The 144,179-nt window shown below is 39.4% G+C and overlaps 3 protein-coding genes across 9 annotated transcripts in view; 1 reads left to right on the top strand and 2 right to left on the bottom strand.

Annotated features, from left to right (window-relative positions):
* gria2b (glutamate receptor, ionotropic, AMPA 2b) overlaps positions 1-26,996 on the bottom strand; it is a 47,677-nt gene extending 20,681 nt beyond the window's left edge. For all 6 annotated transcript variants that reach the window (XM_056261832.1, XM_056261833.1, XM_056261834.1 and 3 more), the window contains exons 1-2: positions 26,730-26,996; positions 26,492-26,632 (exon numbers count right to left, since the gene is read on the bottom strand). In XM_056261832.1, the coding sequence (XP_056117807.1) occupies positions 26,492-26,632; positions 26,730-26,814 (226 nt within the window). In that variant the 5' untranslated portion in view covers positions 26,815-26,996. The remainder of the gene's footprint in view (positions 1-26,491; positions 26,633-26,729) is intronic.
* A 15,191-nt stretch (positions 26,997-42,187) lies between these two features.
* glrbb (glycine receptor, beta b) lies at positions 42,188-62,858 on the bottom strand. Its single transcript, XM_056261831.1, has 10 exons — positions 62,584-62,858; positions 59,274-59,416; positions 58,840-58,946; positions 56,470-56,537; positions 53,838-54,064; positions 50,337-50,419; positions 49,660-49,800; positions 49,358-49,510; positions 46,333-46,619; positions 42,188-42,992 (listed from the first exon to the last, which is right to left on the bottom strand). Exons 1-10 carry the CDS (start codon positions 62,584-62,586, stop codon positions 42,696-42,698), a joined length of 1,509 nt encoding a protein of 502 aa, XP_056117806.1. The 5' UTR covers positions 62,587-62,858; the 3' UTR covers positions 42,188-42,695.
* An 8,395-nt stretch (positions 62,859-71,253) lies between these two features.
* On the top strand, positions 71,254-143,139 carry pdgfc (platelet derived growth factor c). Of its 2 annotated transcripts, XM_056261830.1 has the most exons (7): positions 71,254-71,828; positions 71,932-71,998; positions 107,947-108,142; positions 116,646-116,826; positions 136,395-136,602; positions 136,698-136,918; positions 141,929-143,139. In XM_056261830.1, the coding sequence occupies exons 1-7, from the start codon at positions 71,826-71,828 to the stop codon at positions 142,040-142,042; spliced, it is 990 nt and encodes a 329-aa protein (XP_056117805.1). In that variant the 5' UTR covers positions 71,254-71,825; the 3' UTR covers positions 142,043-143,139. The 2 variants fall into 2 exon arrangements, with proteins under 2 accessions (XP_056117805.1, XP_056117804.1); XM_056261829.1 differs by having other exon boundaries at positions 71,255-71,998.
* The last annotated feature ends 1,040 nt before the right edge of the window (positions 143,140-144,179 follow it).

Raw genomic sequence — 144,179 nt, 5'->3', positions numbered from 1 at the left:
GGCTAAAAGTAGCTCCTAACTGGCGAATTTAGGAGCAACTCCTAAAAATAATGGGCGTGTCACTCCTAACTTTAGGACTCCTAATTTTTTTCACTAAGAGTAATTCACGAAGCATTTTAGCCCTAAAAGTAGCACCTAAGTCTGGGACAGCTTAAAGTCCCACTCCGATCATATTTTGAGCTATTTGTAAACATTCCCAGTGGTCTTTAAATTATGATTATGCCATTTTTAGCCAAACTCACAAAACCTGTGCCGTTTTCTGGGACTTTGCTTCAGCAGAGCGGCAGTAGCTCATTAGCAATTCGCCTCTGCGTTGTGGGCGGAGCCGTTGGCACGGAGATGACCCTCCCCCTCCCCGTTGCTGAGAGCTCTGTCTCTCCCGCTAGCTTACACCCCCAACCTGTCATTACCGGTGCAACAAAAATTGAGAGCAATATTGGCGCTATCCAGCCGTACAGTGCGTTTTCGTTTTAAAATGCATAACTTTTGCAACGATTATGCGCTCCTGCCGTCCACATTACTGACCCTCGGCCTCGAAAACGGAGACTGACCCCTTCAGTCGAGTCCGATGCAAGACACGCAAGTGACGCAACCAATAGCAACGAGTCATGGCAACGACAGCTCAAACCGACAGAAACATACAAGTAAACGTGAATTTTGTCACATTGTCATGTTAATTATAATCAAATGCATTTTGTTTTATTGAAAACAATATTATCATTGATATTTGTTTGAGAGGGGCACTTTCGATTAATTTTAACAAGCTTGTGGCCCCGCCCAGTGGAGTTACTACGTCACAACTCCAGTCTATTTTGAACGGCATTTTAGCGTCTGCTACTGATTCACAGCCATTTGAATGTAGAAATACTCAGAAATACAACTTTGAGCTTATTTTTCTCAAGATATGTCCTCTAACATAAGAAAAATGCCACAAGAACATGTTAACACCTAGAAAAACATTATTTTCATCGGAGTGGGTCTTTAAAAGAAGTCGAGAGGACTCCTTACTCACTAAGACCTATTCACAAAGGATTGTAGCGCACACCACCGCCTCTCGCAGTCGTCCGGGGTCCGCGACACAAGCGGGAAATTCTGCATCGATCTGCGAACAAATCCTCTCCCATTCTCACGCTTAGTTTTGCTTGATATCCCAGTGCCGAATTTCACTTGTATCATTATTACTTTTTTTGAGCACCAAGCCACCAACTGGGCCAGCAGCAGTAACTGATCCTGCGTCCAGTTGGGCTTTTGGCAAGTTCATAATCCACCGTAAATCAACTATTACATTACTTCAATAGGAGCAACATTTCCTTGCTTTAAGTTTATTTTTCTATTTAGGCTAATAGGATGTCAATTAACCAAGCAAGTGTTAATGCAAGTGTCGTTTTTTCATTATTAGGCAAGTGGCGGTTTTCATTAGGGTATTACCTTGATTTAATTGAATTCACGACTTTTCTCTCTCTCTCTCTGCCTTTTTAGAATTACACTTCACTGGGGCCTGCACAAACATGTCATTATATATGCATTTCGATGTCATTACTATTATTATTTTGTGTAGGACACAGACATATTTAGATGTCGTAATTCCATGATTTGTTGCGTCTGTGTTATGCTCCGCATGATGGCCCTGTCATCTAACAACCAATCACCATGATCATTGCGAGGAAGCTCGTGCATGAGAAGTGACGTCATCTATAGCAACGAAGACTCACTCTTAGTTTAGGAGTTGTCATTTTTCCTTACTAAGAGTAGGTCTGAAAGGCGTTGTGAATAAATTTTAAGAGAAAACTCCTAGCTAAAATATTTGAGTGCGATTTAGGAGTACTCCTAGGGGTAAGACAAAATTCTTTGTGAATACGGCCCCAGGACAACAACTCATCTGCTACGGTGCAGGGCATCAACATTGAAGGATCTAGGAACCATTTGTCACAGAGCCAACAATATTATTATACAATGCCAGGTTTATTAAAAGGAAAGAAATTACAGCAGAGGGGAAATGCAGAAAAGAGAAAGAATATAAAGAAAATATTTTTTTTAATTAGGATAACAGGATAAATTAGGATAAATGTGTTTTTAGGTTTGCTAATCATTTAATATTGCTCATACAGTGTCACTTACCTGTGGATGTCAAAACCTTCTTAAAATAAATTAAAAATGTAAATTTGAGAAATTAAAAAAAGAAAAGAAAATGACAGATGCGTGATATAGGCTAGGTGAAAAATATTGTGACAAAATGGATATGAAGTTATGTAATGAGCTTCCTCGGTTCACCTGTGTTTTCTACATCTCTGGCAGCAGCTGTCTTCAGAAATGTTGAGCTCGTGGAGCTTTCCCTGTTTTAGAGGGGTTATTTTGTTGCTGCTGAAATCACAGAACATTTTTTTTATCAATATTTGTTTACCATTGCGCAGCTCCATGTAAGTGACGTCACCGATTAAAAGTACACACGTTTATGTTTACGTTTATGTTAAATAAATTAGCTCACTTCCAAGTAAAATCTTTACAAAAACTCTCATCTACACATAAGAGGTGATTAAAATCCCAAACTTTCATAAACAAACGCTCAACCGAGTTAAAAAGTTAAGTTAGCTTAATTTAACGTTAGCTGCTAACGTTACCTCTTCTGAAAACGGTTGAGATGCTAACGGACTTTTTCCGAAGACACTAAACCATGTCTATAAAGTAAATATTCAACAGAAGCGTGTCAATTACAAGTAAGAGAAGTGTCAAGAACAGTTGTGTGTATTATTCGTGTGATTTTAGAGACTAATCTCACCTGAAAGCAGTGAAAACAACAGCGAGAAGAGATAGTTTTGCTGCTTGTCAGTCGCAGTGGTCCCGCGCCGTTTCCATGGCACTCTGCGCCGCTCCAGTAGTGTTTGAAAGCGACTCGAAAGTTCACGCGCACGGCCATTCATTGATTAAACCACGTTAAAAGCATAGGTAAAAAGCATGCAGCATTTACAAATATAAACATCTAGAATTAGAACATTACTTAAATAAAAATCTCATAAATATTAAATTACGAATTCAAAACTAATTTTGGAGATCTATGATCCGTTCATAGGTGCAATCGCATTACATTTAATGGCCTATGCCCACACATAATATAACAAACGCAGTCACAATAATAATAAAAAAAATAAAAAAAACTTTTGACATTAGTCAATAGTTATTTTTGCTAAAGCCTAGCCTACTCCTGGTAAGTGTAAATTGCTTTTACCCCTAGCTTAAAGTAAAAAGATGTCTGTGAAAAATAGTAGTATAATTTAACTAAATGCATTTATGGTAGGCCTATGGTTGGAAACAACGTCATAAAAAGGAGCCAGACACTCTTTTCCCCATGTTTACTGGGAAGAATGGTAAAACATGAAATGCTGCATGCTTCTATTTGAGGGAAGTGTGGGCCATTGCAGCTGACCATGCCAATGTTGGCCCAACGTTGTATTTCGGGCGTATAGGTTGGGCCATCGCAGCTGACCATGCCAATGTTGGCCCAACGTTGTATTTCGGTCGTATAGGTTGGGCCAACGTAACCAACCGATATTGACGTTGGCCCAACGTCTGTTTGCTACCTGGGAACGTTATCGGGAAACTCAGCCCTGGTCTCTAGTATGAATTTAAAGGGCACCATTAAATTATTCTAGTTGTGTAAAGGACAGATTGTAATAGCCTTAAACTTCTTTATTATGTCTCTGTAATCACTCTTTCCTAATTAGAGATTATACATTTTACATTTGCCAGAATTTCTCGATATCAGTCCTCTACTCAAACTTCCCCTCTATAATAAATGTATAAAACGACATTAAAATCCGTGATGTCCTACCTTGCGCTTTACAAAGAATCACTGTAAAAATCCAACTTGCAAAATGTTATTCTAACCAATTTATAAAAGGTAAGTTGAACAAAGATTATTTAGTAGGATGAGTCAGTTTATTATCTTGATTGAACTAAACAAGAATACTCTTAACATGTTGCTAACAAAAGTTGTTTAGTTGACCTTATTTAGAATCAAGTATTTGTCCAAATGTTGTCCCAGCTTTCCAAATTGAGTTATCGGAACAAACAATTTTACGTTGAACAATGTTGTGCCAGTTCCCAGCATGCATTGCAGCTTGAAAATAATATATGGTAACTACGTATTATTAAAAATGATCACTGCTTTGCTTTTACTGGCTAGAAATGTATAATGCAGCTGTTGTTTTTACAGCTGACCTGTAAAAGCTGTCGGTTTAGAGTTCATATTTTTACTGAATATGCATTTGTTGATGATCATCACCATGTTTTGTGTTGTGTGTGTTGAGGTATATGTGCATCTTACAGCAACTTTTGTATGCAGTTTATTTGCCTAACGGTAAAATGTTTGCCTCTTGTTTTAAGAGCTAAATAAAGTTAATATCATGTAGTTAGCTTTGAAAATCAAACAGAATGAAAGAAGAGGAAAGAACAAGGATTGTAGCACCTCCATCACTAAATGCTTAACAATCTTTAGTTACCTTGACAATAATTTAAGCTCAAAAGACTAGTTACTCATTAGATGGAACAAAAGCTTAATTGGAGCAAATTAGTTGACTAAACTTGTTGAATGTGATAGGTTGCCTTATTTTTTTTCAAGTTAGGTCAACTTTTTTTTTTACAGTAGTATTATTATTATTAGGATTTAAATTTTTCAAAATGGGTCTAATTGGAGAATCCCCTATGTAACCCATATCTCAGAATGTGCTGTAATGAACAGAAATTTGAGACTTGAGTTCATTTATATGTTTGTATGGCCCAGTCAGTCAAGTGTGGAAGAACAGTAGATGTACGTCGTCTTATTAAAGTCTTTTAATCAAGACCAAGACCACCACCATATACAGAGAGTGAATGAGAGACCCAAGAAGCCATTAATGGCACTGTCACAAATGACTGCTTTTCAATAGCACAGAGTCATTAGCATAGAGAAACAACCCCAATGAGTGAAGTGTGTGGATAAATTACTTCATGCTGTTAATAGCTAATGCTTCAAAGCTCTGCTTATTTATTTCATTTCTCGTCATCATTATTTTTACATTTAATCGAAGAAACACAATAAAGTCTGGTATGTCTGGATATAATCTGCATGCGTTCTGTCTTTAAACCTTGCTCAAAGAAATTTCTATCTTTGGTCACACTTTAGATTAGGGTCCAATTCTCACGATTCCCAATTCTATCCAAGATAGTTGAGGTAGGATTAAGGGAATATGGTCATGCAGAATAAGGCATTAATATGTGCTTTATAATGACTCATAAACAGCCAATATCCGAGTAATATGCATGCTAATTGGTAACTAGTTAATAGTGAGAATTTGACCCTTAACTAAATTGTTACTCTATCTTCTCTTAAAATCACCATAAAATCAATATTGACAGTTATTTTTTATAGAATATTGCAGTATTTATTATAAATTATTTATCTGTATTTGTACAAAAATGATAAACATCACTGCTAAAATAGCACCATAAAAGCTACTACTGCCGTTTTTTTATTGAATTATTTATTTTTGGAGCATGACAGCCCTGGTCACTATGCTGTATGACAAGTTGCGTAATGATTGTAAAAATAAATAAATAAATAAACTACTTTCATTGTCCACATAAAAAATAACAATAGCAAATGGGGTCAGAACAACGTGACGGTCAGCAAACAATGACAGAATTTTCGAAAAAAAATTCTCTAGCCTTGGGCACAAAAATTAATGTGTCTTCTTTGAAAATTATGATGGTCCAAACCCCAGATAAAGCTCTTTATGGGCTCACTGGGCATGATCATAGAACTGATATTAAATGTGTCCTCGTGTAATGAAAGCAAGGTAACCTTCAGATAAAGAGAGAGAGAGAGAGAGAGAGAGAGAGAGAGAGAGAGAGAGAGAGAGAGAGAGAGAGAGAGAGAGAGAGAGAGAGAGAGAGAGAGAGGAGAGAGAGAGAGAGAGAGAGAGAGAGAGAGAGAGAGAGAGAGAGAGAGAGAGAGAGAGAGAGAGAGAGAGAGAGAGAGAGAGAGAGAGAGAGAGAGAGAATGCCTGAAGTGGTATATTTAGCTGTCCTCATTAGTTGGCCTTATTTTCTTGCGTCTGACACATTCTGTTCTAGGGCTTCCATTTCCGGGACCTGCGTTCAAGTTCCCTGCAAAACGTGTTGCTTGATGGACTTGTAAGCTAACTAACTACATTTTTAGTCCACTAATGGCACATCATTTTTCAGCCTCCATGTTATGTGTCAGTCACCTTTGATGAAATAATTATATTAACTAGAGCAAAACTTAGCACAATACTGTGCAATATATTACACTCATATGTCCTAATAACTTATTTACATATACATTTTATAGGTGCCACACAAGAGCAATAAACTCCCCCTTAAGTCCCCATTATCATTTCTAATTTGTTGTTTACTCATTTTCTTATTTGTTTGTTTATATTGACTGAGAGCGTGCACAGTGAGTCTAATTAAACATTGATTTGTTAACGTGATAATTTCTACTGTTCCTCCTCCTCTTATGTGTTTGACATCGCAATATATTGCATATGGCATCTTATCGCTGCTTGCCAAACCGTTTCATAGGGTTTGTGCTGTTAGCAAACAGAATTGCTGTTCTCTTTTTACGGTTGACAGTACATTACTGTCACTTTTCATATATGATGTGCTAAGGATGTGAATGCTGAAATGGCTGGTTTTGGTCAGATTTAATAGGCTCTGACTGTTACGGTCTGGTCCTGTGTGTGTTTAAGTCCGTATGTGTCTCTTTGTATAAAAGCAAGTTTATCTGAGCAGACATGTCTGAGCGGACACATTCCTGCCATTGGTTTAAGAGGAGCATTGTGGGATGGATGTGGTTCTCACAGTCTCTTCCTGCAGCTGCTCCATGGAAACACAAAGAGCCTCAGTCCCCAGCAACCCTCTTGTTTACAGAGACCGGATAGAAGCATGCTAAAAAGACAGGGGGGTGTAAACCAGACAAAAGCCTAACCTTTGAGACCTGACCTAAATGATCTGATTTTAAACACATAGGGCAAAAGTTCAAATAAAGCAGATTTCAACACATAACCAAGGCATCTGGAAATGGAGTGAGTTTCTGGTTCAAAATATAATGCTCTCTATGAAATGAACAAATGATGCTTCAGTAATGCATGTCATTTTTGTGATGCTAAATTATTTTCGGCTATCTCAATAAAAAATGAAGGGAAAAATATTATACCAGTCTGACACAGCAACACAAGTTCAACCAATGGTGTGAGTTTGGGGCGGGGCTAACTCTGTATTCAGCCAATGGCAGATGGGGGGAGTTTTCATGAAACTTCATTAAAAAAGTCTTCTCTCTCCATTTTCCCCCACTTCCATTTGGTGAAACAAGTGGTTCAAAAATTACACACATCACCTTTAATAGACTTCTTGGGACCATTTAAAAAAGAATTTTTTGGTGGAAATCATTTTGTTTTTATTAAACTTTAAAAGTATATAAAATATTAATGTAGTACCCCATTTAACATGGCCGGACAGACAATGTTCTGTATTCTTAAATTATATTCTCTTCTTTATGAGAAAAATAACTCTTTTGGATCAATTATCCAGTAATATAACATCAAAAAGTACATTTAAATGTTGTACTACTTGATAATGGTTCAATTTGTATTCAATTATTTATGTAAAATTTGTAAACCAGCATTATTTTAGTATTATTTATACACAGTATTTAATAATACTTTTAATTAGCTTTTATTTTTATATTTTCAGTTTTCATTTTAGTTGTTTTTTGGATCAATTTCTATTTACTGTAGCTTCAATTTATTTTTATTTTAGTTTTATAATGTTAGTACTTTAACTTAAACATATTTTATTTCTGTTAGTCGTTGAGGCAACATTTCTCATTTCCGCTTAAGTTTTTTACATTTAAATTTGTTTTTTTATTTCAGCTTTATTTCAACAAACAAAAACAATTTTGAATAGCTTTAGGCTGATTTTAGGGTCACGATCAGTAAATTCAGGAAAAAATAAATAAGCCTGAATGCAGAGCAGGTGCGTATGTGGAAATTCTGCAAATGGCTGGATGAAGAGAGTGCAGTGCACTGGTGTGTCACAGCATCTAATAAGCTTCTGTAAGTAGCTCCGAGTCGGAGTCCAGTATAATAAACACATGAGACTTGATGTTTGCTCATTATTGACGTGCCGTTGCCATAGAAACAGCAACTGCCAGACATTCAATGGTGTGGGAGGGAAAGCTGAATGTTTCAAAGGCTGTGAAATAAACTTGAAGAATGATTAAGGGAATAGACAGATAAAACATGAATCGAGTAAGATCCTAATTTTGTTTTAGAACACACCTAGCAGTGGGGAAATCATTTTAACACAAGGACTCAAGTACTAATATAAATGAGCTGTGCACAAAATACACTCATGCTCAATAAGCAGTTCAATTTATTAATAATAATAATTAGTGGAATAAACAATATAAGACTGCACATCCAATCTCAGAATTGTTTTTTTTATATATACACTCACCGCCCACTTTATTAGGTACCCCATGCTAGTAACGGGTTGGACCCCCTTTTGCCTTCAGAACTGCCTCAATTCTTCGTGGCATAGATTCAACAAGGTGCTGGAAGCATTCCTCAGGGAGTTTGGTCCATATTGACATGATGGCATCACACAGTTGCCGCAGATTTGTCGGCTGCACATCCATGATGCGAATCTCCCGTTCCACCACATCCCAAAGATGCTCTATTGGGTTGAGATCTGGTGACTGTGGAGGCCATTTTAGTACAGTGAACTCATTGTCATGTTCAAGAAACCAATTTGAAATGATTAGAGCTTTGTGACATGGTGGAAGTAGCCATCAGAGGACATGGTCAGAAACAATGCTCAGGTAGGCCGTGGCATTTAAACAATGCCCAATTGGCACTAAGGGGCCTAAAGTGTGCCAGGAAAACATCCCCCACACCATTACACCACCACCACCAGCCTGCACAGTGGTAACAAGGCATGATGGTTCCATGTTCTCATTCTGTTTACGCCAAATTCTGACTCTAACATCTGAATGTCTCAACAGAAATCGAGACTCATCAGACCAGGCAACATTTTTCCAGTCTTCAACTGTTCAATTTTGGTGAGCTCTTGCAAATTGTAGCCTCTTTTTCCTATTTGTAGTGGAGATGAGTGGTACCCGGTGGAGTCTTCTGCTGTTGTAGCCCATCCGCCTCAAGGTTGTGCGTGTTGTGGCTTCACAAATGCTTTGCTGCATACCTCGGTTGTAACGAGTGGTTATTTCAGTCACTGTTGCCCTTCTATCAGCTCGAACCAGTCTGGCCATTCTCCTCTGACCTCTGGCATCAACAAGGCATTTCCGCCCACAGAACTGCCGCTCACTGGATGTTTTTTCTTTTTCGGACCATTCTCTGTAAACCCTAGAGATGGTTGTGCGTGAAAATCCCAGTAGATTAGCAGTTTCTGAAATACTCAGACCAGCCCTTCTGGCACCAACAATCATGCCACGTTCAAAGTCACTCAAATCAACTTTCTTCCCCATACTAATGCTCGGTTTGAACTGCAGGAGATTGTCTTGACCATGTCTACATGCCTAAATGCACTGAGTTGCCGCCATGTGATTGGCTGCTTAGAAATTAAGTGTTAACGAGCAGTTGGACAGGTGTACCTAATAAAGTGGGCGGTGAGTGTATATATAATAGTGCTTTTATAATAGTTGTATTAATTATGTCATACTGCCATCAATTATTCCTTGAGCTTTTATAAATAGTGTAATTGTCTGTGTAGATTGGAAAAGCGAAAGCACTTCGGCGGAAGTTATAATAATGCAGTCTGCATGAATACCGGCACAGCTTGCAGACTTTCAGACACTGTTCTGAATTCACTTCTGAGAATTCCTGATCAAACATGCACACTGTAACAACGAACTGAGAGAAACCATGATTAGTCATGCTTAATTTCAGTCATGAACACTTTATATGGATTACAGCAGGGCGACAGCGATAGATGCAATTTCCATTATGTAAATGCAACCCTTTAAAAGGAACCCAGCATCTCCATGGTGACCGTCGAATAGAGCGTGTATCTTTCCTGTGTGTGTGTGTGTGTGTGTGTGTTGAAGTTGATTTCACACTCTGGCAGGACAAATCATATTCCACCCACACACACACACACACATTCATTGAGGGAGTTCTCAGTGGCAAGTGTACAAGCTTAGGAACAGATAGATAAACCACAGGGTGTTAGAAAAGTCTTCCTCTAACGGGGAAGCTCATCACTATGGAAACAATGGCACAGTCTGGAGCACAGGCTGCGAGGGATACTAGTTGGAAGTCCCTTCGTTTCCTGTGAAAAGGACCCAAGAATGTCCATAAAATAGGCACATTTCAAGTTTTAGGATTATCTCAGAAATTATTTTCTGTCTGGAAAGTATGTTTTATTTATTCATTTTGATTCTATTATAATATTTTTTCTTTGTTTATTTATTAGGTTATTGAATGTGCCTTATGAGCTCAGGTGCCTTCAATGCATTTTTTTAACCTAACAATCCCAAATTGTGCCATTTTTTTCCATGCTTTTTATGGCATTGCACATACATCTCAGGTCAAAGTAGAACTGCACAATTAATTGTTAAAAAGACTGTGGTCTTGATTCAAACACCCATACAGTCTTAAATGACAATGATTTAAGTCAGGTGCACACTGTACATTTTGACCACGATTTGCCTGTCTGAGACCAATTTAACAAACCCTAAAAGATTTCTCTGATCCTAGGCTAAAATCTGAGGTCTTTGATCATTAGTTTGACATGTTCACCGACAGCCGATTAATGACCGTTGTGATCAAATTTTTCAGAAGATTTGACTCACAGTCCTGTAGTGTGACTTGTATTCGTTCGACTTGAACGAATTGTATTCGTTTTTCAAGACAAGCCATGACCAAAATTAACGTTAGAGATTTCTTTGTAGCCACCAATAGGCATAAAGCCTGTTGTATCATTCATTAAATTGAGTCGTTCAAAATCACCGATTCATTCAGGAACAAACAAGTGACTGCCTATAGTGAGTCATTGGATCATTTATTAAACTGATTCGATACATTTTTAAAAATAATGAAACATTGTATTCAGAACCCTGGATTATTGCATCATTATAAGCCTAATGTTCAGGTTTTGTAAATCACTGAAATAAAAAACTAAATCTCCAGAATCATGAGAATCGCAATTTCTATTGGAAGAAAAAAAAATTGTGATTCTCAATTTATTCAGAATAGTGCAGCTCTAGTTCAAAGCTATAAACCATTTTATCCATTTTTTAAACATGGATCACAGGTGTGAACCATCTCTGGCCATAGCTGAATGGAGCACAAACTAAAAAATTAGGCCAAATTGAGATGTTGTACAGTACTGACTCTCACTCATTTGTCATGATGAGATGATGTACTGAACTTACGCAGAAATATGGCAAAGCTGCGCTGTCTCACATGGCTCAGTCTTAAAAGCTCTTATTGAATGCCACACTATTACTGTTTCCCTCTGTATGAGAAGGCCAGAGAAAGTGGAAATCGAACTGTCAGATAATTTATGCAGCCCATTTCTGTTATGTGGCGGCAGCCAGGGGAGAAAAGGGCTTTTAATAGACGGGGGTCATCCCTGTGCGGGGTGGGGGATGAAAGTACTGCACTTCACTGAAGACAAGACACCTTCCCAACACAATTGGCATAAGGAATTTTCATCTTTCTTTCTTGGATTTCCTGGTTTTAAATGAAGTAGGCCTATAATAATGATCATTTGACCCTTGTTGATGTAAATTATCTGAGCAATTCAAGTCAAACCATCTACTAAAGAAAAAAAAATCTATCGCTTTCTTTTACCTTGGTGGAAAAGATGACGTTTAGCTAAGCCTAAAGTTTTTTTTTTTCTTTCTCCAGAACTTCTTGCGACAATACAAATGTGGATTATTTCATGCATTAAGCCACCAAAACGGAAACATTAGGAAAAAAAATTGCGATGAGTCATAATGTGACAAGTGCAGTTTTACCAAGACACAGAGTCTGTCACAAGGACTAAAAATTATGTATTTTAGTTAGACAAAATATAGTTTCATGGGCAATAAGAAATAGTTATGACTAGTAAACGTCCTCAATTCGTTCGCCATCGGCAGGTGTGGCATAAAGTTATTTTAGACCCTGACTTCAAATCATTCACAGTTTCTAATGCTTTTTTCTGTTCCGTGCTTTTTTTCTCAGCAGTGCAGCACTAAAGCCTTTCCCAGGCTGCTGTGTGACAGCCGGATCAGAGCGAGCAGTCCTGAGAACCCTGCTGTGTCAGGTAGGAAAAAACAGCAGGTCTTTTTAATTGAAAAGGGATCGAATCACCCAGTTAGCGGAGGATATTCGAACGACTTATGTATGTACTGACAAGAGACAAGGATTGAAACACACCCAGCTATTGATCATGATCACGTAATTTATTTCCCACGGTTAATAGACTTCACAATCCCAAACCAGATTGAATGATGTGGAAGGGGATATAGGGTCCTCACTATTTATGACTACTGATATAGCATCTGGGGGTTTCATGGTTACAACATTTAGTGAAGCACAAATGCATGAAGCAAGATCCAGCATTGGAAGTGCTTCCAAAACCAGGGACAAAACCACACTGGATATCAATCAGTGCTCCCAAGTGGAATTTTGTCCGCTTACATGCAAATGAATGTCCTGTGAAAGTACTCTGAAAACAGGAGTCATGGCACGTACAAAATGTATTTCACATTGATTAGTCTGAGTAAATATTTTGATATCCAAGCTACTCAATCAGAATATATATTTTTATTAGGATAAATTTGTGTGTGTAAGTCGAATACATAACACACATTTACCAATTTGTACAATCAGGGCTGGCTAGATTATTTACAAATTGTAGTCCGTTACTGATTCCAAATTACATGACAAAAACTGTATTAGTAACATAATTCATTACATTACACATTTAAGGTAATATAATCTGACAACTTTTTGATTACTTTTAGAATCCTTTTGACCTAATTCGAATATTGATTTGAATAGTGCAAAGTGCAGTGAAAAGTGCATTAAATATTACATTACGTCAGAGTTTCCCAGACTGGGGTTCATGATGGAACTACAAGGGGTTTGTGAGTTTATTGTAAAGCTAAATGTAAAATTAAAATAAATAATTTTTAAATGAAAACAATCAAAATAAAACATTTACTAAAAAAGCAATATATATTTTGTTTGCCTGCATGTCATGTGACCATTAACAGACATCAGAGAACCGTGAACGTAATTGTATTATTTATTATTTTACAGTCAAATACCGGCGGCCGGAGCGCGTTAAGAGTTTTTCTGTTAGAACGGTGTCTTGTTAGCGGCCCCTAAGTCAATAACTAATGATCTTCACAACGGAAGTTAATCAATCAAAATTAACTTTAGCTGGAACATAACTTTATAATGCTGTTGTTAAGCCTAAACAATCTGTTACGGTAATTAGGGGCCAAGCACCGAAGGTGCGGAGGCACCTATTGTATCTGTTCAGATTCTTTTTATTAATATTCTTCCTTCTTCTTCCGACTGGGCGTCTATGGCAGCCCATAGAACCGTTTGCAGGAAAGTTGTTATGGTTTGACATTCTGATAGAGGACAGTCCCAACATTAAATACACCAATTTTGGTGTCTCTAACTCATTGCCTCTAGCGCCACCACCTGTCCAAAGTTTCATATATATTATGCTAATAACTTTTGAACCGTAAGGCCTATCAACAAAATTCAAAGCTCATGACGATTCGATTGCACCATATGACGTCATTTTCCATCATACAAATATGGCCGCCATTTTGAATTGTCCAAAAAACCTACTTTTGCAAACTCGTCCTAGACGGTTTGTCCAATTTTCACCAAAATTGCACCAGATCATTAGCCTGGCTCCGCCCTCCTACGCACTTCCGCTCAATTTTATTTTCCTTCAGTACTACGTCTGGGATTGTGCTGTAGACTTTGGTTTCCAGAAATAATTTTTTTACCGGTCCAATCAGCGAACAGAGGGAGTGTCTGAGAACGATGACGTTGATGTACTAGCGCGTCAGTTTGAGTTGGAGTTCAGTAATGGCAGCGGAGAAAGACGTGAGAAAATCTATTCGGTCCGTTGTTGCAAAACTGACGAATATCCAGAAGTTTAAGCCGGAGCAAGATCAATGTTTGCTAAGTGTTGTTGGTGGCCATGATGTTGTGGCCCTCCTCCCCACGGGGTTCGGGAAAAGTTTAATTTTCCAGCTCACTCCGCTAGTGGTGAATGAGTTAGCTAAGGCGAACGATAGGATGCAAAGCCGATAGTTGTTGTCGTCTCCTCTTGTTGCACTAATGGAGGACCAAGTGAGGGAGGCAGAAAGGTTAGGAGTTGGTGCTGGGCAGCTCGGCGTGCACGATGATCACTGTACAGCATTTGCGGCAGATCCGAAACGACCGCAGCGGCGTATTGTTAATGATTACACCCAGCTTCGACAGTTGACTGAATACATCACTGTCCTTAGTGTCAAATATACATTTAGAATTTAGAATTGTTCATTGAACTCTTAAATTCGATGAACAAAACATGCAGCTCTCGTTGACAGACATCTTATTCTAAACATAATCCTCTGATCATTCGGACTTGTTTTTTTTTATTGCTTAAAACAATACACAAGTAATAACAGAAAACATAATACAAAAACAAACAAAAAATAATAATAAAAACAAAACAAAAATAAAACAGTAGGGGGATAATATAAAATAAACATGAACAAGTTAAGAGAATTACATGACACTGAAAAAAGGAAAATAATTACAAACAGATAATGTTTTTAAGGCTTTTTTTGTTCTCAGACAACTTAATTGAAAAGAGGTATTTTTACAATTCTTTCACAAATATAAGAAAGAGAGGTTTAGCATTTAGATATTTAGATTTATGAATATGGAATTCGGACTTGTTGTTTCCAGCCGGTTTCGGCGCATGACATACGTCACGACCACACGTTAGCGATTGGCTATGGCAGATCCTGAGTGACGCTGGGCAGATCCAATAGTTTTGAACTTTAACAGAGAACCCGCCTACAAGGAAGTGAACGTTTCTCAATGGAGCGAGGCCAGACTCTCTGTACAAATGAAATGTACGAGAGTCTGGTAGAACCAGGCTACCAGATCATCTCCAGGCAGTGCCGACAAAAAATTATAGAATTCAAGTTGATTCGGCAAACCGTTTTCGATAAAAGCGCAAACTAATTTTACGTAGCGCTTGCGAAAACAGACGTAAGGCTGTATCTCCGCAACGCTTAATCGTATTCAGACCAAATTTGGTACATGTCATCACAAGCATGACCTGAGGCGACATGCTACGTTTCGGCGCAGCGCCACCTACTGGTCCGGAGATATAAAAAATGGATATTTTTGACTTCTGAACGGTTTGTCCAGAAATCATAAAAGTGTTCTCGTTGGATTCAGGGCGTCATGCCGAGTCGACTGATATCCAATTTTCCCAGATCGGCCATTTTGGCTGTCGGCCATTTTGAATTATGTGCTAAAATGCTGTATTTTTTGAACGCATGAACGAATTGTTACGAAACTCGGTATGGGTCATCAGTACGATGCCCTGAAGGAGCCTGAGAAGTTTCGAAACAGCGCCACCTAGTGGTAAAATTAAATTTTCAAATGCTTATAACTCTGGCTGTGGTTGACTTATTTTTACGGGAGCCATATTATTAGACTCCTGAATTCTTGCTGAGTCCAACGATACTAGACTTGCCAGGTTTCGGCATATGGTTTGTGCAGCGTTGTAATTTAGCGCTTAAAAAACATTTGCGGATATCTTCGAAACCACTAGTCCGAGCGAGACAAAACCACCGTCAGAAGTTTGGAATCATAGGTCGCTGGCTATATGCTTATGCCCAAATGTCAAAATATTGATAGAAAGGGGTAGTAAAATTCAATCAAAGTCACGTGTCAGTCATTTTTGACGTGTTTTTTCACATAAATGTCTATAACTCCGAAGCTAATTAAGATATTTTCACCAAAATTGACACACAGATGTATGGGCTCACTCTGAGGACACATACAAAAAATGGTGGGACTGAGCCTCTTGGTGGCGCTATAATCGGAAAAAAATATGAAATTCCCATTGACTTTAATACAGTATTGTGATCTAAAATGCTATACTTAACGAATGCATTGCTGTAACATCAAAGAGCGTATATTGACAAGAGGTGAAACCCAGCAGCAGCCCTACGCTTCCGCCATTTTTTGGTGAAAGCGACTCGGCAGTCATATATTATCCATACTTTTAGTCCAGTGCAGAGGTCATTTTTTAGGTTGAAATAATTAGATGATTATTTTAACTCACAACAGTTAACGTTATAGCAGTTAAAAAGAAGTTGCTACTTAACCAGGCTTTTCCCCCCACATAACTTAAGACAGGGAAGTTCAAGGATTTAATTAATTATATTACTCTCTACATTAAGTGTGACGGGCAAGAATAAAGTGATATCAGTTCATAAAGTTATAATAACGTTAGACCGTTTCCCAGGAGGTACACATAACGTTACATACAAAAATAAGTTATCAATGAAATAAATGAATTCAGCAAATAAATGTAATTGTACTAAAATGTAAATGTTGGACAGTAAATATATAACAGCAATAGAATAGCTATTACAGTAAACTGTTTTTTTCAGTACTATCTTATATTAATGACCGTTAAAGCAAGACTATGTAAACAAAAAAACATAGCCACTGTCCAAAGTGGCAATTATAGGATAACAGACACAGCAATGCATCATGTTCTATAAGATCATCATGTTTGTAGCATGATCCAGGGGATTAAAACATACAAAATATATTTCAGGCCTAGTGGAGTTGGTAACTAATAATAGTAGTAAATGTGTAAAGTTGCATAAAATGGAAATACTCACTAATGCAAGAAAAAACTACCTCAAAAACTACCTCTCTGTTATCTGTGGTGTTGTCCAGTAACTCCAGTTGGAATTTTCACCCCAAAATGGTGCCCGCGCTACCTAAGCGCCACCTAGTGGCTGTTACCAAAAAAAACATCAGAGTTTCGCCTCTTGTTCTTCTATATTCTTTGGTAACATTACGAAACTCAGAATGTGCCATAAGCACCATGCCCTGAAGGTACTCTAAAAATTTTTGAGACAGCGCCACCTTTTGGTAAAAAGTTATAATTTAATTTCCAAAAAATGCTAATAACTTTTGAATAAATTTGCCTATTGTAATGACACTGTTTTCAATAGATCTTTTGGGTCACGCTGAGAACATAGATACCAAGATTGCCATATTTGACCAAACTTCCTGTCCGCCATCTTGATTTTCATCCAATGCCTTCTTTTTCTAACTCCTCCCAGACCGTTTGTCCGACTTTCACCAAAATCGAATAGTATCATCTCCAGACCATGCCGACTAAAAGTTATGGATTAAGTGATGATAGACGAAACCATTTTCGTATACTGCAGCATTAAATTTGAGGCATGCGGCCAAAATGACTATTCAGGCTTTATCTCTGCAATGCCTCGACATTTTGACGCCATACTTTGTATATGTCATTGTCACCTCACTCTGACCACACCACATACACTTCGTAACTGCACCACCTATTGGTCGAAAATGATAATCCATTAAATCATATTTTTAGTTAATATATATGATATTTCAGCCATTTGCCTAAATTCATCTTTGAATGTCTTTAATTGCTCCTTGCTGCAGATGGTCTGACACTCCCAGCCATGTTGGCATATCTTATCCTCTGCTTGCGCTTGGCCCCGATAATTGCTGCTTGCAGCTATATTTTCTATTATAACTGTAAAGCTGCTTTGAAATAATCCATACTGTTAAAAGCGCTTTATAAATGAAGGTGACTTGACTTGACTATTATTGACCTAACTTATTGTAAGGATCCACTGGAGGCAAGTTGTAGCGAGAACTAGGGGTGGAACGGTACACAGAAGTCACGGTTCGGTTCATACCTCGGTTCAGACATCACGGTTCGGTACGATTTCGGTACAATGGAGGGAAAAGCAAAACAAAAATGCAGAAGGCATTGTATTTTTTAAATAAGTTTTTTTTAATAAAGACATAGAACCAGTTTATTTGTAGTGCACTGACAATAGTTTTATATAATTAGTTTATTAATTAAATTAATAAAAAGACAAAAAGACCTTGCGATATGTTTGGTAATTGTACCTGAATTAATTTAAAATTATTTTGCTATATTTCAGATCAATATATTTGTTTTCCTTAATTTTAATTAACATTATTAATTGACAATGTAACATTATTCTCTTCTGAATTATAAATAATTGATTTCTGTATAAAATAATACTACCATTAAAAACACATTCGATTTTCTTTTTTTAATCAATGTAGAATGTGTAAGATTAGTGCTCCGAGGACAAGAAATGAAAACCAATGCAATATGACGAATGTCCAAAAGATGGAACACACAGACTGTTTTGAAATGGAGTTAGATAAATATGTTTTGCTTTTAAAACAGTGTGTGTGTGTGATTTTGGTTGGGTGACAGTTGTAGGTTACAGTTTGACAAGAGTTTAGTGTGACAAAAGCACACTGTTGTGTTTTATTGCGAGTGTACACAAATATAAGTGAACACTTTGCAGGTTTAATGATCTGAACAAAATGACGGAGTATGTTTTTTATGTTTCCACTGTTCGATCGCGCGCCTCTCTCTCTCTCTCTCTCTCTCTCTCTCGCGCACACGCACGCACACACACACACACACACACACCAGCATTGCCATCTTGACATCGCTGCCTTTTCATTTAGAACTATTTCACGGTCACACCAAACGCGAATAGAGCGTCAAATTCGCGTCTGGTTCGACGCTAGTCCAAAGCGAATAGGACGCGCGTATAAAGCCAACGTTTGAAGTGGACGCGCGTATAAAGCCAACGTTTGAAGTGAACGCGCGTTCAGAGCTAAGCCGATGGAACAGATTATGTGTCCCTAAAGAACCCGCGTATCTAACAGTAGTTCCGCATTACATTAATTAATGTGCACGCGAGTTTTATTTATTTTTATACCGTGTATTCTCCGTGTAAATTCGTGCACCGAACCGTGACGCCCATACCGTTTCGGTTCGATACGAATACATGTACCGTTCCACCCCTAGCGAGAACCCAAGTGCAGTATTTATTCAAAAGTAACATACAACAAGATCAAAACATAAAACAAAAGCATGACGTGGCATGAAACAAAACCGTGGACATAGACTCAGGCAACAGAGGTTACAGGAAACAATACTTGACCAAGACACATGGCAAACATGAGGGCTTAAATACATAGACTAATGACAGGACAAGGGACACCTGTGAACAATGAACAGACGATTAACCAATCACAAGACACATGGCAGGATCACATGACAAACAGGGAATCACATGACAGACATGGAACATGACTTGAACAAACCAAAACGTGACAGAGACAAGACCAAAACGTGACAGATCCCCCCTCTAAGGGCGACTCCCGACGCCTGGCAAAACCAACACAAAACAACTTCAGGAGGGTGGTGGATTAGAGGTTTAGGGGGAGGGATGGTGGGCCATGCCCGTGCAGGGGGACAGGAGACGGGACGTGGCATGGCGTGGGCGGGCCTGGGTCGTGGCGTGGGCGGACCTGGGCTGTGGCTGTGCAGGGAGCCAGGGCGGATCCGGCAGTGCAGGGAGCCAGGGCGGACCAGGCAGTTCAGGTGGCCATGGCAGCGCGGCCTCCATGGCCGCATCAAGGAGCCTACTGCCCCCCCCCCCCCCCCCAAAAAAAAATCTTCTTGGGGGCAGCTATGGGGTTATTTATGGGCAGGAACTGACACCGGCTCGGCGGCGGCCATCTTGTCCGGGGTCTCTGGCTGGGCAGACGTGACATGAACAGTCTCTGGCTGGGCAGACGTGACGTGAACAGCCTCTGTCTGGGCAGACGTGACGTGAACAGCCTCTGGATCGGCAGACGTGACGTGAACAGCCTCTGGATCGGCAGACGTGACGTGAACAGCCTCTGGATCGGCAGACGTGACGTGAACAGCCTCTGGATCGGCAGACGTGACGTGAACAGCCTCTGGCTAGGCAGACGTGACGTGAACAGCCTCTGGATCGGCAGACGTGACGTGAACAGCCTCTGGATTGGCAGACGTGATGTGAACAGCCTCTGGATTGGCAGGCGTGACGTGAACAGCCTCTGGCTTGGCGGGCATGACGTGAACAGCCTCTGGCTCGGCGGGCATAACGTGACGCACAGGCTCGGCAGGACTGACGTGAAGTGCAGGCTCGGCAGGACTGATGTGAAGAAGCTCAGGCTGGTCAGGTATGACGTGAAGATCAGGCTGGACGTGAAGCAGCTCAGGCTCGGTCGGACTGATGTGAAGAAGCTCAGGCTGGTCAGGTATGACGTGAAGATCAGGCTGGACGTGAAGCAGCTCAGGCTCGGTCGGACTGATGTGAAGAAGCTCAGGCTGGTCAGGCATGACGTGAAGATCAGGCTGGATGTGAAGACGCACAGACTCGGCAGGCATGACGTGAAGTGGCTCAGGCATGGCAGGTACTGTAGGTTTGCGGGGCTCCTCGTCCACCAAACCCACAGTAAAAGTTGAGCCGCTTAATAAAAGGGCATAGTCAATATACTGGGCCAGGGAAAAGTGAATCTTCCCACCTGGCAAACATGACCGGATATGTTCATTTAAACCTACCCTAAATATGTCCTTAAAGGCCACATCATTAAAGTCCAACCGGTGAGAGAGTTCACAAAACTCTGCCACATAATCCTCTATGGTGAGGTCTCCTTGATGCAGACTTAGTAGGGCAACTGCTGGGTTCATGGTTGTAGGTCAAGTATTCTGTAAGGATCCACTGGAGGCAAGTTGTAGCGAGAACCCAAGTGCAGTATTTAGTCAAAATTAAACATACAAGATCAAAACATAAAACAAAAGCATGACGTGCTTTTAGTGACGTGCTAAACAAAACCGTGGACATAGACTCACGCAACAGAGGTTACAGGAAACAATACTTGACCAAGACACATGGCAAACATGAGGGCTTAAATACACAGACTAATGACAGGACCAGGGACACCTGTGAACAATGAACCAATATTAATCAATGCAGAACCGCAGAACCATACGTAGCAGTGTAAGGACGACAGCGTCAGCCTAACAGTCTGATGCCGGAAGTGGGCGGAGTTCATGTTTAACGCGGAGCACACAGAACCATAGATATATACACACAGAACAAGGAAAAGAAGAAGATAAGGTAACAAGTTATCTTTGATGGATGCAACATATTTAACATTATACACTTATACAAAACGGCTATTTAAGTTAATATTCAACAATACTATTGATCTGTCATTAGGCGCGTTTCCATTACAGATTTGCGCAATACTTTAAACCTTATTTAACCCTTAATTACAAAACGAAAAAATGAACGGTTGTTGTATGTTTAAAACGCAAAGTTGAACACCAAAATTTTAATTTGAACTGTACACCAAATGCTGCGCAAAAAAAAAATATATATTGACGAATTTTCAGATTTTTGTTTGACTTTTTGCCCCTTTATTAAACATTTAAAATATTCACAAATGAATATGATTTTTTATTTTTTTATTTTACTGGTTTTCTAAGGCCAAATTAGAACCTGGAAATTATGTTTTTCCCGCAGTGCTGAATGAGAAGAGCCATATAACCACATGCAGCCTACAGAAAGGTGATTTATTGGCGAGTTATAGGCTATAATAAATGTGTCTGAAAAAAATAACGAGGCATTTTAATTGTTTATTAATAAACTATTGTTTTCTAAATCAGTGTCGGCTAAAAACATATCTCCATCTCCGCTGTAAGGCGGATGCACCTTTAGAGAGAAATGCACCTTTCATACGGATTACATAATCAGAAGGTATTAGCTTTCAATTCGAATTTGTTCTTTTTAAAGTGGACATTTCAAGCTTTAGCCTATAGGCTATATTTTGTTTCAGTTCTCGCGCTTCAGTTCACGGAGATCTGTTTGAAGGGTAATGGAAACGCGGCTAATGACACCATTATATGAGAACTGAACTGAGCTGGACGAAGACATCAGAATGGCTATAGATTAATTAACTGAAATAATAACTTTTTTACAACAGAAATGAATCAACACTGAATCAACACTATTTTGTTCTAGATCTGCAGAGACAAACTTTGTTGCATTATTTTCCTATTAAAGCTGCTTTGAAACAATGTGTATTGTAAAAAGTACTATATAATAAATGTGACTAAGTGAGAATTGTGACGAAGGCACTTGATCACGTATTGTTATTTTACAGTTGGATTGTATCACTTTGTTAGGTTACATATTCATGGTTTGTGATTTAATTTGTTGTTGGCGTAGTATTGTACAGCATTTGTTAAATTTTCTGACCATGAGAATTGCATTAATTGTATTTTATTTCACCTATAGGAGCACATAACGATCTTTTGATATTTCAGAGGAAAAAAATAATTTTATTTAAATTAATCATTTTAGCTTTTTCAGTCTATCATATAGGCTAATTGTTGTGTATGGTCTATGAAAAAAATTGTTGGTTGAGTATTAAAAATTATTTTCAATTAAATCATATGTTCAAATGCTCAAGCTTTGTTTTCTGTGTTTTGTTTGTTTTTTTAAGCTTTGCTCAATTTATATTATTAATTTTTTGACTCAACAAAAATAGATAAAGTATAATTTTAACTTTTAAAAAACTATTAACATTTAATAGTACTATATTGTCTTTTGTTAATAGGACAAAACATAATTCTTATCTTGAATAGCCTACTATTTGATTATATATATATATATATATATATATATAATATTAAATATATCTTTTCAATTAAATAGTTTAAAAAGTCTTTATAATAACGTTGTTTTAAACTTTAAAACATTCCTAAACATGGAAGTAGCGCAATGCCTTGCCGCGCCCACTTCCGGCATCAGACTGTTAGGCTGGCGCTGTCGTCCTCACACTGCTGACGCATGGTTCTGCGGTTCTGCAGTTAGACCTATCTCACAATAAACAGACGATTAACCAATGACAAGACACATGGCAGGATCACATGACAAACAGGGAATCACATGACAGACATGGAACATGACTTGAACAAACCAAAACGTGACACTTATAAACTAAAATTTTAGGGAGTAAAAATATTAGGTCAAAGGAGTTTCAGCTGACAAAAAAAGTTGGGATTCCTTATTTTGCATGTAAATATAAAATTACGTGAATTTGTACATTTTAATGTGTTTGAAAAAGACAAAAGCCTCCCAAAGACAGTAATACATATAGTTAAATGAGTCACTGAGTCATAATTAAAATAATACTTATTGTGTTTGTCAGGAGTTGATTAGATATGCAGTGTTGCAAATGCAATGCTGAGTAAACACTTCTTAAAAGTAAAACGATTTCTGTAAATCCAGTGATCAAATGCTGTGTGGGTCTCAGTTTTCAGTGATAGGCACATGGCTCGTTGCTGGTCTGTGTGTTTAATTCCACAAACCCAGAAGATATTCTGAACATAAGCAGTAGGCTTGTATACAATAAAAAAGTAGAATCAATGTATTATAAATAATTCACTGCCATTGTGAGAATAACATGTGATCAATAAAAAAGTAACTGTAATCTGATTACGAGTATTTTAAAACATAATATAATCAAATTACAAGTACTTCATTTTTCTACATGTAATCTGATTTTGTAATAGATTACATGTAATAAATTACTACCCAGCAATGTGTACAATATAGTGAGATGCTGATACAGTTTCCATACCATTAATTTGATAATTAATCTTCAAGAAATGTCAAGGAGCAGCAGACTCTTTAAATGTATTTATCTACAACTAATCTGTGTTATATTTTGTGCAATGTCTGCAAACGTGCTCCAGATATATCTTCCATATAGATGGAAGGCCTAAGGAAAGCTGACCAGCACATCTGCTTACTTGACTCAAATATATGCATTTAAATATGAATCATAAATCCACTAAATTAGATTGGGAGGACGAGGACCTGCGCAAACATAAAGCTTTTATGTTTAAAGCGGCGGTGTTTTATCATTCAGTCTAGTCCATTCCTATTTAGAAGGTTTCAGTTTGTTCAGTGAAGTGAGCAAGCAATCATGGTCAAATCAGAACATAGCATGATCGTTGCAGCTAACTCTTAACCTACCATTAATTGTGACACCTTTTCTTGTAAAGCAACAGAAAATATGTTACTCCAACATTTACTGAGACCATATTTCTGAGTGGTCAATTTGAATCAATTTGAAGTTGGGATGTGACAAACAACCATATTTACATGATATAGTATGAGTGCCATCAATGCCTTTCGGGTTATATTGTAAGTGGGTTGATTCACATCTGAGGATAAGTGCTAATATAATAATACACAGCATATTGCCAAAAGCTATATAGCTTCAAAGGAGAAGAGTCTCATTAGCTGCATCTAATACCATTTTTTCTCATTAGAACAGCCATTTAACACTGGGCCATTCACAGTATTTGTTCTCGAGTTGGCATACTTCAGTAACAAGAATGATTGTAACTGACTCATGCCTAACCAACAACACAGAGCAAATGTCAGGTTTAGAGAGTCTTCCATATACCAGAGACCAAAAAGCTGTGTTGCTAATGGATCATATCATCGGTTGTGTTCTTCAAATTATTCATTTTAAGTAAAGCAAGTATAAATGACATTTAGTGTGGTCCAGATTAAATACGACTGATGGACACACTCTCCCCAGCTGCTTTTAGAAAGACACACTAAACTGTATGGGAAAGATGGAAACAGATAAAGCAGTGCCTGTAAATGCATAGTGCCATCTAGGGGTTTTTATGTTTGAGAAATAAAAGGAACGACGCCTGACAGACCGATTGTTAACACATAACACTCATCTTGGGGGAGAAATTGAGTGCTAAAGTACGTTTTTCAAGAATAAGCACAACAAATTAAGTGCTACACTATCATTATTAACAATATCAAAGAATAATTCTAAAAATTCATCTGTATTGAATAGGAAACTAAAACATCCAATAGAATGTTCTCATAAGGTTGTTATGAGAAAGTTCTGCAAATGATTTAGATATGTAGTGTTTTTAAGAAAAAATATTTGAAAAAAATGTAACTGAACCTCTTAAAGAGACTTCAACAAGAATCATTTTCGAAATATTGCTTAGCAACAGCCCACTGAATACTTAATGAAATCCTTGAATATAAGTGATCCACTTAATAAAGGCTTCATTTATTCATGATCATCTCATAAAGTTCTTTACTGATTAAATCTAATGCAGTGATGGTCAGTAAATGTAAGAGAGGTTTTTCATACATTGAAAATGTCTTCTTTTTACTCTTTTGACCATTTCTAGCTCAACAGGCTACCCACGTTAAAACAGCAAATATGTGAATGCAAATCAACCGTATGACATTTTCTAGCCTTGTGATACTGATAGACCACAAAAATTCCTACAAAAAAAATATTGTGGCATAGTTTCAAATGTCTGGATTTTTAACGATATACATTTCGTCTGCATTATAAATGTGTTAAACGGGTAATTTATTCAGATAAATGGACACTCTTGTAGCCTACATGCTTTCTGCGACATTAATCTTTCTATTATCATATATATATATATATATATATATATATATAAATTGAATGTTCATTGAATAACTCTATCTAATATTATAAATATTAGATATAATTGTTAAAGATCATTGGAACATAACTTGTGTAAAATGTGTTCAAAATGTAATAAATCAAATAATCACTTTTGCATTTCATAATAACTCATGCAATTTTTAACAAATATGTGATTGGAGCAGTCAATATGGGCCAAATTTGAACATCTGTCTTAACAAATCCATTCCTCCTACTTATGCAAAACAACCATTACAGATGTTTAGAAAAATGCCATTGGTGGTACCCAAACTTAAAGAGAAAAGTGTGTGAATGGTTCAATCTAAAAAATACAAAAAAAGTACAAAGGTGAAAAGTCGTAATCCGGTTCAAAATTGTGAAATTGTTCAAATCCGGGTCAAATGCGAAAACATAAATAAATAATATCCTATATATTTTGTTTTATGTAATTTTTATATATGTAAAAAGATATTCGTGATGACGTCAAAAAAGCTTGGTTCTAGTAACAAAAAATATAGTGGGCTATTTATTTATATAGCGTTTTCTTTAGCCTTGCTTAGACAATGGTTAAGCTGCTTCTGATGATGTGAGCTCGTGCTCATCTCCGTTACTGTGGAAACCAACTTCACATCCTGCTATACACAAATTCCTACCAATCGCCACACTGAAACTTGCATGCAAACAAACTATCTATTAGCACTGACGAAATGTATAAAAACGAACAGCTGTAAAAACTATGCAATCACATTTATCTATCTAAAAAAGAAGAAGAAGACATAACTTACAGCAGTTAGTTACAGCGAAACTGTTAGCTACTTCCAGATTGTCGATGTGAGGCGTCAGTCTAAATTCAGCCGTTCCGAACTGAACCATTCCGATCCGAAACGCGCTGTATTCCTGATCAGCTCCCCTCGGAAACAAGCCCCCTGCACGACACACACCAAATTATGCTGAAAATAATCATACCGTTCACACGAATAAAAAACGATGATTTAACACAAATGACGCCCATATTAAACGTACCAATTTGAACACTTGGAGAGCCTCCAGTTGACAACCCACATAAAAGGGAAATGAGACCAATCGATAAATTCTTAAACTGTTGCATCTCCACGCCAGTGTGTGTTCACACCACTGTATGAAGGAAGTATTTGTCGTTTACACAGTGTTCAATCAAATCCGTAACATATTGAGGCGTTGCTGGAGAATGAGAGCGACTGCTGTCTGCAGGTGGTTCCTCTATCGCGGACTCCTGCTTCAATCCCCCTTCTGGAAGAATAATGCAGATTTCTCTCTCTCTCTCTCTCTCTCCTCCTCTCTCTCTCTCTCTCTCTCTCTCTCTCTCTCTCTCATCTCTCTCTCCTCTCTCTCTCTCTCTCTCTCTCTCTTTCTCTCTCTCTCTCTCTCTCTCTCTCTCTCTCTCTCTCTCTCTCTCTCTCTCTCTCTCTCTCTCTCTCTCTCTCTCTCTCTCTCTCTCCTCTCTCTCTCCACCCCTCTCTCCTATTCGCGCGCCTTCCTATGAGTTGATATTACCTTCACTAACATACAGAACGCTGCTTACACGGTAACTGGTGACGAATGATAACGAAACACGGTCATCGGTAACTTTAGCTATATATATTCAATTCAATTCAATTCAATTCACCTTTATTTATATAGCGCTTTTTACAATACAGATTGTATCAAAGCGCTTCACAGTGATAACATGAAAACAATATAACAAAAACAATATAACAAAGTTTGTTTCTAAAAGAAAATTGCCGTCAACGTCCACCTAAGTAAGGCAGATCAATAATATTATTGAATATTAATGTCCCCAACTAAGCAAGCCAAAAGCCATGGCAACAGTGGCAAGGAACCAAAACCTCCATCAGGTGACAGAATGGAGAAAAAATATATATATAAACTAGTTTAAAACACACGTGCCTAGTTCTTATTTTTTTGTGTGTGTTCATTTTGCTTTCATACATTTTTGAAAAAACCTTTAAACCATTTATAAGCACTATTTGAATTAACGACTCTAAAAATATCGAGTGCTACAAGGTGGTGTGTAACCATCATGTAAAAATAATAAAATACTGTCCTGGACCTTGAATACAGTTTTGAATAGGCCTACTTGAACACATATTTATGTCACATCTCTCAACAAAAGTTTTCAACAGATATTTGAAGTAATCACTGAGTCATGAAGTTTGTGCTTTTCAAAAGAAGGTAAAATGTGATCTTGACACAAACAGGAGGGTCTTAATGGGTCTTTCTGTTTTGTATTATGTAGTCACATGACAATACAATGGCTTCCACCATGTTAGTTACACCAAACTGGCTGCATCCAGAATTGCATACTCTCTTGAGTAGGTAGCCTATTGAATAGGCTAAGTAATTACTAACGACCGCTAACATAGTACGTTATGAATGTAATTGTAATCCAGACATACTACATGTGCCATGTTGTCATTATCATGTGACCTACCAGCGGTTGCGTCGCTTCATTGGCCTCATGGGATAGTAAAGTGTCCATCAGATGCACACTTCAGAATCTCACCGGAAGAAGTGGGTCATCCGGGTACTATTTGCCTACTCTTTTATGAGTACTGTGTATTCAGACACACTTCTTTAGTCACATACTGTTTTTCACCTACTATTTAGTAGGGACATATGCAATTTCGGACAAAGGTTTTTCAAATATTAATAAGATTTTTAAACAAAATTGCTTCACTGCTTCTCAAAGAAATAATAATAAGAGCATGCCAAGCTACATACCCCATATACATTTTTATTGTCAAGAATTTCAGCTTTTTTTTTTCTTTTCTTTTTTTACGAACTCTGGACCACATTTTCTTTATTTTAAGCCCAACAAATATATAAAAGAAAGAAAGAAAGAAAGAAAGAAAGAAAGAAAGAAAGAAAGAAAGAAAGAAAGAAAGAAAGAAAGAAAGAAAGAAAGAAAGAAAGAAAGAAAGAAAGAAAGAAAGAAAGAGGTTAGTTAATTTAATTTATCCAGTTGAAAATGGACTTGGCTGATAGATATTCTGGTCCATTTCCCCTTTTAAAATGTGATGACTCACTCAATGAGAACTGGCGATCATAAATGAATGAATATTTTATAGTCATACAAAAAGTGCTAAATGAGACAGATTTTATTTTACCATCCATATAGGCTAAATATAGAGAATATCTCCATGGAAGTACTGCAGTGTATGTAAAGAGGGCTGTATCTAGGCATTCTGGGCCTCTTACTTTTTCAAAATAAAATTAGAATTTATTGTGAGCCCCATAAAATTTGAAATTGGATCTGTGCGCCATTGAGTCATTCCCACCATTCACCCCACTCGATATACGCTGTTCTAGAATACTGGACTTCCTAGATTTTGGCCAAATCTCTGATGTATAGAAGTGATGTGCATTCAGGACCATGGACAGGTCCCTCTCACCTCCACAAAACAAATGACATGAAAAGTGACCTGATTTGATGAGCCGAACATATAGCCACACTTCGTTATTTCTCTGGATGTCCATGTCTGTGATGAAACAAAGTCATTAAAATTTCATGAATATTTTGCATTGCACAGCTTTGAACCTCCTGTGAGACCAGTCATTTTTTTCACACTATTTGTGCACTCATATGTGTATGTGTGTGGATCATCGGTTTGCATGATGTTTAATACACCTGTCCCAACCAATAACCCTAGGTATAGTTTGTACCTCTGTACTACAACTCTTTGTGCCATAGTTTTGCAGTGTACATCACAGCATGCATAACCCCTGACAGCTTTCATTGCTGAATATATAATGCCAATGAATCTACTAATACTGCTCACAGATATCCGATTGGATTTTGGAAACTGTTCTGTTTGCCTCCTCCTCCTTTTAGCACAGACCACAAGCAACACCTTAATCATCATCTCTTACAGCTCCCCAACCTCCATGTCCCAGTTTCATTCCCCTCGGCCCAAGCTCCATACTGCATGAGTTGCTATAACAAGATCCCAGGCTGCAAGGTCTTCCAGAGTTAAATTGCAAATATAAAAACGGAGCTCACTCAAGTGATAAATGGAAAATTAAATATTTCATGACAATGAAAAAATGACAATGTGTTTATCTAAAGAAAGGTGAGGATAACCATAACCCAAGAGGGGGCTTTTAACCACATTTAATCATCCAGGCCCAGATACAGTAACTTCTTATCACAAGCATATTTTAACTTCAATCAGTATGGCTAATATTCCCTGGAAAATCTTATGTCTGAACCGAAAGACAGTTTAATATAATATGCCGAATCTCTGTAAACAATGCTGTTTAGTCATCAAGCCACACAAACTATACTATGTTGTCCTTTATATGTCTTTGTAGGATTAAGAAAAGGAGAAAGCCATGTAGATGAATGACAAGCAAAAACTTAGTCTAAACTAATCTTAGTCTAAACTTGATCCATTTAAGCTTTAGTAGCTATATGTTGTTGTGCATGACACATTCATGCTCTCGCTTTCTCTCTCTGTGTTTTCTGGCACTCTTCAATGTCCTTTTTCATGCTCATGGCTGTTTATCAAGTGGGTCGTCCTCACATTAACACATTACTGCTCTATCCTCTCTTCTCCTCCTGGATAAGCCACCGTGAATCTACCCATATATGAGTAGAAAGGTCATGCAGTGGGCAAGGAGATTGGCTGCAGGACTAATGGCCATTTCGCATGGCATGGACCTAAGTGTGACACACTGAGAGAAGTTCACATGATATAGCATGATTTAGCCTATAGCTATTCCACAGGCTAGTGTGTTTGTCTTTCTGGCTTCCCTTTAGTAGAAAATATTACACAAGGCATACATTACAAAACATGATATTGTACAGTTTTGCTGAAATCTTATCAAACCCAATGGTTATTATTTAAAATAAAACTCAGGATTATTTGATGAATAGAAAGTTCAAAAGAACAGGATTTATTTGAAATATAAATATTTTGTAATATGTATATAGTACCAGTCAAAACTTTGGAAACATAATTATTTTTAATGTTTTTGAAATAAGTCATCAAGCCGGCATTTATTTGATAAAAAAAACCCCAGTAATATTAATATTAGTAATATTATAAAAAATATGATTACAATTTAAAATAATGGTTTTCTATTTTAATATACTTCAAAATATCATTTATTTCTGTGATGCAAAGCTGAATTTTCATCAGCCATTACTAGTCATTAGTCTTGTGTGTATTTAAGCCCTCATGTTTGCCTTGTTACTTGGTCAAGTATTGTTTCCTGCTACCACTGTTTGGTGTGGTCATGTTTTGAGGTCATGCCTTTGGTTTAAGTTTGATCTTGTTATGGAAATAAATGCTGCACTTGGGTTCTTCAAACTTGCCTTCAGTGGACTTCATGACAAAATGTTGGAAACAGTTGTGCTGCTTTTTTTTATTTGTATGGATCCTGTGACACTTTTTTCGGATTCATTGATGAATAAAAAGTTTTAAAAAGAAGAGCATTTATTCAAAATAGAAATATTTTCAAACAATATAAATCTTTATTATCACCTTTTATCAATTTACAGTTGATAAAACAGTTAGATAGAACAGTTGTGCTACTTTTTACAGTTCAAACGTCTTTATCTTTCTTTTTTTAAAAGAAATTAATACTTTTTTTTCAGAAATTAATACTTTTTTTTCAGCAAGGATGTGTTAAAATGATAAAAAGTGATTTTTAAAGATTTATATTGTTTATATTTATATTGTTCTCCACACATTTTCTGTATAAGAAATTAAGCTTCCTTCAAAAACATTAAAAATAGTAATGTTTCCAAATCTTTGATAATTCAGCATTTGGTAATATTTAAGCATTTGGACCTCCCCCATATATGTGTGCTGTAGACTGCAGCTGCTCTAATCCATGGTGACATGACATTGAGGCCATAATCAGCAGTGTCACCCATGCAACATGCAGCCATACTGGTCAGAAAGAGAGAGACAGTGAGTTGGGCTTTAGAGGAAGAGATGGAGAATGAAAAAGACAAAAAGAGGGAGAAAAAATGAGCTCTCATCATCCATTTCCTCCACACATTATTTCGTCTCATTCCTGCCCTATCCAGTTCTTTCATGCTTCCATTTGAAAGATGGTAGCGGTTTCAAACACCAAAACCAAATTTATGCACACACTATATATTGTGCGCACACACTCCATATCAAACCTTATCATCAGTCTCAGCTCATGATAAAATTTGACCACTCTGAATTCACTCATGCGTGGATAAAAAACAATGACACTGGAAAATTCTGCATTGGGAACATTGCTTCAAATAAATTTTTTCCAGTGCCAGCCGTTTTACAGCAACACCTTTGAATGAAATATTGCCAGTTTATCATAAATACCTAATAACATCAGCCATATTAACATCAGCTAAAGATATGTAACTATACACTCTTAGAGGAAAAGGTTCTATATAAAACCTTAACGGGTCCTGTCAGGCACTTCATATATAACCTATGCCAGGTGCAGATTGTACGATTTTGGGCTGTCCCAGACAACATTAAGTTGACCAATCATGGCGATTTCTGTGGTCATGGCTCCTAAACTGTGCATGGTCCTACATCATACAGTGAGAGAGGTTCAAAGACTTGCGGCCAAAGACAGCGTGCAATAATTTTCTGACAGTGCTGCGTCCGAAATCATATACATTATTGAGTAGGTACTTATTTTGAATAAGTAATTACTTCATGACTGCTAAAAAAAAGTATGTTGTAGTATGAATGTGTGTACTATGAATGAAATCCAGACATACTACCATGCTGTTATTATCATGTGACTTACCAGCATCAGTGCATGGCTTTACTGCCATTCATAAATCCTCTCTTGGGGCCTCATGGGATAGTAAAGTGTCCATCGTATATGCACACTTCAGAATCTCGATGGAAGAAGTGGGTCATCTGGGTACTTTTTGCCTACTCTTTTACTGTGAATTCGGATATACTACTTTTGTTTTGTCACATACTGTTTTTTGCCTACTATAGGCTACACAGTAGGAAAGTATGTAATTTCTGATGCAGCCAGTGTGTTTGCTGTAAGGACCTACATCTACTAACTAGCCAATAAAAATGCAACACGAAATGGCGTATTGATCAACGTGACATTACGCTAAAACTTAAAGGGAACATATCATGAAAACCTGACTTTTTCCATGTTTAAGTGCTATAATTGGGTCCCCGGTGCATCTACCAACCCAGAAAACGTGAAAAGTGACAACCCAGTAACTTCCCCATAAGCCGATGAGATTTCGGTCCCCTTCTGACAATATTACCGTGCCTTAATTTGCACGTTTCCACCCACGGCTACACCATTTGGTTTTCGCAAGCGATAACAGTGTAACCAGTTCTAGCGCAATGGCAAAAGTTTGAGCAAAGCAATGCCCCGCTCAGGTTTCAGTTCCTTGCAGTATTTTGACCCAAAAATGTCACAGCTTATAAAGACCTCAGGGAACTGTGTCAACTTGTGTAAAAGTTAAACATGTGGAGCAGTAGCTCATTTGCATTTAAAGGGACACACACAAAAACTGTGCATTTTTGTTCACACCCAAAAAGGGGCAAATTTGACAAGCAATACTAAATTATCTGGGGGGTATTTTGAGCTGAAATTTCACAGACACATTCTGGGGACACCATAGATTTATATTACATCTTGTAAAAATAGGCATAATATGTCACCTTTAAAACTACCACTTCAAGCTCCTTTTGCAAAATTGGCATGCCAAGTTGGCATCTTTTCCCTAAATATATTCTCCTTTTTTGCTTCCTCCTCTTTTTTTAGCACACATAAAAGCCAGAATTACCAAAGTGCGATTCATCTTGCTCTATTTGTTTATCACTACTGCATGCTGATGACATTTTATTCTTCTATACTAACTTGCGTCATAGCGTACGATTCAGTTGGTGTCATCATTGTACAGTCTACATACATGTCGTACCCAAATTATATATCCATGTCGTACAGCGTGATTTGTAATAAACTTATAGGATTACCAAAATCGCACAGTCTGTAGCAGGCTGTCACAGAGTCAGCCACACCGTCACAGCCCTAATCATCTCTCAATCACCAGGACCCGCCAACTCGTTCACAATCACCAGAGTACTGACTCGCTGCACTGCTTGTTGCAGTATACACTGCTTAATGTCAGACTCCTTACCAATCTACTCACCTGAAATCGTCTCGTCCTGTATCCAGCCTCCTGTCCGTCATCTGTCATCCGTCCGTCGTCCGTCATCCGTCCGTCATCCTGATCCAGATCGCCTGTCTTCGTGTTCACTCGTCTCCTGCACATAGAATCCACTTCAGTCATCGCCAGCTAAGTCACCATCATCATTCTACAAGTCACCATCATCATTCTACAAGTCACCATCGTCCTTCTACTAGTCACCATCGTCCTTCTATTAGTCACCATCGTCCTTCGATTTGTCACCATCGTCCTTCTACTAGTCACCATCGTCCTTCTATTAGTAAACATCGTCCTTCTACTAGTCACCATCGTCCTTCTATTAGTCACCATCGTCCTTCTATTTGTCACCATCGTCCTTCTACTAGTCACCATCGTCCTTCTATTAGTCACCATCGTCCTTCTACTAGTCACCATCGTCCTTCTATTAGTCACCATCGTCCTTCTACTAGTCACCATCGTCCTTCTATTAGTCACCATCGTCCTTCTATTTGTCACAGTCACCATCATCCTTCTATTAGTCACCATCGTCCTTCTATTAGTCACCATCGTCCTTCTATTAGTCACCATCGTCCTTCTAGTAGTCACCATCGTCCTTCTACTAGTCACCATCGTTCTTCTACTAGTCACCATCGTCCTTCTACTAGTCAACATCGCCCTTCTACTAGTCACCATCACCATCGTCCTTCTACTAGTCACCATCGTCCTTCTATTAGTCACCATCGTCCTTCTATTAGTCACCATCGTCCCCATCATCCTTCTTTTAGTCCCCATCGTCATTCTACTAGTCACCATCGTCCTTCTATTAGTCACCATAGTCACCATCGTCCTTCTATTAGTCACCATCATCCTTCTATTAGTCACCATCGTCCCCATCATCCTTCTTTTAGTCCCCATCGTCATTCTACTAGTCTTCGTGTTCACTCGTCTCCTGCACATAGAATCCACTTCAGTCATCGCCAGCTAAGTCACCATCATCATTTCTGCAAGTCACCATCATCATTCTACAAGTCACCATCATCATTCTACAAGTCACCATCGTCCTTCTACTAGTCACCATCGTCCTTCTATTAGTCACCATCGTCCTTCGATTTGTCACCATCGTCCTTCTATTAGTCACCTTCGTCCTTCTATTAGTCACCATCGTCCTTCTATTAGTCACCATCGTCCTTCTACTAGTCACCATCGTCCTTCTACTAGTCACCATCGTCCTTCTAGTAGTCACCATCGTCCTTCTACTAGTCACCATCGTTCTTCTACTAGTCACCATCGTCCTTCTATTAGTCACCATCGTCTTTCTACTAGTCACCATCGTCCTTCTATTTGTCACCATCGTCCTTCTACTAGTCACCATCGTCCTTCTATTTGTCACAGTCACCATCGTCCTTCTATTAGTCACCATCGTCCTTCTATTAGTCACCATCGTCCTTCTAGTAGTCACCATCGTCCTTCTACAAGTCACCATCGTCCTTCTACTAGTCACCATCGTCCTTCTACTAGTCACCATCGTCCTTCTACAAGTCACCATCGTCTTTCTACTAGTCACCATCGTCCTTCTATTAGTCACCTTCGTCCTTCTACTAGTCACCATCGTCCTTCTATTAGTCACCATTGTCCTTCTATTAGTCACCATCGTCCTTCTATTAGTCACCATCGTCCTTCTACTAGTCACCATCGTCCTTCTATTAGTCACCATCGTCCTTCTACTAGTCACCATCGTCCTTCTACTAGTCACCATCGTCATTCTACTAGTCACCATCGTCCTTCTACTAGTCACCATCGTCATTCTACTAGTCACCATCGTCCTTCTAGTAGTCACCATCGTCCTTCTATTAGTCACCATCGTCCTTCTACTAGTCACCATCGTCCTTCTATTAGTCACCATCGTCCTTACTAGTCACCATCGTCCTTCTACTAGTCACCATCCTTCTACTAGTCACCATCGTCCTTCTACTAGTCACCATCGTCCTTCTACTAGTCACCATCGTCCTTCTATTAGTCACCATCCTCCTTCTACTAGTCACCATCGTCCTTCTATTAGTCACCATCGTCCTTCTACTAGTCACCATCGTCCTTCTACTAGTCACCATCGTCCTTCTACTAGTCACCATCGTCCTTCTATTAGTCACCATCGTCCTTCTACTAGTCACCATCGTCCTTCTATTAGTCACCATCGTCCTTCTACTAGTCACCATCGTCCTTCTATTAGTCACCATCGTCCTTCTACTAGTCACCATCGTCCTTCTACTAGTCACCATCGTCTTTCTATTAGTCACATCGTCCTTCTACTAGTCACCATCGTCATTCTACTAGTCACCATCGTCCTTCTATTAGTCACCATCGTCCTTCTACTAGTCACCATCGTCCTTCTAGTCACCATCTTCCTTCTACTAGTCACCATCGTCCTTCTACAAGTCACCATCATCTGGTTCCTGTTGTTCCACCACCACTCTGGTTTTAATAAACACTGTGTGCACCTAAACCTGTCTGTCTCCTCCTGTGTTTGTGACACAGGCATTATGGGTTCCTATCATGGATTATTTTATGCATTTAGTTTTAATTCATCTAGTTTTAATTCATTTTAATTTTTAATTAGTTCATGTATCAAACATCTTGTAAAATACTTTATCACAAGAAAAAAACACATTAAATAACCCGTTAAACATGAAAGTATTGTGCAATCAAGACCTATCTGTTTATATAACCTTTTTAATCGAATGAAAAGAACCCGGTTATCTATAGAATTATTCATGGATAATCACTTATCATTTCGACTCATTCCTTTTCTTAAACATGCTTTAAATGCTGAAATGTGAGGTTTATCATTTTATAAAACTTTTTTGTTAACTTTATTTGAACATTTAGGGCCCTATTTTAACGATCTGAAACGCAAGTGTCAAAGCGTAAAGCGCAAGTAACTTTGTGGGCGGATCCCGGCGCTGTTGCTATTTTCCCGGCGGGATAAATGCCTCTTGCGCCTGGCGCAAATCTAAAAGGGGTTGGTCTGAAGTAGCTTCATTATTCATAGGTGTGGTTTGGGCGTAACGTGAAATAAACCAAATCAGAGCGTCATCTCACATTCCCTTTAAGAGCAGGCGCGCTTGTTCTAAAGCGGATTCCTATTATAACGGCGGATTTGCCAGGTGCGCGCCAGGAGCGGTTCACAGCCGAGGAGAGCAACGTTCTCGTCAGGGCCGTAAAACACAGAGAAGTGACATTGGGGATGGAGAAACCCACCCAAATTAACTTCTGTTAAACAGGCGTATGATAATTTGGGTAAATGTGTAAGCTACATGCTTTTATAATAAATTGTCTATCTATCTATCTATCTATCTATCTATCTATCTATCTATCTATCTATCTATCTATCTATCTATCTATCTCTATCTATCTATCTATCTATCTATCTATCTATCTATCTATCTATCTATCGTAATAATGTATGATTTGCAAAAATGAAAACTGCTGCTTAGATGAGAGAATCAACGTGTATGCGCGTTGTGCACACGCTACATTGATTATGGTCAAGCATGCGCCCTTAAAATAGCATTATGAACGCAACGCGCCACTGACTTTAGACTAGTTTTTTTCTGGTCAGTGGCGCAATTGTTTTATAGAACAGCAAAATAGCATGAGGGAAAGTTTGCGCCGGAACACGCCTCCTCTTTGCGCTGAACCGCCCCGGGGAGCGCAACTGTATTTCTTAGTTAACCGACGTGCGTCTGTGGAGGGAAAAGTCCGCTTTGCGCGGGTGCAAAATAGGAATGATACATGCGTCAGTGTACAAAGTCATTTGCGCCGAGTGCAAGATAGGGCCCTTAGTGTGTTAATCACCCAACAAATTTTGTTCATTTAAGACCCGACTGTCATTGTTGATGTTATTATTTTAATATTTATGCAAATAAAAATAACATAGAAAACAAATTAACAATTAAAATTAGCAGCACTGTGTATTAGTACTTTTTGAACATTTCCAGACCATTTTAACAATACCGCGATAATTCTGATAACCACGATAATTTTAAGTCACTATAATCGTGATATGAAAATTTCATACCGTTTCATTATAATGAAGGGTGTTGGGTGTGGCACCTGCAAGGAAGAAGAGGCAGTCATTCCACCCCCACCCCACCCCACCCAGTGTGTGTTCAGTTTGTATTAGGCAGTAGTATGTGATATAGGTTTGTGGGGTGGGAGGACAGATAACCAGCAGGAATCAAGACAAGCTGCTTGAAACAAATGTGTGAAACAGCAATCACAGGGAAAACGCAGAGGCGAACGCGTGTGGGTGGGCTTGGAAACACATGCTGAGTAGTGTCATGCTCAAGCACACAACTGCAAGCTGAAGCTGCTGAAAATAACTTTAAAACCTCTGAGACACATTTCTGAAAAGATTTTACCTTTTCAATCTTCTATCTTCGACTGTCAATAGCCTATACATAAATGGAATAATTCTTGTGTTGCAGGTGCTTCTCAGCTGGTGTCAGGTTAAATGAGTGCTGTCTTTTTATGTTTCATTTTTAATTCATACCATAAGAGTATGTGTCTTTATAGAAATCTTAAAATCTGTATTTTCTTCAAAAGGCAAATAAAATTGTGTTTTCATTTTAAATGGACAGCAATATATTTAATCATGTCTGGGGAAAAAAGAAAGAATTGGGTGGTCTATAAGAGTTAAATAAACATTTAATGATCTATGAGCCTTTCACATATTTCTACACCAATTATATAAAACTATAGTAGTATACAAATGAACTAGATCAATGCATTTCCATTCAAAGGGATGGAAACTGGTAGGAAAAACATAAGCCTTAAAAGATCCTGTGGCTCCCACTAGTGTACAACATTAATATCACAACTTTCATTTGAAATAGCTGACCGTTTATAATTAGCTGTTAGCCTCCCAGGCATCATACATTTATGAAACTGGGCATATTTGCCCTAATGGAAACCTGCTGCTCCAATGCAGAAAGAATCTTACAGCTATTAAGACATATAAACTCCAAAACAAAACGTATATCTTTAATGAAATGAATCAAAATAAGAATAGCCAATTGAAATAAGAGTTTCAGGGAAGGCCAGAAATCAATAGCATTTGTTAACTGTTTGGACCCCGCCCCCAGTCAAAACTGACTACTGTGCATAAAGATTTTAGCTCTGGCATGTGTTCAGATCTGCGCGTGTCTGCACAATCATATTTTTTTGTTCTCGGTTTGGGATTTGTTATTATTATTGATATTTAGCAATAAAATATGTTTATATGAAAGGTTTCAAACCTAAAATGATGCCATAGTATTTCGTTTTTAATTTTTTATTATTAAGACACCATTTTAAATAGTTTTCTTTAGTCTGTTCATTTGTTCGGACAGTTGCACCACCTGACATTTTGGGGGTTTAAGATAAAACAAAATATTATGTAAATTTAAATTTACTAAAAATTTATTCAAACTAAGGTTTTCTATAATAAAGTGATATAGCCTATGTCATGAATTTATCAAATTATTTTAAAAGGTAATAATGCACTTGGACACAGAGTGAACCATTTCACGAGGGCTGGCTTTATGAAACTGATATCCATATTGTAGCCTGTTCAAAGGCTTCCACCTCCATGTTAGTCTGTCTAGTTGCACAAAGAGCGGCGCTACCACAGTAATTAGTCAAATGACTGTGGAGGAGGATGCAGAGGGAAGAAACAGGCCACATATCAAGTAATTTGCCAGATAACTGAGAACTTCATAAGTCTGCAAATAGTTTTTTCACCACTCTCAATCACACAGTGGCATGATTTTGCATATAGCTTTACTGAGCAGTACTTCATGATTGTCTCTTTTGTGAGTTAGTTCATAAGTTGTACCCCTAGGGGGCTCTATAGTGCATCTTAACATTTGGAAGTCTGAGGCTTTTGATAAACCCTAAGTTAAACTAAAGTAGGCTACTTAAAATACACAATGGCTAATCAAAAACATGTTCAGATGATGGTCTTTATAAGGAAAGAATGGGCTGAGATGACTTCCTCCAGCATCTAATGTGACTGCTTTAAAGGTTTCAAAAGCAAACCTGGCTCCAGACACAGTCAAATATATCAGTGAAATCACGCAGTTGCCGTCTCTGTGTCTGTTGCCATAGCAACTAACTAACCATTCGACACATGCTCTGCAACTCTGTGTATACCACCACAAAGATAATATGGGGGGGTTAAGACAATTTTCCTTTCAGTTGCCCTTCCCTTTTTATATAAACAACTCCAGGTTTCATTTAGATTTATTGGCATGGCCTATTTGTTGTGTGAATGTGGCAGGGAGGGGTAGGGCATTCTCCATTTACCACGCTTCATTACATTCCAGACAGATTTCATATTCCACTAGTGCAAAGACACCCGTAGGTCAATCTGCCAGGATATTTCACAGCATAATGAATACTGGTTCTTGGGTTGGGTGCAGGAACAGGCCAAACCATGATATCCAGAAAGCTGTCTGGCCTATTGTGTGTCTTCGGTCTCAAGCACATGCTAGGTCAGTATAACACATTAAAAGAGATCAACAGGAATTTATATAGAAAAATACTGATAGTTTTCAGCTAAATTAACTATGATATTATGATTTATTGCCACAACACTGTAAAAAAAAATACAACTTCTATTTTATCTGACACTAATGTTGATTGAACTATCTTGTAATCATTTCGATTTAAATGATAAAACGTTCATGCATTTTTTTATTTTTTTTTGAGACACCATTGGCATTATTAGGGTTTGTTCAATTGAACATGTTTAAACTGCTAAGAAGTTTTTGGTTAAGTGGACTTCAGAACCACCTGTTTTGAAAACTGGTTTCCTAAAGTTAGCACAGTAGCTTTTTTAATCCCTTAACTTTCAACAATATTTACTTGCTTTTAAGAACCCAGGGAAATTGATGGATTTTTTGAGGGTTTCATTTAGGTACATTCTTGAAAATCATTATATATATATATATAGATGTATATATATATATATACACTCACCTAAAGGATTATTAGGAACACCATGCTAATACTGTGTTTGACCCCCTTTCGCCTTCAGAACTGCCTTAATTCTACGTGGCATTGATTCAACAAGGTGCTGAAAGCATTCTTTAGAAATGTTGGCCCATATTGATAGGATAGCATCTTGCAGTTGATGGAGATTTGTGGGATGCACATCCAAGGACACGAAGCTCCCATTCCACCACATCCCAAAGATGCTCTATTGGGTTGAGATCTGGTGACTGTGGGGGCCATTTTAGTACAGTGAACTCATTGTCATGTTCAAGAAACCAATTTGAAATGATTCGAGCTTTGACATGGTGCATTATCCTGCTGGAAGTAGCCATCAGAGGATGGGTAAATGGTGGCCATAAAGGGATGGACATGGTCAGAAACAATGCTCAGGTAGGCCGTGGCATTTAAACGATGCCCAATTGGCACTAAGAGGCCTAAAGTGTGCCAAGAAAACATCCCCCACACCATTACACCACCACCACCAGCCTGCACAGTGGTAACAAGGCATGATGGATCCGTGTTCTCATTCTGTTTACGCCAAATTCTGACTCTACCATCTGAATGTCTCAACAGAAATTGAGACTCATCAGACCAGGCAACATTTTTCCAGTCTTCAACTGTCCAATTTTGGTGAGATCTTGCAAATTGTAGCCTCTTTTTCCTATTTGTAGTGGAGATGAGTGGTACCCGGTGGGGTCTTCTGCTGTTGTAGCCCATCCGCCTCAAGGTTGTGCGTGTTGTGGCTTCACAAATGCTTTGCTGCATACCTCGGTTGTAACGAGTGGTTATTTCAGTCAAAGTTGCTCTTCTATCAGCTTGAATCAGTCGGCCCATTCTCCTCTGACCTCTAGCATCAACAAGGCATTTTCGCCCACAGGACTGCCGCATACTGGATGTTTTTCCATTTCACACCATTCTTTGTAAACCCTAGAAATGGTTGTGTGTGAAAATCCCAGTAACTGAGCAGATTGTGAAATACTCAGACCGGCCCGTCTGGCTCCAACAACCATTCCACGCTCAAAAATTGCTTAAATCACCTTTCTTTCCCATTCTGACATTCAGTTTGGAGTTCAGGAGATTGTCTTGACCAGGACCACACCCCTAAATGCATTGAAGCAACTGCCATGTGATTGGTTGATTAGATAATTGCATTAATGAGAAATTGAACAGGTGTTCCTAATAATCCTTTAGGTGAGTGTATATATTTATTCTATAAGTTGACTTTTCAAGATACGATGAGCTTGAGAGAGGATTTAGCAGGAAAAAGAGTCATAGGTCAGCTGAACCACAGGGCCATTTATTGATGGATGATTCACAAGCACAGGAGATGTTTTTTTTTTTTATACATGTGCTTGTAATTTCTGGAATGCTTGTAATAGGAACATCATCAAAAGACAGTTCTTACGGCAGTGTTTTTCAGTACAAATGTCTCAGCATCATCTTAACAGCTGATGATCTATATGCTAAAAATAATATTAAATGTTTTAAATATATTAATATCCATATATTCCATTTTCACATGCAAGATAATAATTTCTCTCTTTTTTTGTGCATAAATTAAATATAGTCTGAAAATCAAACATGTTTCAAGCAATTCCTTCGCTCTTTTTTATTAGAAAATGTTGCTTTTGTTTAGCAATATGGTTTCTTCCCATTGTTTCGCTCTGCACACCATTGGCATAACTGCTTCATTTGATATCTGAGGTAAAAAATTATATGGACCGAGACGATACGAAGGAGAGAAAAAAAGTTAGCTGAACAAAAGCAGGTTGAACTTTACACAATCACAAATACACAGACCAGTAAATAACATTAAAGAATAGGAAGGTGAAAGGGAAGATGGCACGGGCATATAGATCTACACGCTTAGCTGCCGAGGGGATGACAGGTTTAGGAGGTGGCGGCTTCTTGTTGTTTTTGGCTTGCGATTTACCCAAAGCAGCGCCGACTTCGATGGGTTTGCCGTAGCAGTCAAAGTTTGAGAGTTCAAAGTCCCGTGGCAGAGAGCCTACGATGCTGAAGTCATTGGAGCGCAAATCTGACTTGGAGGTGCATACCTTTTTGCACCTTGTCTCTGTCACCTGAGAGAGATAAAGAGGGAGAGAGTGAGAAAAAGATGAATAAAGAGACATGTCAGATCCCAGCAACATCTGGTATGATTTTTCCTAAAACAGAATAAGGATAGTTCACCCTAAAATGAAATTCTGTTCCCATTTCCATTCATTTCCTCACCCTCATGTTGTTCCAAACCTGTATGACTTACTTTCTTCAATGAAAAACAAAAGGAGTTATCTAGAAGAATGTCCAAGCTGCTCTCTTCTATACAATGAAAGCAGATAGTAACCAACAAGGCTGTTGGTCATCAACACAACTTTCCACCCACACAGTTTGTTCGAAGATTCTCTCTAAACCCCTCCTTTCCACAAGCATACTCTGCTCTGATTGTTCAGACGGCCCAGTCTGTTGGGATTGGTCTACCACTTACAGGGCGTGTCGGAAATGAAACAGCCATTACCATAACTGAATTTCAGCTCTGGAGGCTTCCTCAGTGCTTGTATACACACAGTGATACGAACAGTAATGATGGCGTCGGTTTTTCCATATCAATTCTAGCGCGAGTCCTGATCCTTTTGAAGTGCATGTAAAGTGGATTTTCAGAGCTAAAAACAGCGTCTTCTCGATATGTCGACAACACTAAACAAACTTTTACAGGCCTCAGCTACATCTACAGTGTTTGAGGGCGGGTCAAAGTAGACATTGTTCATGGGCAGCCAATAAAAAACCAAAGGCTGGCATTATGCAAATTTGTTACATTGTGACATAGGTATGTAACAGGAAGTGAGATTGGAATTGCTGACGACTCGTTTTCACAGTTCAGAATCGATTCTTTCTTTTAGACCTTTTACATTCGCAAACAGCTATTTTGTACACTGCACAGAGGCACTTTAAACATACATCATTTTTAATATTTAATATACAAATCAAACTAAAATTCAATTAGTGTTTTCCAAAGTTTGAATTAGGGTATATATGAGAGAAAGAAAGAAAGAAAGAAAGAAAGAAAGAAAGAAAGAAAGAAAGAAAGAAAGAAAGAAAGAAAGAAAGAAAGAAAGAAAGAAAGAAAGAAAGAAAGAAAAAGTCATACTGGTTCGGAACGACATGAGTGTTATTGATAACAGGACATTTTAGACTGAACTATCCCTTTAATTTCACACTTAGGTATTTTAATTTGTATAATTAGGAAATGAACAAATGATAGCTGGCAGGCGGATCGTTTATGCATTATGATACTCATTCAGGCATCGGACATGGACAACTCAAACCAAATCTGATTAAATGTTTCCCGCAGAATTGTGTCCCTCATGTAGAGGCACATACACTCTCTATCTCTTTCTTGTAGCATTTTCCTTTCTCTTGACACTCTGAGGTGCTGGGAGAGGGAGAGTTTGAGGACAGGCAATTATTTTGGGCTCTTCCTAAAGCCCCAACAGGGCAGAGGCAGTGTAGCGTGGTCCTCCCACACAGGAACAACAGGAGAAGAAAAGAAGTGGTGAGTAGAAACACCTACCTTGCATTAAAATAGAACAGAACAAGACAAGCATTAAGAACTGATGTGACATTGCACTGTCTGATTCTCTCTCTCTCTCTCTCTCTCTCTGACTAACAGAGCAGAGGGATGTCTGGAGTGATGTCTGATGGTCTAATGCCAACTTGTCTGTTGTATTAGTTCTGGATGTGTGGAAAGGGGCAGAAGCCATGCAGTGCTGGACCGTACTTCCCACAGGGCACACAACACTTAAATCCTCAAACAGCTTGATGTATTTTCTAGTGCAGAGATTTAGGAAACTGTCTGTCAAATACAGTATTGGAGCTTTCATATCCTTCTAATAAATATTGTCTGCTCAAAAGCTATCAGCATGTCTGAACAGCCATTTCATGGCTGGAGAATCAGTGGCAGAAAACAAGCCTTGGGACGCTTCCAAACAGCTCTAATTCAGAGCAATGAATGAGGTTTTCTTGGAGGTCAGTAACTTTCAGGGGTTGTGCAAAGAGCATGTGGGTTAATTTCGGGTCAGATGTTCTTCTGCTGTCAAGTTCCAGTCTGGGAGTAAATGTGTGACAGTGGTTGCAAACACACTGCATCCTTAAGCCTCCCTCTGGGGCCAATTTAAAGCTTGTAATAGACTTCAGCAGACCACATTATTCAGCCTATTTCTCCTGTCTGTCAGGCAACCCTTGCCTTCAAGCTCCTCTTCCAATTGTTGCTATAAAGCTGTCTGTTTTCTGAAGAACATGAATCACTGTGATTATCCCACCACTTTTGCATGCAGACCTGACATTAGCAGTGCATGATTTTAGATTATATAACTACAGGGACAGCAATGCAACTGAACACAATAAAAACAGAATTTAAACAATGATCTCTTTGTACAGGCAAAATTACCCATTTAAATATAATGTGTGTCCCCATGTGCTGCTTAACGTGTCTCTATTGTATGCTGTCGTGGAATAAAACACACTTAGGATGAATAGAGATGTGTCACGTTTGTATTTCCGAATCGAAAATATAGTAAATAAAATAAATAATAATTAATTAACAGAATATTATATTTTCAATAAATTATTATAATTAATATATTTAATTGTATTTTAATGTTCAAATATTTACACTACTGTTCAAAAGTTCTGGGTCAGTAAGATGTTTTAATGTTTTTTGTTTTTTTTAAGAAGTGTCTTATTTTCACCAAGACTGCATTTATTTGATTAAAAAATAATATTATTACAATTTCAAATAACTGTTTTCTGTCTGTATATATTTTAAAATGTATTTTATTTCTGAGATGGCAAAACCGAATTTTCAGCATCATTACTCCTTCAGTCTCCAGTGTTAAATGATCCTTCAGAAATCATTCTATTATGCTGATTTGGTGCTCAATAATCATTTCTTAATATTATCAAAGTTGAAAACGGTTGTGCTGCCTAATATTTTTGTGGAAACCATAATGTTGGATAATTTGATGAACAGAAAGTTCAAAAGAACAGCATTTATCTGAAATAGTCACATTATGCTGTGCCTTTTGTCACATAGAAGTGCTGAATATAAGTATTAACTAATTTCAACTTTTGAACAGTAGTATATTATATTAAATATATAATTACATACATGCTTTGTTAAGTATTTTTTCATGTGGTATAAAAAATGCTATAAATTCAAATGAAGGTAACACAATATACTGCGACACCACCAGGATACAATTATGGTATTAGATGGTAAAACAATGGTACTTTAAGATTATGGTCGATGTTCAAAGAAGTGATATTGCCGTGTCCAAAAACTATAGTGTTACCATAGTATTATCACTACCAGTGGTGCTTTTCATAATCATTCTGTTTAAATAGAGTCAGTGGGTTGTTTCTGACCTGTAGCGTACTGACGTGTATAGGGGTGCTTCCCATGCCATTGATAGTGTTCTTGGCGGGGGTCTTTCCCTCTGCTTTCTCTTTGCTGGCAATCTTTGCTCTCTCCGCCTCCAGCCGTTTAGGGCTGTTAAGCATCACCTGAACCACAGCATATTCGACCAGAGAGGCAAAGCCAAAGAGCAGGCAGGCAATCAGCCAGATGTCAATCGCTTTTACATAGGAGACTTTGGGCAGTTCAGAGGCCAGAGACGTGCACTCAGAAGAGAGCGAGAGCACTGACAGTATCCCTGCAGACAAAGAGAGGGGTCATTAGATCAAATGAGCTGAGGAGAGATGAGCTTACACATTGATCTGAAGTTGTTCACACTAGAGCAGGCTGTACAACATAATATAAATGCATCTGTGACAGCATTGGTTTGAAAATGCCATCCATGTATTATAAGTTCTTTGCAACTGATGTTCATCTCCTCCTCTGTTTATGCATTACAGTTTAAAATCTGGTGTCGGATGTTTTGATGTTTTTGAAAGAAGTCTCTTAAGCTCACCAAGGCTGCATTATTTGATCAAAAATACAGTAAAAACAGTTATGTTCTGAAAACAGCTGAGTTGCTTAATATTTTTTGTGGAAACCATGATGCATTTTGTAAACCATGGTGCATATTCTTTAATGAATAGAAATTTCAAAAGTACAGCATTTATTTGAAACATTAAACATCTTTATTGTCCCTTTTGATCAACTTAATGCATATTTGCCGAAAATAGAAAATACTACTGACCCCAAAATTGCGAATGGTATACCTATACCAATGCAATGCTGCTTAGAGAATTTCATCTATTTTATTAAAGATGCATTTATTTATTTCAAAATATTTTATTTTATGAGCAGGCTCACATGGAATCACACAGAAGCACATCCCTGTCCCTAATGTGTTTGTTTACTACACATTTGAATTGTATTTAATAATAGTTTATAAATATTTCAATCTTACAGCTTATTCTCATATTTTATTAAAATTTTAATATTATTAAAGGGTTAGTTCACCCAAAAATGAAAATTCTGTCAGTAATTACTCACCCTCATGTTGTTCCAACCCTGTAAGACTTTTGTTCATCTTCGGAACACACATTTTTTGATGAAATCTGAGAGCTGTCTCACTCCTCCATAGGCTTCTATTGTAATTGAAACTTGCCACCCCAGAAAGTTATTAAAGACACCGTTAAAATAGTCCAAGTGACTACAATACTTTTTGTGCGCAAAAAAAAAAAAAAATAGATAAATAACGACTTTATTCAACTATTAATTTTCTTCTCTGTGGGCCTCAGAGTGAGTTCACGTAGTGTAACAGCGCAGCGCTTCTGTGTTGTACGTCAGAATGTTGGCTCACTATTGGCCGACGCTGGTCATGTGTGATGCGTGTGACATACAACACAGAAGCGCTGCGCTGTTACACTACGGATATGAATAGTTGAATAAAGTCGTTATTTTATTTATTTATTTATTTTTTTTGTGCACAAAAAGTATTATAAATATAAACTTATGGTTGAGCCACTGTAGTCACTTTCTGGGCCGGCAAGTTTCAATTACAATAGAAGCCTATGGAGGAGTGATCCAGCTCTCAGATTTAATCAAAAACATCTTAATTTGTCTTCAGAAGATGAACGAAAGTCTTACGGGGTTGGAACAACATGAGGGTGAGTAATTACTGACAGAATTTTTATTTTTGGGCGAACTATCCCTTTAACTCTTTCCCCGGCAGTTTTTTTTAAGTTGCCAGCATTTTCACAAAAATGTGGCCCCAAGAATATTTTGTTGTAAGAAAATTATCAAAAGAAATAACAGAGCCTTTTGCTTTTAAACAAAACAGATATTCTAGCTTCATGCATTATTTTATTATCAACACTTGAATGTTGATAAGTTTCATAAAAAAAGTAACGTTTTAAACACAAAAATCGTAGAGAAAATCTAATTTTTGTTAAAGACTTTGTCCAGATCGGATTCAGAACGATGATCAAAACAGACGGATCAGATCGAGTCGATCATTATAGTGATCATGGGTTGACATTTCATTCAACGTTAGGCAGTTTTGATTTATATGCTATTGAATGTTTGATGTTTTCTTCTATCGCTCATTCTGCTTCTTCTTCGCTTGTTTATGGATCTGGAGATTATGTATACTAAGATACATGATAGCGCCCCCTAACGTATAACAGTGAAAACAGATTGCCGGAAAATTCTGTCAATGGCGGGGAAAGAGTTAAATATTTTAATTCATTCTGCAGGTTTCCCCACAAAATCTGCAAAAAAATATCTGTAGATTCCATCTAGGCCTGTGTATAATCAAAATGACACACACATACAAACCAAACACTCACAAACTGCATTAAATGACTGACCTGAAATGGTATGGGTTTGAGACCATGGACAGTGTTTTTTTGAGATGACACACTTGATGTAATCACGTTATACTGTGACAAGGACAACAATGTGGACAGAATGGTGGTGTTACTGGAATCACCAATGGAATCGGATTTTGTAAGTTCCACCCATGAAACAGAACTAGCACAAGGAATAAGCCGGTCCCGTGAAAACAATACATGCATTTATCAGCATTATCAGGCTATAATTGGAAAACACAAGAAATTGTCACATTTCACGGCATCTTGCGTAATCTTCATCGCATCTTGGATAATCTTCTCTCAACTCTGCGGGTCCAATAGCGAAATAACGCCTGTGGGCTGCAGCTGAGGCGGATGGAAATATCCTGGACATGCATTACATTTCCTTGGAGATGCCTTTAGGTAAGCAATTGATGAAAAGAAGCTATAGTGCTGTAGGGGATAAAAAACTATCACCCCAAAACTCCTGTACTGATGTGAAATCAGAGGCATTGAAAAGATTCATTGGTGGATGTAATATTGGTGAAACCGTGGAATGAAAAATGTAAAGGATGGGGGTACAGGACTCCACAGAGACATGAGATGAGGTGCTGATGTTTGTGGCAGGACTGATGATTGGAAAAAGTACCCAGAGGCACACGGGCAGCGCTGGCGTCAGGGTTGATCCAAAAGGAGAGCCAGGAGAGGACGACGATGAGCAGGGTGGGAGCGTACACACCCATCATGTAGAAGCCCACCTGCCTTCTCAGAGTAAAAATCACCTCCACACACGTGTAGTAGCCTATCATTCAACGGTTCAAAAGGTTGCTTTAAATGGACAAAAGGGTACATTTATCGTGGAGTCACATCTAATGGCTATTACTTCAACTAGACCAGAGAGAGAACTTCTGCACACATTTAGTGCCATTCATAAAAAGTGAAAACTTTTACCTGTCCCTGCGTAGAACTTGGTGCAGTTGCCATATTCAATGTCCTCTTGTTTAATATCGAACTGAGGCAGAGCAATCTCTTCCATCTGTACGGGGTCACCAGACTGCCACATGAACTGCAGGTCATCTGTGGTGTAGCCGACTGCACACACACACACACACACACACACACACACATTAAAATGAAAAATAACACAACAAATAACAATAATACCTGTAATGCTAGCTTCATACGTCAGAAATTTAAATGTATGTTCTATGACTTTTGAGTCCATGAGATAACTAGATAAGGATTTTTTTTTTTTTTTACAATATTTAAACACACTTTCACACTTTAAAATTTTAAATATTATTAATGAAATATATAATTACATTTTTAATTAAATATAAGCTAGACCGTTGTACTGTTTAACCACACCTAAGTAAATTATTTTCATGTTTTTTTTTGTACGAAATTAAATCTAATATACACTATGGATATTTTACATTTTCCATGTCTTCTTAAGATATTACTAATTTTTTTTTACCTTTTTAGGTCTACTAAAAACTTTTGCTTTTATGCTTCATATTTCCACGTTTGTCATGACTGTGGGAACTCGGATATATATATATATTTTTTTTTTTACTGTATTATTTTCTTCTAAATACTACTAAATTATGTTATTCATATTCACATACAGCTCTCAAGCTGCATTTTGCATCGCTGGGTGTCCATGGGGAAGAGAGTCAAGTCCAGTGGACAAGAGAGGGTAACAGACAACCTAAAAAAAGAGAGACAATAAATTTGAGACAATGAATCATGCAGCAGCTTGGTCAGTTTGAATCAGGGTAGTAATTTGGAATGAGGCATATTTTCTTTTTTGACCAACTGTATATAGACACCTAAACATCATACACATTTGAGATTGTTAAAACGTTTAATTTCAAAACCATAATAAGAAGTAATATAAAATAATAATGAAAGAGTGAAATAGAAAAATAACAGATTCCACTAATAGCATTTAAAGTTTCATGCTGAAACGTTCACTTATATGAATTTATTCAGCAACCTTGCAAAGAATATTTTAGACTATCACCAGATTGCATTACTTGAAAGTCAATCAAAATGTAACCGATTTCATAGATGGCACAGACATAAAATGTCTTTCTCCACAGGAGAATAAATTCTTCATGCAGTTCCCTTTTTTGTGCACAGCATGCACACCAAGGCATGTTTATTTAAAACACCATTAACACATGAAAGCTTTTTGGTTTTCTCTCATAATCTGACAAGCACAGTCTCAGATGCAGCAAAGAGCTACTTTTTACACCAGCAAGGCCACACAGCACTTGAGTGCACAGCAAGCAACTGAAGCACTGTGCCAAGTTATTTTTGTAAAGGCCTGGGAGAGGTTAGAGAGAATCATTGCTTCCCTGTAAGATCTGTTTTTGTTTAAGATGTATCTTTACGGTGTGTTATACAAATTATCTGAGAGGAAGAGAGATAGAGAGAGACGAGGGTGAAGATGTAAGATGGGGTCAGACGGGAAAAAAAAGGTGGACAAACAAAGATACAAAATAAAGATTCCCCTTGAAAATAAACACTGCATCCATTATATTATCCTGCTCCAAACAATATTTAGTTGCGAAAAAATGAAATGTCTGTGTATGAAGTAGCAAAAAGTAGTTTCAGGGGAGGGGACTTATACTGTATCCAATGTCCAATACTGAACAATTTGACTAAAGCATATAAAATATGACATTATTCTAACATAAAGAAATATAAATAGTAGAGTATATGAAATGGCATATGTTTGATAATTATTTTATATGTACTTGTTTCATACAATTTGGTGTTTATGTATATATATATATAGTTTCATCTGTGTTACATGTTTCCTTTTCATATGTATATAGTGTCATTCTGACATTGACATTTCTGAAATTATTTTCAAGATGACCTAAAATAAATAAATAAATAAATATTTGCACTAATGACCAGTCAGAATGTTCCAAAATAAAAATATCAAATAATTTTTCTCCAGTGTACTGGACGTTTGGAATGGAGGTTATGGGAGAAAAGTGATAAGGAGGGCTATAAGGTGTGTCAGTTTCATTGAAAAAAAGAGAAAAGACATAAAAAAGTAATGTATATGTAGGGAGGAAGTTGAAGGTCGATGGACGAGTAAAGGCAGAATTTGTTTCAGGGAGGTATAATATGAAATAAACACTCTTGTTTCTTTTTGAAAGACTCATTAAGACAGTAATCCCTTGCCACACACATACCCAGAGAAAGAGCAAGGCATCCTGGGCCAATGCCAAAAGTGAGAAAGGGCTCACAGAAGACCACCCAGCTCATGATGTGATACGGGTGGCATGGAAAAACACTATGGAAATACATTGCCTCAGACATAATAGAACAAAACGTGATGCTCTTAAAAAAACTTCCCATCCAGACTGAAATGGCTCTGTGCCAGTGTTTAGATTTTATCTTTACCCTAAACTGGACCATGTCCAATGCATGGCTGGCAAGGTGGCCACAGAAACAACTCACATTTGTTTAAAGCATTACAGCTTCGTTTACCTTTATAAATAACTGTTTGTTTCTATCCGTGCTGATAAACCTTACTATGTTTAAAAAATAATATTTCCACAGCACAGGGTTTGCAAAACACAGCACTCTGTGGACAGATCTACAGCAGGTGTAGTCACTGACTGCTAGAAGACACTGAGAGCTTCATTCACTCAGCAGGAACTGTAGATAAAGCCCTGGACAGATAATGACAAGAGGTGTCCACCACTACTAAAGGACTGAACTTTCACATGGGATCAAATAGCAGGAGCTGTAATTTAGGTGTCAGTGGTGAGGTGAAACTCTAGGGTCAACAGATCGAATCTCCAATTCTCAGATCACTTTAAGTCCCTTGAGGTTTTTTAAAAGCATTAAGAAGAGCTCAGAGGAGGGATTCAAACATGCCCTAGTGAAAAATAAATATACCAAAATGCATTTGAAATATATTTATTTTATGCTAAGTAAACTACAAATACTTAATATAAATACCCTGCAATTTTACTTTTGGTATACTAAAATTATATACTTAAAGTCTAAATTGGAACAACTAATTTTGTACTTAATGTACTTTAGTCATCTGGAAGTATGCTGAGGTCCAACTAAAGATATATTTAAGTATATTTGATTGCGCTAAAGTGAAACTACTGTAAGTATACTTTAGGTACACTTTAAATATCTTGCATTTAAAGATATTATACTGTATAGTGATCATACTATCCTTATTAATAGTGATATTAAAACACATTTTAGGCTTAATTTTAAGAAATGTGCATTGTGCAATAGAGAAATACTCCAAATAAAGTTAAATCATAATATTTATACGAGTAAGTCTCAAGCAATATGTCAGTGAATGGATTTGTAGTATACTTAGTATGAAATAAATGTATTTTAAATACATTTTGGAAGATTTCTTTTTCACTGGGGTGTATTGTATGTTACTTTGATTTTATATACTTTTTAAGACACTTATTTTACTTGTTTCCATTGTATCAATACTTAAAATTGTTGAATGTTATATTAATCGAAGAATCATAAAAAGAAAAGGTATCGCAGTTTCCACATAAATATTGTTTTCAATATTAACATAACTGTTTTCAACTGTGATAATAAAAAAGAAATGTTTATTGAGCACCAAATCAGCATATTAGACTGATTTCTGAAGGATCATGTGACACTGAGTAATCATAGGAATAAATTACAAAATGTATTAAAATATATTCAAATAGAAGGTGTGAAAATATTTCACGAATATTACTATTTTTACTGTATTTTTTTTTTTTTTATCAAATAAAGCCTTGATGAGCATAAGAGACTTCTTTCAAAAACATTACAAAATCTTACCAGCCTCAAACTTTTCTTATTTTAAACTTTATCTCATAATTTTATATATTATTTCTCGGAAAAAGGCTTCCATTAAGTTATGAACCTGGCTGACACATTCAATTAAACTGCATGGTAATTTGTTCCACTTTAAAAGGCCTTGACATCTGATAAACTCTTGTGTTTGCTTTGTTTAGATTGCTGTGGTAAATAATGTGAGTAGGTGTTACCGGCATTTAGACCTCATTTGTCACCATCCACAAAGACAGAGGTTGGGTGCTTAGCAGGAAGAGAGCATTAAACTTCACCTCATGCTGATGAGTACGTCTCCGTTTCTGAAGATAAAGAGCAGGATGTTCTCCTGAGTAACGTCGTGAAAGTTAGCACTCTTTTCGTTGGCAAAGAAAAGATCGGGTTTCCAAAGGCATTTGAACATCGTCGGGTCAACGGTGAGCGAGTCCGACTTGTAGTCCTGAGGAAGCCGGAGTCTTGGGTCATTCCAGCGCTGTCTCAAGAAGATGTTGACACGATAGTCCTATAAAATACAGGCCGAAGGTTTTCATAAATCTGTTGAACTGAATTAAACCTGAAAAATCAACTAGTATTTTGTGACACCGAAAACTTGATTCTGGGTGGGTTGGTGGGTGCTAGTTAGGAGGGCTGACACCTGTCTTTGTGTTACGTGACAGGAACTGTGAGAAGCCTTGACTTGGACACAAAAACAGCACATCAGTTCTTAGAGTGACAGAGAAGCCCAGGTGTCTTAAGAAACGCCATGGCAACCAGCATTTCTCACGACCTCTGAGTGATGTTTTAAAAAACGCTTGTCTCTGAAGTATCTAGGCTCCAATAATGGCTGGTATTGAAGTCGCGCAGCTGCGGCGCTCAGAGCTGCTCCTATTTACATTTCCAACTATCGCAAACATCAGAGGCATGCAACGGGTGCTGCAATAAGGGCTCATGCTGTATGTGAGCACCTACACTGGGGAAAACACAGGGTTCGTTAAGTCAGATTGGCCCCAGCTTCCCTGCCGGCTTGCGTGAGCAAAAAGCTTTGAAGTGGCATTTTTTAGTGGAGCTTGTTTTGCTAGCGCTGATACTGTGAAGACAGATGACATGCCAAATGAAACTACTGAGTCAAGTGAATTCGGTCCCTAAGTGTTTTTGCATGTATGATTCACATCTTGGTATGTCCTGTTTTTCGTTCCGTGCTCTGACCAGGAACCTTCAGGATGTATTACACACACCATGGATGGCATTGTGTCATATTTACAAGTGTTGTTTTGTTGGACTTGTCCAAATGTTAATGAAGTGCTACATAAGCTGTGGTAGGCAAAGTGGCCTGCTTCTTACTAGTCGGGTCTCTGGAGAGGTTATGAATAGCCTTTTTGTATTCCTGTCTTATGCCACCTGTGCATATTAAGGTTAACCACAGCAGAATGATGCAACAACAAAGTGGGACTTCATTTTCAATGCCTGGTGTCACGCAGCGCTCCTGTAGAACTGACTGCAAACTATGTTCAACCTGTGACACCATGCAGTGCTGGGCAGAAAACACAGCCCTCTGATGTCTTTCCAGGGGAAATATTTTCAGTAGAGGTGATCTGAGACACTCTGGCATGATGGGTTGTTTATGGGTGTCACTGCTCATAAGAAGCCAGGCGGAAGATTGTGGGGTCTGGAGCTGATTTTTTTCCCCTGGTGGAGTGTTAAGTAAACATGGTAAGCCCAAAATAAAGCACACAGTCATGAATCCAATCATCTGTCTTGTAGGAGTTTCCCCTGACAATCTGACATTTTGGAAACTACACTTTTTTAATATATTTTTTTGTTAGGGTTAGGGTTAGGAGACTTATCTATGTTCTTTTGATCTAATTATTGATTTCAACATCAATGACATTTAAAAAATCAGAAAAGGAAAACAGCAGAATAAAACTGAGGAAATTAAATGGCTCAATACGGTCAAAAGTTTTGTTTTAGAACACTTCAAAAGGTTGGCTGCATCCGAAATCGCATATAGTAGGCGAAAAATAGTATCGTGACAAAAGAAGTATGTCTGAATTTACAGTGCTCATAAAAGAGTATAGGCATAAACTAACCGTATGACCTACTATTTCCGGCGAGATTCTGAAGTGTGCATCCGATGGACACTTTACTATGCAACGAGGCCACGGGAGAGCATTTATGAATGGCAGTGAAGCGACCAAGGTCCATTTCAAGGACACAACGCAACTGACGCTGGTAGATCATGTGATAAGGGCAACATGGCGAATGTAGTATGTCCAGATTACATTCATACTATAGAACATACTTTTTTAGCAGTTGTGAAGTCACTTCTTTTTCAAGATAAGTACCTATTCAAAAGGGAATGCGATTTCGGACACATCCATTTTCTAATCAAAAATTGAGAATAAGTTATATGACAAATGCCACTTTTTAACTTCTTTTGATGAACATATCAATATTCCAGGCACATTTCTGTTGTAAGGTAACTTTACAAAGAGATTGACTGATAGGAAAGAACTTGCCCTGACTGTGATTTTGTCATTACATTACAGTGCAAATATTTCTGTTTTAAAACGGCAAATGTTGAGGAAAATATGTAAATAAATATATACACTACCATTCAAGATTTTAAAAAAGAAAGAAATTAATACCTTTATTTAGCAAGGATAAATTAAATTGATCAAAAGTGATAGTATAGACTTTCATTTCTATTTTGGAAATGCTGTTATTTTGAACTTTCTATTTATCAAAGAATCCTGCTAAATTGTTTATTGTGTCACAGTTACAAATATTAAGCAACATAACTGTTTTCAACATTGATAATATTAAAATAAATGTTTCTTGAGCAGCAAAGCAGCATTTTAGACTGATTGTTGAAGGATCACGTGACACTATATTGAGTATTGGACGTGTGGATGTGTATGAAAGTGATACCATAGTGGTCTCTTGGATGGACCCAAAGCTGTTGATGAAAATGTTCACACGATCCTCAACTGGAATACCTAAAAACAAAACAAAAAAACAAACAAAGTAGATATCTCAGCACATCAAACATATCTATCAAACAAGACGCCCCAAAAGTCATTCTAACATTTTTAGCAGTGCACTTTCTCACGGACTACTATGGGTAACATTAACTATTTGGTTTATACCATGAAACATATGTTTGCACTTTATATGTACTAAATGGAAAGCATGGCATTATAGGAAAATGCTCCAACTACGCCACTGCTATTCCTATTCCCAAGATGATTATGTTGACTTTAATGACTGCCAGGAGCTTTCATCTTGCTCAGATATGAAGAGCAGCTGGCTGGCCATAGAGACTAATAACACTGAATCATACAGTGAGCTCTTAACACTCAGACCACATCAAGGCCCACGTTTACGTTGAATGCCAGAGAGCAGGAGGCTACAGAGCTTCTCACTCTTTACAACTTGCTTCATTATATCTGGAATGGCTGCCAACAGTAGCATAACCTAGAATTAAATATCTGCCACAATGTATATACAACAATAAAACATGATTTGTTATTTAATAATGGTACATAAATGTAGGCTATTTATTTACAGAAGGGCATGCAAAAAGTGCAAAACTAACAAGTGAACAAGAAAAGGACAAATATAAGTAAACAATACCAACAGAAGAATATATTTACACTATCAAATGAAAAATTTGATATCAAATTTGTTGTCTTGACAAAGCCTTATAGATGAGACAGTATCTTGTTAAAGGGTCATGAAACCCTAAAACACATTTTTTGAGATGTTAACAGGATGCATATCAATGAAAACAACATTATGTTTATTATTAAGGAAAAGGTGTTGTTTTTTTGTTGTTTTTCTAAGCTATTTCATTCTTCCGGTTTAAAAAGCTAAGTTGAACTATAATGCCACGAAAAGTGAGGTATTTGCATTAATTCAAAATGGTGATTAGCTGCTGTGGCTGGAGAGTACGCTTTTACGTCATCAGTTTCTCTGTACTATTCAAGAGAATAGATTCATTTAATCCAATCACTGCGCTGTATTACGCAGGAGATCGCATTACATCCCAAGGGTACTCTATTGGATTGAGATATGTTGACTGTGGTGGCCATTTGAGCATAGTGAACTCATTGTCATGTTCAAGAAACCATTTTGAAATTATTTGAGCTTTGTGACATGGTATGTTGTCCTGTTGGAAGTAGCCATCAGAGGATGGATACCCTGTGGTCATAAAGGGATGGACATGGTCAGCAGCAATACTCAGCTGTGGCGTTTTAACAATGCTCAATTGGTACTAAGGGGCCCAAAGTGTGCCAGGACAATATCGCACACACCATTACACCACCAGCAGCAGCCTGAACCGTTGATGCAAGGCAGGATGGATCCATGCTTTCGTGTTGTTTACGCCAAATTCTGACCCTACTATCTGAATATCGCAGCAGAAATCGAGACTCATCAGACCAGGCAACATTGTTCCAATCTTCTATTGTGCAATATTGGTGAGCCTGCAGGGTTGTATTGTGTGAATTGTATTCTCAGTTTCCTGTTCTTAGCTGACAGGAGTGGCAGTGGTGTGTCTTCTTCTGCTGTAGCACATCTGCTTCAAGTTAAACATGTTGTGTGTTCAGAGATGCTCTTCTGCAAAACTTGGTTGTAACGAGTGGCTATTTGAGTCACTGTTGTCTTTCTATCAGATCGAACCAGTCTGGCCATTCTCCTCTGACCTCTTGCATCAGCAAGGCATTTTCGCCCCCACAGAACTGCCGCTCACTGGATATTTTTCTGGCCATTCTCTGTAAACCCTAGAGATGTTTGCACGTGAAAATCAAAGGAGACCAGCCTGTCTGGCACTAACAGCTATGCCACATTCAAAGTCACTTAAATCACCTTTCTTCCCCATTCTGATGCTCAGTTTGAACTTCAGCAGATCGTCTTGACCATGTCTACATGCCTAAATGCATTGAGTTGCTGCCATGTAATTGGCTGATTATCTATTTGTGTTAACAAGCAGTTGAACAGGTGTACCTAAAGTGGCAGGTGAGTGTATATGTAAGGGATAATGTACATCCAGCCGGTTGTTATCGCAGAATAAACCCCGACAGGGGGGATAAAACTTTCACAAAGAAAAACCGTTCCTAGCAAGCTTATAGCGCTGACCTCAGTTGCTCGAATGAGCCTGTTATCAGTTTTTACCGGTTGTTATCGAGGAATAACATACCGCTGGATGACGCGATTAATCAATCAGAATCAAGTATTCCACAGAGCCGTGTAATATATATATATATATATATCATGGCACTGCAAGGGTAGCCTACTGACCTTTGAAGTTGGGTCGTATTCTTGGGTCATAGGTGACCAGAAGTCTATTAAGGATGTTGCTGGTGGAGTTCGCTGGAACCCGTGCCAAATCCTCTGATGACAGCTGCCTGAAGGGACCAGAAACAAGGAGTGTTAGGGTGCAGTCTTTAACAACAACAAAACTATAATGTGTCATGCTCATGTTTAAAAATGCAGTCATCTGTTTATTAAAAAGTCGTTTCATTTTTGTGAAGGACAGCATAAGAAAAGTCACCATGCATTAGTTACATAAAACCATTGTGACTCTGATGGTTTGTGAGTAGTGAATTACTTAATTTGCCACAGTGTGAAGTACACACACAACATTAGAGCAAATTAACTGTTTCTATAGTTCCCTGTTAAATAGTCATAAAGTCAACATGTTGCCACAAAATGTTGAATCCAAATACACTTACGAAGGACAATAAACCTGTTTTCCTTTCTTCTTTCCTTTCTTAGCAGATTTTTCTTTGGTGAATCCTCCTTCCATCCAGACACAGATGATAAGCAACAAGAAAATCACCTTTAGAGCCTTCATGTTACAGCAACTCAACTTAGCCTGGAAGAAAAACAACACGTACATTAAGAGCAAATAATGCAGTAACCAAATCACAAGTACATACGGTATATTACATAGATTAAACTGCATATCATTGTCAGTAGGCATTGTCAAGAACAATGCATTTTTGCATATTATTTCACTATTTTACAGTTAGAAATTTTTTTTCTGATAGTATTGTCTTTGTTCAAAGACATTTTATAGTCAGAGCATTAATATTCCGAGGCATTCAATGGATAACAACGTCCTCTCTCAGAGGACACACAGGCTGTCTTAGAGACTGATGGTCTGTTGGCTCAGGAAATGTGGTTCTGTTGTATCTGTGACCGCTTTAAAAATGGTTATGGGTGTCTGTCACAGTGGGTGGTCTGACAATGTGTTTCTACAGTAAAGCACATTGTTTCCACAAATTATATAGGACAATTAATGAATTTATTATCAAAACTAATAATTTTGCCCCATGTAAAATTTGCTTTACAAATACATAACCATACTTGGTATCCTTGCATGTACATCAAAAGAAAATGACCAAGGTTACTGAATTTAAAATGCATTTAAAATAACTGAATTTAAAATGCGAAGACACATGCATGCCTAGTAGTTTGAAATATGCCAAACACTGATCTATTCGACAATGTACACATGTACAGTCCTCCTGTAAAACACAGCCATCGATGAGTGTCTAAAATGTAGAGGAGAGGAAGCAACTGGAAAAATCAGCATGAGGAATTCCCCTCTGAGGAACACTGCCAGAAAACTCCCCTGTCTAGACTCTTCCACCCTCCACCTCTGGAGGCCTGATTCTACGCCAGTGCATTGATCATCATCTTAAATGAAACAGGCCAGTGTTCACGCACACTCCTCCAATCTCTCACTCATTCCATCACTATTATTATCACCAGATGCTTGTGTTTCTCTTTCACATCTCTTCAGATCTCTCAATCTCTTTCTCGCTCTCATTCCCTTTCTTTTCACTGATTCAGCGGTCATGGCAATTTGAGTTTAATGTTCCTCCTTGGAAAGACACAGGCAAACACTGCAAGTTTACATATGAAGAATAGAAATTCAAGTAGTGGATTATAATGTTTAACTATGGAAGACAATTTAAGGGAAGGAGAGATGGTTTTGCTTTATTTCCACAATAGACCAAATCTAAGTAAACTTGACCCTTCATTTGAAACACCCCTCCTTTGGATGTGTGCCCTTAGTAAGTCTGACTGCTTCATTCACAGCTTAAAGGGGTCTTGTTATGCCCTTTTACGAAGTCTTGATTTTGTTTTGGGGGTGTACTAGAATATGTTTTCATTGATTGTTAAAAAAACCCGCATTATTTTGCACATATTTTTTATTATTACAGCTCCTCTCTATCTCTAGTCTGGTTTTCGGTCAAGCCCCTCCTTCTAAAATACGAATCGTGCTGTGATTGGTTAGCTGGCCCAGTGTGTTGTGAATGGCAACGCTTAGCACGTGTTCGGGAAATTTACTGAACTTTTCAAGCACGGATTTGCAAGCACAGATTTCACAAGACATTTCAGAGTGGTATGTTTTTTGGTATTTAGTATGATGTTATCCACCATTTAATCATATTTGTCGGAAAACTATGGTAATACAAACAGTAATCGATCACAAAATCATGGATGATTTTCCTAAGGGGCGGTGAACAGTCTTACAAAAGCAAGAGCTTACAAAAGCTACAGTAAACACTACATCAATACTGTAATGTTAGTTAGCAGGCGAGTGGAGGCAAAGCTTTGCCCTTCGTTTACATCATAGCTTAGCAACTACATAGAACTTATAATTGGAACTGTTAATAGAAAACACTGTCGGAAAAAAACTGTCGGGAAAAACCCTGACAAAATGGGAACAGCTACGTCTTTCAGGGGAAGCTTTTTAGTTTATGCATATAGCCTGCATTGTAACCCTTAAATAATCGTCAGCCTTAGGACAAACTTTTTCAGAGGTGGAAAAAACAGCAACAACACTCCTCATCTTCTCTAGCGCATCTCAACCAGGCCTCACCAACTTTTCTGTATATTCCGATTATTTAAATGAGGAACATTGTGACTTCATAAGATCCGGAAAAAGTGTGTTGTAGTTTAAACGAGCCGTTCATTGTAGTTCTTGAAGAGAGGATTCTGTTAAATGAAATATCTCCCTTTGGAGTGGACTTTGAGCTTTGTAACCTCTTTTTTTATACTCAAACAACAACATTACAGACTAACTAAAGTTAAAAAAGTGAAAAATAGGACCCCTTTAAAAAACTCAGTCTCTTCCACTTGTTCACATATGATGCTCATTTTTCATATCATGAACTCTGACCTATAACAAATATGTTTTTAAGGTCTATAAATGATGTATTAGAGGTAGATGAGGTGGAAAATACATTCAATTATGTTCAGTATATTAATTTAGGCCTGCTGTACTTATATGCTACAACATAAAATCAGCACAAGTATAAACCAACTGCTCATATTTATGAAGGTTCCATATAGCAGTGCAAAGATAAATATTTATAAAAATACGAATGTTTGTGGTACGGTAAATTTATTAATGAAACAGAATAAAATATAAATGTATTTTATAACAATATTTATAATATAATAGTAAATACAAATTGAATATTTAGTAATAAAAAATAAAAACACGATTATATGCCTATTAAATAAATACAATTACAAATATATATATAAAATTGTCCATTTAAAAAAACACACACATTCATGATATGTTATGGTTATCATTTTTCAGTAGTACAATAAAATTAGAATTGGCCCCATATTACATAATTTTAGCCTGACAGAGAATACCTTTATAGGAAATCTCACCACATTCTCACATTGTGCTTATATTTTATGTTCATGCAAATGCGTAAAGGTACAACAACGACCTGTGGATGCTTTGAGCAGTTGAAGAAGTTGCATTCAGGCGTGATAGAAAATAAAGCAGATTACGGCAGCATATGGGGAAGAGGGAAAACATAGCAACAGCATCCTCCATGACGACGAGGGGGTTGGGATGATGATGATGATGATGATGATGATGATGGGGGAAATAGTACAACACAGAATGACAGCAAATGCGCGCGTCGCACCTCCTCCCCATTCATAATACACATTTAAAACGCCCGATCGCGCTTTCTTTAAAATAGTACGTGTGGTTTCACTCACCATTTCAAAATAGTAACGGTTGTTGTTCCACAGATTCGATTCGGTAGAGCTGACAGTGCAATCGATCAAAGAGCCTTCAAAACAAGTCGCCGTCTTAATCGCATTCTGATAGTCTTTCCCTCAATCAGCGCGAATCTTCGTTCATTACGACAGCGTTTCACGTCTGCTTTTTCTTATCTTTTTCAAGTTTAATAACCTGAGCAGAATATATATTTCCGCTGTCCTATTGCATTGGTAAAGGGTTGCCAAGATGGAGACTTGTGTGTGCACATGTCATGCAACATGCGCAGTAGCACGCTGTACAAGGACAGAATTAATCACACAACATCACTGAAATGCAAGGCCATCACACTTGCTCTGCCATTTCAGCACAAGTAGCCTATAACCCCGAAAATGATTATCACATGCAGTATTCTTTATTGGGTCTGTCTGTAGAGTGCTTGAAATTGTGCCTCTGAAATGGAAAAAAAGAAAAGAACAGAAAGAATGCATGCAAAAATTAATTGAACACAAGGATGTTTGTAAAAAGGAATAATGTAAAAAAAAGAATGAATGCAAGAAAGAAAAATGCAAAGATGAATGCAATGCCAAATGCAATAAAGAATAAATGCATGCCAGAAAAAATAATGCAACAAATAAAGAAAAAAATAAATAAGAACTTTTGTGTGTTTTTGTGCATAATAATTTAAAGGTTAATACTGTATGATATACATGTTCCTAGATGAATGAATGGTGCCTTTTTAGGCTTAAACCAGAGTACTAAAGTAACAAGCAAAGTAAAACACAAGTGTGCCAGCCAACAGACACAAAGTGTGGATGTCTGTATTTTTAAGCTCATCGAGACACAGAGGTTGCCCTGGTTGGAATGTTGCCGTCATGGCAGGTACAGTTCCAAACTGAGGCCAAATACACTCTCATTCTCTCAAGTCAAACAATATTACTTCCTCAAAAGACAACACAAACATTAAGATGTGAACCAAAAGCAAGGCTCAGACACATTTCTCTCCCATCCAGATGCTCTCCAAGGGTCTTGGGTGAATGGTGTTTGGATTAAGTGAGAATGAAAACATAGACATTCACAAATTTCCACAAGGCACTCTGGCGTTTAGCAGAGGTCCAAAGACCTCAGGCATTGTTCATGTGAATTATACGCAATACGATACCTCCTTCATCAGCTTTGACAGGACAATGGACTCCTTAATCTCTGTTTTTTATTGTAGTGGAGTAGAACGTATTAATAATGCGTGCACATAAACTAAATTACTGATTAATACCAGTTAAATTAAAACCCCAATAATAAATTACCAAGAACAAAGGGAGGCTTGTTTTCAGAAAACGTTCAATGTTTGGCCAAGAGCCACCTAGCTGACGGACAATGCTGCACCGGTCCAAAAATATGTCAGTACATTCTAGCAAATCGAATGTGGTATTATATCTGGCATGCAGACTCCACTTCGCTATCAGTCTCCACACAGCCCTGTGCTGACACATTCCATGTTTAAAATGAAAATAAAAGCAGTCATAAGGTGAAGGTACCACTTGGCTTTCTCAAAGACTTCTTTTTGCCGTATGATGTTGTGTAGCTCTCAAGAGGTGATTGACAAGCATTCCAGAGGTCTGAAGGAATATCAGGAAGACCCGGATGGAGAATAACTGGGACTCGGGATTAGTCGTCGCATATAGCCACTAGATAGAGTGAGAAATGACATCTAAGAAAGGGACTTTCATGTTGCAGGCAGACAGGAATTCGTACACTGTAAAAAAAAATCCTAATTTTACAGAAAATAACTGTGATTTTTTGACGATCATTTTCTTTCATTTTAAATTGTACTCAAAACACTGTAAAATTACAAATAATATCTGTCAAATAAAAATTCAGCTGTTATTTTAGGTATTGTGACATTAATGACAAATTGCAGTAATTCACATTTTTTATACAGGAAATTGATTGTATTTTTCATACAGTATTTTTTCTGTTTTCTTAAATTACATAAAAATGTATGTAAAATTACAAATATAATCTGTAATTAAACAGTAACAAAACAGTTAAATGATAAAACGGTCAAATGACTGGCAGCCCCCAAAAAACTGTAACATTAAAGTAAAAAATCCTAAATTAAATAAACTGAAAAACACTGTGATAATTCAGGATATACCTGTAAAATAACAATCATATACCTTCAGTGGGGAAAAAAATCATAAAAAAAGGGTCAAATGACTGGCAGCTACGGCTGCCAAACAAAAACCATAAAATTAAAGTAAAATCTTCTAATTCAAATAAAACAAAAAAACACTGTTATTTCACAGGTATTTCCTGCATTATTATGATCATATACCTTCATTGTAAAAAAATCGTAAAAAAAGGGTCAAATGACTGGCAGCTACGGCTGCCAAACAAAAACCATATAATTGAAGTAAAATATCCTAATTTAAATAAAGTGTAAAAAACTTTAATAGAAATGTGATGTCACCATGATTGAGATCAGTGTTTGCTTTAGTTGGGCTCATGACTCTTGAGTTTCAACATTACTTTTTCTCTGGTTGCTTTAACTGTGTTTTGATGCACATTTATTATGGCAATAATTGCAAGAGAAACTATAAGATGATCTTGGTCATTTATTGATGATTTTATAGTCATCATATGATGATCTGATTCATTGATATGACAGTCAAATCTCTATTGGCTGTGAATACATTATATATAGATGGACTTTAGTGTTATACAAAGTTATACTTTTTATCGCATGATTTGTTGAAATATTGTGGCATCAGTATTAATGCAATCTCAAATTAAAAAAAATTATATATTCTACATAATTTTTTTGGAGTTGGCTTATTTTGTTAGGAGTATGGAGACATCAAGAATCAACATATGAATCTCAACAATGGTGACTATCAACAAAGCCTTTTTGTGACTTTATAATAGGTCAGAATTTTTTTTTCATTGTCACCATTGTTGAGATTCATACGCTAATTCTTGATGCCTGAGTGAGTCTGTATGATCCTGTCAAAACATTTTTTGCATAATGACTTCATAAAATCTTATATCAAAGCATTGTAGGATCTTCTATAGCAATACTGATATTCTTAATTAACAATTAACAACTTATTCAGTCATTAAAAAGTCATACCAATCAGGTGGTATCAATACAGCAGTCAACTGCTTGAGGAATATTATCACTATTAAGTGACCAACATCATCTGATCTGAGTTTCTCTCAATTTCCTACAATAAGAAATATGCATCAAAGACATGCACAGTTAAGAGAAAAACTAATGTTAATATATGAAGGGTCAAGAGCCCAACTAAAGCAAACACTGACCTCTATCATGGTGACATCAAACTTTATTATTTTCAATAAAATATCAACTTCTAAACCTCTGTTATTTCTCAATAGGAATGTTAGTATGAAAGAAGTCTGGATTGTAATAAGTGAAGATGCTGAGATCTTGAGAGATCTGTTAGTGTTTAATGTTCTGCTGGGATGTAAAGTGTTTCTGTATGGTGTGTTTTGTGTGTCACCATTGTGTTGAAGAGTAGAGCCTAACCTTCAGTCCAGGATGAGCAGAGAAACACTGATGAAATGTTGTGTGTTGCTTTATTTAACAGACAGTAACTGTGTAGTTGCTGATGACATATAATCAGTAAATCATGCGTGTAGTTTATAGCAAGATATTTACTTTTTACAGTGAATATGTTTTTTAGTAAAAATTCAGTAAATATATATATGTGAAAGAACAGTGTTTCTGTTAAAAAGCTTAATGAAGATTTCTGCAATAGTATTTATTATTTAAATTAGGATATTTTACACTCATTTTATGGTTTTTGTATGGCAGCCATTGCTGACAGTCATTTTACCTTTTTTTCACAGTGAAGGTATTTGATCATAATAATTCAGGAAATAACTGTAAAATAACAGTGTTTTTCTGTAAAACATTTAAGGACAAAGTTTGGAAAAGTTTTTTGCACTCAATTTAAATTAGGATATTTTACTTTATTTTTACGGTTTTTGTTTGGCAGCCGTAGCTGCCAGTCATTGACCGTTTTTTTACGATTTTATTTTTTACAGTGTATGGTAAAACGCTCTTCCTAATGTTTTACCTACATTGAATTGTGACTTTAAAGAAGTTAGTGTTGACAGGAAGTTTATTAATAAATCTATATATCACAGATCTATGTCTCACTTTCCCCTGACAATGTCTATTTCAAGGATTTACACTGTTTCTCTTGCCAAAAAAGCTGTGCTAGCAGCATGACTCATCCTATAGACTCTCGTCTCACTCGTTCACTTTACAACATTTTTATCTGATAAAATCTATCAAGTTTATCTGTCTAGTGAAGTATGGAGTGTGATAATTCCTTAGGTCATAATTGCAGCTTAACAAGATATTGTTTTAACTACTTTCTCTTTTTATGTCTCTTGGAACAGACCCAAATGAATCAAAGTGAGCAGGTCATTACCCTTTTTCTCACATTGGAACAGAACCAAATCACAGACTAGAAGCAATTTACAAGGAGAGAATTTACTCACCTGACAAATTACACGGACCTTTAACAGCTACAAATGTTCAGTGCAGTGCAAATGGAGATCAGATGTTAAATACAACAGGATTTAAAAAAAATCGTTATGGTTTTATAATGACGACCATGTCTGCAAGCCAAAATACCTTAAACGTGACAAATAGCCTATCATAGTGATTTGAAATCTTTAATTGAAATAAAATATAAATATTAAATGATAAACTATAACAAAAATTAGAAATGTTGCCTTAGCAACTAACTGAAATAAAAATTAAAGCCGAAGTGCTAAATTTACTAAAACTAACATTTAAATGGAAAAACAATTATAGCTAAATAGTTTTATAATGAAAATGACAAAAGCTCAAGAAAAAAAATATAATATTTATAAAAAATGTAAACTAAAATTTAAATAAAAAATAAAAAAAGATAATTCAAAACATTAAAAATACTATAATAGTATTAAATAAATAATACTAAAATAACACTAAATTTGACAGAAAATCATCAGAATTTTATTGTCATGTCCCTTACTGGTGATGCATATCCTGTTCTTGCCAATCTGACGTGTCACATCCTGCATGATGGATACTGCACTGGACTGTAGATGACACAACATTTATTTAGTTTAGTTTCCTCTATGACCTCATTGCAAACAAACAAAGATTATGTTTTTGCTAATGCTACTGCCGGATGCTAACTCCGTGTTTGCTGGCCAGACAGGCATTGGCCACAGTGACCTCTTCATCCAATCCACAAATATCAGCCTTGTTTATAATTTCACTGTTTATCTAGATTCAATATCAAAGTGACTCACAGGACCACCATGGAAGCATAAAACACTGTAGTGTCTCGAAGAAGGCAAAATAGCAATCTACTGAAACCCCTCCCCCATATACAGACAGAGGGAGAGATTCTTTCTGGCAGAGGTGCTGACATCTGCTGTAGGTTTTGGGATGGAATATGATACTCTCCCATAGTCTGCACATGACCTCCAGTCTGGCAGCACCACATACTGCACCTTTCCTTTTTCTGTTGCTGAGGGATCCATAAGCAATATTTCATAAGCAATATTTCATATTTCCCCACGTATATATGTGTGTATTTGTATACACAGAGACATATATACAATTTATATAAATATAATAATATATATATACACATACATATTTTATATAAACAGAAACTTTTATGTAAGATGAGATTAATCAATTTGACAGCACTAATATATACCATCTCTATCCCCACTATATATATGTCACACAATACAAATATGCAACAATAAAATAACAAACTTAGAAATCTGATCATGCCAGCTAGATTGAAATCTGCAGCTTCCACATGCTCCTGGTCTCAGATTTTCCCCACATCTACTGAAAGTGCAATTGCTTTGCCATTGCATCATTTGTCTGGGAGAATCATTTCAATGTGTGCCCTTCTCTGATTGTTTAGTCTGCCATAGAAATCTACACCTAACAGGCATGTAAGGAACACGTTGACAACAGGGAGATGAGATTAACCACATGAAAAGACCTTCATGGGTTGATGCTTTGAGTAGGGAGAAGGAAATAACTTACACAAGGGGAGTAAGTGCACTGTCTGCAGCTTTGATTTGACAAATTAAGAGGTCTTTAGCGTTTCCCTTAAGATGCTTTAGGCATTGTTCTGACTTCACAATGATGAAATGCCAAACAAAATGATGAAAAGATTTAGACATGAGGACCGACACAGGCCACAACTTGTGATAATAATAGTGTTAGGCCTTGTTCCAAATGGTCACACCCGTTCAGGAAGCCCTTCCATAAACATGTGAAGCAGTCATGAACTAATGATTAATGCACCTTCAAGACCATTTGCAGGGCAACCTTAAATTGAAAAAAAAAAAAACATGCATTTTTTAGTATCTGCATCCAAATGCAGAGTATGTACTGTACTTCCAGGGTATGTACTGAATGTGATGACAAACTTACTTCCCATCCCATTGATGGAGTATGTGTAGGCAATGCAGGTGTAGTATGAATACACCCATGTTGTCATTATCCTTTGACCCCTCGGTTCTTTGACCTATATGATGTACTGCAACAACTGTGAAAATAATTTACTCAAGTGTTTTTAAACAAGTATAAATTAACTATTAAGAACAACTTTTTTTGTGATCTTTAACACAGATCTCCCCAGTTCAGCATCAACTTTTATTATTTATTTATTTGTTAAATATGACAGCTCCAGCAGTCTCTCAGGTATTTTCAGAAAATATTTTTTTACAAAATTATGTTTTCCTACGGTGGCCGAGACAGCCCCATGCGCTGCAACTGAAGGAAACACATGCAAATAGAAAAAAACGTGTGCAAATAGAAAAAAAAACACATGCAAATAGAAAAAAAACGCGTGCAAATAGAAAAAAACACACCTGCAAATTAAAAAAAAACATTTTCATCAGTTTCACAACACACGTGTGCTCCAAATACAGAAACGCGCTGCAAAAGTTCACAACACAACCAAATACAGAAAACTCGCTGCAAATAACACAGACCACAACGGAAATGTTTCCAGGGGAACCAAATAAGTGAAAAACCCGGCTGGGACGTGCTTGGCCCTGTCCCAAATGGCACACTCCGGACTTGTGGACTTCCTCAGAGTCCACACTTTGGTGACGTCATGTAGTGCAGACCTATAGGGCCCTTAGCACGAGTCCGCGAGGGCGCATTGAGAGATATTTTTGGGACAGACTCGATCGTCATGCCGGAAGCAGGAAGACGGTCTGGTTGTTGTTATGAACAGGAGCTACAGGTTCGGGGAAATATGCTGCCTATTGTTGTTGTGTTTACATATGACTCAGTAAAGCCCTGACATTCTGTTCTATTTATTTAATGAATCATAATGCGATCGTATTATTCAGCTCGCTATTATTAGCCTATGTTTGAGACATCAACCACTGGTCGATGATCATAATGTTTGTATAAACTTGTCATAAAAACCGTAATGATAATTACACTTAAATATTTTCTTCTCAGCCATTAACAATTGTCCGTGAGCGAAACCTCCTCCCATCCGTTGTCTGGCCTTTCGCAAGGATTCCTGGGTAGTTAAAGTGCGTGGAGCCTGCATCTATGCGGGCTTCGCGGAAGACCGCTTCAAGGGTACAAAGGGGGCGCTGCTGAGCACACTTCAGAGCGTTAAAATGCTAAATGGGACGTTCTACGGACTCGTAGACTCGGCGAGCACGCGCAATTGTGTTTTTTCTATTTGCATGTGTTTTTTTCTATTTGCACGCGTTTTTTTCTATTTGCATGCGTTTTTTTCTATTTGCATGTGTTTTCTTCTATTTGTATGTGTTTTCTTCAGTTGCAGCGTGTTGAGCTCTCTCGGCCACCGTATTTTCCCACAATATCTGTTATTCAATAATGCCAACTCAGCTGTGAACACTGTAACTTATGTCTTTAACACTGTGTATTCTGTCTTATCCTAATGCATGTTTAATTATGCTCTGATCGCTTTATTTGTAAATCGGTAATCTACGCAAATTTTGTCTTTTCTTATGTTTATTTACAGTCTTATAGATAACACGTTCACTTCCTCTGGTGCCATTGTGTTTGCGACATTGTGTTTGTGTCTACTATTTTAAATAAATAAATACATAAATAAAACTGTTTAAAAAAGTTGCTGCCTTAAATTTTTAAGTAGGCTACAATCAGCATTTAAACTTAAATTACAATAAAATTACTTGTATAACTTATTTTAAAAAGTTGAACATTAACTTATTTTGATGAGCAATGTAAAAACACATGTTGTCATAACTTATTGATCATATACTAACTTTTTGCAGTACTTATACCAATACTTCGTCAAGCCTTCCTTTTATTTTTTTAATTATTAATTTATCTTCTGGACAGGTACACCACATAGCCTACATAATTTTGACTAAGCTCCACACAATGTAGGCTATATAAAATAATTTAAATGAAGAAAATATGTTCATCAGAAGTGTTTTTAAATGTATACATTGTATTTTTGAACAGTTATTCGATCAACAGGTATCATCGACCCATAAACATATGCTCGCTCGCTCTCTCTCTGTCTCACACACACACACACACACACAAACACACACACACACACACACACACATATATACTTGTGTAGCGGTGGATATGTGAGAAATATAGTCTTTCACTCTAAAGCGACTGCAGCGGCAGCACCAGCAGCTTGTGAATGGTCCCCGCCTCTCCGGGGAGTTTCCTCCACGGGGAACTTTTACTTTATGTGCAGCACCTGTTGTGTCGCCAGTCGGCCGTCTGCGCTTGCCAAACACTCGGAGCCACCTCAAGACATTCATTTCCTTCAGAAAGTTGGACGTGCAACGCTACAAGTGGCGTTTTACCCAGAGTCGGTCGCGTTACTCGAATGGACTATAGTGTTTGCAAGGGAAAGTCGAACACTTTGCAAACAGGCAAAGGCAGTTTCGCGTCTAAGCAGAAATTAAATTACAGCCGTGCACGTTTCCAGCTGTCCTCTTGAACACTCGTGTTTAGGCGAACAGGTGTGCGCTCTCTAAGTTAACAGCAATTAATGCTCTTTGCTCAGATGCCTCTCGGGAAACTTTCCACAAAGAAGTTTTCGCTGTAGAAACACTGCCCGATCAGGATTATGTGGACTTTACTTTACGCGTGCCTCTTACAGATGTGTCCAAAGTTGGATACGCGTCTCACGAACAATATTTCTGCATGGTGATTGAAACAACACATACTAAGTGCCTATAAGCACCGACAGCCACCATTAATCCAAATGATTCCAATGCTTCTCTTGATTCTTATATCGTCTCTTCATCAGCATGAGTCGGTGGCGGAATCGAGTCACATCAGTAAGATTCACCACGCCAGCACTAAAGAGCAAAATGGTAAGTTCAGAGAGTCATCGCATGGGCTTTTTCTCTTGTTGGGGTGTGTGAGACTTATGATAATGCTTTACAACTAAACGCATTGAGTTTACCTTTTCAATGAATGGCCATGGCAAGCCTTTAACATTTATACCTTAAAACTAACTAATCTTTTTCATTTTACTGAAGAAATATAGCTAGTAAGATAAATGTTATTCATATTAATCTCTCATGTTTATTAAACCAGTGCATACTATTTATGTAAAGATGGAATACATAATTATTGGGGTAGTACTAGTAAAACTAATCCAGTGACAATTAGATAATAGCATACTATTGATAATTTATATCTAACCCACAGAGAAAAAATAATTTGTTACAATAGACTATTAGCAAATTAACACATGCTGATGTCTTATGAATAATTACTACCAGTCAAGTGACTACTTAAATGAGTAGCCTACTTGTCACTTCTGGAATAAGTAACAGTACTAGTATCCTATAAATAGTTTGTGAAATAAAAAAATATACTAGTCACTATTGGATTACCTATGTAACAGAATAGTAGCAATAATGGATAAAAGTTAGTTAAATTGATTGCATGTTAAAACAGCTTGCCATGGATAGTCCACAATTTATGGGGTTCACACAGCGTTATACTTAGTAGGAAGTTGAAGTTACCTTTGGCTTTCATGTGCATGAAACGCACATCTGTATGTGTGTTTAAGAGAGAAACAAATCTCTGGGTAACCGAGTCCCCAGGGAAGGGTTTTCTCTCTGATCGCAGAAAGACTCCATTCATGAAGCGTGGGGTGCCTGGGGCCATGCAATTTGCTTTCCTCTTAATCCCACCAAAACTCACAGCTGAACTAAAAAAAATCAGAAATGATAAAAATATAATAAAGCAAGAGTTTCCATTTAACTTTTGCTCTGAAACTATAAGCTCAGTGTTGTAAAGCAGGCGTTGGTGGGGACAGGCAAACTGTCGCTCATTGCGCACCATTAACAAAATGTAAACTACTACTTGTGTTGACTTAGGCGAGGGAGCGCCCCTTACTCTGTCAGGGGTGAAGCAGAGTGGAAACATCTTGCATTCAAATGGCTTCTTTGGGCCCGGTATCAGAGCTTTCATTGTGTTATCATTATTTCTCTAAACTGGAACATGCAGAACATGTCTACTGGGAAGCCATGTTTACATGGAAGTCTTTTTTTGGAAGTCTATGAAAGTACGAAAACCTTCTGCGAAGACTGTAAAATCTTAACATCTTTGTCTATTAAAAAGGAAGGCTTAATTGAATTGGAACCTCTGATGCAGTACGTATAGTCCCCTCTCAGGTCAGAGTTGTGTGCCAGGGAAGACCCTTGTGATTGCCATTTGATAGGGGTCTTTGGCTGTAACGCCACCTTTATTCCCCAGTGACTTAAGAATGGAGGTGAATTGGTAGTGTGCTCTGCCAAGGGTTTCTGAACGGGGAGTCTTGTTCTCTGGCTCTCTTTAATTGTCAAAACAGTAGATGCTCTGTGGCAGCCATCTCTGGATGGTGTTGATTGAGGCAGTTCTTCACCACTGATCTGAGGCTGGTTTTATTTTGCAGCTGCAGTGTCAGGTTAAAAAGCTACTTGACCAACTTTTTCAGGTTAGCCTCAATAAAGAGTTTGCCAGCCCACAGTTCACTGAGCTCTTCACCCATCTCATAAAGGCTTTTCTGAACACTTTTATGTTCTTTTGGTTCAATGGGTTTCATACAAATTGATGGGAGTAGGAGGATGTAGTTGAGGAAGGAGGGTGAAAGATATTTGCAGTGCTCCGTCCACACCAATGACTCAAATGGAAATAACTGCATTGACCTGACCTTCAAAAGCTGATTCATGAAATTATAACTGACCGTTGCTGAAAGTTAGTCAATTTATGGTAGAGGCATGTCCATGGTGTTGCAACAAGGGCTGTCAATTGAGTAATCAAATTGCAAGTTAATCTTTTATATCGATGTTTTCCATAAGCCATATTCAAACTCATTATTGTGGTAAATGAGTAAATCAAATGATAAAAAGTGGTTTTAGAAATCAGTGTAGGTAGTTCAGTTAGGTGGAAATAATGCACAACAATCCATTTTATTATCAAATTTGGTAAGGACTTAAAGTCCATGTGAACCGGAAGTTGCAACCAACTTCAGTGTTAAGAATTTCCAAGTGAAACGGAGTATAGACCAACGCTACTTTTGCGTCATCGAAGGGTAACGCCCCCTTTTGGGGGAAAACAAACGGATTCCCCTGAGAACAGAACTCGCTCTAGAGCTGCTCAGTTTCTTGATAGCAAAAACGGCACAAACTTAAAGAAGCTACTGGATACGGGGTTACAGAGGTGTCCCTTTGAAATGGTCGAAAACTGGATTAATGACCCCACGCAGTGGCCAATATATGGACTATTCAGACATCAAACGTTACCACCATCTCGTGGAATCACCAAGTAAGTAACGTTAGCCTATTTTTTTTTTGTCATTAACACACTCACAGTATGACAAACTAGACGATGAGGCCATGTCACTTGTATCATATTTAACTTGATTTAAGCTATTGACATAGTTTTGTTGTCGACTAGCTATACTAACGTTAGTTAGAAAGACGAAGCTGCTAGCAGCTAACGTTATGTGATTAACGTTAGCTCTCACTAGGCATGCTACCTTGGCTGTTAACTGATTTTACTGTTGAAATAGTGGCAGGCTAGGACTAAAGTGGACTTGGCTGGTTTCTGCTTGTGTCTAGAAAGTGCTTTAGGCCTATATGACTTTTCGACGAGCACTGCGCTGGACTACATGTAACAACACGAACGGCAGTAGATCAAGCCTTCTAGGCTAGATAGGATAGCGTAATGTCACAACATCCAATTTGATAGCCCCGTACATACATACATTGGTCCTATACATATTTTGCCGTACACTGTAAACCTTTTTACAACTTTCAAAGTCCTAGCACTTTCTAGAAACAAGTAGAAACCTGCCAAGTCCACTTTAGTCCTAGCCTGCCACTATTTCAACAGTATAGTATAGCTAGTCGACAACAAAACTATGTCAATAGTTTAAATCAAGTTAAATATGATCCAAGTGACATGGCCTCATCGTCTAGTTTGTCATACTGTGAGTGTGTTAATGACAAAAAAAATAGTCTAACGTTACTTACTTGGTGATTCCACGAGATAGTGGTAACGTTAGATGTCTGAATTGTCCATTTTTGGCCACTGCGTAGGGTCATTAATCCAGTTTTCGACCATTTCAAAGGGACACCTCTGTAACCCTGTATCCAGTAGCTTATTTAAATACCGCTCACGGTCCTCGGCCGGCAAAGAGAGTGTGTATGTTTGTGCCATTTAAGAAACTTTGCAGCTCTAGAGCGAGTTCTGTTCTCAGGGGAATCCGTTTGTTTTCCCCCAAAAAGGGGCGTTACCCTTCGATGACGCAAAAGTAGCGTTGGTCTATTGAGTCGAGGGCAGGGTTTTTATTTTACTGCACCTCCTCTCCATCCCTTGGTCATTGCAGACTGACGGTTGAATGGGAGTGGTTAAAGTGAACCCTGGGTATTAAGTAGCCTGGTAATACCAAACTCTGCTACTTCATGTATGATGTATGATGCGTATGAAACACATGTATGATGCGAAAATGAAACCATCGAGCGAAATACCGGAGTGAACATGGCTGACCGAGTTTTGCTGCCTCCTTAACCTGATCCTCCATGAGTGCAACCAAGGGGGACACAATCACAACTATCGCCTTGCCGGCCTTTGGCCTGCCCAGTTTCTCGCTGACGATTGGTAATAGTTGATAAATTAAACTTTTCCCAAAACCTGTCGGGAGTAGGGCCGCAACATCATCTCCATTCAAAATGTTTAACCAACACTCTTCTTGTTTGGGCTTCAGTTTGCAAATGCTGGGAATATTCTCCACAACAGAGCGAATTGCATCCGGTGTCTCCATATCCGCGGTCACAATCTTAAACTCGGTGCTTAGCGTCTACGTCACGGCTCTCAGCCTGCTCTCTGTTCGTTGATTGGCCGGCTGTTTTCAGGCCGGAGGAAAACTGAGAGACATGAGTACAGAAGCGAACTGAAATAGACCGGAAGTACGAAGTCTGACGCAGTCAGGCTAGGGATTAGGACTTATATGGCTTAATATAATGTAAATGATGTCTCTTACTGAAATATGTACTAAAAATCCCATGAAAGATTTACGTTATTTAAAAAATCCACATCGTTTTATACATATTTTGGACAATGGGGGGCGCCATTAAATTAGGTGCGCAGTGCATTCTGCGTCCCAACCCCAACGACCAACACATTTTTTTTTCCTGCGTATTTTTTAAAATTAATTTCATTTTTATAACATTTTTATTTCATAATAACTTTAAGGGTCTTTCACACAGGGTGCGTTCTTTTTGCGTCTTTTTATTTGATATTTTTAATGTTTTATTTTATTTTTGCCTTTTGCATTAACTTGCTTTTTTAGCTTCTTGCTCGATGCTTTTTAGACGGTGTTAAATTTGACTTAATTTCATTTGCATTGACTTTCTGTGTTTTAAGCATCATGCCCCATGAATTTAATAAGTTCTTAAAGTTTTAAAAACATATTGGCTCTTTCAATATGAACGGCTCATTACTCATTCAATGCTGCCTACTCTCAGTAAATGTGGTTTGTCAGGTCAGAGGACATGATAAATATGTACATTTTAATGATTTAGCTGCACTAATTTAACATGTTAAATTGACAGTCATACAAGGACTATAGTGCTTCGAATCTGAGAACAGAACATGAATGGCTGTTTACTTTGCTTAAAATCCCCATTTATTTTCATATTCCAACATCTGAATGAGCAAGATTTCTGCCATCTAAATTTATTTGAGACTTTAGTGTGAAATTATTAACGTATAACAGAGGTCTTGCATGCTATTGATATCTAATTTTATTATGCGAGAGTGTTATCAGAAGACGTCTAGATGACATTCAAGCAAAGAATTAGAACGAATCCTGAAATGGTGAGGAGTTGCTTATTAACCCTTGTTGCAACAGAGTCCTACCCTACTAATGACAGAACTACAAATACTTGCACCATTGTCCGTTAGCAGTTTAGCTGTGTCCATAAGTCAGGTCTATATCAGTGGTGTGGGTTCAGAAAGCAGCTACAGTTTTCTAATGGTGCCAGATTATCCACCATTAATCTAACCCCTGTGACGTCCCAGGCAGAGACGTGTGAGAGTCAGCCTCAGTAACAACTGAATGCCTCTCAAAGCGCTGCATTACTGGATTACTTAGTTAGGAATGGGGTTAATGTGGTCCACCAGCTAACTGGGAAATGCAGCCTGCCTCACGTATCTGACAGTTAAGTGGTGGGTGTGTAATGATTAAAGCAAAATTGCTTGAATGCTCACAAGCAACACTTCACTGTGCAGTTAAGAGTTTAAATCTTGTGCTTAGCATAGCTGACAGGAAGAAAAATATTAAGTTTATTATGGTGCTTTATACATGTTATGCAGCTTGAGGGTATAGTTCACCCACATTTGAATGTCATTATTTACACCATTATACAGTGTTGTTTTAGTTATTTTAGTATTGAGATACTATTACCTTTTATTAATATTAAAATTTTAGTAATTTTCAGTCATTTTGTTCTTTGTTTTTGTCATTATTATTTTAATGTCCATATAGTTTATTATATATATTTATATATATATATATATATATATGAAAATGAAAAAAGAGAAATTTGGCTGAAATAAAATATTACATTTTAAATATTTTTTTATTTAATAAGTAATTATAACAACCCTGCCCTCATGTCATTCCAAACCAAAAGACATATTTGAAAAATGTCTCTGTTTTGTTTTTTGGGCATACAATAGTGGTGTAACGGTACATGTATTTGTCCTGAACTGTCACAGTTTCGGTGCATGCAGTCAGAAGACAAATACTGTCAGTTACAGGTGATCAACACTCCAATCCAGAAGGGTGCGCGTGTGGCAATGCAACGCTGTTTGCTAACCGCCACAACAGGAAAAGAGCAGAAGAACAGCACATGTTCGAATGTGCGAATCACTTGACCGCTTGAAGTCCACTAGATGCATAGAATGCATATTTTTGCTCTTATGGACAAAAGAGTATACGTTGAAAGGCTGTGCACGAAAATTAAGTATAGGAGGGTTGGACTTAAGCTTTGAATGTTTAAATATAGTTTAAGTGGAGCAAATTGTAACACTTCCTGATTCACAATTTTTTTTAATTCTATTTATTTTGTACTTTTATAACATGAGATGCTTTTCAGTTGTGTCTTTTATAAGCCCTGCAAAAATATGACCTATGCAGGAGTGCATTCTGTTTACTACTAAGTTCTTAATACACTAAAAGCGCCTGTACTGAACCAACTACCTCAGGGGGGACTAAATGCCACTAGGTGGAACCAACTGTAATGTGCACTACTGTCTGTTCAAAATAAATTGATTGAGCATTGTAGATTTGTTGCTTTTTCTGGTAAGTTAGTTTAGGGTCCAATTCTCAGTATTAACTAGTTGCTTATTAGCATGCATATCACTAGGATATTGGCTGTTTATTAGTCCTTATAAAGCACATGTTAATGCACATGTTACCTTATTCTGTATCCCTTAATCCTAACTATTAATATGCAGTAATTAGTAGTTTGAGGCAAAAGTCATAGTTAATAGTTAGCTAATAGTGAGAATTGGACCCTAAACTAAAGTGTGACCATTTTTCCTATAGTACCGAACTCGTATTGAACCATGACCCCAAAACCGAGGTACGTACCGAACTGAGACATCTGTGTACTGTTACACCCCTAGTATATAATGAATGTTGATTTGAACTCAATTTATTCTGTTGGACTTGTGGAGACATCAATGAAATTTAAAGCTACATACATACTTAATCCATTCCTCAAAGGAGTAATATATAGTTGGCATTCCCTTTGTTATAAAGGCTTCAGAAGGACGTGGTTCCCAGAACTCAGAAACTGTGTGGCAGCTGGCAGTGTTCTTGCTTGGCAAACCTCTACATTACTAGCTTGTTGTGTTAAGTAGTTTCCATGGCATTTCAAGTTTATAGTGCGATTGTGAATTGTGCATACACTGTGGGTAGCGACTGGCAAACTTTAACAAAAAGGATTTTCAATACCCAGTAGTTCAATGAAAAAGAGAACTAGCTATCTGGTAACTTACACACACACACACACACACACACACACACACACACACACACACACACACACACACACACACACACACACACACACACACACACACACACACACACACACACACACACACACACACACACACACACACACACACACACACACACACACACACACACACACACACACACACACACCTGAGACAAATGACTCCCTGTTAAAGTAAAAGTTTACCCCAGTCCTTTTTCACCAAGCCCTTCTGGCTGTAATACTGTAGGTATTGAAGTTTGCTGTCAATCGACACGCTGTACCCTGCCAATGGCAGAATTTCAAAAGCTCAATGGGGACCGTGCTTTTTCATTGAAACCTTGAGAAAAAAAAAGCACTGGGAAGCTGAAGAGATTATTTATGCAATACTGCGCAGTTTGTTTAAAGGTAAGTCTTTAATGTAACCCGTCTAAAACAGAAGATTGCATGGTTGGGATGTCCATGTTTTTGCTTTCAGCACACTTTAATGGCAATGCGACAGATTTGGTAAGTAAGCAATCAATGCCTGTCTGATGTTTGTCATGATGGACAGTGAGTGTACATTCCTAACCCAAACAGTTCCAATTTAGAGGGATCAGCAGCAGGGCAATGGAGTTCCTCTGTGGAACTGGGTCATAGCCTTGGATCCCCCCCCTCGTGTAATTTCATGGCCTTTCTGTCCCCTGTGCTGGCACCTGTGCAATCCTGTGAATTATCTATCCTCTTGTTTCAGTTAAATTTGAGGTTAAGAAATCCATGGCTTGTGTGCTGAAATGGTCATTGCAAGACCTCAGTAGTGGTGTCCATACCCCGAGGAGAAATGGGTATGCTAGCCCTGCTTTGCCCTTAGAATTCGGTCTAATTTAGCGGATGATTTTATTTAAAACAGTTTACATTGCTTTGATTTAAGTTTTTGTCTTATCTTAGAAATGAACCTATGACCTCTGTGTTGCTAGTATACGCTGATTTCACGCAGCCGTTATTTTGAAATCGAAAGCGAGGCTCCGGTGGGGAGTAAACCGGAAGTGCTGCCTTTAATCACAGGAGAGTCGCGAATGTGTTGGCGTATAGTTGTGTTTAATGTAGAAATTAGTTATTCTAAAACTGTACATACATTTCTTTCATACTTTAGACTATACAGTGAAATTAATTTATAAATATATATATTTTTTTATATATAATTCAGAAAGTAAAAAAAGAAGCAGGAACGAACTATATACATATCCTATATTGGATATTAACATTCAATAGTCTAAATCACGGCAGCAGCTTCAGGTTGTTAGTCCAAGGCATTGTTGTTTATCTGTACTTGTTACCGGTTCTTCCCACCGGAGCCTCGCTTTCGATTTCAAAATGGCGGCTGCGTGAAATCAGCGTATTGATTGTGGGATTAGAGCAGATAGTGGAAAGGGTTAAAGGGCTCATGAACTGCATTTTTTCTATTTTATAATATTCTCTGAGGTGGACCTCATTAACATTTTTACATAAAAAAACATCCAAATTTAGAAGTAACAAGCTGTTTTCTATCCTGTTTTTGACCCTCTCTTTCGACCACTCCATTTTGATGGGCGTGGCGCATTCAAGACTTGGAAGTAAACACCCACTGCTATGATTGGGTAACAGTTTTGCATATTAAACTTACTTTCAACTACCCCACCATTAGACGTGTGGGATTGTTTTGAAAACTTCCGATGTGGAAAAATATCTCGTTATGAATGAATTTTATCATTGTTTTTCACATTGTCATTCTTATAGGCCAGTGGTTCTCAACTCCAGTCCTCGGGACCCACTGCTCTTAACACACCTGATTCAGATCCTCAGCTCGTTAGGATAGACTCTATGAACTGAACTGAGTGTGTCAGATAAGAGAGACATACAAAATGTGCAGAGCAGCTGGTCCCGAGGACTGGAGTTAAGAACCACTCCATCCATCCATCTTCCGCTTATCCGGGGCCGGGTCGCGGGGGCAGCAGTCTAAGCAGAGATGCCCAGACTTCCCTCTCCCTGGACACTTCCTCCAGCTCTTCCGGGGGGACACCGAGGCGTTCCCAGGCCAGCCGGGAGACATAGTCTCTCCAGCATGTCCTAGGTCTTCCCGAGTGACCGAGCTTCCCACCCTATCTCTAAGGGATCGCCCAGCCACCCTGCGGAGAAAGCTCATTTCGGCCGCCTGTATCCGGGATCTTGTCCTTTCGGTCATGACCCAAAGCTCATGACCATAGGTGAGAGTAGGAACGTAGATTGACCGGTAAATCGAGAGCTTTGCCTTACGGCTCAGCTCTTTCTTCACCACAACGGACCGGTACATCGACCGCATTACTGCAGAAGCTGCACCGATCCGTCTGTCAATCTCCCGTTCCATCCTTCCCTCACTCGTGAACAAAACCCCAAGATACTTAAACTCCTCCACTTGAGGAAGGATCTCTCCACCAACCTGAAGTGAGAAAGCCGCCCTTTTCCGACTGAGGACCATGGCCTCGGATTTGGAGGCGCTGATTCTCATCCCAGCCGCTTCACACTCGGCTGCAAACCGTCCCAGTGCATGCTGAAGGTCCTGGTGTGAGGGGGCCAACACGACAACATCATCCGCAAAGAGCAGAGAAGAAATCGCGTGGTCCCCAAACCTGACACCCTCCGGCCCCTGGCTGCGCCTAGAAATTCTGTCCATAAAAATTATGAACAGAACCGGCGACAAAGGGCAGCCCTGCCGGAGTCCAACATGCACCGGGAAGAAGTCTGACTTACTACCGGCAATGCGAACCAAGCTCCAGTCCACAAAGCACATGTGGACTGGTTGGGCAAACTCCCATGAACCCTCCAGCACCCTGTAGAGGGTATAGAGCTGGTCCAGTGTTCCACGGCCTGGACGAAAACCGCACTGTTCCTCCTGAATCCGAGGTTCCACTATCGGTCGTATTCTCCTCTCCAGTACCCTGGCATAGACTTTCCCAGGGAGGCTGAGAAGTGTGATCCCCCTGTAGTTGGAACACACCCTCCGGTCCCCCTTCTTAAAAAGAGGGACCACCACCCCGGTCTGCCATCCCAGAGGCACTGTCCCCAACCGCCACGCGATGCTGCAGAGGCGTGTCAGCCAAGACAGCCGCACAACATCCAGAGACTTGAGGTACTCAGGGAGGATCTCATCCACCCCCGGTGCCTTGCCACCGAGGAGTTTCTTGACTACCTCGGTGACCACAGCTAGGGTGATGGACGAGTCCACCTCTGAGCCCCCAGCCTCTGCTTCCTCAATAGAAGACGTGACGGCGGGATTGAGGAGATCCTCGAAGTATTCCTTCCACCGTCCGACGACATCCCCAGTTGAGGTCAACAGCTGCCCACCTCCACTGTAAACAGCGTTGGTAGGGCACTGTTTCCCTCTCCTGAGGCGCCGGACAGTTTGCCAGAATCTCTTCGAGGCCAGTCGATAGTCCTTCTCCATGGCCTCACCGAACTCCTCCCAGGCCCGAGTTTTTGCCTCCACAACCACCCGGGCTGCAGTCCGCCTGGCCTGCCGGTACCTGTCAGCTGCCTCAGGAGTCCCACAAGCCAACCAGGCCCGATAGGACTCCTTCTTCAGCTTGACGGCATCCTTTACTTCCGGTGTCCACCACCGGGTTCGGGGATTGCCGCATCGACAGGCACCGGAGACCTTACGGCCACAGCTCCGAGCCGCCGCTTCGACAATGGAGGCGGAGAACATGGTCCACTCAGACTCAATATCTCCAGCCTCCCTCGGGATCCGGTCGTGGCTCTGCCGGAGGTGGGAGTTGAAGATCTCTCTGACAGGAGATTCGGCCAAACGTTCCCAGCAAACCCTTACAGTACGCTTGGGTCTGCCGTGTCTGTCCAGCTTCCTCCCCGCCATCGGATCCAACTCACCACCAGGTGGTGATCAGTTGACAGCTCCGCCCCTCTCTTCACCCGAGTGTCCAAGACATACGGCCGCAGGTCAGATGAAACGACCACAAAGTCGATCATCGACCTACGACCTAGGGTGTCCTGGTGCCACGTGCACTGATGGACACCCTTATGCTTGAACATGGTGTTCGTTATGGACAAACTGTAACTAGCACAGAAGTCCAATAACTGAACACCGCTCGGGTTCAGGTCGGGGGGGCCGTTCCTCCCAATCACGCCCCTCCAGGTGTCACTGTCGCTGCCCACGTGAGCGTTGAAGTCCCCCAGTAGAATGACGGAGTACCCAGTCAGAGCACTTTCCAGCACTCCTCCCAGAGACCCCAAGAAGGCCGGGTACTCTGCACTGCCGTTCGGCCCGTAGGCACACACGACAGTGAGAGACCTATCCCCGACCCGTAGGCGCAGGGAAACGACCCCTCTCGTTCACCGGGGTAAACTCCAACACATGGCGGCTGAGCTGGGGGGCTATAAGCAAACCCACACCAGCCCGTCACCTCTCACCATGGGCAACTCCAGAGTGGTGAAGAGTCCATCCTCTCTCAAGGAGTGTGGTTCCAGAGCCCAAGCCATGCGTAGAGGTGATCCCGACTATCTCTAGTCGGAACCTCTCAACCTCACGCACGATCTCAGGCTCCTTCCCCGCCAGCGAGGTGATGTTCCACGTCCCTAAGGCTAGTTTCCGTGTCCAGGGATCGGGTCGTCGAGGCCCCCGCCTTCGACTGCCGCCCGATCCTCTCTGCACCGGCCCCTTACGGCTCTTCCTGCAGGTGGTGAGCCCACGGGAAGGCGGTCCCACGTCGCTCCTTCGGGCTGAGCCCGGCCGGACCCCGTGGGGAGAGGTCCGGCCACCAGGCGCTCGCATACGAGCCCCAACCCCGGGCCTGGCTCCAGGGTGGGGCCCCGGCTGCGCCATACCGGGCGACGTCACAGTCCTTGTATTGTTGTCCATCATAAGGGGTTAAGAACCACTGTTATAGGCTATTCTTAGTTCATCCTTTTTTGATAAAATGAAAAACATATACATTGTCATTTACAGTGTCGTGTTTTAAATGGAGCTTTTATTCAGAATTACTGTGAATGGCTTAGACCAAAACAATAACAAAAGCTGCGTTCTCTATGTCCTTCCATATCCGAAAAATCCATGTTGACCCCATAAATGCCAAAGGAAAGAACAAATCACAACTATCAAAAACTAGTCACATTTTGACTGCAGTGCTACAGTATAAAGATATTGTACTGTGTACTGTATAAGTACTGTGCATATCAAACAATCTGTATCAGACAAACATTTACTCACACCTGTGTGTTGCGACATTACTGTCTGATCCAATGTAGTTGGCACTACATCTTTTATTTTCAGTCTCTCTAAAAAGCCTGTGTCGAACTTAAAAGCCTGACGTGATTGACTTGAGCCTTGTTAAAATAGTTCATCCATGCTTTCTTAATCTTATAGACTCAGAAGGATGGCAATGCAACGACTGTAGCTGCATCCCAAATGATGCACTATACACTATGTACTTATGCACTATATATTAGGGTTATTTTGTCATTCACGTTGGAATTTGATAGCCACTTCACAACGTAATTAAAGCTGCTACAGTTGAGTGCATGAAGTGTCCAACTTTCCACACTTCGTTTTTTTTCGGTTAAGATATCACCTATTTAAAGTACACTTTTGGAATTTTCAGTGTGAACACGCTGCTCGCACTATTTGTACGAACAAAAGCGTCATTGAATAGTGCCTAAGTACGCGAATTGGGACGCACCATGTGTTTTTCCACAACTTGGCACTTAAAAATGTCTTGTAATCCTCAAAGGCATCTCTGGTTTTGTTGCTCAGTAATCCTGTCTTTGCATCTCTTTCGTATTTACTAATACATGACATGCGTGAATCGGTTGGCGCCTGGGTGGGCTAAAGTATGGCAAGCCGTTTTAACTTTTATTAATTTCCAGGATATGAATTGTTGATATCAACAATTACATTTTTGATATCAACAATTACATTTTTTGATATCAACAATTCAATTCACCATAGACTGCCATTCAAAATCAATTGTTGATATCAAGAATTGATTTCTTACTAGTAGAAATATAATTTTTGATATCAATAATTACATTGTTACTAGTAAAAATGTGAATTCCTGATATCAATAATTAAATTATCACTAGTCTAAATGTCTATTCTTGATATCAACAACTGAATTGCTACTAGTAAAAATTTTCATTTTTGATATCTGAAAATGTATTTCTGATATCAATATTATTTCAGATATCTAAAATGGCTTTCTTACTAGTAACAATCACATTCATGATATCAGAAATTAACATTGTCACTAGTGAAAATTGAATTATTGATATCAAAAATGAACATTGTTACTAGTAGCAATTCAATTGTTGATATCAAGAATAGACATTTCAACTAGTGACAATTTAATTCTTGATATCAAAAATAAAGGTTTTTACTAGTAAGAATTGTATTTGTGATATGTGAAATTGGAATTTCAACTAGTAAGAAATAAATTCTTGATATCAATAATTGATTTTGAATGGCAGCCAATGGTGACATTTCACTAGTGAAAATACAATTACAGATATCAAGAATTATAGTTTTTACTAGTTGCAATTCAATTGTTGATATCAAGAATTACCATTTTAACTAGTGAAAATGTAAATGTTGATGTCAAGAATTAGCATTGTTACTAGTGAAAATGTAATTCCTGATATCAAAAATTGCCATTGTTACTAGTAGAAATATTATTCCTGATATCAATAATTATAATTTTAACTAGTGAAAATTAAATTGTTGATATCAAGTATTCATATCCTGGAAATGAATAAAAGTTAAAACGGCTTGCCATAGGCATTGATGTAGAAGGCATTGTTTTTGTTTTTTTCTGTAGAGGCGGAGGTATTTTGTCGCACTCTGACGTACTGTGACATGTGACAATCCAAAACTCGTCATTTTCTGAACTTAGTTTCAATAAAAGCTGATTTTGGAATAACACGGAAGTTTTGGGTTCTGAAACTTACAGGATATTATTACAATGACCTCTTGTATGTCAAAAGATCAGGAAAAAATGTAATGTTTATCTATTCACAGAAACAGTAGAAGACATTTAGTCCACTGCTTCTACTGTAAAGCAAAAAAAAAAAAAAGAAATAGGAATCAGATTTAAAAGACTGTAATTGTGCTACATGGCTGCTTCCTCCTGTCTGCTTACCTCTCATTTTTGATGATTTATGCAGTGATAAGAAATTACGTCTAGGAGTTCTTAATGCTTTCTTGGCCCTAGGCAAGTCTAGTTGTAATGCTGAATCCAGAGTTGACTTTCAGAAGCAGTACATTTCAAATTGCATTGACAACAAATATGATACCATAGAGTTTTCAAATGTGCATAACCACAAAGCGGTTTGCTTCTTCCCCAGACAAGTTTTATCTTTGAATCACTGTTTTCTTGCAAATGTTTAAGTACTACCATTCAAAGTTTGGGGTCAGTAAGATTTTGTTTTTATAACAAATTTGAATTAATCAAACCGTAAATACTTTTACATTGATTTGCACACAAATATTAAGCAGCACAACCGTTATCAACATTGATAAGAAGAAGAAATGTTTTTTTGAGCACCAAATCAGCATATCAAAATGATTTCTGAAGGATCACGTGACCCTGAAGACTGGAGTAATGGAATAATTGTATATAACAGTTATATTGTGATATTTCACAATACTATGATTTTACTGTTTTGATCAAATAAATGCAGCTTTGGTGAGCATAAAAAAAACTTCTTTTAAAAAATCTTACCAACCCCAAGCTTTTAAACGGTAGTTTATATGTATGAAAACAATGCTTTAACGAGCCAAGTTCCATCACTGACCAATACTTTGACTATCTGCACTTGTCTGGAGGAGCTAAACATTGCAGCCTCAGGTCCAGCTTAACTTGTGCCATGAATGGCTGTCAATCACTCCCTGACAACAACACTTCCTCAAGCTTTTACTCATCCCTCACTTTGACTCTTTGCTCCCTTTTTTATTCATCCTACCTGTCACCCCCAGATGTATCTGCACTTTTTAATGAACAGAGCCATGCACTCAGACAACACTTATCAGCTGCTAGTGACTTAATGCAGAGACTATAGTATAACATACCTTCTAATAATGTACAGTATAGTGAAAGTTAAGGGATTTGTGTGGAATTCTTGTTAAGTTAGACTGGGTTTAGTCACCCCCTTAGTCACCCCCTTTGCTGGAACAGAGAATTCTACGCTCTTAGGCGTTAACTGTCTGTGGATATTGGCTGTTTTCAGAGCAAACCGAATTCCAAAGGCCTTAGACTTTTGGCAGCAGGTAAATGTGATGACTTGACCTTGGTTCCTATCTCTTCAAGGCATGTCTACATACCTTGGCAGATGTCAGCACTTGCTGTCAGAGAGGTATTTTGGAAGTGCCCCCTCCTTTTTTTAGTCTTAACTTATCTTGCTTTGTCTATCTGTGTGACAATATATGTACACACATATATATATATATATATATATATGTAAAAAAAATTCTTGTCTACTACTACATTCTCTCTCAAACACTGTGCATTGTCCTTTAGAGGTAGAGTATACCATGAGAATCTATTGGGCCATATTAACTATCCATGCTTTCAGTTTTCTAACACCATTTTTCTTTTTGCTAGATTGACTAATTTGCTTGACAGCTGGAAATATACTTTATGAGTGTGCACAATATGGACTAGCTCTCTAATTTTCCTCCTTTTGTTTTTTTGGGATGTAGTCAGAAATCATACAAAATCTGTTCCAAAATACCTTTCTCAGAAACATGTTAAATGAAATGACTAATTCATGGAGTGAGTCTGTTTTGGACATTAATAGGAAAAAAAAACCTCACACCAGGCTCTAGATTGCATTAATATCCAGGCATTGTTTTATATGATAAGCTTACGTCTGGAAGAATAATTATCCTGCATGTAATCATGACTGAAGTGGCAAGGCCAAAGTCTTTTGTAAAGTTTTACTTATATCCTGTCTTGTTACCTTGGCTAACCCCTCCTATTTGAGACATGAGTCTGAAATTCACTCATTACAGCATGTTTCTCGGCATGTTTATGACTGGGGAAGGGAATCACTAAATGATCACTAGCCCACTCACTAAGACACACTCTATTAGCCAAATTATATGCCATTATGACTGGTGTGTTTGTGCTGTGGCTTTGAAATGAGTAAATATTTTGCTGTCAACACCACATCACTGTGGTGACATGAGATTGAGAATCTCCAGTGGCCACTGAGGATTCACTGAAGCCAGACTATAAATGTACATTACCTGAGAAATTTCATGACTGAGAAACATTCGGATTATGCTGTACTATTTGAGATGTGACCTGGAGGGTAGTGCACGAGGTCCAATGTGTTGCACGATGGAGCTTATGTGCAGGCGACCAAAGTTTAAGTCTAGTTTTCGAATACCACCCACCCCACTGCTCTTCTTCCAATCATGTCCTGTCGTCTCTTTTATAGTTTCTGCCCATCTTGGTGTTCATACAAGATGGTGAAAATAATTCTTAAACTTAAAGGTGACGCACATTATGCCCCTTTTCACAAAATGTAATATAAATCTATGGGTGTCCCCAGAATGTGTCTGTGAAATTTCAGCTCAAAATACCCCCCAGATCATTTAGTATAGCTTGTCAAATTTGCCCCTTTTTGGGTGTGAGCAAAATTTGCCCCTTTTTGGGTCCGCCCCATTCAGAAGACGGCCGATCCTTTACACGAGTTTCAGATACAATAACAAAACACGCGAGTAATCTCATCCAAAATATCAGAAAAAACAGCGGAGTGCAGCCTTACGAGTGACTCAGGAAGAGGTTGCAACTTTTAGACTGCACCTGGAGGTTTCTGAATGGTTTGTGGATACATGAATGTAGTTGGGGAGTTACATTGATTCATCCGTTTCTGGTGGATTTCCATTGAAAATAACATTAATCCACTGCTCTCTTGTCTCATCTGAGGCTGGGACTCTATGCTTGTGTTCTATGCTTGTCAGTTTGCAGTTTGCATGCTTTGCTGGAACATTTGTCATTGCGTTAGAACTGGTTACTGTTGTCGCTTTCGCAAACCAAATGGTGTGCGGTGGGTGGAAACGTGCAGATTAAGGCGCGGTAAGTAATATTATAATAAGATCCCCTTCCTACGTCAGAAAGGGAGCAAAATCTGATCGGCTTCTTTTTTGACATGCCTGCAGAGAAAGGCTTACTAAAAACAAAGTTAATGGGTTGTCACTTTTCACATTTTCTGGGTTGGTAGATGCACCGGGGACCCAATTATAACACTTGAACATGGAAAAAGTCAGATTTTCATGATATGTCACCTTTAAATATAAAGCCCCACCCTAAACATAATTGTTATAAAAAAATAATTCACCATTTTATCAGTGCATTCTCTGGGGATCAAACCAGCTTTGGCATTTCTAGTTATAGCAGTGGTTCTTAGCCTTTTTTAAAAAATGTATTAAGGCCCCCTGTTTTTCACAACAATATTCAAAAGCCCCATGACTTTTCTATTTATTCATGATTTAGTGAATAACTGTTAAGTATAAGGATTTTTATAAGGATCTTTTTACTCACAATTTATACCCTGTAAGATATTTTAGATCATGACATAACTGTACAAATGTATATTTATTATAAAAATGCCTGTGGAGATTTGAATTTTAATGACATTTAATGTCATGACATCAATAAATCACACTTTTAAAATTAGGCTACCTCACATTTTCAGGGCTTTCAAGGCCACGTGAAGAAAATAAATATCTGGATTGTTGTTGTTGCTTTGGCTTATTTTAATGCTTGTTTTGTTTTGAATCATGTCAAGTCATTTTGTGGCCCTCTTGAGGCCCCCTAGTTGGCCTTGTCCCCCTGGTTGAGAAACACTAAGCTACAGGAAGGCGATGAGAAGATAATTTTTGGTCAGCTATCCCTATAACATTGCCTATTTTTAGAAACGTCATCTATGATAAAAACAGTGTGTTTGATTAGTAATTACTCATGCAGAACTTCTGATTTCTCTGAAACCGTAATCAGATGTGTTGGAATGTGGCATCCCACAGCTTCATCGTTATTCTGTCAGCGGTACGCTGCTCGCTGGTGAAATATGGACGTTGTGTTATTTGAAATAAAAGTGGCAGCACACCTGTCGCGATACTCGCTGGCTGAGCACCAGTGCCCCCACGCCGAATAGATTGCATTATGTTTCTTTGCACATGCTGCGATTTGATATACGACAGTGTGCCAGTCGCACACCCTAGTGTGTGTAACTCAATCACACATAGTATTCGGAGAATGTCTGGCTTTTTGCCGGAGCACAAATAGGTTCTCCGCACACACACTTACACAGATGCTGGTGTCAGGCGTGGCACTTTGGTTCTCCCTGGAGACTGGAGATCTATTTCCCAGCCTACAGATGGAGGAACAGCAGCAGGCTGGCTGTCAGCTAAGATGGACTCCAGTTGTGATTTATAGCCATAGGAATGCAAGGCTAGAATCAGGAAAATTCGCTTGGACTGCCACTGAATCTTTTAACGTATTGACTTTGTAGTGCCGTAAGTCTAATTCCTTCACGCATGCTGGAGCCTATACGCTGACTTTTTAGTGGTTTTGAATGACTCTTGCTGTCTTTTCTCATCTGATAGTGCTACATAATCAGTCCCAGCAGATGAAGGATGCTGAATATGCATTTAGAGCCCCATTAATTTAATGTCCAATCCCTAATGGGCTGTTAAATTCTCGTTGGCTTGTGACATAGTAGGACCATGGCATTGATAAGTGAATTGCATACTGGTACTGACAAAAAGGCGGCTTCCATGAGCTTATCCACTGAATCAAACCCTGAGGTTTAGTCGGGTGTATTTATAAGGAACCATGCTTTTTCTTTTTTCTCCCTCTATCTCTGTGTCTTGGTGTAGTATATATTTGGCTGGTGGGTGGGTCATCATAAAGGTGCATCAGAACAACTGAGGTGAGATAAATCAGGCTTATAGCACCAAAAGTGAAATTGTCTCACCCCCCTTGCATCGGACATCTGTTCAAAAGCCTATAGCTCCTCGGAATGACAGCACTAATTCAGGCCGGAAACCCCAGCGGCTAATGAGATGCCAGACACAGCTCTCATTCATCTCTGTGCCACTGCTGAGTGTGTGTGTGTGTGCATGTTTCACATTTCATCACTCACCAATTCAAGAGACCATCTCTGTCCCCACACCTGTGGCTGTAATGATGGAATTTGACTGTTAAAGTGACTTCTTTCAGATAATTTGGCAATGTTGCGATTCCGTTCTCCTGCAATGCACCTGTGCTCACCTCATAACTAAACACCTGGTTTATATGCCCATACTTGCAGAAACCAGGTGCAGTTTCGTGCTAATGTTCTTTAAGGTATTTATTTTATTCCATCATGAATGGTTTAGTGTGTTGTTTTGCATATTTCAATCATGATATGCAGAATGCTTTTGAGAAATAAGGGTATTTAGGAGAATGTCTTTTTTTTTCACAATTAATCAGAAAGTGAACATCATCCGCTTTCAACTCTTCATGGCCCCTTTCACTTGATTTGAAATAGATAAACACAATCAAGACAAGATTAAAGAGATTAGAAGGAGATTTAAAGCTATTAGATGGTCTGGAATGCTTCTTAGTAATGCAAACAATTTAAACAAACCTGTGCTTGTATAGAAATATTGACTAAGAGCGAATTTCTTATCAAAGTCTTAAAGTTTTAAATAAAGAAGCTAAAATTAACTTTGGCAGAGTCAAGGGTACTTTTACACGACAACGAAAGTGGATTTATAAATAACATCACTGGTTCATACATCTGCTGGCATTATAAATCATTTATCTTAATACACAGAAGTGGGAATTCAAACATTTTGAAAACACGTTGTGTTTCCACAATGTGTAAATGTTTTTTTCAATAAAGAGTTGGAAACCAAATTGATGAATTAGCATTTTTCCTTATGTCCTGTTTCCTGTTATCCTGTTGTTTTTACAGTTTAATTGGGTGTTTTGGGAATCTATCAGTCACACATGATTGAGAATGCGTTGTGTTATCCGTCAACACTTATAGCAAGCTTCTGACAGATCAAGGCACTCGGATGCTTAATGGTGTGTGGAGGCTGTTAAAATGCAATCAGACACAAAGTGTTTAGGTTATTTATTTATATAAACGCTTTTATCTGTTATTCTGAAGCAGCGTATTCAGGAAAACATTACAATAAAAGTAATCCAAGCTTTTATTATTCTGTCCATAGGTTTTTAATTGGTCTTAAATCATTTTCTATTGGTCCGCTGTGCACATTAGGGAGCCATTAATGTGCTTTGCATTGTGTGATTTACACACATTTGCTGTATAGCTGCAGTCCAAATGCATTTCAAATGTAATGTTGCAGATTGGATCTGTGTGGAGAAAAAAAAATCAACTTCAGGTTCATGGAACTAGGAAATCACCCCTCAAATGTACTTTATAGCCTACATCCATCAAGACAAGTTCACTTGGTTCATTGTAAAAGTCTGAAACCATCTTCCAGTGGTATGCATGCATGCTTGAGCAAGCAGGAGTCAGTGAATGTGAACATGTGTGTTTTCGTGTATGTTTAGCCATTAGCTGGGTCGGATTGTTAAATGCTTTTAGCAGAGTGACTGATCCTCACTCATGAATCGGGATGCTTATTTTTGTGGCTGTATTTAGTAAAGACTTTCAGTATTTAACAGTTGTTACGTATTTGCACCGCTAGGGATTTAATGGTTTATTTGTTTATCTTCCTAGAAATGGATATATTTTCTTTGGCTCTGCATCTGATATGTTAAACAAGTAGCAAACAGCTGGGCATTGCATGTCTCAACGTGTGATGGTAATGAACAGCAAATACGGTATTTAAAGCCCTGATCTGTATCTTGGCTGTTTACCTTATAAATACTCAAACTCCTGAGTCCTGCTGTAGTACTGTTGTTCTGCTCATGTCCTCAAACAAACAAAAAAAAACACATTACAAGACGGCAGTCATTATACAATCTTTCTCCAAATTTTGTCAAGCATTTAGTGTGGTTGAAAAGATGTATAGTAGATTAGGGAATAGTGATGGAAAAAATATGAGATTTTTGTTTTCTCTCGCAAAGTTTCTCGGGGAATACAAACCGTTTGCATGATAACGTAAAAGCATTGAAATATGTTTTTTCCCATCATTTTTTTTTCCTTTAGGGGCTCTATAGATTACCGAATAAATGCTAAAAAAGAGCTAAAAATTATTTTAATTTGTTACAAAACTACAGCTTTGTTCGGTTTTATCGGAATTTCCTAACCATAATCTGTTCTTTCTATTCAAATTGACTCCCTATAAGCGGGATGCCTCAGTAATCTGACCATAAGAAAAAAATAAATAAATAAACTGTCATTTGTGTCTCTTTAGAATTGGGATGTGCAGAATGTAAGGGATAGTTCACCCAAAAATGGAAATTGTAATTTACTGTCATTCACCCTCATGAATGGTTACCCAAACCCATATGACTCTATTCTGAGTAACACAAAAGAAGATATTTTTAACCAAACATTTTTGGTTAACATCGACTTCCATTGTATAGACAGAAAAAAAACACAGACATTTCTTAAAATATCTTGTTTCACAGAAGAAAAATGTATGCAGGTTTAGAATGAGATGAGAGTGAGTAAATGACTTTTTGTGAACTATCCTATAATCCTGTATAATTTTGGCCCATCAGACATCAATTTCTTTCGGGGCTGTTTGCACGGAATGTTCTTGGTTTCAAAGACAGCTAGAAATGGAGTAAAACATGGAACAGACTGTAGGGTCTTGAGATGCCAGAACAGCAGTTTGTCCTTTATGAAGACTCATAAGTGAATTTAAAATGTGTTTTGAGATGAACAGTGTTACTGGGGAGAGTTGCATTACTGCAGTAAAGCTTATGAGAGCTCAGTCTCTCACACACGCGCACAGACACACATGCAGCTCCCAAAATCACAGATGGGATTACAGAAAGCCTCTCAGCCATTCCACAAGAGAACCAGCACAGCTGTGGTAGAAAAAAAAACCTTTAAGAGAAGATGTCTTGTGTCTGATTTTGGTGTTACAGATACACATGTCTGTTTGTTCGTGTGTTTAGAGAGGGTGCAATACAGATTTAGTGGAAAGGTGAGCATTTGCTCTTTGTACCAGCAGACATGGAATTCATCTATTGTGGCAGCTGGTGTCGTCTCTAGCCAGCGATTTCTGCTATTATATGAAAGTTTATCCTCAGAAGATTTTCACTCTGGCAGGTCAATATGAGATTAGAGGGGTTTCGAGACATAAATGTGGCCACCCACCCTGATGAGAATGGATTCCCAGCTAAGCATGAGCTGGTTTGTGTGGTGAGAACTCGGCTGACACATGGCCCTTAATTAGCTCAGTCATTTATGGACTACTGTACTGTACTACTTCTGGGCATAAGGCATTTCCAGACATGTACTTTTTTTTTTTTTGGTTTAGAACTGGGAAAAAATGTCACTCTGGTCCAGTGGCCAGGGTTTTTTTAGCGCACAGAATACCTTGGTCTAAAGTGGGCCAACTGGGGCTTGAGGAGTGGTCATGAACAAAGTGTATCTGAGTCAGGAGAGGATCAACACCACTGCTCAAATCTCATGCTTCATAACAGACTACCTGCTAACATAAGCATTTAACACATTTAATACAATTTCAGTTGAACTCACTTTCAGACACCAGTGAGTGTCTAAAATAACTTCTGATTGCGATCATATGAGGAAGCTGATCACTGTATGAGGCAGAAATATACATGCGATGCTAAAGGCTACTTGTGCTTACCATTGCCAATATAAATACACGTGGTTATGGAAAATACCAGAGACTGCTTAAAGAACTTAAATTATATGATTATTATAGTGTATTTATCTGGTTTCATGTTTCATCCATCTCTTCCCCGCGCCTTTGTTGATACCTGACTTCTGCAGTGCATCCGCATGTCATAAATTATACATACTTCTGTAAACTCGTATAACTCATTACTCCTGTTTTTTGTCCGTGAGCTCCCTCTGTTGCTCTGGCTAAAAGGATAACAGTATAGAGACGGAAGATATTTCTCGAACGTCCTCAGATCGCATCATTTTGTGGAAAATTAATAGAAATGCTCATTCTTTCTAAAGAAATGTGACGTAAAGTATGATGATGTTTCTAAATGTGTAAGCCTTCAGACTTAAAACCCTTAATGGAATTGGTTTGTGCATTTCTGTGGTCACAAGTAAATGGAAGCAGGTACAAGTATGTGTGTTCTCTCATTGTGAAATGATGATTATATACGGTTTGATTCAGCATGTTGATGTGCACTCCTGACACAAATTGATAAATAACTGTCACTGTAAAACAATTTATAGTGTCAATCATTTAAGTAAAGACCAACTACCAATCTACAATTTAGCTAGTTTTTAGGTTTTTCCCATGCTGATGATATGGGGTTGTGTGTGACGTTCTATGGAGGTGTGTTAAGGGCGAGTTTTAGGGTAGTGCTGTGGGGCTACTGGCCTGACTGATATTGACCGCTGTGGTCGTCTACTTGAGGTCCGAGGCTATTGTCCCTCCTGGCACATTGTTAGCCCTGGCTTGCACTGGCCCGACAGTGGAAAAGCGGCTAATGTTGCACAAAGCAATGCACATTTTAAAATCAATCAAACAATAAAATAGGCTGACATTAGGGCTGCACAATTAATCGAAATGAAACAGCACACGATTTGGCAAAGGCTACGATTATTTTATGCGCAGCTTGTCAGTGCAGCACGGCTGATAGGTAGTAAATGCTGCTCGATCTGAAACCCAGAGGGCGCTCTCGTGCAGAAACTCGTAATATGACCCGCCGCAGAAGTAGACAACAACACGCGTCATTCCAGGAAATCCCTATGGGCATCATACCAGAGCCATAGAGAGAAAGAGTTGCGACACGCTTTGATGTCGCCACGACGGCTGTCACGTGGTTCATGTAAGCCCCATTAGTTCCAAAACATACGCGGGCTGTCATGTTCTTCTATGGACAGACAGCAGCGATTGGATTATTAAACGGTAAATATAAAATAAAACACACACCCAAGTACTTTTTAAGCTGTTATTGCATTTTGTTAATGTCAGTTTTGCATTTGGAGAGGCAGGGTGACAACTTAGATAAGTTTTAGGCTATAATAATTGGAGGGAAACGCTTAGTGTTCATGTTCGCATGGGTAGTAATAGCACTGGCTTTAGCGGCTCTAACTTAACTTTTCCATGTCATTTGTCTGATGATGGACGTCTCATGATATTTATTTTAGCACAACTGGGCTGTATTAGGCTATTGATTCCCGTGATCTTGCTTATAAATTCCGATTCAGCCATTAGCCAACCTTCGTGATCACGCAAAGAGGTCTGCAGTCCTTTCAGAATTCCAACCAACACAAAATATAAATAATTACGCTGTGCATGTACAAATGAATGATTTAGGAGGGAAATAGACTGCTCCCATAACGTAGAAAGCAACGACTATATACAGCAATGTTCGGTAAATATTCAACCGAAAAATATTCTTCATAAAATTAAACCGGAGAGATAGTTAATGAGTGAATTAACTATGTTCCTAAATACATATAAGCACATGCATAACCCTCCCTAAGCCATTTAAATAAATGAATTGTGTGTGTGTGTGTATATAATATTATATATAGGTTATATATATATATATATATACATATAAAATATTATTAAAAATATTATATATTATATACATCAGGTTACCAGTTAGCTAACGTTAGTGAAGTGTTGGTCACGTAAGCTATCGCTGCAATTAACCTATTATCTTCCAATAAACATTTACTAAAACTGGCTACATTAAATATAACTACAGACTAGATTCACGAGAGGTCGGCTAATGTGTGTAAAAGTAAAAAAATCATTTCATACAAAAAAATTTCATTAATTTACCAGCGAACGTACTTCTGAAGCACTGAAAATGAATGGGGTTCAATGGGGGAACTATCAGTGTTTGGAACTATTGGCCGCTCCACGTCACGCGTTACTTCCGCATTCCAAAGGTCCTATGGCGGTCTATGGGAGTGTCGCAACTCTTTCTCTCTATGGCTCTGCATCATACTATCGCTGTAGCTGAATAAACGGAAGATTGAAATGCTTTGATTTATTAAATGTTGTCTTGTTGGACGAGGTTCATAAATGCTTCTCATGTTTGGAAAGATGTTTGACGCATGTTGCTTTTTCAAATGCACATTATAAGCGGCTCGGACTCGCAGTGCTTTCAGATGGGCCAGCATTTACTACGGATCCGAGCCTGACAAGCTGTGCATAAACAATAATCGCAGCCTTTGCGATTGCATAATTAATCGTGAAGCCCTAGCTGATATACTGTATTTGAGATAAGTGATCTTTTGTTAATATTAGTTTAATTAATAATACATAATATAAATTGTGTAATTTCCTTATTCCAATTTTTTAAATCCCAATTAGGGCCTACATTTGTTGAAGGATTGTAGAATAAGAAAGTTACTTATTTTCAAATAAAAAATGTTCCTTTATGCAGTATCACAAAATGTAGACTGATATATATAATTGTGGTAAATGCATATTAGTTATTGACTTAAAAATATAAGTGTCAAAATATTCCATATCAGTGCATTTATATTTTTGATTTTGAATTAGTGACTGAAAAGAATCACGAATTTTTCCTTAGCACTGTTTTGCAAGTATCTGTTCTTCACAACGTGTTTGGTGTAACAGACCTTGATATGTTATTAACATTTCCACCGCCAGTTTATAAAGTTGAATTTATCAAAAAAATTGTTATTAGGCAGTAAAGCAAAAATGTTTAAAAGCACTAATAACAAGAACACTTCCCTTTATAAGGAAGGATGCGGTTAAACTGAGCCTACATTTTATGAGAAAACCCAATAGCTACCTGTCATAATATACACTATTATTCTGATTGCTGACTGTCTTCTGCTATTTCACAGATGATGTCATGTCTAATTCAAGGCCCTTCTGGTTAAAGCGAAGTTACAGAGAACCAAAGCTATGTCTAACTATGTAAACAGAGCTCTGTGGTGAAAGTAAGCATGACGCAGTACTCCAGACATCTATTAGAGAATAATACGCACACGTGTTTTGCTTAATTGAAGACCTCACCAAATTCTTAAAGGATGTGGTCTACATGCAATATGAGCAAGTGTGTGTGTGTGGCCAGAACCGCAAACACAAGTATGCAAGCAGCTGACGTGTCGGAAGTTTAATTTGAGTTCATTTCACAAACACAAATGGAAACACTTTGTTTGAGAAAAGCCACAAAGATATTTTACTGTAAAGATTTTTTAGCCATGTTTGGTCCTACTATTGTTGGCTAGCTTTAACAGGGACATATCAATTATTGTATCTTCCCCTCATCCAAAGTAATTCAACTCAATTTAATTAAATTAATTGTTTTTAGACTAGCATGGTATGTTAAATAGCAAGGAGGTCTCCCTCACTTTCCCTTGACATGTGTAATGTTAAAATGTCTCCCAGTTTACGTTAATAAGCAGAGACAACTGTAAGTAAGCCATTAGTTGTTTGTCTTCCCTGAAGAGAGTAAACACTGGAGCTCCTTGTCACTTTAAAAACATTTCTCTGTGATTGATTCTACAGTATGTGTGATTGTGTAACTTAACCAATTGGGTGATTTTAGGGGTGGGGATACCTGTAATACGTTTAAACTATTCAAACTTTGTCTGAAATGGAGAGTTAGGCCAAAAAAAGAGTGGAAGGAGTGTTTGGGAATCCTGTTTGGAAGAAATAGTTTTACAAATTCCTTTTGTTGCCTCTAGTGATGCCAAAATTGCAAGCATTTAAAGGGATGGTTCATCCAAAAATTAAAATAATTTACTTGCCCTCATGTCATTCCAAACCTGTATGACTGATTTTTCTTGTGTATTTTACTTAAATGTTTTAATTTTTTAATATCTTTTAGTCGATACAATGAAAGTTAATGGGATCCAATGTTGTTTGGACCCCAATGTTTTTCAGAATATCTTTTTGTGTTCCACAGCAGAAAGTCATACAGGAAGGGATGACATGATGGTGAGTAAATGACGACAGAATTTATTTTTGGTTGAAGAATCTCTATCAAATTACAGTGATTTTTATACTTGACAAAATAATAATAACAGTGACCCTTACTATTATTCTTATCAAAACTTTCTGTGTTTTAATTTTACCCACCAGACATAATTGCTTTTTACTTTGGCTACAAAAACAAGTCTTCAAAGAACAGAGGTGAACGGTAGATCACCATAATGGTTGTGGGAATCAGCATGACTTACAGTGTGTCTCAGCTCCACATGCTTTTATTTTCCCAGTTGTTACTGTTAATTTTAGACATAAAGCGTGAGTAAAGTGGTGTTGAAGAAAAATAGTCGCACCATGATGATACCTGATCTGATAATCATTTTAACAGTGATAAGCTCAAGCTCACAAAGACGTTCAGAAGTATAAACCACATGAAGTGAGACATTAGAAAAAGCTTACGAAGAGAGACAGAGGGAACAGTCATGCTAACTTCAGAAGCAAATTTCCTTTTGGGCAAGTGCTTCCCAAACACATTCATACACACACTCATATTCACCCACCCACCAAGTGGGTTAGTTCAGTGTCGATGTTTGGCCATACGATAGCATGTGGGGATGTTGTGGAGTTCTCAGAGAGAACGTGTTAATGGATGAGCCTCATTCTGTGAGCTGTGGAGGGGGAAGGTTTTGGTGGCCTGTGAGGATCTTAATCAGGCCTTGAAGTGCCTTGTAGGATTCTGTTACTCCGCATGTGATGACACAACAGCAACCTTATGCTCACAGCATTTAAAAGAATTTAGTTTATCCAAGCTTCACTTGAACTTAGTCTTTTTACATAAATTGTGGTAAAGAGCGAGACAAATGTACAGTACAGTAATTTGTATCATTAAAGGGGGAGCCACTCAAATTTATTTTTAAAAGGGAACATTCACATGTTACAAAACCCGTGTAAGCAATTTTCTCCTGTGGAACACAAATGGAGGGTGGACTGAACTGTCTCTTTTAGAGTTCAATAGCAGTATGAAATGACATGCAACGTCTTTGTTGTATTTAGTGAAAGATCACAATTGGGGGAGGTAGTTGTGAGTGTCAAGGAGGTTGGAGTGTGTTTTGTGACCTGTGTTGAAAGACTTTGTGTGTGATGGTCAATGTCATGGGGTTCAGTCGTGCTGCCAATCACTTGCCTGTTGATTTTGACCTTGACTGAAACCTTGATGTTTTTCTGCAGATTGCATGAGATGCTTTAATTAGTGAATGGATGACCAAAATACAAAATAAAAAGGTCTGATGCATTTACATGAATTTATACCATGTCTGTTTGGCAAGCATACGCCTAATCGGTTTAAGATTGTGAACATAAACACTCAATATGTATTGTAAAAAGAATTAAATATATTGGGGAAAAAGGTTTGCCACTTAAGTTTTGCTAAATGGCCGACAGGAACTAAGCAATTCGTTGAGTCAAAGCATCAAACTCCTGTGGTGAGTCTCCATACGGAGCATCTGCACGGCAGATTGAAGCATTCCAAATAAGTCGACGCTTTTGAAGCCAAATTATTTTTTAATGGTATGATAAATTCCCATGCTGCGTTCCCCTCACTTTTCTCTCCCCCTCACTCTCCTTTTCTATCCTTTTCTGTGCTTCCCAACTGTAAACCTTAAAGCAATACATATGAAAAGGCCAGAACTGGAATTTACAGCACCTGTAGTTACCGCCGCAAACCCTTAATCATGAGCAGATGTAAGAGCAACTTAAGAGCAGGGGGGTAAAATCAGCACGCAAAGGGGGGAGAATAGTAAGCGTGGGGTACAGTTTCACCAGCCGGCTGCAGTCAGCTCCCGACATATGGGGGATTAAAACACAGACAGCGCCTGAACAAGTCCCTTGGAATCAGAAACATTAGCACTTTATGTTGTTAAATGCTGTTACGCGCACTAGCGTAGATGTCTAGTTTGAACTTTCTAGAGTGAAATGAATACGGACATCAAGGACTTCTGCCAGACAACTGGGAAATATGAATTGAGTGAAATGAGGTGCTATTATGCCAAATTTCCAACAGGAGGTTTGAAAGAGTTTGTATGTGCTCGATTGATTGTAATGCGCGTTCTTGTATGCAGTTTCTGAACCCCAAACATATTACAACCTGATTGGAGTGGACTGCAAAAAGCAGTAGGCTGGAGCTTTGATTCAAGTGGGCTTACTGCAACAGACTATTCAAAAGTAACTTTTTCCTCACTGCATGTCTCTTTGATTGGAGACTAAATGTTTAGTGTGCTTTTCTAAATGTGCATTGTCAAATTAAATGCAAGTAAATGACATTTTTGGGCTATCTATCCATGTTGCTCCAAACCTATGACTTCTCGGGAACATAAAGATATTCTGAAGAACGTCTCGTGTCTATATAATAAAAGTGGGGTTCAATGTTGTTTGGACCTCATTATTCTTCAAAATACCTTTCATTCCTTTAAGTCTCCTTTGTGGTCAATTTTAGCATAATTAATTGTTTGCATATGGATGATGCAAATAATGCATCATAAAGCATTTGAGGATTGTTTTCTCTCTGTTTTTGTTATTATTTATGCACTTGCCCACATGCTGACGCATGCACTTGTGAATATATGTGCCGTCTTTGTTTCTACCGCTGCCAGGTTAATATTTAAACTCCAGGCTCAGTCAGAGGTCTAACATGTGAACAAGGCACAATGGTAGCACTGTGAGCCCTTATTTATTCATGCTCAGCTTCCTACCTTAATCAGTGTAGCGTTCTCCTCAGGAGAGAGGGAAGAGGGGAAAAAAGAGAAGTGGGTCAAGGAAAAGTCATGTTTGAGGTAATGCACCCAAGGGGCCAGCCTCTGATCATTATATGACATTATTTAACCCAGAGATGAGGTCATCTCAAAGCAGACACAGAACCTCTCTCAATCCCTACTAAGCCTAAATTTCAAAAATCAAACAAGGCAAGTTTTAGTGACAAGGCTGAGGTTCAGTATATCTGAATGATGAATGACATCAAACACCCTACATGAAGCTCACAAATACAGTAACGATTGAACAAGCATTACAAAACTTAAGTTTTCCTGTCCCTTATATTTTGTATTAAGCTGTTAACCTACATAAATTCCTCACACATTGTTTAACATTTTTTCCCCAAGAAATTGTCCGGATACTTTCTTGGAGGCATGCTGTGGTTTATAATCACCCTGTTCTGTTTTAAGAGCTCATTCGTTAAACTGATTGTAAAACGCACTGTTCCTTGTTTAAGTATCAGTCATAATTTATGCTGCAAGCAATGCGGTCGTCTTTCTTTTTTTAATGGGAATTCTTAATAAAGAACAGGCTTTTTATGATTCTTTGGTCAGTAGTCTTATTGTGATTTACTGAAACAGCACAATGTAAAGTGGTTTGTTGGAGTTTTGAGGTGCAGAATTCAGTAAAATTGATATTACAAAAAGCAGGATTGTACAAAATTCATTGGTTCTTTTTAATAATGAGGGAATATGCTTAGAATTGACCATGCACCTCAGGAAATTCTATTTGAATAGGATTGACAGAGTTTTTATGAATTGGATTTAAGTGCAGTCACAAAATAGAGGGTTCTCCAATTTTTCCAATTTTTGGTTTTCTTAATTTAACTGAATGATGCAGAGCTGACTGAAGCCCATGAGGCTGATGATCCATGTCTTTTCCAGTAAGAGACCAGCTACATCTGCTCCTGTTACATTAGCGTTTTGAGAACAGGAGTGCACCTTTTCCCTCCTTCCAATAACTTCTAACAGCTTACAATCATATGCCTCAACAATAGAGGGCCTGCCTTAACACCAGAAACCTACGAGAATTATAAACATTAATACAGAGCTTGACAAGAAGCTGTCAGTCAGCTGGGCAAATGCTACAACATGCTGAGGAAAGGCCCTTTCTTTCTCGTTTTAAGGGACTTCAAAGACCTTGGCAGCTGTAGCCAACTCTGATCTGTTTATATAACTGAATCCATAAAGGGTTTGGGCTTGTGCTGCAAACAGATCTGAGGTGTTCAACACTGTTCCACGGGCCTCAGGCTCTTTTGTTTGGATATCTTTCACACAAAATCCTCCTCAACTCCGGAGAGCATGAGCGATCTTGCTTTGCCTCCCTAACATTGACAAAGGTGTCTATTCTTAAAGCAGGCAATAGTTTGCGGGGCATTCCAGGTTTCTGCGTGTCGAGCGCAAATTTTGGTATACTCTTTTTTTTTTTTTTTGGACTTGCACAAAGTTTGTCTGTTTAAAAGTGACTTGTGTATTGTCTTTCACATCTCCTCCCCAGAGTGCATTTAATCACAACATGAGAAAGAGACATCAAAGCAGCCCCTGTCATGTTTACAGAGAGAAATTATATCAGTTGTCTTCTTTCTTCCACTCTAAATTTTTCCTCCTGCCTATTATAAACAAGTCACACAGAGTCTTAGTCAAACATATTGAATTTTGATGATCTAAACAGATTCTTTTTTTATCTCTCTCTCTGTTCTGCTCCTTCCTTCAGTTATGGATGTCAGAGTGATCGGATTTCTATCTCTTGTGGTTGCTGACACACCTCAGGGGTTAAAGCTGTTCCCCAGAACTTTCCAAAACCTCATTGGTTCTGTCATTACTCTGCCAGTGACTCCTGAAACATCATTCAGCATTAACTGCTGCTTGTGATGGGACCTGTCATCCAGACTGTGGAGGGATAAATAAGTCATTTGCCAATACATATACATATACATACATGCATACATACATGCATACATACATGCATGCATGCATACATGCATCTCACATTCCAGCAAACATTTTAGTATATCTTCTCAAGAGACAATACTATAGAAATGAAACTTGGATATATTTTAGAGTAGTCAATGTGCTGCTTGTATAGCAGTATATATTTACTGTCCTCTGAAAATAACTCAACATACAGCCATTATTGTCAAAATAGCTGGCAACAAAAGTGAGTTCACTCTAAGTGATGATAGCTGTACGTCGTTTAACCATGCAAAGCCACATGTCCTATTCATCATTTTCATGTTTTTGTCTGCTTGACAGGACCATACAAATGTGTGTATCTTGTATTAGAGCAGTTAAAATTTGTGCTTTGAGTACAATTGTCTCATACTGACCACTGGATGTTCAACATGGCACCTCATGGCAAATAACTCTCTAAGGATTTAAGAATTAGAATGGTTGCTCTCCACAAAGTGTACCTAGGCTATAAGAAGATTGGTAACACCCTGAAACTGAGTTACAGTACAGGCCAGGGTCATACAGAGGTTTTCCAAGACGGGTTCCACTCGGAAGAGGCCTCAATCACTTTTGCCAACCTTTGCCGCAAGGGTCAATCAAAGAAGTTGAGTCCTCGTGCTGTGCATCAGGTGCAGAAGCTGGCTTCAAAAAACAGACGCATGAGTTCTGACCATACGCCACACTGAAACAAGTCAGTTTGCATGGCCGTCGTCCCAGAAGGAAGCCTCTTCTGAAGCTGGGTCACAAGAAAGCCTGCAAACAGTTTGCTGAAAGTAACCTGTCCAAGAGCCTGAATTACTGGAACCATGTCCTGTGGTCTGATGAGACTAAGATAAACTTGTTTGGCTCAGATGGTGTCCAGCATGTGTGACGATGCCCTGGTGAGGAGTACCAAGAAAATTGTGTCTTGCCTACAGTCGAGCATGGTGGTGGTAGCATCATGGTCTGGGGCTGCATGAGTGCTGCTGGTACTGGGGAGCTGAGCTTCATTGAGGGAAACATGGATTCCAACATGTACTGTGACATTCTGAAGCAGAACATGATGCTCTCCCTTCAGAAACTGGGCCGAACGGCATGAAAACGACACCACCAAGATGACAACTGCCTTGGTGAGGAAGCTGAAGATGAAGGTGATGGAGTGGCCAAGTATTTCTCCAGACCTGAACCCTATTGAACACCTGTGGGGCATCCTCAAGTAGAAGGTGGAGAAAGAACCATGTGTTTAACATCCATCAGCTCCGTGATGTCATTATGGAGGAGTGGAAGAGGATCTCAGCAACAACCTGGGGTGTGTTTCCCGAAAGCATCGTTAGCCAACTATGGTCGCAAGTTCCGTCGTTACCAATAGAGTTCAATGGAAATTGCGATCATAGTTGGATAACGATGCTTTCGGGAAACGCACCCCTGTGCAGCTCTGGTGAATTCCATGGCCTGGAGGATTTAAGTGCTAGATAACAATGGTGCTCACACAAAATATTGACACTTGGACACAGTTTTGACATGTTCACTTAGGGTGTACTCACTTTTGTTGCCAACTATTTTGACAATAATGGCTTTATGTTGAGTTATTTTCAGAGGACAGTAAATATATACTGCTATACAAGCAGCACATTGACTACTCTAAAATTCAAAACTCCAAGTTTCATTTCTATAGTATTGTCCCTTGAGAAGATATGCTAAAATGTTTACTGAAATGCGAGGGGTGTACTCACTTTTGTGAGATACTGTACATGCACACATGCATGTAGAAGATAGGAAAATATCACATTCATGGTGGACATTTACCAAAGCTACCACCTTAAATTGTAATTTACTCTCATTTCCAAACCTGTATACCTTTTATTTCTTCTGTTAAAATACAAAATATTTTTTGATAAATATTTTTGTTCATACAGTGAAAGTCAACATGTTTTGGACCCCAGCGAGCTAACAAGATAATTATCCCTTGCTTTGAATGGAAGCAATGACCTTTGATAGTTTCTCATTCGTTATGTATTGAATTGATACCTGGAAATACAGCATAGAAAAATGCCGGTGTTTTGTCTTAATTTTGAAGGTGAATAGTTCTGGTGTTGCTGCTTAATTCAGATAGACAGGGAAGAGCATTACAGATCTTGTATCATCACCGTAACGGATCAGGATACCTATTGATACTGGCTTTGCCACACACTGTGTGTGTATTTTCGAGGATTGGAGTGTGAAAGAAAATCTGTGTGCATTTCCCCTGGGTGGGCTCTGAATGTGACAGGCCTGTAAAACCAGCACTGGTTTTGCATTTCAACAGCTGTCTGTTTGCATCAAACATCTTTTCTGAACCTAGTACAACAACAGGATAAGATATTCCAACCCACTTTCAGAATTCAATAACATTTTATTGGACGGGAAGCAAGCATCTCTTTCTAAGAATCATTTCTACCTATTTTGAAACAAATATTTTCAGGCTGGTTCTTTATTAGTTCTTTTTGCTGTGATGTAACTGTTGTGAAATGTTGGCAAACGTGCATCAGCACATGTAGAAATACTGGCTTTAACGTCCTTTTAAAACTCGGGTACAGACTGTTTTTTACTCTAGCTTAGCCAGTAATTCACACTTCTTTGGACCCTGGAATGTGAAATCTAAATGTTAAGATTATACACTGTGAAACACTTTGACGTTACATTTAATGGGCAACCAATCATAAACACTTCAGTGGATTTCTTATTCATTCTCTTTTGTACATTCGCACAAATTTGGTCTGAAGGAAATCGTTATTGTTGAACAATTATAGCAAACGACCAGACTTAACAAGTGCAGATATGCATGGCGCCATTTGAACTGATGGGCAAGCGGTTTAACCGAGTGTGTGCTTGTTGAATGTTGTACTTGTCCAATCAATGTGTTTAACCTAATAAATATGTAAATAAGCATATTAACTCAGCGTTTACAAATGCAGAGTGTGACATTGAATCCTGACTATAGGATTAATTACGAACCCAGAATAACAGTGTGAAATGTGGATTAAGAGTTAAGAATGACTCAGTTTCAAGTGAAAAGCATGTTGGAAGTTCTACAAGCTCATTTTCATTCCCTGGCAAAGGTAGAGGTAAAAGTTTTTATTATTATTATTTGTGCTGTATTAAGGAAGCTATTATAGTTTTTTCCTCTAGGGAGGAACAACTCTGTAAATCTTGTCATAACAGTAGCAAGTGAATCGGTGTGTAATCATTTCTGAGCTTTAAACACCACTAACGTTTTGGCATACCTCTGTATAATCACTGAGCTCAAAAGTACTTCAAACTTTTATTCTTCACCTTGCATTTCTCTGAACTGTTAAACTATCGGAGCTCTAAGAACTACAATTGATTGTAGCTGAACAACTTGGTAGCCTTCACAAGTTTCCACCACCCAAACAATGTTTTTCAACCCAGCTTTAATTCTTATCTGACTGTTACAACTAGGAATGCCATTTCCAGCTGTCTTGTCACTATAAATAACATTTTATAGCTACTGATTCATCTTTCTTATCTGGATCTATAATTGAAAACTATAATGGTGAAGCAACATCAAAGCACCATATTGCTTTGATACACAGATGTTCATTAAGCATATGCTGTGTTAGCAAATAGTAGAACATCATTCTACTGGTTTTATGGTGTTGATATTGCATAATCATTTCCATAGTTTCTCTTTTATCACCCCCTTAATGTGATTATCAGGTTTGCAGTCAATCAATGCTCAATAAAAAACAGAGTTTGGTTCATCCTTGCTTTGTGTAGTATTCACAAAGTGCACTGCATAATCCATGTTATTTGTGATGCATTAGAAGCTAAATCCAGTTTGATGTTAATTTGCATTAAGAAAAAAAGAAAAGGACTATTCACAAATGACTGTATGACATGTTCTTTCTCTGCTCTGGTGAGTTATGCAGGTTCAAAAATGTACTAATAAACCTTTCTTTTCTCTTCTGAAGGAGTGCATGAGTCTCAACACGAGAAGGTCCTCAGTGTTACTGGGGATGGAATTATTCAAAGTCCTGAATTCCCCAACACATATCCCCGGAATACAGTTATAGTGTGGCGGCTGGTGGCAGTCACAGAAAGTTCCAGGATCCAGCTGACCTTTGATCCGCGCTTTGGCCTGGAGGACGCCGAGGACGGCATTTGCAAGTAAGAGACTCTGACCCTTTGGTCACTTGCTAGACCTCACATGGACAATTAGAGAAAGACAATATCTTAACATGGAGAAAGAGAATAAAAAAAGTAAATAAAAATAACTATAGACTTTGTTGAAAATGAGTAAATCATTGAGTAGACAAAATAAATAATTTGTTATCCATTTCCATATCTTTGAACATAATGGCCTATAGTCCAGAGCAATATTGTGTATTAATGAAGGTGGTTGTTCAATTGGAAAAAATGAAATGATATTTATTAAATATTTATGCATTCTGTTTTTTTCAGGTTTTAATTTGTGGATAGTTTTTTTACTAAATTCATAAGACTGGTTTAGTAATCAATATGACTCTTATGGATTCAGCACTTCAATTTAATTTTACATTTCAAAATATTTTCTGTGGTACCTGACAAATGAAACTGATTTTTTTTTTAAATGGTTCTTCAGGGCTGTGACAGTCTAGGACAAGCCGAAGCTGGCAGTTGATTTAAACAGGCGGGTTTCAATATAGCATCAAGGCTAGACCGAAACTGTAGAGAGAAGGTGATTTAGAAGATTTGAGAGCTTGAAAAATTCCCCAAGTGTTTCCTTTCATGCGACAGATCAGCGCTACTAAACAAGCAGCATCAGGCATCCATTGCACTCTCTTGACAGGGTCAGATGTAAGATAAAGCACCCATATACAATGAAGCAGTATAAGTGTATGTGGGGTGGGAGGGGGGATTACAGTGGAGATGTATGTGCTTGTTGTGACCACGTCCATTTGTTAAGATTTAGAGTCGAAAGGAGGCCATTTGGGAGATTGGTTGTGCTGCAAGAAGGCTGATGAATAATGAAAAGCCCACCCCTAAAGTGATTATGTTCTGTTATATATTTATTTTCTCCATGACTGATACAGTGACATAAAGAACAGCCCTTTCTGCTTTGTGCATATTTAGTTCCAAGTCTCCTATGTAACTCCATAGCATCTGTTTGAGATTCTGGAGGCGCATACTAAACCAGACGTACACTCACACACAGCACAGCCAGCCAATCCACATTAAAGACCCTTTCAATTATAGGCTAGCTTTCCTTCCTTCCTTCCAGGCCTCTGTCCATGCCTCTGTTTTGCTTTATGGTGCAATTGATTGTAGACGTGCACATCTGTGCATTTTTACTTCCCAGAATCTTGATGATGACCTTCCCATAGCTGGTGGTTTCATGTGGAAAAAATGCCTATAGGTCTCTGCCAGTTATTGATAAAAAAACAATGTGTTTTTTCTTGCATATTCTGTCTTAATATCCTCTTGACTTGTGGACACAACCTGTGAAAGGTTCCTCGTTGTCTGCAAGCCTCATATGAAGTGATTTGTGACAGTTGTCTTGTCACTACTCTTGTACTTAACGAGTAAATCAGTATAGTTTTATTTTTTGTTAATAATCAATTAGATAATGTATTTTCATACACGCTTATCAGCAAACTGTCTCGGGTTACGAATGTAAGCTTGTTTCCCTCAGAAGGGGAACGAGACAGTGCGTCCTAGGACGCTGGGGCACTAAAGAATGAGAAATAGCCATACCTTTCTCAAATTCCTCGGCAAGCTCCATCTGAGAGCCCCATGATCTCAGTCTCCTATTCGTCTTATTTGCAGCAGGTCCTGATCCACAGGGCGCAGATGATTATCCCAATTGCCTTGAAAAAAGGGACAAATGAGAGTGGAGTTTCTTCATAGTGAAACTCTCGCAATGCTCTCATGCAGCCCCCTTGAGGACTGAGCGATGCTCCTCACCCGACCATATCATGCACAGATCGTGTGTATCATCAGGTATCAGATAGAGCTGACACATATGTACGCAGTTCCTGAAAGCTTTAGCTGCCATTACTGCCTTCGACACGTCACAAACAAACAGCTCTTGAAGACAAGAAAAAATGGGGACATTCCCCATTAGCGTCCTAAGACACAGTGTGAGTTCCCATTCAAAAGGGAACTCTGGAGTCTTGCCAGCTGTGTGTATATCCTAGTGTCTTCATGTTAACGGCACATTAACACTGTTTCGGTTAATGGACCCCTTAGTCCTTTTTTTAAAGTCTTATAAGATCAATAAGACTTTTAAAATCAGGACATCTTTAATAGATCAATAAGATCTTAGTCTTATATCTTACCGGTATATAAATTCAACAAACTGCCATTCGCAACCCATTTTACTTTCCTTTTTTTTATATTAAATGTGAAGGAATGTGCTTTATCCATCGGGAATTGGTTGGATGGTAAAATGTCGGTGTAACATAGAAGAATTGTGTATGATCGAATGCTACTCTTCTATCCCTATAGCTTTTTGCCTATTAGTTAAAATTGTCCAATACCATGTGTGAGATGGCAGCAGGAAAACAAAGTTATTTTATATGGATTAAGTAGGCTCGCAAAAAGACCAGGAATGTGTATGAAGTAAATGGTATCCATAGATTTTTTTTTTTCATATTGACTTTAAATTATAAATATGCTTCCCTGCTCATATCGTACCGATAGTTGAACATAACAGAACCCTTTCCTAGTTGCCCACATTGATGCTATGAATTTGTGCCTGCTTGTCCTTTGTTTAAATCAGTAGCTGTGGCCTTGAGGAACATGTAGGGTTGGAGTTGTATTTGTGCCGTGAGTCGTAGTGTATTTGACCTGGAAAGAGTTTGTTTGTGTGTTTGTCATCTGTGTTCATGTATATGTTTTACAATATATACCGACCTACCAGGCATGTAGTGACTTGGTCTGTATGATTGCACCAGCAATAAATTATTAAAGTCATTATTGAACAAGTGATAGCACATGCCTCGTTCACAACTTTCACATACATAGTCACCAAAGGAACTACCCAGCCCCCCCAACCCCCCACACACACACAAACACACACACATTCGCCATGCAATGTCATTGCTGTCCTCCTTTACTGCTTTTCAATATATGATTGCTATAAATACTTTAAAGGCATTAATACACATTGGTATGATGATCTAATGCCAGTTAATGAAGAAAAAAGCCCTTTCTGTTTGGATCGAATCAAAGCAACTAGGCTGGAATAAACTGTAATAAAGCTGCATGCTGAATCCTATCACGCTGCCTCCAGCAAAGCCCAGCCCAGAGCCGACAGGCGACTACAGACAGCTCTCATCATTCTGTGTGTTTGTTCAGACCGATAAGAAATCTGGGCCAGATTTTCTGTACTACTTAGGAAATTTTACAATGTTGGTTCTGTCTTTGATGAAAAGCTGAAGTGTGTTGAAAGGACACATAAGAAAAAGGTTGGTCAACGCAACGATTAGGAATTTGAATTGTGATCAACAGTACCCTTTTTAATGTACAGGAATATTTGTCATGGAGGTTTATGTTGAACGATTCCTGTAAGAATAGTAAGAAACCTGAATAAATTTGTTTCCACACATTTTCAACCTTTGATAATAATCAGAAATGTTTCTTGAGCATCAAATCAGCATATTAGAATGATTTCTGGAAGATCGTGTGACACTCAAGACTGGAGTAATGACACTGAAAATAACATAACAGGATCAAATTAATTTTAATATTCAATAAAATAGAAAATGTATAAAAGTAGAAAGTTATTTTACATTGTAATATTTAGCAGTATTACTGTTTGTACTGTATATTTGATCACATAAATGCAGCCTAAGAGCATAAAAGACTACTTTCAAAAACAGTCTTACCGACCCCAAACTTTTGAACAGTGTATCTTTATTAATCTTTCACAATAATCTATAACACAAATTCCTTAATGCGATTACTTACTCAACATCTTTTACCTGAATTTATTAACCGAGAGGATAAGCACAAAGTGCTGTGTTGCTTTGTGACGAGCTATTAGCGGAAATCTCATTGTGCCTTGTTTGTAAGCATGCAGTTTCAACATTCCAGTGTTAAAAATGACTTGAAACACCCAGTGCCTGTTTTCTGATGTCGTGCTTCTGTCCTACTTGAGCTTCTGTGGAGTGAATGTATGCATGTAAACCTGGTAATAGTGAAATCACATTACATTATTGATGAGCCATCTGCCTAAATTGTCACTGGGAACGAGACAAACCCCTCTGCTTTATGGTCTTCTGAGGTAGAAAAGAATCATGGGCAGAGAAACATTTTGATAGTATGTTAAATTCAGTAGTTAATGCTTGATATATGGACACCTGTTCATTGGAGTTATTGTATTATATATTTATATAAGTATCCGATTGTGTGTCAGAAATTCAGGTGTTCAACGTGCGTTTAACCAGCAAGTGTTTTTTTTTTTTTTTTTTGTGCAATGCGTGATGACCTGTGGTGTTTTTATTGAATGAGGTTTGAAGCATTAGTGTCAGGCTGGGGAGAGAGAGCAAACAATGACTCCAGAAAGCCAAACTGTTGTGCTGGGACATGGAGAATAGGTAAAGTATTTCTGTCCAATCAAATTATTACTACCAGGCTTTGGCTGCGGCGAGCCGGTGACTGAAACCAGCATTTATTAAACACTGCAGGAGCATTGAGGCCATGTAGGCAGGGATAACACAAACTCAACGCTGCTGTTTTTTCTTTCCTTTATAAAAAAAAAAAATGCTCAGGCCACTGTCTTCAGGCCAAGTTGCATCAAAAGACTGTAATTTAAAGCCCAAAAGAGGGCCATGAGAGACATTAGGGGTGAATTCACTTAAGCTACACTACTTTGTGGAACTTGCACAATCCAACCAGGTGTGTGAGTATAAGTTATAGAGAGAGGTATATTGTACCCAATGCAGATTTGTTTATTTTTTTCACTATACACACTTGCATGAGCCTGTCTGTGAATATGTAGCCTGGTGTCCAATTTGTAAGTTTGCCTTCTGTAAATTGCAGTCATATTGAGAAAACAACAATTTTGCGAACATCTTTGCATCATTAACATAGTTCCATTAGTGAACGGAGTGCTAAAACAGTTAATAGACAGTTTAAATTAATGATGCAATTATTTCAGCAATTGCTCTCCATTCTTAGACAGTTTCCCCATGTGCCAATATGTGAATTTGCTGATTGGGTACTTTTGTATAGAGGTACAGTACATGCGTGTAATGAAAAGTTACTGTATTACCAGTCAAATCTGTACCGTTTTAGGAGAATTTTTTTTCTTCTTTTTTTATCATATGATTAGGTGTGATTTCCCCCGAAGTAGATGCAAAACAATCCTTCAGGTGCTTTGTTGCAATTTTTGGATAGCTGAGTAATCCCAGAATCCAATATGTTTTTAGACGTCATAATAACAGATAGATTTAACTCTCATGTTCTCTGTGGACTGCAGTGCCATCAGGGTGATTGAGATAATACATTTAGCCATGCTTCGGTTTATAGCTTATTCAGTTCATTGAATGCTTGTGAGAATGGATTTCTAGGTCACAGCTATTGTAGTTTATGAAAAGCCTAATCCGTTAGCATATTAGCTTGAGATCAAATATAGATAAATATAATTTATGAGCTTACATGTCCGTAGTCCTCATTTAATCTTATTCACTCTTCACTTTCTCCCAAGCTTATTAGCACAATTTTTCTCTCAGTATCCTCTCTTTCTGTTTTTCCCCTCTACTTGTCCCATCTTTCCTCGTTACCTTTGTTTAAATGCCTGTGTAATAGTGTGTCTGTAAATAGCTTAATTGGCATTGTTCCCTGTGTAGGCCTTCAAAGCATTAGACCTACATTTTAGATGTCTCATAGCCGTTAGCCTTCCCTCACACTCGATGATAATGGACAATGATGAATTAACTATGTAGTTGTGACCAAAGCAGTGTCAACCTCCCCTCAAATCATCTCTTGCTAGCTGTTTCCCCGCGTTCAGGCACGTTACAGAAGCTGCCTGGTGGCCAACAGGATTGACATGGTGCTGGATTTATTGCAGTGGCAATGAGGCACAGTTAGCTTCAGTGTGCATCATCACATGCTGCTGGCAGGACTGACGTCACACCAGGGATGTTCAAAAACTTTTTGGCAAAAACTTTGCCTCACTGCCTTATCAGGCAATGACTTTGTAGGCAGCTTTAGTGCACAAAGGTACCTCATGAAACTGATTTTAGACAGACTTCTGAGGCAGCTTAAAGGGTTAGTTCACCCAAAAATGAAAATTCTGTCAGTAATTACTCACCCTCATGTTGGTCCAACCCCGTAAGACTTTCACTCATCTTTTGAACACAAATTAAGATATTTTTGATGAAATCTGAGAGCTGTCTCACTCCTCCATAGGCTTCTATGTGATTGAAACTTGCCGGCCCAAAAAGTTAGTAAAAACATCATTAAAATAGTCCAAGTGACTACAGTGGCTCAACCTTAAGTTTATCAAGCGACGAAAATACTTTTTGTGCGCAAATCCCCCCAAAACATAACGACTTTATTCAACTATTCATCTTCTGTGTGGGCCTCAGAGTGAGTTCACGTAGTGTAGCACCGCTATGTCAGAACGTAGGCTCACTATTGGCCAGCATCTCACACATGACCAGCGTCGGCCAATAGTGAGTGTAGGTTCTGACGTAGCGCTGCTACACTATGTGAACTCACTCTGAGGCCCATTTTTGGGTGAACTAACCCTTTAACTGTTTAATGATCCACAGCACAATAGAGAGAGCTTTGGTGATAACCAAGTGAATATTTAATTACTACAATAGTAATTTCTCTCTAGAAATGACATCAGAAGTGGAAAACGTTGGTCAAAAACCTACATTTACACAAACTGACCACCAACTGAATCAGCACCTCCAAATCTGAGGCCATGGTCCTCAGTCGGAAAAAGGTGGCTTGCCCACTTCAGGTTGGTGGAGAGTTCCTGCCTCAAGTGGAGGAGTTTAAGTATCTTGGTTTTGTTCACGAGTGAGGGAAGGATGGAACGGGAGATTGACAGACGGATCGGTGCAGCTTCTGCAGTAATGCGGACGATGTACCGGTCTGTTGTGGTAAAGAAAGAGCTGAGCCGCAAGACGAAGCTCTCGATTTACCGGTCAATCTACGTTCCTATTCTCACCTATGGTCATGAGCTTTGGGTCATGACCGAAAGGACAAGATCCCGGATACAGGCGGCCGAAATAAGCTTTCTCTGCTGGGTGGCTGGGCGATCCCTTAGAGATAGGGTGAGAAGCTCGGTCAATCAGGTGAAGCTCAGAGTAGAGCCGCTGCTCCTCCATATCGAGAGGAGTCAGCTGAGGTGGCTTGGGCATCTGTTCCGGATGCCTCCTGGACGCCTTCCCGGGAAGGTGTTCAGGGCACGTCCCACTGGGAGGAGACCCCGGGGAAGACCTAGGACACGCTGGAGGGACTATGTCTCCCGGCTGGCTTGGGAACACCTCGGTGTCCCCCCAGAAGAGCTGGAGGAAGTGTCTAGGGAGAGGGAAGTCTGGGCATCTCTGCTTAGTCTGCTTCCCCCGGATAAGCGGAAGAAGATGGATGGATGGATGGATGGACCACCAACTGCAAATTTCAGACACCATCTTTATTTTTTAGCTCAACTGTCTCAGAATGGAAAGCAGAGGATTGTGGGATATCAAAGGCAGTGACGGATACATATGCTGCTTTCAAAAATCGATCAGATGAAGGTATCTCAGGAGACAGGAAGTGAAGCTAGCATTGGATTCGGACGTGCCATGATGCCTTCCAACCATAGAATGCATCCTCCAAAGGCAGCACTTTTAAGTTTTTGGATGCAGTCCAGATCCTGTCATGATCCTGTACATCTGATAGGAAGTAAAAATAAATAAATACATTTCATAACACCAACAGACACACAAATGCCCCTTATCCTTTAACTTCTGTTGTGGCAAATACATCTTAAAGAGAGAATTTATTCCACACCTCCTTGTGCTGATTTGATAGACATATTCAGAATAATTCTACCTTGTTTTTCCATATACACTACTGTTCCAAGGTTTTGGTGTCAGTAAGAATTTTTTTGTTGTTTTGTCTCTTATGCTCATCAAGGCTGCATTTATTTGATCAGAAATACAGTAAAAATGGTAATATTGTAAAATAGCTGAAATATTTAAGAATGTGATTTATTCCTGTGATGATTCTTGTCATTACTCCAGCCTTCAGTATCACATGATCCTTCAGAAATCATTCTAATATGCTGATTTGGTGCTCAAGAAACATTCATTAAAATTATCATCAATGTTGAAAATGGTTGTGCTGCTTAATATCTTTGTGGAAAACTTGATGTGGAGAACTTTATGTAACTAATGTTACATGATGTACTAAATTAAACCTGAAATACAAATTCATTACTACACAGAAATATAAAAAAATGAATGACAAAAACAACAAAATTACAAAAACTTGAACTACAATTAAAATGTAAAAAAATTCAAAACTAGTTTAAAATAATAAAAATATAACAGTATCTCAAAAAGTATCATGGTCTCAATTATACTAAAATAACACTAATCCAGATGGATGTTAATACCAGGTGTAAACAGGACCTGAATGCTTGTGATTCATTAATCTCTGTAGTAAATCAGTGTGTTTGCTGTTGTAGGTATGACTATGTGGAGGTGGAGGAGCCTGTTGAAGGGATAGTGTTGGGTCGTTGGTGTGGCTCACAGATGGTTCCAGGGCCCCAGATATCCAAGGGGAACCAGTTCCTGATCCGCTTCGTCTCTGATGAATACTTTCCCTCAGACCCGGGATTCTGCATCCGTTACACTTTGCTTCAACAGGTAAGAAATTACTCGTCACCTTGTTCTTCTATGTGTAATGCTTATGCAACATTTATTGAAAGGGCCGGCTACGTTTTAATTGAAAACATTGTTAATCCCTAATGGCCCTGTGCTAATTATCTCTACAGCTGATTAACTTAAATACACAGTGTGCAAAGGATAATTAGGTGTTTATGAGAAATACAGTGAGCTTTGTTGAATAGAAATAAAATAATTGAAGAGAGATGTACTTGAAAAAAACTGGGGCCAAAAATTAAAATAAAAACACATTTTATTACAATGCATCTGTTGCTGTAATCACCATCCCCTTCCTCTGAAATGACCTGGCAACCTTAAATGGCACTTACTAAGTTGGAAATTTCAAGTTCTAATCGTATTCCTACCTCAGAGACCTTCTCCTCAATGTTTCACTTTATGTGGTGGTGAAAACCACAGTGGGGCGTGCTACGGTGTTTTCCACCTTGGCCATGGTTCAGTTTCCTCCATTTAATTTACACCCTGACAGGCGTCACACGGCACATTTGAAAAGGATTATTCCCCTGAAATGATTTAATAGACATGCTTGGCTTTGATGTGTGATGCCTGTCAAAGTTTTATGACTCCACTTTCCCTTGCATTTGTTTACTGAGCCTTCAGAGCATGTCTGAACGCTTTGCTACGTTGCACGAAATTTGCTCTCATTGTATTCCAGTGAACAAAGGTGTTCTTTATCTCCTTTTGGTAGATAATGGCTGCATCTATTCTGCTGAAATGTAATTATTGTAGTGTTGATAGTGGTAAGATATGGCACCAAAATTAGACAGGACAAATGCGGCTGTGGATGATTAAAAGGCAAAGAAAAATGCATATGGCACTTCCAAATGCCATTTTCTTCTGAACTCAAAGTGCTTTTTCATTGAAAGTGCTGATGCAGATATGCAAGTCTTTTTCAGAACTGACCTGCTTTTCTGCTGTTTTGAGATTCGAACGATTATTGAACTGAATAAGAATAATAATAAGAAATGTTTCTTGAGCAGCAAATCAGCCTGGAGTAACTGAAAATATATTTAAAAGTAACTATTATTTTATTGTATTAATATTTCACAATATTACTGTTTTTACTGTATTTCCTAATTAAATAAATGCACCCGTGGTGAGCATAAGTGATTCAAAATCTCCCTGACGCTAAACGTTTGAATGGCAGTGTAAATGTAATTCATATCACACATTATTAGTAACTAATTTTAGTTATTATTTTGCAATGTGACATGAAGGAACAGGATGTATCATGTCAATGCGAGTTAATGCGTCATACCCACATTGATTTAGAATTAAGGTTCAAGTGATCAATTTTTCTGTTTCCTTTTTGCATGACTGAGTTGACTGAGACTTTTTAAGAAGGGGGACCGGAGGGTGTGTTCCAACTACAGGGGGATCACACTTCTCAGCCTCCCTGGGAAAGTCTATGCCAGGATACTGGAGAGGAGAATACGGCTGATAGTGGAGCCTCGGAATCAGGAGGAATAGTGCGGTTTTCGTCCAGGCCGTGGAACACTGGACCAGCTCTATACCCTCTAGAGGGTGCTAGAGGGTTCATGGGAGTTTGCCCAACCAATCCACATGTGCTTTGTGGATTTGGAGAAGGCATTCGACTGTGTCCCTCGTGGCGGCCTGTGGAGGGTGCTCCGGGAGTATGGGGTCCGGGGTCCTTTGCTAATGGCTGTCCGGTCCCTGTACGACCGAAGCAGGAGCTTGGTTCGCATTGCCGGCAGTAAGTCAGACTTCTTCCCGGTGCATGTTGGACTCCGGCAGGGCTGCCCTTTGCCGCCGGTTCTGTTCATAATTTTTATGGACAGAATTTCTAGGCGCAGCCAGGGGGGTGCCAGGTTTGGGGACCACACGATTTCATCTCTGCTCTTTGCGGAGGATGTTGTCGTGTTGGCCCCTTCAGAACTTCAGCATGCACGGGGACGGTTTGCAGCCGAGTGTGAAGCGGCTGGGATGAGAATCAGCACCTCCAAATCCGAGGCCATGGTCCTCAGTCGGAAAAAGGTGGCTTGCCCACTTCAGGTTGGTGGAGAGTTCCTGCCTCAAGTGGAGGAGTTTAAGTATCTTAGGGTTTTGTTCACTAGTGAGGGAAGGATGGAACGGGAGATTGACAGACGGATCGGTGCAGCTTCTGCAGTAATGCGGACAATGTACCGGTCTGTTGTGGTGAAGCAGCTGAGACGCAAAGCGAAGCTCTCGATTTACCGGTCAATCTACGTTCCTACTCTCACCTATGGTCATGAGCTTTGGGTCATGACCGAAAGGACAAGATCCCGGATACAGGCGGCCGAAATGAGCTTTCTCCGCAGGGTGGCTGGGTGATCCCTTAGAGATAGGGTGAGAAGCTCGGTCACTCGGGAGGAACTCAGAGTAGAGCCGCTGCTCCTCCGCATCGAGAGGGGTCAGCTGAGGTGGCTCGGGCATCTGTTCCGGATGCCTCCTGGGCTCCTTCCCGGGAAGGTGTTCAGGGCACGTCCCACTGGGAGGAGACCCCGGGGAAGACCTAGGTCACGCTGGAGGGACTCTGTCTCCCGGCTGGCCTGGGAATGCCTTGGTGTCCCCCCGGAAGAGCTGGAGGAAGTGTCTAGGGAGAGGGAAATCTGGGCATCTCTGCTTAGACTGCTGCCCCCGCGACCCAGCCCCGGATAAGCGGAAGATGATGGATGGATGGATGGATGAGTTGTTGCTCTTTTGAAAACTTGCATTATCTATACCTTCCTTGCCGCTGAGTAGCTGTGGTAGTGGCCAGCGAAGAGCCCGTTTTCCAGCCTTCTCTGTGGTATTTTGTAATTTAGTTCATTTCTGGCTTCAATGCTGATGTCCTATAGTGGATGAGTAATGGTATGGCTTTAAGGAGATCTTCTGAAAAATGGCATGGTGAAAAATGGTATTTTTAGTTTTCCCCCTATATTACATTGAATTTTGGGCTTTTAGATATAAAAGTAGGTATGTTTGTATGTAAAATGTTGTGTAAATTAGTACATTCTCTCTTTATACTAGGTGGTGTGTTTTTCTTTGAGCAATGCTCTATTATTGCAGAGGAGGTGGTGTGTTCTGGCTGGTTTCTGGACACTGAGCTCGCATCAGAGAAGGTGTGGCTGAATCAAGCTCTATTAATAGTGTTTGTGGAGGAGGATGTAAAGCTGGAACCTACAATTCCAACTCTGACTCCTTCAGCCCTGACTCACAGTGTGCACAGTTTTTTTTTTTTCTTGCTCACCAAACATTTGTTTTCAGGAGCCTTGTGGACAGTTGTATTTTGAGCATTGTCTGTCTGTGTGCATCAAAGTGTTCGTTCGTTTGCAATGTTGTGTTCTAATAAAATATCTGAAAGTGTGTGGCAGAAGATCTTCGACAAACCAAAAATAAGTAATTTTCACTTTAATGAAACTTTGTTTGGCAGTCCTATAAATATTGCCATTTCGACATGACAATTATGTGAGCGTGTGTCTTGTGATACATTGTTAAATGCCAGGTAATTACAATTTCATGAAACTCCTTTTCTAGCTCTTAAATGCTTAAAATAGCATTTAGTTGTTTATCTTCAGTGCTGTTAATGTCAGCTTCTCTCTGGTAGCATGCCTTAATAACTTGTTTAATTTGCACATCATGCACCACCTGCTGTCAACTAAATTGTATAAAGACAGCAGCGGTGTTAATGACACTTAAATTTAGTAGGAATCTTCCTTGGATTCCCTTACACAAGGCTGATTTAAGTACGTCTCTATTTTGGTTATATATATCTCACTGATTCTTGCGATAAGGGACAAAACAACATGTTTTAGAAGTTAGTTTGTATTTCATAATACATTCTTATAAATGTATATACAGTGAGGAAAATAAGTATTTGAACACCCTGCTATTTTGCAAGTTCTCCCACTTGGAAATCATGGAGGGGTCTGAAATTGTCCATATCCACTGTGAGAGACATAATCTAAAAAAAAAAATCCAGAAATCACAATGTATGATTTTTTTAATTATTTATTTGTATGATACAGCTGCAAATAAGTATTTGAACACCTGAGAAAATCAATGTTAATATTTGGTACAGTAGCCTTTGTTTGCAATTACAGAGGTCAAACGTTTCCTGTAGTTTTTCACCAGGTTTGGACACACTGCAGGAGGGATTTTGGCCCACTCCACACAGATCTTCTCTAGATCAGTCAGGTTTCTGGGCAGTCGCTGAGAAACACGGAGTTTGAGCTCCCTCCAAAGATTCTCTATTGGGTTTAGGTCTGGAGACTGGCTAGGCCACGCCAGAACCTTGAGATGCTTCTTACAGAGCCACTCCTTGGTTATCCTGGCTGTGTGCTTCGGGTCATTGTCATGTTGGAAGACCCAGCCTCGACCCATCTTCAATGCTCTAACTGAGGGAAGGAGGTTGTTCCCCAAAATCTCACAATACATGGCCCCGGTCATCCTCTCCTTAATACAGTGCAGCCGCCCTGTCCCATGTGCAGAAAAACACCCCCAAAGCATGATGCTACTACCCCCAAAGCATGATTCTACCACCCCCATGCTTCACAGTAGGGATGGTGTTCTTGGGATGGTACTCATCATTCTTCTTCCTCCAAACACGGCGAGTGGAATTATGACCAAAAAGTTCTATTTTGGTCTCATCTGACCACATCACTTTCTCCCATGACTCCTCTGGATCATCCAAATGGTCATTGGCAAACTTAAGACGGGACTTGACATGTGCTGGTTTAAGCATGTGAACCTTCCGTGCCATGCATGATTTCAAACCATGACGTCTTAGTGTATTACCAACAGTAAAACTTGGAAACGGTGGTCCCAGCTCTTTTCAGGTCATTGACCAGCTCCTCCCGTGTAGTTCTGGGCTGATTTCTCACCTTTCTTAGGATCATTGAGACCCCATGAGGTGAGATCTTGCATGGAGCCCCAGTCCGAGGGAGATTGACAGTCATGTTTAGCTTCTTCCATTTTCTAATGATTGCTCCAACAGTGGACCTTTTTTCACCAAGCTGCTTGGCAATTTCCCCGTAGCCCTTTCCAGCCTTGTGGAGGTGTACAATTTTGTCTCTAGTGACTTTGGACAGCTCTTTGGTCTTGGCCATGTTAGTAGTTGGATTCTTACTGATTGTATGGTGTGGACAGGTGTCTTTATGCAGCTAACGACCTCAAACAGGTGCATCTAATTTAGGATAATAAATGGAGTGGAAGTGGACATTTTAAAGGCAGACTAACAGGTCTTTGAGGGTCAGAATTCTAGCTGATAGACAGGTGTTCAAATACTTATTTGCAGCTGTATCATACAAATAAATAGTTAAAAAATCAAATTGTGATTTCTGGATATTTTTTTTTAGATTGTCTCTCACAGTGGACATGCACTTACGATGACAATTTCAGACCCCTCCATGATTTCCAAGTGGGAGAACTTGCAAAATAGCAGGGTGTTCAAATACTTATTTTCCTCACTGTATTTGTTAAATTACTCAGCTTAATGAACCATGTAAGGGAAAAGGTTTTTCGGATTTTTTTTTTTTTTTAAATGTACATTTATTCACTCCATCAGACCCATTAAAAAGCATGCTATTTTAATTTAATACATCCAGCAGTGTAAAGTCTTCAGTTATGTAATAATGGTGGTTAGTAAAGGAGCTAAATGAAAAAAAATCTGAATGGGAACATTTGAGTTCTTAAATTCCTTAATTCGCTACCCTCCTTTTTAATATTAAACATATATTGTAAGCCCGTCTAAATCTGTCCAATGGCGGTACTTGATAGAACGGGTGAAGGATCTCTGTGCATTACTGTCTTTCCACGTGGCAAAGTGATTTAGTTCCAATTAAACTTATCTGACTCCATTTTATCACTACCTTGATTTAAGGTTCGAATGCCGATTGGTTAATGGTCATTTATATAATAGTTTAGCAGCACATTTGATTACTCAGTGGTTCATGTAGTTTGTCTACAAACCAGAAGGTTGGTGGTTCAATCCCCGGTTCCACCTGACCAAGTGTCGAAGTGTCCATGAGTAAGGCCTAACCCCAGCTGCTCCCGACGAGCTGGATGGCGCTTTGCATGGCTGACACCGCCGTCGGTGTATGAATGAGTGTGAATGGGTGAATGTGAGGCAAAATGTAAAGCACTTTGGTGGCCATTGGGTCTGTGAAAGCGCTATATAAATGCAGTCCATTTACCATTTATATTTTACCCATTCATATTAGGAAGCTATGTCGCATTGAGGTCCTCATGCCTTCTGTTTAATGCGGGTCTCATGATCACAAGCTCGTCAGTTTTGGTCACTAAACAGAGGTAATTGGCTATATACCTGAGATGGTCGCTATCACACGTACACAATCAAAGATACTTTGGTATAGCCCCCATGGAATTGCATACACTTGAATTTAACTTAACGTTTACTTCAGGCAGAGGTATGGCCACTACTACAGATATAAGTCAACCAACATTATTTCTTATAATGGCTTTGGATTGGCCATGCCGTGGTTTCCCACGTACACTTCTCTAAAGTTACAGTAAATTAAAACAGAAGACACACCCAAATTTAGGTTGGTCAAGCAGCATTTTTGCTGTCCTTAACGGAAATTCACTTCTTGTCTTTGCAAGCCAAGTACACTTGAATTAGTGCCAAATATTAGTCGTCACTAATCTGACGCAGACTTGCGGTAACAAATATAACATCAATATGCTCAGAGATAAAGGGTAAAAGATGTAGGCTAAACCCGACATTTAGAAAAATACATAATGCTGAAGTCTTTGAGGTCCTTCAACATTATGGGCTGATCTGAGTTACAGAATCGCCCGAACCTTCTTCAGCATCTCCCTAAATACTCAAACCAAGGCAGAAACCTCTTTTCAAATGTACAATAAACGAGTTCACAATGGGAATTTGCATTAATCAACGTCCCAGACTTACTGGGGATAGAAGTTGATTTACATGGGGGCACACCCACAGCAGTTAACAAGATATCTCTAAACTCTCCACACCTTTTTGGTTTACTTCTGTGGGAATGAGACCTTTGTACCAGTCGCATTGACACATTTCAAATGATAGCAAACATGTAGTAATAATAATAATAATAATTCATTACATTTATATAGCGCTTTTCTAGGCACTCAAAGCGCTTCACATAGAAGGGGGAATCTCCTCAACCACCACCAATGTGCAGCATCCACTTGGATGATGCGACGGCAGCCATAGTGCGCCAGAACGCTCACCACACACCAGCTTACTGGTGGAGAGGAGACAGAGTGATGAAGCCCATCAGTGTATATATATATATGGGGATGATTAGGAGGCCATGATGGACAGAGGCCACTGGGCAAATTTGGCCAGGATGCCGGGGTTACACCCCTACTCTTTCGAAAGACATCCTGGGATTTTTAATGACCACAGAGAGTCAGGACCTCGGTTTAACGTCTCATCCGAAGGACGGTGCTTTTTGACAGTATAGTGTCCCCGTCACTATACTGGGGTGTTAGAACCCACACAGACCACAGGGTGAGCGCCCCCTGCTGGCCTCACTAACACCTCTTCCAGCAGCAACCTGGTTTTCTCAGAAGGTCTCCCATCCAGGTACTGACCAGGCTCAGCCCTGCTTAGCTTCAGTGGGCAACCAGTCTTGGGCTACAGGGTGATATGGCATGGTGATATGTATAATACTGTATGATAATTGTTCATATTAAACCATATAGATTTTTGGGTGAATTCAGGTAGGGATTGGTGAAGGGAATATGTAAATTGGGAGGTGATCAAGTGTGATCGTGTCTCGAATGGGGATGGTAATATGGCAAGAGTTCAAATGTTAATTTCCTTTTTCTCAGAGAGTTGCCCTCTCTTCCAGTTTCTCCAGTCATAACCAATGTTCTTAGAGTATCATGTAGTTCAGTTGATGTTTTAATATTTTAACATAAATGGAGAAAAGAATAAAATATTTTACAAAATTGACAAATACAGAGTTGACGGAGACGGACGGAGACGGAGTTGACAAAGGTCCAACTGAGGTTACAACAGCAGATTATCAAGCCAACAAATTAAAACAACTAACTCATTTTTTTAACTAATATTTAATTTAATACAACAATCCTTCCAGTGGTTTGTTTTTCTCCTTTTGGATATATATATATATATATATATATATATATATATATATATATATTTATTTATTTATTTATTTATTTATTTATTTATTTATTTATTTATTTCACGGACAATAAAATGACATAAAATTATTTTTCTGTCAATAAAATCTATCAATAAAACCCAACTACACAAACCGATAAAGTGGATAAGGTCAGACAATTGCAGAGATCAGCATTCCCAGTTTATGTGGCATACAGATATTGTCTGTTGGCCAACACCATGCATTGTGGAAATGTTAATTTGCCTCACTTAAAAAAATCCAGTGCACTTCTCATAAGACACTTAATGGTGGTGTTATAGTGTTTACCACACCTGTGTTTATAGCTCAGTTTAATTATTTATTTTGCTGTCCATTGATGCTAAGCTAAATAATACTTCAGATATTCTGGTTTAAGGTTCTGCATTTAGTCCCATTTTAACACAGTCTCATCCCAAGACGTCATATGACTGACGCTTTTGACCATACGTCAACATCCGACGTTTTAGGGTACCCTTTAACGTCAGTTAGATGACGATCCTAGGGCTTCATCTAACTGACGCTTTACCTTTAGCGTCAGTTAGATGACGCGGGTAGGTTTAGGTCTGAGGTAGGGTTAGGATTAGATAGCGTCATCTAACTGACGTTAAAGGGTACCCTAAAACGTCGGATGTTGACGTATGGTCAAAAGCGTCAGTCATATGACGTCTTGGGATGAGACTGGGCTGCCCATTTATGACAAAATTTAGGGAAATTAGTGGCCTGGCTGGCTTTTGGGTTTGTACACCGTGGCAACGGGCTGCCATGTTGGAACAGCCGAATTCTGTTTCTCTGTGGTCAACCTCAGCTACTGGAAACCCGGGATCTCGGGGGCAGCTCTGCACTTTTTGTTTAAACAAGCAATCACTCCCCTTCACCACTTCCACCGAGAGAAGGGGGAAAATAAGCCCCAGCTGCGATTCTCAGGAAGAGATTTTGGGAACTGGTAAGGGTTTGAGGTAAGAGGTCATTAAAACAGCACCTAGCTCTGGAAATAAGAAATGTTTTGGGATTCTCACGAGAGTCAGGAACTGGACTGCTGCTTTTCGCTCCCAGCTAGATTTCAAGCAGGTACTGCAGGGGGTGCAGGAGATCCGCAGAAAAGGAAAAGAAGAAAAACCTGGACAAGGCATTGCCATGAATGGCGGTTGGCTCTCTGCCTTTATAAAGCCACACTGAACACCAATTCCTCAGAATCTTTCTTCTTCAGACCATTAACTTTGCAACGCCTGAACAAGTCTGACATAAAAGTTCCTCACCATAGAAAAGCATTTCCTCAGCGGATGGCATCACAAGCTGTTATTGTGAACTCTCCACTCCCCTGTCGTGTTCTGACTAAAAGATGTACAAGAAGATGATACAAGGCGGCCGATTATATATTGTTCATACAATGCAGCATCACTTGCCAAGCAGAGTAACAGGTTTGAGTAACATGGTTGCTGAGGCAAAAACTAAGTTCAGGACAGACTCTTTTTTTTGTAAACCATTTTAAATTGGCGACAGCTTCTCTTCAAAAGAGAGAGGTTGCCATGCAGTGTGAACACCATATGCAATTGTACTGTATATAAGAACCTTTGTATTTGCCACTTGTTTTTAAAGTAATTGTAGATGGTGGTTTTGTTGGCCAGACCTTTCCTCTCAGCAGCATTTGTTCAGGACAACCACAAGTATTATTGAATTACATAAGGTGTATAATTTCAAATACAATACCAATTCAAAATTTAGAGTTAGATATGTGGAAATGTATCTTCTCTTCTTGCTACCACTGTGTATGATTGGCATGCCACCAAGCATGGCCTTCACCAAAATATGTCCACAGTGAATCACCCACATTTTTGAGAGACCTTAAGTCTGCACTTTAATTTGGTTTTCTACAGAACTGACTGCTCTCATGTGTGTTCTGACAGGCTACTGGCAGACATCTGAGTCTGTGCGCTCATGTCCATCTGTTAAGCCATTTTCCTTTTAGTCTAACAGAACCCTACAACCTGCAAGCAATTTGAAACATCTTGTTGTCAAGCTGCAGAACATAAACGAGGCTATTAATTTTCAGATAATATTTTACCTTAAAACCAATGCATCTGTTATCAAATTTGATGACATAAAAGAGGAAAATGTAGGAGGAAATGTGCCTTAAATGTGACTGTGATTTATGCAATTTTTTTTTCTTTTAATATGTTACATTTCAATATATGATCCCATGTTTTATGTCTGAAAGTCTCCTAAATGTCTTATCTTGTTAGCAAAGTTGCACAAGCGCGGTTTTATCCACCTCAGAAGGGACGTTTGGCTGTGGCTTTAAAAGACCAAGGCTCAGAGGATCTTTAATTGACAGATTGAAAGAGTGCCTCACATTCACAAGCTGTTAATGGTTTCCATTCCCCACTGCTGACCAGTGCCAAAACTGGAAGTCCGTTTTCAGCATGGAAGGACAGCTGAATGTACAGGTCATTGTGACTGCCGTTGAGACCTTTACATTCAGCTGTCCTTCAATGCTGAAAACTGGCTTCCAGTTCTGGCGCTGGTCAGTGTTCTCTTACGAGAGTATCTCTCGTACTGCGTAATAGCTTACGCTAGGGGAAAACCTCTTTTCCACGAGATATTGAAGCCAAAAATTATCCTTAATTTTTTATTAATGTAAAACGCTTTGCAGCAGCAAGCAGACACAGGCGATACAGCTCGCGCGCCTATTGGCTGCTCTTGCGGCAAATGCAGCAGCCTATCGAGAGAGACTCTGCGTGACGTAATGACCAATGGGGGCAACTCGCGCCCATATCGTCACGTCCCGCCAGAAAGGGCGTGGTCTCACTCTTTAAATATGCTCGTTAGGCTGGTACAAGCTGATTTTCATCTCTTCAGCGAAGCACACGCATCGCTGGATCCGGAGTGAGAAGCCGCGCCGTCGAAGCAAGCTTTTCAGCGGGACGAGCTCTGGAGTCGCTGGCCTCGCCGCCTTCAACTGCCGTACCTGCTGCGCTTTCCGGCGTTCTATATCCTTTTATATCACTTTGTATCCTTACTCTGCTGAGAGTGTTTGCTCGCTTACTTGACGCGACTCACACTTCTCATCACAAAAGAGCTGCGTCTTTTTAAAGATGCCATCCTGTGGCTCGTGCCGCGCCCCACTCAGCGACGGGGACCGTCACGTCATCTGTGTGTCCTGCCTGGGTGAGGATCACTCGGCCATCGCGCTCGCTGACGGCGGATGCCCTCATTGCGAGCTTTTGCCTATGGTGACTCTGAGGACTCGCCTGGCATCATTCTCCGAGCCTTCACCACAGCCCGCCGTGGTGCTGCGTCGCAAGAAGCGCCGCGCCCAGCGCGCTCCCGAGCTCTCTCCAGCCCGCCAAAGCTCGCCGGTTCGCCCGCCAGCTTCGCCGGCTTCGCTCGAGTCGCTCACTGACGGACAACGGCCGCCGCCTGCCGCCGCGTCCGTCCACGAGTTCGACGAACCCACCGAGGCTTGTTCTCTTCTGGCATCTGATAGCGAGGATTGGGCGAGCTCCGTGGACCTCCCCTCCGCTAGCGTTTCCCGCCAAACCACTGGTAAGAGAGCCGGCATTGAGACTGAGCTGATGCGTCTGCTCTCTCAGGCCGTGGAAAGCATCGGCCTCGACTGGGAGGCGCCCGCGCAACCGCCGCGCGAGTCGTCAGGGAAACAGGCCAGCATCAAGACCGCGAGCCCTAAAACCGCGGCTAGCTTTCTTTACGTTCTAAGAAATCTACCCCGCCCCCCATGGGCGTGCGTCACCGGCAAATGAGAAAGAGTGTGTTTTAGTCCCCGCCGAGGCCGGACTAATCTCCATTTCTCAAACATTTCTCAGCTCCTAGTTTGAGCGGCTGAAAATGTCATTATTGCAGCAATGAGCCTGTTGTATAACATGCACACCTGCATACAAACGCCGACACACAAAACTGTGACACTCTCTTATCTGCTTGCACTAATGTAGTTCTCCCTGTGGCCCAGTGGCAGAACCCGAAGCCTTCGCGCGAGAGACCCGTGTTCGATCCCGGCTCTCGCAGCAGAAAAAAAATTTAGTCTCGCCGCGGCCAGACTTTCACCGAAACTTTTCGCTCGTTCAGTTCCAGAAAATGCGACTGTTCCAGTGTATTTTGCAGTAAACAAGCTGGTTCCACGGCCCGCTTGCCTGCACATAAAGGCCGTTTCCACGGCGACCCAGAAAAATAATGTAATCATTGTATTTCTGGTTTTCCGGCCACAGCCGATGGTGTTATAAGTGTAATAAAATGCTCACAGCCCAGTGTTAATTTCTACACACAAACACAGCCCGCCACGGTACAGGGCTCGCACAAATGAAATCGACGCATGTCAATTGTGCATTAAATGTAGTGAATGTGCCCACAACCCAGTGCCCACAAACACTACCACGGTTTCTGTAAAACGAAACCAACACAAGTTTTCCTAGCCTCCTAGGAAATCGACGGTGTTTCAGTCTCGCCGTGGCCAGACTTCCACTGAAATTTTCGCTCGTTCAGTTCCAGAAAATGTGACTGTTCCAGTGTATTTTGCAGTAAGCAAGCCAGTACCATGCCCGCTTGCCTGCACACAAATGCTGTTCCCACGGCGACCCAGATAAATCACATAAACGGTGTATTTTCTGGTATTCCGGCCACAGCCGATGGTGTTATGAGTGTATTGAAAATGCCCACAACCCAGGGCTCATTTCTACACACAAACACAGCCCGCAAAGTTGCAGGGCTCGCACAAACAAAATCGCCTCATGTCGATTGTGCACTAAATGTAGTGAATGTGCCTACGTCTCAGTGCCCACAAACACTACACACCACATGTCCCACGGGTTCTGTAAAAACGAAACCAACACGCATTCAGTCAGCTGAGGCCGACGGTGTTTTTCAGTGCAGTAAATGTGCCCGCTGTCCTGCGCCCACATTCACTCACAGACACGTTAAGCCCCACGGGGCTCACCCCGCTCTCTCTCCCTCAGCAAACTGCTATAAGGGTTTTGAGCGCGGCCAGGCTGCCCGCCGCGATTGGCGCGCCCCCGTCTCACACACTGTAAACACAGTGTCTGCGTTACAGCACGCCGGAGCTCCCTTGCCGTCACTGTCTCGGCCAGAGCCCAGATCTCATTCTACCCCTAGCTATTCACGCGAAAGTGTGGGCACAGCTTCCTGGGGTATCAGAATGGGTGCTGAACACTATAAAAAGAGGCTATTCGCTACAGTTCACTCGACGTCCCCGCCGTTATACGGCGCGCGTCGAGACGACGGTGAAAACGAAGTATCTCATCTACTTCGAGCCGAGATAGCGAAACTACTGAGCAAAGGTGCTATAGAACCTTTATCTCAAGCTCAGAGCAAAGGGGGCCTACACAGCAGATATTTTCTGGTACCGAAAAAAGATGGAGGTCTCAGACCCATTTTAGATCTGCGACAGCTGAACAGAGCGCTTGTGAAACGCCAGTTCAGAATGCTTACGACCAGGAAAATCCTTGCGCAAGTGCACCACGGGGACTGGTTTATGTCAATAGATCTGAAAGACGCCTATTTCCAAATACAAATAGCGTCCCATCACAGGCGATTCTTGAGATTCGCTTTCGAGGGCCAGGCATATCAATACACAGTCCTGCCGTTCGGCCTGTCCCTAGCACCTCGTACATTCACGAAGTGCATGGACGCGGCGCTCGCACCCCTGAGACTTCAGGGCATGCGAGTCCTGAACTACTTGGACGATTGGCCGATTCTAGCTCGATCACGATCGGAGCTCATAGAACACAGGGCCGCATTACTCGAGCACCTCGAGGAGCTGGGCCTCACAGTCAATTGGGCGAAGAGCTCACTGTCTCCCAGTCAGAAAATTTCCTTTCTGGGAACAGTGTTAGACTCGCTATCCATGACGGCACGCCTGTCACCAGAGCGCGGACTAAATATTCAGCGCGTCGCGAAATCCTTCCGCCACGGCTCGATAGTTCCGCTCAAAAGGTTTCAGAAAATGCTGGGGCTGATGGCCTCAGCGGCCTCTGTAATCCAGTTGGGCTTGCTTCGCATGCGCCCACTGCAGATGTGGCTGAAAGCGCGGGTTCCACCCAGGGCATGGACAGCGGGTCTGTTTCGCCTCAGGGTCGACCTACAGTGTGTTTCAGCTCTGGAACCTTGGAAAATAACCGACTGGTATCAGTCAGGTGTGAGTCTGGGGACCGCTTCGAGTGTGAAGGTGGTGTCTACGGACGCCTCCACCTCGGGGTGGGGAGCGCTGCTCGAGGGCAGACCGCTAGCTGGCCTGTGGTCAGAACGGGAAAAGCTCCTTCACATAAACTGCTTGGAGATGATAGCAGTCGACAAAGCGCTACGGCGTTTTTGTCCCCAGGTAACAGGCCACCACGTCTTGGTCCGGTCGGACAACATGTCAGTGGTGGCATACATAAATCGCCAGGGCGGCGTCAGGTCACGAAACCTTAACAGGCTGACGGAACGCCTCCTGGTCTGGGCTCAGCACAACCTGCTCTCACTGAGAGCAGCGCACGTGCCTGGTCACCTGAATGTGGGACCAGACAGACTGTCCAGGAACAATGTTCCAGCAGGGGAGTGGTCGCTGCACCCGCAGACGGTCCAGCTGCTGTGGAAAACATTCGGCAGAGCACAGGTGGACCTATTCGCGTCCCACGAAAACGCTCATTGCCCGAAGTTTTTCTCGAAAAGCAAGGACGCGCTGGCTCATGTTTGGCCCCGCTGCCCCCTATATGCTTTTCCTCCTGTCTCGCTCCTGCCTCAGGTGTTGGAACGAATCAGGGAAAACGGATGCCCAGTGCTGCTCGTAGCTTCGCTCTGGACAAACCAGACGTGGTTCCCTGCCCTGATGCAGCTGACCAGCACTGCCCCATGGCCTGTACCATTGAGGAGAGACCTCCTCTCTCAGGCGGAGGGCTCCATTTGGCACCCTCGCCCGGAGCTGTGGTCCCTGCACGCATGGGCCATCAACGGGTACCCGCTAGCCTCCCAGAAGGAGTGTTAAACACGATCGCGCAGGCTAGAGCTCCGTCTACCAGGCGGCTCTACTCCTCGAAATGGTCTGTTTTCTCTGCATGGTGTCAAGCCCAGAGTTTTTCACCTGTGGAATGCGGGGTTTCGGAAGTGCTTTCCTTCCTTCAAGAGCTACTGGATAAGGGCAGGACCCCATCCACGCTCAAAGTATATGTGGCGGCCATAGCAACGTTTGCAAAACCGGTGTCTGGCCAGTCGCTGGGGAAGAACGACTTAGTCGTGCGTTTCCTTAGGGGAGCTCGGAGGTTAAACCCTCCCAGGCCCCCTTCAGTCCCGACGTGGGACCTTTCCAAGGTCCTGGAGGCCATGAAAGGCGCCCCGTTCGAGCCAATCCAGCTGGTGGACATGAAACACCTGTCGTTCAAAACAGTGTTTCTCATGGCTCTCGCTTCAGTGAAGCGCATAGGGGACTTGCAGGCGCTTTCAGTAAGCGCGTCATGTATGGAGTTTGGGCCTAATGACTCGAAGGTCATTCTCAAACCTAAGCACGGGTATGTGCCGAAATCCCTCAATACACCGTTTAGGGCCCAGGTAATTTCCCTGTCCGCCCTTCCGGTTCTCAATGAGGAGGAGGACGCGAGTCTCCTTTGCCCCGTCAGGGCATTAAGAGCTTATGTGTCGTGCTCGTCTGTTATCAGACAGACTGAGCAGCTTTTCGTTTTGTTTGGCGGGCGCTCCAAGGGACTTGCCGCCTCAAAACAGAGCCTATCCAGATGGATAGTGGATGCCATTGCGCTCGCTTACACTGCAAAGGGCCTGCAGTGCCCCTTGGGTGTCAGAGCGCACTCCACGAGAGGCGTGGCCTCTTCGTGGGCATGGTCTAGCGGGGTTTCCCTGCAAGATATCTGTACGGCCGCGGGCTGGGCCTTGCCTCTACATTTATGAAATACTATAACCTGGAGGTACCCGCCTTACAAGCTAAGCTTTTGGCGGTCAAAAAATTCAGTGCTATCTGCCCCGCTGTGCGGCCCAGATGCTGAGTTTTGCTGCAGCCCCATGAGTGTTGACACACGTATGGCCACCCAGATCAGGCTGAAAGCTTTCACCCTGGCTGCGCGTTTTATTGTCATATGATAGCCCCACTGGGTGCTATTTTATAAGGAATGACGCTTCCAGCCTCTCTTCCTCCACTCTATGTGAGTTTATGGTGATTATGCACTATATGAGCCCTGGGCTTCGGCCCCTGGGACTTTGGTGTTGGATCCCTGTACGCACGGCGTGTTGCATTGTGTTCCCCTAGCATAAGCTATTACGCAGTACGAGAGATACTCTCGTAAGAGAAGGTACTCGGTTACTAACGTAACCTCGGTTCTCTCTAGAGAGGGAACGAGTACTGCGTATCTTGCCGTGCTTGGAATACGCTCTGGTTCGCTTCGGCGATGAAAACGAGCTTGTACCAGCCTAACGAGCATATTTATAGAGTGAGACCACGCCCTTTCTGGCGGGACGTGACGATATGGGCGCGAGTTGCCCCCATTGGTCATTACGTCACGCAGAGTCTCTCTCGATAGGCTGCTGCATTTGCCGCAAGAGCACCCAATAGGCGCGCGAGCTGTATCGCCTGTGTCTGCTTGCTGCTGCAAAGCGTTTTACATTAATAAAAAATTAAGGATAATTTTTGGCTTCAATATCTCGTGGAAAAGAGGTTTTCCCCTTGCGTAAGCTATTACGCAGTACTCGTTCCCTCTCTAGAGAGAACCGAGGTTACGTTAGTAACCGAGTACGTTTTTAGCAGGTCATTGTAACTGCACATTTTTTTAAATATTTTTTGTTGTTGTTCAAGAGCAGTTGATTTATATCTTTAGTGAATTATGACTAAAGATATTTTAAAGTACACAACACAATAATTTAGTTCACGTCAGACGCGAGTGAAAGTAATGGTGACTTGCGGTTCAGTAAGTCAGATGTTAGTTCACTATTATAATGATACAACAGGTCACTTGGGAGTTCTTAAGGTCTTTTTGAACAATTCAAAGGGCAATAAAATAACTGGCTCATTAGAGTCATACATTTGTAAATCTGACTAAACTGTTTGTTTTTGCATGAGGACAAGGCAATGAAACAACGTGTTGTATATTATTTTGAAGAAACCTATTCTTTTACTCACATTCATGTGGGTTTATAAGTATCGTTTGTGTTTCTTAATAAATAAATAAATATATATATATATATATATATATATATTATATAGTAAATATGTCACATCAAACTAAGTATTAAAGAAGGTTTTTTATTCCTTGCCATAATGCCCACATACAGTATTCTTGTACTGACAGACATTTTTCCAGTGCTTGACCCAGATGCTCTTAATCAGTCTGTCTTGGTGACCTTATTTACACTTTGTTCATGGCATCAATGCAATTTTTATCATTGTAGAAATCTCAGGCCTTCCATTGACACCATGTCCTTTACACAATGGTAACCATGCCAACTCACTCCTCACTTATTACCTGGTTTTAGAGTGCGGCATTGGACGTGTCATTCACAGGGGGATTATGTAGGGCTGTAGCGATACACTAATCTCACGATACGATACGATACACGATATTCGGCTGACGATACGATATATATCACGATATTCAGCCAACGATACGATTCGATATAATTCGATACACTTACATCATTTTCTGAAAGATTTAAAGGGGACAGAGTGATTTTGGTGACATCTTGTGAGTCTTCCATTTACTTGGATTGAATTAATTGAACTGAAAACTGAAAACATCATTTACACAATATATGTCTCTGACTGGGCAGAGAGTACAGCTTGCAAATGCTGGACAAAATGAATCAAATATGTGTAGAGAAAATTAGTTCTATTTATTGAAAGACAACAGTGCAAACTGTAGCTTATAAGCCTTTGTTAATTGCAATACTGCACTTTATTTACTTTTCAATGGAGAGTTAAAAGGTGCAGCAAGTGGCCTGTTGTGAACAGTTTCTTTGCACTGCCTTTTCTTTGACAGCTTTTTTAGCTTGACACTGAACATGTGACGTGCTTCAGTTGTGCGCGAGGTCAAGCCGTCGCACGTCAGGGAAACTCTCTCCGCGCTGGCCAGGGAGGCTTTGACGTGTGCTCTTGCCTGAGTGTACAGCCTGGGAATGCAAACCTTGATGAGGTGTTCGCGGGTTGGAATAGGATAGCGGGGCTCCATCGCGTTCACCATGCGCCTAAAGCCGGCGTTTTCCACCACCGAATACGATTTTTTTTACATTTTTTTTTTTTTACTAAGCCTATTTAAAATCGTATTTGATTGCAGAGCGCCGCAGCGCATTCACGCAGCACTACCTCGCTCTCGCTCTCTCTCTCTCTCTCTCTCTCACACACACACACACACACACACTCATCCGTACCTCGCGCACTTTCTCACTCACGGAACACCGCTGCACAAATCTGTCCAACACAGCGCTGTCAATTTCGGAGACCCAGCTTTAAAAAAAGCTACTAGCCAGCATGCAAGGAGCCTAGCCAACAAGGAGAGCTAAGTTGTTGTTTGAATACAGCTGGATTTTCGTCAATATCGATGCACGCGCGCAGCTGGCCACTAGCGGCTGGCTGACCAAATCACTCTTCATGCAACGCGAACGGGTTTAACACGGGGGATTTGAATGGGACTTATGTATCGATACTCGCGGCCTAAAAATCGATACTTTCTTGGGAGAAAAAATATCGATTTATATCGCAGAATCGATAAAATCGCTCAGCCCTAGGATTATGTTAGTATGCCTGAATTAAGCTTCTGGAAAAAGGACATGCTGACAGATGCCTCAGGCAGTGGAGCAGAGTTGAACTGAGTGCAGAAATGTGGCTTCCTGCAGGTTGCCCAACACCATCGGTATCAACGTTGCTTCTTTAAGTGTGTGTTTGAGTTCAAACAGGGTGGACAGGTTAATTGATCCTGTAGATAAGCCAGTGTCAATCATTAACTCATCTAGCAAAACCATGCCTTCTCTTATTAACTGATAATTTGGTAATACAAAAGCTAATTTATTTTCATATCTTAATTGAAATATTCTTGCTGTTCGAGCCATAGCAAAGAAACTGAAGATTTCAATTCCCTTATCTTACAAAGGCCAGTTTCACAACTAGCATTTTCTGCATTCTAAATACACAATACAATAATATGTAATTTCAGTTACTCCTTAATTGGAGATTATGCACACCTCAATCTGCTCTTAAGTGATATTTTCCTTGGTTTTGCTTGGTTTCTTCTCACATCACAGTTAAGCATGTGAAATTAAAGCATTAAACAATTCTACAATTCTAAAAATAAACCAGACCTCTGCAGAACACTTTTAAAATCACCTGTTAAAAATGAAAAGTCCCCTATGGAGTGGCTGCCGTACCACTGATTTCTTGTTTGATTGTGTGTTCAGAGGCAGTCGGAGCCCGAGACCCCTGCAGTGATGCCTGCATGGATGCAGAGTGTGGATGTTCTGAGGGAAGCTGTAGCTGGCTTCAGCACAATGGAGGAGGTGATGAAATACCTGGAGCCTGATCGCTGGCAGGTGGACATGGAGGACCTCTACAAGCCTAACTGGCAGGTGGTGGGCAAATCGTTCTTCCATCAAAAGAAATCCAGGGGTAAATATCCTGACTTTGGAAGTACTTAGTCAATTGAAACATTGGAACATGCTTTTATTTATTTTTTTACCTGTTGTCTATTTTTGTTTGCGTAGGAATGGTGGACCTGAACCTGCTTCGTGAGGAGGTCCGACTTTACAGTTGCACTCCACGGAACTTTTCTGTCTCATTGCGAGAGGAGCTGAAAAGGACGGACGCCATCTTCTGGCCCAGCTGCCTGCTGGTGAAGCGCTGTGGAGGGAACTGCGCATGCTGCTCTCACAACTGCTATGATTGCCAGTGCTCGCCTACCAAGGTGGTCAAAAAATATCATGAGGTATAGCAAAGAACAAAAGGCCTTCCATTACACTCTGCATTTCACATTTAGGATTTATTTTACTTATAACTTCTTATATGAATAAATACTACGCATCTCACGTAACATTTCTGCTATTTATATGTTAATGTCATTGTGATGATGATGTTTTCAGATTATGATGAGTGCATGTCCAACAATTAAACATTAGCATTATACATACCAAATCTTCTTAAGGTTTTTTGTAGGCTTTATATAGGTCTTGGCAACACGTGATCTGCAACTCTAACCCAAATGAGGTGTAATATTATAATTAATTAACTTATTGTCTATAGGGCCACTTACTTAATTTATTATTTCTAACAATTAATAATAATATAATCTATCTGTTCTCAAATCTGCTTGTCCTTAATTGGGTCATGGGGAGGCTGGAGCATAGTACATATACATAGTACATATACATTTTATTTTTATATAAAAAAGTATGTGTTGGTGTGTGTATGTGTATATATATATATATTGTTACGCACCCTTAGACAAAAGGTCTTTAAAGGGGCAACATTGAGGTCGTGACCAGAAGATGGTGTATTTAAGGTGGCAAGAGACGACACAACAAAGTATTATGAAAGAAAATAAAGTACGGTTTATTGTACTTGAAGTGTAAATGCAAAAGATGGACAATAATAATAATGATGATAAATATATTTGTGGACACCAAGAAAATAAACAAAATATAAACAGATTGAGAGTTCAAAAAAATAAACAACCCAAGAGAATAAGGACATAAATAGTGACGCCAAATAAAAGAAAGAAACAAAACAAACTCCGACTATCTAGTCCCAACCTCTTACTAACTAATAACAAAAAGAAAAGAAAAGACAGTAATCTTCAGCGCCTAAGCGCCCTCTCTAGCTGTTCTAACTAATAACAAAACATCCATGGGTGGCGTTCACTTCCCTACCTGGGGTATGTATACATCGAGTTTGCTAAGTGTTGCTTTGTGTACGTCACGTGACATATTACCTGTCCGAATTTCTCTTGGTAACCTCAAAACACGCCATCATGGCAGAACACATTCCTCTTAGCAATCTCAGAACACGCCGTCATGGCAAAACACATTACACTTGGTAATCTCAAAACACGCCGTCATGGCAGAACACATTACACTTGGTAATCTCAAAACACGCCGTCATGGCAGAAAGAAAAAACAACAGGACAATATCTGTAACGGAAAATAAACACAAAGGCGGCAAGCAAAGCGACAGAAAAGAAAGCAAGCCGACATGCGTTCCTCTCCCGCTTCCCTTTAAAGGGTCACTCCACCCATTTCAACATTAATCTTTATTGAAAGTGGGTTATATATGTAGTCGAAATGTAAAAGAAATTTTAAATTTGGTGCCCTCTTGACCGAGAAAAGACAGAAAATAACTTTGGGGCGCATTTGTATGTAAGACAACAACTCCCACAATGCACCATGTTGCACAGCTCCGCAAGCCACTCCCACTAATCCAGAACAGCGCAAACATCAGAGAAATCGCTCTTCCGTCTACAAGAAGGCTAGCTGCCAAATGAGTTTAAAATTCATTTCACAAATGTCTAGTTAGTTGTGGCGAGCAGGACGAGGGCGAGGGACGTGAGAGGACGACGCGAGTGATAATGAATGGCACCTGTGCAGCGGTCTCATATCTCTCACGGAGGAGTGGAAGCACAAAAGGAACAGGCCTGATTTTATGTTTTGTTTCTGTTGTGTGTGGCCAGCTGGCTTATACTTTTGTTTTGTATTTGTTTATTTTACTATTAAAACGTTTAAATGTTCGCCGGTTCCAGCCTCCTTCTTCCCACAACAACGAACCCCGTTACATTGGCAAACTCATTAGTGAATTACTCGTTTGTATTTCTTTCTATATGGTGAATTATTGCATGATACCTGCATGTTCAGTCAGGCGAAACTAGGATGGTTCACATCACAACACAAACGTCCGTGTGGTCGTCTGATTCAGAGATTTCGTCCAGGAGAAACTGCCTTGTTGAAATTCTCTGCAGCAGACGGACTCTATCTGTGTCCGTAGCGCACAGCGAGAGCACACGCACCAGCAGTCCGCCCAGCTCAAGCCAGCCCGGGCTCCTCGTCCGCGACAGGCAGCCGCCTCCTGTTCCACCATCAGCCTCAGCTGCTCTTCACTATATTGCGGCTCGTAAAGATAGCCACGAACAGCGGATTCGAGCAGCAGAATTTCAAAATCCTCTTCTTCCATATCATGTTTAGTTTCTTCCGTCATTGTCGTAACTTCCTATATCCACAGCGCTTGTTAGCTTAGCTTATAAACAAGATGGCTGATATTGCTTTCAGTATCTGCAAGTGAAGTCCCACCCACTGATCTGTGATAGCTCTGTTAGCGCATTAGGTCCAACCCCCTATGGGCGGGTTTGAAAGGGTGGGAATTTGTGCTTGTAGTCTATACAGAAATCCCCCCTTTTTACACTTCCTCCTACAATGACGTCAAATGACGATTTTTGCGTCATTGTAGGAGGAAGTGAAAAAGGTAAATAGTAGATTTCTCTCGTCTCAGGGGAAAATGAAAGAATGTTGCACGACCATTCAATAGTATGACTGGTTGTCTAACAATGGACCTCTTAATGCAAATGGGTGGAGTGTCCCTTTAAACTCGAGTGTTGAACTTGATAGGCGGCGGGAAGGAGATGACGTCACGATGTAATGATGATTGACATCTCTCCCAGCCAACAGCAGATGAGTGAGGACGCACACCTAAGAAGGTGATAGCAGAGAAAGAGAAACCAAAAGAAAACACATACGCGGAACCACAGGGACGTAACAATATATATATATATTTATTTATTTATTTATTTATATATTTATATACACAGTATCTCACAAAAGTGAGTACACCGCTCACATTCCAGCAAACATTTTAGTATATCTACTCAAGGGACAATATAGAAATGAAACTTGGATATATTTTAGAGTAGTCAATGTGCTGCTTGTATAGCAGTATATATTTACTGTCCTCTGAAAATAACTCAACATACAGCCATTATTGTCAAAATAGCTGGCAACAAAAGTGAGTTCACTCTAAGTGATGATAGCTGTACGTCGTTTAACCATGCAAAGCCACATGTCCTATTCATCATTTTCATGTTTTTGTCTGCTTGACAGGACCACACAAATTGTTGTATCTTGTATTAGAGCAGTTACAATTTGTGCTTTGAGTACAATTGTCTCATACTGACCACTGGATGTTCAACATGGCACCTCATGGCAAATAACTCTCTAAGGATTTGAGAATTAGAATGGTTGCTCTCCACAAAGTGTACCTAGGCTATAAGAAGATTGGTAACACGGTAACACCCTGAAACTGAGTTACAGTACAGGCCAGGGTCATACAGAGGTTTTCCAAGACGGGTTCCTCTTGGAACAGGCCTCGCAAGGGTCAATCAAAGAAGTTGAGTCCTCGTGCTGTGCATCAGGTGCAGAAGCTGGCTTCAAAAAACAGACGCATGAGTTCTGCCAGCATTGCTCTAGAGGTTGCAGAAGCAGAAGGTCAGCTTGTCAGTGCTCAGACCATACGCCACACACTGAAAAAAGTCAGTTTGCATGGCCGTCGTCCCAGAATGAAGCCTCTTCTGAAGCTGGCTCACAAGAAAGCCTGCAAACAGTTTGCTGAAAGCAACCTGTCCAAGAGCCTGAATTACTGGAACCATGTCCTGTGGTCTGATGAGACTAAGATAAACTTGTTTGGCTCAGATGGTGTCCAGCATGTGTGGCGATGCCCTGGTGAGGAGTACCAAGAAAATTGTGTCTTGCCTACAGTCGAGCATGGTGGTGGTAGCATCATGGTCTGGGGCTGCATGAGTGCTGCTGGTACTGGGGAGCTGAGCTTCATTGAGGGAAACATGGATTCCAACATGTACTGTGACATTCTGAAGCAGAACATGATGCTCTCCCTTCAGAAACTGGGCCGAACGGCATGATAACGACCCCAAACACACCACCAAGATGACAACTGCCTTGCTGAGGAAGCTGAAGATGAAGGTGATGGAGTGGCCAAGTATTTCTCCAGACCTGAACCCTATTGAGCACCTGTGGGGCATCCTCAAGTAGAAGGTGGAGAAAGAACCATGTGTTTAACATCCATCAGCTCCGTGATGTCATTATGGAGGAGTGGAAGAGGATCCCAGCAACAACCTGGGGTGTGTTTCCCGAAAGCATCGTTAGCCAACTGTGGTCGCAAGTTCCGTCGTTACCAATAGAGTTCAATGGAAATTGCGATCATAGTTGGATAACGATGCTTTCGGGAAACGCACCCCTGTGCAGCTCTGGTGAATTCCATGGCCTGGAGGATTAAGGCAGTGCGAGATAACAATGGTGCTCACACAAAATATTGACACTTGGACACAGTTTTGACATGTTCACTTAGGGTGTACTCACTGTTTTGCCAGCTATTTTGACAATAATGGCTTTATGTTGAGTTATTTTCAGAGGACAGTAAATATATACTGCTATACAAGCAGCACATTGACCACTCTAAAATCTATCCAAGTTTCATTTCTATAGTATTGTCCTTTGAGAAGAAATACTAAAATGCTTGCTGAAATGTGAGGGGTGTACTCACTTTTGTGAGATAATCACTTTTATCTCTTTTATAAAATGTGTATATATATATATATATATAATAAATAAAATGTATCCAAATAAAATTTATATAAATGTATTTGTATCTATTTAGATGTATCTATTATTCATGTGTTCATGTTTATTATATATTTATATTTTATTTATATTTAAATGCATTGTATATATTAATATAAATGCTTGTGGCACATTTTAATTTGAGTTGGTTCCAAAATTAATCTTGAGTTTAGAGAAAATGTACGTGTAAATCATGATTTGGACATGGTTAGTAAATGAGACCCATTGGGTGTAAATGGTAAAGTTATTATATGTTTAAGTGCTTGAATCATTTCGTGTGTGTGTATTGCCGTCTGTGTCTATATTTGTCTGTTTTTGTGCAGGTTCTGATGCTGAAACACAGGGCAGGGAGTCGGGGACTCCAAAAGACTCTAACGGATGTCCCCCTGGAGCACCATGAGGAGTGTAACTGTGTGTGTAAAAATGACTCCGACTAAAGCGGTCCCACCAAGAGAGAGCTACACTGGCCCCCCACAGACTCACCCAGGGAATATGTCTTGTTTTGTGCATAAATGAGCTCGAGTTTTTACCCTGACGTTGCAAACTAATGAAACCCAGCGCTGGATATCTTTTTATCTTGACTTATCTAAGCCTTCGGTTCCACTGGTTTTGGGCTCGCAAATCCATAAAGAATTGACCCATGAAGAAGAGAGCATGGAGTATTTGGAGGAAAATTGGACACGGTCTTGCTTGTCTGTGTGTATGTGGAGGTTTGTGAACAATGTGCGTATGTACATTTGTGAGGTAAATTGTGATTTGTTGCAGGTTCAGAAAATGAGGTATTCCAGGATAACTAGAAAGCCTGAAGTGAGGTTGCCATTACTTGGGGCAACAAGTGGATTTGGCATGTTCTTTTACATCATTTTTTTTCTTTACTTATTTTTTTACAACTTAAATCTCAAAGGACCTTGACTATGCATCCACTTTCAGTGATCCAAGGACATTTTTTGAGGTGGCATGAACATTCTCCTCAATAGCATCCCAAAGAAATTGTCTAAACTGTGTCATAAGCCAGTATTTCGTCGCCTACTCATCTGTGAAATGAAATTAGACATTTTCATTAATAATTCTTAAAGAATATTCCAGGAAAGATAAGGATGTCCATCTTTTTTTAAACCAGAGCTGAGCGGTCATGTCTGCATTTTCTGCTCATTTACTATGAACTATAGACTCATATGAGAATGACTCCATTCAAGAGAGAACGCTAAAATACAAAAGTGAATCTTGTGTAAATACATTTCAAATTGTCATTTGTCAACTTTTTCTATGTCATTATTGTTTTTGGTACGAAAATTTTGGCATGTAACAATATTTTTTTCCCCTTTCATAATCGCTGTAGTATTTTCAGTGTTAGTCACCCTTTTGTAGAGACATTCATACATTTGTGTTGTTGTTTTATATTAAGATCGTTATTTTGACTGGAGACAAAATATTCTGAAAACTATTAGATGTTCATGTAAATAGACTTTTTAGAAGTTAAAGGGACATAGAACTGCCAGTAACATATTCCACTACCATTAAACGGTTAACTAAATTGTTGTGGTTTTTCCAAATGGCACTTAAAGCATTGGTTTGTTCAAGTAATCTGCAGTTGTCACAAAATTGCAAAGCACTGCCAGGGAACCTATAACTTTGAACTATTAACTCAACTGCAATCTGTCTTTTACGGAAGCGTATTGCATTCACTTGAAGAAAAAAAAAATCTGGAATGGGATGGAATGACCACAACTGCATGGAGTAGATTATGTGAATGCTGAAACAATATAACAAAATGAAGACAATGTGATTTATTCACAAATCATCACAAATTCAGTTTTGATTTCATGGAAAAAGGAGCTGAGTAAACAAGACATGCAGCATTATTCACATATTTTTATTCCGCCTTAGATGACCTTTTCTGCTGTCATTTTGTCAGACTATTATTCTTTGATGTAATATTTTTATGACTTGTTTTCATACTTTGATCACAGATTCCTCACACTTGGCAAACCAATTTAACAAGCCACCTACTGTAAGCAGGCTTTGAGATCATCTTTAAAAGAAAAGCTTGGTTTTTTTGTGCATTCTGACAGAGGGGATGAGAATCTGCATTTTGTTCTGTCATGTGAAAGTGAGAGAAGTCCCTTGATGTTGTCAAACAGCACACAGAAATGCAAATCATCAAGTTTCTCTTCATGAGACTCATTTACGGCTCTGAGAGATAAAGAATGCTTGTAAAGGGTGTTCCTCATCATCTCTTGATGGTTTACATCTTGAAATGTGTGTGTCAGTTCAGATCATCGTCAGATCCCCCGTACATTGGAGTCTTAAAGCGATGTGAAGTGTATTTTTTTTCTGTTAAAATACTTTCTTCTAACCCATCTTAAATCGGAGAGACCTAGACATTCATGGATTGATTCTCTGAAAAATATAAACACAGTGGTTCTGTTATCAAAACTCTTGCTTTGTTGAAAATCATATTTTTGCAATATAGTTTGGTCATGTTAGTTAATACTTTGTTAGAGGTCATTACTAAATAAAGATTGTTATTATTTCATGAGAATAATAACATGAAGGCCTGGTTTCACAGACAGG

This window comes from Rhinichthys klamathensis, unplaced genomic scaffold (assembly GCF_029890125.1).
Source record: "Rhinichthys klamathensis goyatoka isolate OS25496 unplaced genomic scaffold, OSU_Roscu_1.1 h1tg000186l_1, whole genome shotgun sequence".
In the NCBI taxonomy this organism is placed as follows: domain Eukaryota; kingdom Metazoa; phylum Chordata; class Actinopteri; order Cypriniformes; family Leuciscidae; genus Rhinichthys; species Rhinichthys klamathensis.
This window is presented reverse-complemented; position numbering and strand designations above follow the sequence as displayed.

Coding starts and splice junctions, on each gene's coding strand:
- glrbb (XM_056261831.1), bottom strand. Junction 46,620..49,357: donor CGCTGCCCGTGTGCCTCTGG/GTACTTTTTCCA, acceptor CTTTGTCTGCAG/GGATACTGTCAGTGCTCTCG. Junction 42,993..46,332: donor TACACGTCAGTACGCTACAG/GTCAGAAACAAC, acceptor TATCTCTCTCAG/GTGACAGAGACAAGGTGCAA.
- pdgfc (XM_056261829.1), top strand. CDS start 71,887: ATGATTCCAATGCTTCTCTTGATTCTTATATCGTCTCTTCATCAGCAT. Junction 136,603..136,697: donor CCATCAAAAGAAATCCAGGG/GTAAATATCCTG, acceptor TTGTTTGCGTAG/GAATGGTGGACCTGAACCTG. Junction 136,919..141,928: donor TGGTCAAAAAATATCATGAG/GTATAGCAAAGA, acceptor GTTTTTGTGCAG/GTTCTGATGCTGAAACACAG.